We start from the raw sequence: 144,179 nt of genomic DNA, 5'->3' as shown, positions 1-144,179 counted from the left end.
CCCGGCACCACCGTAGAATAGTCATTAGTGCTGACTCTGCCTCCAGAGGCCCGGACCTGGAAACACGCAGCTCAACTGCGACACCACTCCCGAGCTGCGCCCTCCCTCTGCAAAGCTCGGAGTGCTAAGGAGGCTCCCCGGAACTCTGGAGCCATCCGCCGGTTGTAGACAATTTTTCAAAAACTGGATCAATAGGAAAAAGAAATGGAGGGTAATTGCACGTGGGCAGAGAGGGGTGCAGGAGGCAGAGATTAACAAGTAAACATTGCTGAAGACCCCCTAGAGAGACCAAGGATCACAATGCCAGGCCGGACTGTCGACCCACAGCTGCTTAGCTGACGGCCGCCATGTTCCCCCTTGAATAGGATTCTCTTGTGGGTCGGCCTCTAAGGTTTTTCAAGTTCTATTTCCCAACTATAATGTTCCTGTAACCCTTGATTTTTTAGTAAATTTCTATGGTTTTTAACTAGTAGTCTCATTTGCATAGTGGTGGAGAAAGCAGGCGGGACCTCCGACCAGTTCTCAGGAATCCTGCTATGTTGGACTTATTGGAGGTAACAAGAGGGCTTCTTGGCTCCCAAGGACCCTCTGCCTTTGCAGAGTAGTGGAGAAAGGGGGCTTAGCCTCCGAAGACCTCTCAGCAATCCCACTGTGGCGGACTTACTGGAGGTAATAGAAGGAGTTCTTGGCCCCCAAGGACCCTCACAAGCCAAGAGGACTTCATCCCCCAACCAGTAGTGAGCCAGGAGGTGCGTTTGCAGAGTGGTTTTGAAAGGGCACAGGCCTCTGGTGACTTGCCGGGCTGTTTTAAAAAACAATAATTTTGTTTTTCCTAGGAAGGGGGCCACGTGGTCCCCCTACCCTGGGCCAATTTTGGCCCCGGGGAGTCCCATCCCCCGGGGCCAGGCCTTTTTGGAATGGGTGGGGGGCCGCACAGCCATAATTTCAGAATCAGGGCCTGTCCTTTTCATTTATTTATTTTATTTAATTAAGGGAGGGGCTGGACGGCCCCCCTCACGGGACCAGCCTCTATTCTGGGAGTTGCGGTCCCCAAGGCCATGCAGCCCCCTCCTTTCTTGGATTTTGCACTGGGGAGGATATGCGTCCCCTGCATTCAACTTACCAAAATATCTGAGGAGGTGGCAGCTCCTGGTGCTGCAGGGGGGACAGTGCAGCCTCCCCTGCATTTTTTCAGGACTAGCCCCGGCAGGTGGCGGTCTCCAGAGCTGGTGGGGTCTGAGAGGGCCCCCATTTAAAAAGTAAATGAACCCCGGGGAGGCAGTGGTCCCCAGGACAGCGAGGGAGGCTCTACGGGGAGGCGGTGGTCCCCAGGCCATTAATAAACCCCAGGAGGGAGCCCGGGGGCTGATTAGTAACAAAGCGCTGGAGCCCACTGTATTTTTATTTTTTTTGTAAATCGACTCACGCTGATATTTTTTAAAAAACAACGCTTTTTTGGCCAAATGGGGTTTTTCTGGTACTTGGCTCAAGCTGAGTCCCAAGATGCCTGGCAAATCTTCCTGATTGAAAGTTTTGCAGCTATTCAGATCTCATCACGAGATCGGGAGGGGTGACGGATCCTCCATGTCCTTATAAATACAACTGGAAATGTATTTAAATAACTCTGCAACTGCCGAAAGGATTTACACCAAATTAGAAAAAGGGCGCTTTCTGGACCAACAGCTACCTTTCTGCTAAATTTGGAGTTTAGCAATTTGGGCTGTGGCCGTGTCTAAAGTTTCCTATGTAAATTAGCATGGGGAATATGCGTTTTTGGACCCTTCCTTTTTCTGGGCCCCCGCTTGATGGATCACCCTGAAATAGCAGCTGAATTGAGCATCAAACGGGTTTTGGAAATTTCGTGAGGATTCGGCAAACGACCCCAAAGTTATTGGCAAATGAAAAAACACTCTTCCTATGGAAACAACATCCTCACAATAACTCCCTACTGGTGACTGCCAGTAGGTAATACACACACATATATATATATATATATGACATCGAGAAAGGCTGAGTGGAGTTCTAGTACATGGCCATTCTTTTTAAAGTGAGAGTTACAAGTTCAGCAAAGAACACGTGATCCATAAACACAAAAGAAATACTTCACAACGTTACATTGTTGCATAGAAAAGCTTGTCGGAAACAATAAAGTTTACAATTTTGTAACTTTAAATTCAGCACGACTGCCAATTAAATAAAGTGGAAACTTTTGTTTAAGGACCGGGTTAAGTTCAAGTTTGAAAGAAATCGTCCGTATCGCCCAAGTGGGCAAATGTCCAGTCTCATTTCGTAAATACATCTAGTGATATAACCTGGGTATTACAATGTTCCAATTCAAAGATAGATTGCCCCAGTGGGCTAAAGCAATCCTGCAATTCATACAGTTTGATCCAGTTCCTGTAATCAAAAAAGAACAATGCAACGTTTTACTCAATAAGAATATATATGTAATGATCACATGCCAAAGATTAAAAAACAGTGTTACAGTTAAACGAATGGAGATTCCAAACTAGGCAGCAGCGAAGCAAATTCACATAATATACAGCTTATACTTAGGTTTGTAGGTGAACTGCTAATTCCTCCCCTAAGTTGTGACCTGTGAGTTGTATCGTATTATACTTTATATGTAATGTAATGTAAAAATGTAAATTGATACTTGTATAGCGCACTACTCACCCGCAAGGGTCTCAAGGCGCTTGTACGAATACCGCTGTGGAACCCATCCTGGCTTTCCCTGTGAGGCGTCCACTTCTGGGCACCCCCAAGGTAGAGGCCAGGCATCCTTAGCGTTGTGGGGGCCGTTGTGGAGATTTAACAAGCTATTGCCCAGAGTTGCAGAGTGGGACTCCATGATTGGAATAGGCACCGAGGCGAGAATTATCAGGTCCGTGGAATTTTGAGCCCAAGACCCGCCGAGGCGGGGAATTGAACCCTGGTCCCGGGCCAGACCTCTGCATCAGGGTCTGCCGCTCTAACCATTGAGCCACACTTCTCCACTTGGACTCAAGTTTTCTTAGTTCCAACCATCTGTTGCCGCCCCTTTCTGTATTTTCAACACAGTCAAGTACATAGAACTTCAGCAAATTAGGACTTTGATTGTGTTCAGCCGCAAAGTGTCTGGCCACTGGGTACTGATGGTTCTGATTTTTTATAGCTCTTAAGTGTTCTAGAATTCTCAGTTTGGCCTGTTTAGTTGTACAACCTATGTAAAATGTGTTGCAAGGACACTGTAATGCATAAATTGCATACTCTGTGTTGCAACTTAGGTGTTTTACAATTTTGTGTGCCCCTTGATCTTGCGAGATTTTCAAGGTTTTACAATTTTGGCCGTATCTACACGCCTAGCATTTCCTACAAGGAAAGAATCCTTGTACTGCATTAGATTTCTTATGCTCTTTGATCAGAGCAGTACACAAAGTATCTTTCAATGACTTCGCCTTTCTAAATGTAATAGAGGAAGTCTCATGTATGGTGTCTTTAAGGTCTTTATCTAGTTTAAGCACATCCCAATATTTTTTAAGGCTACGCCTAACCTCCCATGTTTGGCTATCATAGTTTGTAACGAATCTAATTTGTTCCAGATTCTGACTTTTTTTGGAATGAGTAAATCATATCTGATCATGGCGTCTACTTTCTTCTCAGCTTGTTTAATTACGGTTTTACTATACCCTCCTCCCACCAGCCCAGGTAAAGACCTGCGAAACTGGGGGCGAAGCAGGTGCCAATCGCCGTCCCACGGGTCTGCTTGTACAATTGTCTATTGAAAATGAAAAAGTTGTTTGTCAGACATATCCACATCATATCTAGAATCATATCAGTGTGTACCAGATGTGAAACAGACCTCCCTCTTAAAAAAAATTTGCAGGCATCTATGCCCAGATCCTGTGGTATACTTGTGTACAGGCTTGTGACATCAAAACCTACAAGCCAATATTCAGGTTCCCATGTTTATTCATGTATAATTCTCAGAAAATCAGATGTGTCTCTGACATACGAGGGTAATGCGTGTAAAAAGGGTTGTAAAAAATAATCTATATATCTCGAGGTATTCTCTAAGAGACTACCTACTGATGATACAATAGGCCTGACTGGAGGTGTTTGGAGGTCTTTGTGAAGTTTTGGCAATAGGTACATTGCAGGGATTGTTGGGTATTTGCATAGAAGATAATTATATTCTTCCTCTTCTATTGTACCCTTGGCCTTCCAATCACTCAATTTGTCAAAATATCCCTGTTTTGCATCAGTGTATTCCTGTTTAGTTGCAATTATGTAACTGTCACCATCACCAAGTTGTCTACGTCCCTCATGTAAATACATACTAAGAGGCCAAATTACTACATTTCCTCCCTTATCACTGTTCTTGATAACAACATCTGACCAACTTTCCATTTCGTTCAAAGCTGAAAACTGTTTCTTATTCAAATTCAAATTCTGCTTGGGTTTCCTTCTGTCTATTTTTTTCAATTCATCAACCATTCCAGTTTCAAAACTTTCAAAATAGCAATTGGTGATTTGTGGTACAAAAAAAGATTTAGGTTTGAACCCTATGGCACTACTCATATGAATGTTGATGTCCTTATCAGCTAGATTTAATAAAGGGTCATCATTGATATTATCATCCTTAAAGTTCATGGACATCATGCAGTAGTTCAATGTCATTTACCGTCAAAGTGGTCGGTTTATTACAAGTTTTATCTCTTTTTAAACGAGGTTTTGTTGCGAACCATTTTTTAACTTAAGTTTGCGTGTAAACCGAAACAAGTCAATACGCGCATTAGTAAAATTGAACTTAGCAGTTGGACAAAATGATAAACCTCTTGTTAAAACCTCAAGCTGCTCTACTGTTAAAGTACGATTGGATAGATTTACCACAGTCATGTTGCTCCTTTCTGCGCTGATTTTCCCCTTGTGCGGACTCCCACCGGGCTTGTCAAATCGTTTGTTGTTCCTCTTCCCTTTGTTTTTGCGCCGCCTCTGCCGCCTCTTCCACCCATCCTTGGTGGGGTGCCAATCTGGCGCCCTCGCGCCATCAGGGCAAATTCGTTTTTAAAATTCGATCTTTTACCGGTATTGACTCAATAGGTTCCGATATATCACTTTCAGCAGTATCGCTATCTGATTGAATTGCTGGTGTTTCTCCCTCTGCTCCAGTGCTTTGTTGAACCACTGATTTCTGTGCAGCAGGTTTATTTTTTGATTTATTTGTAGAGTCTCGTGTAGCATCAAATCTTTTGGCAAAGGTTAGAATTTGTCCTTTACTATAATCGATCTCATCTCGGTGGAATTACCTTTGTTTTTTTGCTTTTATTTCTTCTTCTATCTTATCCAATCATTTGTCAATTTTGTTCATTTCAGTGACAAATTCACTTTCCGAATATTTCGCCTTCAGTTCCAAAATTAATGATTCACTCTCCTCATTCAGTTTGACACATTCCTTCTCAGCGTATTTAATAAGGATATTGAGCATGTTTGCTGAGTATGTGTGGTTATTTGCCATCCATTCATTTATAAGTTCGGGGCAGGTTTTTGGAAGGTCGGAATTATAAAAATCCTCAAGCCCCCGGTATCCGGTTACATTCAATATACTTGGTTAGGGCAGCCGCCTCCCACCATTTCGATTGTTCACGTTTGAGGACCTTCCATAATGCGTCCCACAGTTGTTTTGTTTCATCAACCATTTTTTACTTGTGGTTGCGTTTCATCACCATTACTGATCCCAGCCTTTGTGAATAGCTTCGCAGCTGCCTCTCTCCTCCTACTGTTTCTCGAATCAGCCATTGTACCCTTATACAACGAGCCAACCGGCGTTCAGTTGTATGCACTTTCACAAATCCGTTTCGCTCAGAAATCACAATGCCGCTGTTCTTGAAATCAAGAAAAGAGTCATTACCAGACGTAGTTCTATTTACTCGTTCAGGTCTGGATTCCCGTGGTTGTACAACATACACGGCTCCCTCCATATGTGAAGCCGGTCCTTTCCACACTTTGACTCCTCCCTTCGTGTTGCAGCGGTTTCTGGCGGGCAGAAGCGTTAAATTAAAGACAAACACCTCTGAAAACGGCGTTCCTCTGCCGCTTGATACCGTGGGCTCACGACGGGGTCGCCAACCCCAAAATCTTCAAAAGCTCCTGGTCAAATCTTCATTCAAAAAAGAAAACCAGAGTCGAGGCCCCAATGTTTGTAAAGTGCTAGGGTTTATTGGCACAAGAGAAAAAACACCCTACGCGTTTCGAGGTCAGCCGACCTCTTGCTCACGGGTGGAGTTCTAGTACATGGCCATTCTTTTTAAAGTGAGAGTTACAAGTTCAGCAAAGAACACGTGATCCATAAACACAAAAGAAATACTTCACAACGTTACATTGTTGCATGGAAAAGCTTGTCGGAAACAATAAAGTTTACAATTTTGTAACTTTAAATTCAGCACGACTGCCAAATAAATAAAGTGGAAACTTTTATCATAAGGACCGAGTTAAGTTCAAGTTTGAAAAAAAAGAGACGGGCGATACGGTCGATTTCTTTCAAACTTGAACTTAACCCGGTCCTTATGATAAAAGTTTCCACTTTATTTATTTGGCAGTCGTGCTGAATTTAAAGTTACAAAATTGTAAACTTTATTGTTTCCGACAAACTTTTCTATGCAATAATGTAACGTTGTGAAGATGTTAAAGTCACATGGCTTTCCGTACGCTTACGCTGAGCTTACTGTGCTCTTACGATGCGATTACGAATAACGTTCCACCGCGATTTGTATAATTAATTTTAAAAGTAATATACGATTGTTCAAAGTTTAAAAAAACAATTTTCATAACTACTCTACATAATGTATTCTATTAGTATTCTCATGAAATACATAAATATATGTTTTTAAACAATTAAAAACATTTGCGCATTTCGCGTAAGGGGCGCCGTACATGACATCACACGGAAGCTTTGATGCGACGCATAACGTCAAAGCTTATTCGTAGCGTATGCGCGCGTATGCGCTGAGAATGATTAGCAGTACAAACTATGGTGCGATCACTCTCTCACTGTCAAATCAGAGCACAGGGCGCCGTACGAGAATGGTTACAAGTGGTAACTCAGTGGAGATCCGATTCTAGGCCTGCCTCTGCGCACATGAAAACCCCACCCGTCACTCTCTGCTGTTATTTATTGGTGCACACACTCACACTTGCGCAGTCACGCCCGCCCACACTTTCCCACATATCACCACGTAGCTTTCTTTCTATTACTAAGCCTGGAAGCCAATATATTAGCCAATGGGAGGACCCCCAGGGCCGTCATTCTTCTAGACTGCGAAAACGCTACCCTGGACTTAGTTTGGTCAGCCCCGGCAGTTCCCATATAAAGCGGATGGTGACGTAAGCACGCTCTCTTTTGCCTGCGCTGCGGTGACAGACAGACTCTCATCATTGTCGATTGTACTACGAACTGTTTGCTTGAGCGGAGGAGGACTCGTGACACTCAACTTGGTGTCACTACTGCTGCCGTCCAGTCAGGCCACCATAGCCGCAGTGATGGTGTCGCCCGCGCCCACCCACCCAGGCCCAGCCAACACCCCAGCCTTTGAAAACAAGACAAGAGATGACAGAAGCAAAGGTAGGAGAAGCCGTCACAAAATCAGCCTCCGCTGTAAATTGTACATGCATCATAGTATTTTATTTTATTTTTTTACTGTGTCACGTGGCCCTCCAGGCTCTGGTTTGCCTTATTTTTGTGCGACACATACTTTGTATTTCATTGTATTTGCTCCTTCCTAATCCTCCCGTCACTTTTAATATTTATTACTACCATACGTGGCCTTCCCAGGCCTCTAATATTATTCATCATATATAATTGATCATAATATTTCCTTTTGCGTCACAGAGCCCTCCTAGGCCTTTTCTAAATAAATTGTACGTGCATGAATTTCTGTGTCGTATTTTTGAACTGTGCCCCGTGCTTTAGCCTGTATTGGTCCAATTTGTGTATTCATATTAGTATTATTTTTTTACTGCGTCATGTGGCCCTCCCAGCTTAGTTTTGCTTTATTTTTGTGCTCCACGTGCTTAATATTTATTGCTACCTCACGTGGCCTTCCAAGGCCTCTATTCTTATTGATCGTATATGGTTGATCGTAATATTACCTTCTGCGTCTCAGGACCGTTCTAGGCCTTTTTAAATAAATTGTGTTTGCACGAATTTCTGTGTCATGTTTGAACTGTGCCCCGTGCTTTAGCCTGTATTGGTCCAATTTGTGTATTCATATTAGTATTATTTTTTTACTGCGCCACGTGGCCCTCCCAGCTCTGTTTTGCTTTATTTTTGTGCTCCACGTGCTTTGTACTTCATCGTATTTGCTCCCTCCTAATCCTCCCGTGACTTTTAATATTTATTACTTCCTCACATGGCCTTCCCAGGCCTCTATCATTATTCATCATATATAATTGATCATAATATTTCCTTCTGCGTCACAGAGCCCTCCTAGGCCTTTTCTAAATAAAGTGTACGTGCATGAATTTCTGTGTCGTATTTTTGAAGTGTCACGTGCTTTACCCTGCATTCTTATAAATTGTGCTTTCATAATAGTATTATTTTTTGACTGCATCATGTGCCCCTCCCAGCTCTGTTTTGCTTTATTTATTTGCTCCATGTGCTTTGTACTTCATCGTCTTTGTTCCCTCCGAATCGTCCTGTAACTTTTAATATTTATTGCTACCTCACGTGGCCGTCCCAGGTCTCTATTCTTATTTATCATATATGGTTGATCATAATATTTCCTTCTGCGTCACAGGGCAGTCCTAGGCCTTTTTAAAATAAATTGTGTTTGCACGAATTTCTGTGTCGTGCTTAAACTGTGCCCCGTGCTTTAGCCTGTATCGGTCCAATTTGTGTATTCATATTAGTATTATTTTTTTACTGCGTCACGTGCCCCTCTCAGCCGTTTTGCTTTATTTTTCTGCGGCACATGCTCTGTGCTTCATCGTATTTGCTCCCTCCTAATCCTCCCATGACTTTTAATATTTATTGCTAACTCACGTGGTCTTCCCAGACCTCTATTCCTATTGATCGTATATTGTTGATCGTAATATTACCTTCTGCGTCACAGGACGGTTCTACGTTTTTTTTAAAATAAATTGTGCGTGCATGAAATTCTGTGTCATATTTTTGAAATGTGCTCTGTGCTTTAGCCTTTATTGTAAAATTTGTGCATTCATATTAGTATTATTTTTTTACTGCGTCACGTGGCCCTCCCAGCTCTGCTTTGCTTTTTTTTTCCATGAATTTTAATATTTATTACTGCCTCACATTGCCTTCCCAGGCCTGTTTTCTTATATATTGTGCTTTTATAAATATATATGTTGCATTTTTGTGCTACACCACATGCTTTGTGTTTCAATATTCGTACTCTCTCCTAATCATCATATTTGCTCCCTTTTAATCCTCCGCTGACTTAACATTTCTTGTTTCCTCACGTGACCTATAGTTGTTTTTTTCTGTGCTCTAGTTGGCCTACAAAAGTTTTGCCTTCTCAGACTAACATAGTTTTAATTCATAATAATTGTTGGATTTATAACCTTGACAGTACAGTGTTGTATTGGCCCTTTATTTGGCTTAGGTTCCCTAACCATTTTTCCCTCTATCGTACATCTTTTTATGACATGCTTTCGCCAAAATACATGTTTTGGACACTTCACCACTTCATGATCCGTCTTTACGTGCAATTGCTTCCTTTTGAAAGTATAATGGTAATTGTTTGTCCATGATTAAAATGTTAGTCTTGATAGGTATGTATACTATGTATACCAAGGCTGTTCATGTAAATGCTACTACTGGGCCTACAGTAGTAATTGTGCCACCCACACAAGAAACTCTAAATATAAAAATCAAGCCTATCACTTCAGGGCCTGAGCGCCGTTTGTTAAACTGTCATGTTTTCAAACTGCATCCATTTGACAGGCCATACCTCTGCATTTGTATAGACTGTACTCTATATCCCTCTCTTAAACTTTCTGCACACAACATATTTTTCAAACTACATTAATATAAGAAAGTTATTTTGGATAAACTTTTTGTGTTTGAGAAACGTTTGTGTTAGGTTGTTAAACTAATTTCATCTTTAAGAAATGTTACATTTTCAAAATGTATTTGCAGGAAGCATAACCAGTGATAATTCACTAGCACCTGTACCATCTTCAGGACCTGTTCGATCTTCACAACCTGTTCGATCTTCACAACCTGTTCGATCTTCACCACCTGTTCCATCTTCAGCACCTGTACCAGGTACACCACGTTCTGCTACATGTAAATTGTGTATACTATAGCTAATAGCGCATGATGTACATATTGGTTCCTCTTTAGAAGCTCATGTGCTTTCATATATTTATACAAGTAATCGATGCCTTCCTCTCAAAAAGATGTCTCTCAACACGAAATATATGTATATTTTCATTCCTATTACAGTTACCTATCTTTAAGTAATAATTTCCCATCAATGTGTGTACTGAAATTCTCTACTCTGAAACCTATGATTGCTTTAAGATTCAGATTCGACTTTTGCTCAACATATACATTTGTTATTATGTTTTCAGTTTGCAGAATGCTACCCAACTCAGCAGCCAGTAGCCCAGATTTTTACTAATGTAATATTTCTGGGGAATTATGGACTGAAAATTGCAATGAACCTGATGGAGTCATCACGTTGGACTTTAACATCAAAATGATAAATAAGGTCTCACACTGTAGTGTTGTCCTGAACATTCGATTCTTCTTTATTTTGTTTTTTCATACAAGATCTTTCATAGATAAAGACATATCATTACTTTTTAACATAGTATAGTAAGATATTGTCATTATAGTTGTGAATTTTCAATATTGTTTGTAGTGAAGTCATTTGAATATGTTTGCAACAGTTGTAACTGTCTCTAATCCTGGATCTAAAAACACCCAGACTCATCCATAATATATTGCAAACTAAGTTTTTAATTGATAGCATTGCTGTTATGATGTCCTAATGTACATCTTTTTTTACATTTAGAATCTTTTGAAAAGTATTGTGTTGTCTGCAACCAAGATACTTCAACAACATACGTGCAAAAGTTAATGGTAAGTACCCTCAATGAGTGTAAATGCAGAATATCAAAATTAAGTGATATAAGTCCTTGGAGTCTTTAGAACGCATTTGATCTTTATTGTTTAGTTAATTAAAACCATAACAAACTTTCTTTACTATATCCTCACCAAGGATAAAATAACCTAAACAGAAGAATCAAATAGACATTAATTAAAATAAAAGCGAATTCCAATAATAACTTTCCTAAAACCATTAAATAAAAACTTCCTTCAGGCTTAGTCCTCAGTCTTAATAATTCTTAAATGTTACATAGTCAATGACGTGTTTTCTTTCAAACCTGTTTCAAAGGCCAACAAAAACTTTACCATCTTACAGTTCATTTGAGGAGCTGTTAAGTCCAGGCCTCCGATTACTGCTGTCCTGCATGTGCGTATTCTCTTAGCCAGAAAGATGTTCTTCAAAAAAAGCGCACGCTCCCTACTCAGCTTTTTACAATGACATATTATATGAATTAAATCTTCCTTAGTGTAACCGCAGAGGCGACAATCAGTAGATTCAACGTGCTTCCATGTTGGACCATCAGCGAGAGTTGGAAATCTGCCGAAACGCAAAGCCATGAATCTTTTTTTGATAAATATTGAATAAGTTGTATCCAATAAGTTGTATCCAAGTAGGCCGCTGGAGTAAGAGTTTTGTAACTGTTGATCACGGTCCATGAATGGGATCGATGAGGAAAAATTTCTTTGTCTGGTATTTGTCTGTGATCAACGAGTGAAATTTAGCGGCTTTATTTGATGCCTGTTTAAATGAGGTAAACGGTAAAAAGTTAGCTCCAATGCACGAGACAGAAATTTCTTTGCCTCTGAGTTTTTTTTGTATTTCCAGCTCCTGCCATAGAAATTTATTAAGATTATTATTGTTGATGGCATTTTCCTTTATTCGGTACCAGACCTTGATGCAAGCGTACAGTCTACCCAGTGTTTCATTGATTATTCCGAATTCTAGCCGCATTTGCGCTGGTAATGCAGACCTTGGATGTTGGAAGACCTTTTTATAAATTTTAGTAATTAGATTGTTTAAAAATTCAGAATCCTTGCCATGCATTGCAACACTTGCATAAGCTAAAGTGGGTAACGTTTTACTTGCAATCACAGTTAGGAGCGGTTTTAACGATGGGCCTTCCAATTTCTTTGACAATGTGCAAAATGCGAATAGTAAGGCCCCTGCTCTTTTCGTTAAGTAATTTTTCTGCTCGTTTAAGGCAAGATTGTCATCAATGTAATAACCCAGGTATTTATAATGGGATACCCTTTCCAGATGTTTTCCTTTTCAAAGAGCATATTATAATGTACTGATCGTCGGTTAGTGATTAACATTGTTTTGGTTTTGGATGAGTTAAGAGCCAGATTATTAGTAGTCAGGAAATGTGAGGTTACTGTTAGCAGCCTAGACAGTCCAATTTTTGTTAAACTCAGAAGCACAATATCATCTGCGTATGCCAGGTGAGTAAGTTGAAATTTGCCCAATTTCGGGGAGCGTGCATTACAATTATCCAATTTACCGGAAACATCATAAATAAATAAATTGAATAAATGTGGAGCCAGGACGCAACCCTGTTTTAGTCCAATTGTGGTATACACTTTTCTAGATAAGCGGGATCCATCCCCTAGTTTTACTTGCGTCCATGTGTCTCAGTAAAATAACAACAGGCCCCCTAATATGCTCTCCGGAATCGCCAATGCACTTAGCTTTGCCCACAACAGGTTCCGGTCAACACTGTCAAAGGCCGCTTGCAGATCAATAAAGCACAGGTGCAGGTCCTGTTTTGTGCGCTGGCATCTTTCTGCAACCATTGTGATTGATAGAATGTTTGAAGTTGTTCCGATCCCCTCTCTGAACCCTGTTTGATTTAAAGGAATCAGTTATTTTTCAATCGACCAGTTTACCAGATCTTTTAGGACAAACGATGCAAAATATTTCGCTTCCACATCCTGAAGTGCTATTAATCGGTAGTTGAGTGGATTAGGTCTGTCGCCGCCTTTCGATATGGGCATAATTATGGATCCTTGCCAGCTATCCAGAACTTGGTTGTTAATCTGCACATCTGCAAATAGTTTCTCGAAGTGTAGTCTTTAGATCGCATTAACTCTCCAATTCACATTTGTCTGATACAGGGAGAATGTTACTCTCACTCAGATAACTGAGGCATTTGCAAGGGTCTTTTTAGAGTTACGTCCACCATGTTGGAAAGCTGGCTATGCACCCTTCCATGTTATGGAGTCATTACCACGTTTCCACTAAGTAATGAGAGATAATTATGTTTACAATGTAAATACATATAAAGATTTCATTTCAAAAAGCTATTGACCTTTAAACAATGCAATGTTAATAACAAGTTACTTTTCACTATCTTCCCAACAGGCCCAATGTTTTGAATGCAACAGATGACTCCACCGTGACTTTTTTTTTTAAACCTTTATTAGTTGCGTTCAACAGAGAGTCATGACAGTAACAGCATCGACAATCCAATAAAGCAATGTTCATGGTACATTCAGTGGAGAAGCATCATCTTTACAAGGGCTAGTACAATGCAAACACATCCCTCAATGTCCTGCAGTGGGAGGCCAATCAACAGGGAACCCCCCCCCACCCAGTCAGGGGCGGAAGAAGTGGGGAGATCACCTTACCCTCGTATACAGGTGTAATGCCAAGCAAGGAGGAGAGTTATCACAGAACCCACCGACCCATGATTGTCTCAGCCCGTACCGGTCAGCCAGCTGCGTCACCATGTGCAGTAGTGTGTCATATGCGCATCAAGAGATCGCGGCCCCGCTCAGCACCTAAGCGGACGGTCAGTGTAAGGGCAATCGGAATGTAGTACAGCTGAAAGCGGTGCGCAGCGCTCAACAACCCAGATGCCATCTTTAACGACGTGCAACTGCAGGATCCAGCGCATACGTCTGCCCCCACCGGCCCATTGTGTCAAAGTATCAGGAGGGTTAGAAAGACCTGTCGCATAAGCAGTGTCACATGATCCGTAAGTATCCCAGACTTCCCAACACCACCCCAGCAACAATCGCACCATCCCACCCCAATCAAGGCGGGCCAAGGCCCCATCCATCGTGTGAGATGTAGTATGGCGAGTGTAGTGTAAAGCACCTATACGCTCACGGGCCCGGCATCGGCTCGTCATCTCCAGAGGAGTCGCTATGAGTCGTCTGAGACATCCAGTACACCTGTAAAGGGGACCAAAAGTCACTGGGTGTACAGCGGGCAGGTAACAGTTCTGCATAAACGCCATGCTGGTCCTGGCAATACGTGAGGTCGTCCAGCCATTCCTTAAATTTTGGTGCCCTACCCCTCCCCCATCTGCAAGCAATCCTCCTCTTAGCAAGTAGCAACGCGATATCAACAAATCTACGGTCTGACTTGGGTACATTTCTGGTATATCCCAGCATCACCACCACCGGTTCCATAGAAAGAGGGCCAGCAATCATTACTTGGAGCGCAGCATGTACCTCCTCCCAGTATGCTTGTATCGCTCCACACTCCCAGGCCAAATGAAGGAAACCCGCGCCTTCCGCCCGGCATTTCGCACATCTATCGTCCTCTGAGAGGCGAAATCGCAGCTTCCTGACTGGAGTATAGTAGTATCTCTGTACGAACTTGTAGTGAATAATTTTCAATCGACAGCTGGAGGAGACTTTGGCAGTGACCGAGCAGCAATACCTCCACTGCTCATCAGTGAGTGCAGTAGTTAGGTCAGAGTCCCAGTCAGCTCGCGCTTTAGACAGAACCATTGGGCGTTGCTCACGAACGGCAGCATACAATTTTGACACCAAGTGCCTGCCATCCGATACGAGCAAGTTATGCAATGGCAGTACTGTACCCGGTTCTTCCGGGAAGCTAGGCAGTATGTCCCGCATACCCTGACGGAGTCTAATATAATAGAACACCTCCATAGGCGTCGGGGGAGTAGTCCGGAATATCTGATCTTTGGTACGGAACAGTCCATCCTGAAACAAGTCACCCCAGGTATTAAGGTGTACGCGGTTGCACATGGATCGAAATCCATTTTCCAATAAAAGCGATAGATTCGGGTGGTACGCAAGGGGCATTGCCGGTGAAAAGAGCATAGGGGCTCCCAGCAATTTAGTCACTCTCCGCCAAGAGTCAATAGTACAGGTGACAGTGGTAGCAGGCGTCTCGACATCACCAACCAGTCCCATCAGCATTCCCTTGAGCGGGAGTGGATGCACGATCCAATCCTCAGCAGCAACCTGTGGCATAAAGGGAGCGGGGCTAACCCAGTGATAAGCATGCTGAGCCTGAGCACTGAGGTAATACACTTCCATATCGGGTACATCAAATCCGCCCCTATCATATGGCTGCGTCAAGACATTCCAACTAAGGCGCGGCTGCTTACCGCCCCAGAAAAGGCGAAGCAACTCAGATCGAAGTCTTTTGAAAAAGTAGGCACCCGGGTAGTAGGGTATGTTTTGAAAGAGGTATAGGAAACGTGGGAGGATGACCATTTTAATCAGGGAGGCTCTGCCTGCCATCGAAAGCGGGAGGGCCAACCAGCGGGTCACGTTGTCAGTCAATCGTGAGATAGCCACCCCATAATTCAGCCGGATTGTGTCGTCCTTATTGAGCGACACTTCAATGCCCAAGTATCTCAAGTCAGAACTGCACCACTCCAAGGGGTAATCTAGCGGAAAATGGGTAACTGAGGCCGTGAGGGGGAAGAATTGCGACTTCTTCCAATTGATGTGCACTCCGGATATGCCACCAAACACCTCAAATTCTATCAGAAGCGGGTTGAGGTGTTCTTGTGGGTGCCGCACATACAAAGTGACGTCGTCCGCATGGAGGGAAATACCAATCTGCCGTTGATTACAGTTAAAGGCACTGGCCTTATGTAATTGCCGGATCCTGCAAGCCAGCGGTTCAATTGCCAGGGTAAAGAGCAGGGGCGACAGGGGGCATCCCTGCCCAGTCCCCCTCGTGATCGGCATCTGTGCCGAGAGTACACCATTGACGACGACCCTAGCGACCGGAGAAGTGTAGAGCAGCGTCACCAAGCGATGAATATCCGGGAGAACCCCATTCTGCTCAAGATTGCCAACAGATAACCCCACTCCACCGAATCGAACGCCTTGGTGGCATCCAGAAACACAGCAGCGACCGGCAGGTCGGGCGAAATGGTAGGTATAAGGGAGAACAGCGTACGGAGGTTATGGGATGTGGCTCTCCCTGGGACAAATCCAGATTGATCCGGCAGCACCAGGGTATTCATAAGCAGGGACAGCCTAGTCGCAAGCACTTTTGCCAGAATCTTCGCGTCACAGTTTAGCAGCGATAGGGGTCTATAGGCATCGGTATCCACCGGGTTCTTCCCTGGCTTCAGAAGCGAAGTGATCGCCACCTCCCTCATAGAACCCGGCAGTATCCCCACCTCTAGCGACTCTTCAAAGACCTCTTTCAGTACCGGTGCCATGATGTCAATGTAGCACTTATAGAATTCGGCCGGTAGACCGTCCAGCCCCGCAGCTTTGCCATTACTGAGTGACATGATCGCTTCCCGAATCTCATCCAGCTCGAAAGGGCATCCCAAGAATGCCCTGTCGCCATCGCTTAGCCAGCAGAGTGCTATGTCATCTAGGAAATTCCCGAACTCCACCTCGCCTACCTGCTGTGTGGAATATAGCCGTTTGTAGTGCTGCAGGAAGGTGTCCTGAATTCCTTTAGAATCCTGGTAGGTCCTGCCTTCGCCATCAGAGATTTCTAAGATATGCGTGGGGAAGCGCTGGTGCCTCGTGAGTGCCGCGAGAACCTTTCCTGGCGAACCCCCTCACAATAGCGCCTAGCCGTCCAGTATTTGCCTCAGAATTTCACCTCTCTGGCCGCTTCCTCCTCATAAGACGACAGTTTGGCCCTGAATTTCACCGCTAGGTCAGGGCAAGGATTTCCGACCATCTCTGCCTCTAGCGCCTTAAGCTCCGCTTCAAGCTTAGTCAGCGTGCGCACTATTTCCCTTAGTATACCACAGCTCTTAGAGATCGTGACCCCTCTCACAGTCACTTTAAAAGCTTCCCAAATCGTTTCGACCTTATCGACAGACCCCTTGTTCCTAGGGAAGAAGGCTTCAATCTCCTCACCAAGTTCTTGTTTAAAGACAGGGTCAAGCAGCGCCGAGGGGAAGAGCCGCCATGGTGGACGCACTCTAGCATATCCAGGCATCTCCAGAACGGTCAGTACAGGGCAATGGACCGAGTAGGTAAGAGGTAGATGTTTCACCTGAACGACCCCCCAGCTAGGCCCCGTGAGATAAAGCAGTAGTCGATCCTTGCCCATGAGCGCGCGTGTGCAGTGAAGTGGGTACCTTCCCTAGCTGCCGGGTGTAAGTGCCTGCAGCTATCCAATAGTCCTGCCTCCGTCAGTATGCCCTGAAGGGTGTCCCTGGCTTTCGTGTTGTATTGTCCACTACCGTCTGATCTATCCGTCCCAGGATGTATCGATAAGTTGAAGTCCCCCCCCCCAGACTATGGGGGTCATTATGATTGCGGTTTTTCTGCATCCTCGGGGCCGGCGGAAGCCACCGCCGGCCCCGAGGATGCGGAAAAACCGCAGCGGACTGACCAAAGACCCACCGCCACATTAGGATGGCTGGTGGGTCCTGGTTTCCGTCCGCAGCTTTTCCGCCGCGGTCGGCTTATAACCGCGGCGGAAAAGCTCTAATATGGTGACGGTGTCTTCCAGACACCGTCCACCATATTAGGATGGCCTTTAAATTGTGCTTTTCCGCGGCGGGTTTTCCGCCGTGGAAAAGCATACGGAACTTCACTGCGGGGGCCCGTTGCGGGCCCCCTAGGTGAAGGGGGGATGGGGGGTGCACATGGGGGGTACCTATGGTACCCCCCTGCATTTGCATGAAGAAAGCGGCAGGCACCGCGCGGTGCCTGCCTCTTACTGCATGCAAATGCAATGCGTGCATTTTTAACATTGCGGCGGGTGCAGCTTGAAGCTCCACCCGCCGCAATGTTAAAAATCGAGGATGTGACCGCAACCCTTGCGGTCACATCCTAATTGCACAGGAGGGAACTCCGCATGCCATGCGGAGGTTCCCTCCTGCTCTGGGGTCGCGGACGGACGCAAGTCCGTCCGCGATCCTAATCGACCCTTAAGTGCGGCACATGAAGAACTTGCACCTCAACAACTTTGCTTGAGCTGCAACACAAAGATTGAAATGCAACCCACCTCCTGCTGCACCAAGCACATCAACTGCTGCAACAGCATCTTCAGCAAGCAGTCCATACTCACATATAAATCTTGAATTTGGTAAACTTAAATTTCTATGCGATTAACTTTTCTGTTACGTGAAACAATCTATCAACCTCATCAAAAACAAGATACAGGAGCATCGCTGTCCTCAACATTAGTCATCATTAGTCATTAGACATTTATTACGCTTTTTTGTTGTAAGAACTACCCCAGCCGAAGGCAGTAAGACATTTGCACACTTGCTGCCTTTCTTGGCTGGAGTTATCAATTATTCTTGAATTTCATATTCTGATTCAAAGTCTAAGCCTTTTATCGAGCCTTTTTGTTTTACCTACTACCCCGGCCGAAGGCAGTGGGAAATTGACACTTTCTTGGCTGGGGTTATCAATTATCCTTCTTGTAATACAAATTCAAAGTGCAGGCCCTTTATTGAGCCTTCTTGGTAACTATTACTCGTGAATGGCAGTGGGTAATTTGTGCACTTCCTGCCGTTCATGTATAATAAAAAGCTTTAAAAAAGTCTACCATTATTAAAAAACAGCCAGTAAGGTGTATGGTTATCAAATCTTCTGTTTGTTATTCTAATTCAAAGTACAGGCCCTTTATTGAGCCTTCTTGATAACTACTACCCGTGAATGGCAGTGGGTTATCAATTATTGTTCAATTTCATATTTTGATTCAAAGTCAAGGCCCTTTTTCGAGCCTTTTTGTTGTACCTACTACCTCGGCTGAAAGCAGTGGGAAATTTGCACACTTGCTGCCTTTCTTAGCTGGGGTTATCAATTATTCTTGAATTTCATATTCTGATTCAAAATCATGGCCCTTTATCGAACCTTTTTCATGTAGATACTACTCTGCCAGAAGGCAGTGGGAAATTTGCGAACTTGCCTTTCTTGACTGTCTTTGCCAACTATTATTCTAATTCAAAGTAGAGGCCCTGGAAAGGGCCCGTGTTGTTATTTTTCAGCACTACGGCCCGAGTGGTAACTTAGTGCACTTGCTTTGCTACCTTATATGTGGTAGTCATTTCTCAGCCTCCCACTGCGGAATCTGACACCCTGTCTGTATAATTAAAAGAATATCCAAAGATTCACTTCCTTGACAAGGCAGAGTGTAGTTTGCGTATCTGCAGCCTTTCTTATTTTTCACCTTATTCATCTTCTACTCGATCAAGACATCATCCACACTTACACACACTTACTTGCTGCCTTTTTGGCTGGGGTTAACAATTATTCTTCAATTTCATATTCTGATTCAAAGACAAGACCCTTTATCAAGCCTTTTTCATGTAGGTACTACCCGGCCAGAAGGCAGTGGGAAATGTGCGCACTTTCTGCCTTTCTTCGCTTGGGTTATCCAGTATTGTTCAATTTCATATTCTGATTTAAAGTGCAGGCCCTTTATTGAGCCTTTTGTTGTATCAACTACCCCGGCTGAACGCAGAGGGAAATTTGCACACTTGCTGCCTTTCTTGGCTGGGGTTATCAATTATTCTTGAATTTCAAATTGTATTTCAATTTCATGGCCCTTTATCAAGCCTTTTTCTTGTAACTACTTCCCTAACTAAATACACTGGGTAATTTGCACACTTTTGCAGCCTTTCTTATTTTTTACATTATTCATCTTCCACTCAATCAACACATCATCCACACATCCACACATCTACTTGCTGCCTTTCTTGGCTATGGTTATTAAGTATTCTTCTATTTCATTTTCGTATTCAAAGTGCAGGCCTTTTATCGAGCCTTTTTGTTGTAACATCTACCCCGGCCGAAGGCAGTAAGAAATTTGCACACTTGCTGCCTTTCTAGAAGTGTGATAGTGTTTTCTGGAAGTGTACGGAAACAGACTGGGCAATTGAAGGTATAAAAGACAAATCTTCTGGTGCATAGAAGAGTGCATACATAGTCTATAGGGGTTTGAAGCAGTCCACGCCCTAAGGCCCACTTTGCAACATGAGTACTTCAGTACTAGCTGAATGATTACAATTCTGCAAGAAGAATGCCTCAAACCATTTTAATAAATGTTATTCTTATAACATCTCATAACTTAATAGAGCTTCTAAAATAATTTCATCATGTATTTCATAATCCTGATTATCAATTTCAAAATTCATATGATCATACTCCATGTCATCTAATGCTTCCGGAAAATCAACATCTACGGTTTAGTCTAGGAAATCACAGCTAATATCTGCAGCATTTATATCTTCCTCTTCATTCTCGCTACTTGTAAAAAAGTATGTTCAGCTCTTCTATGACACTGTTACTAATTTCGAAACTGTCTTCCAAATTGTTTTGTTGATTTTCCATACTGAATTTCTTATGTTGTAGGTCCTTGTACAAAAACATAAACACTTAGGGGCATATTATCAAGGGGGTTTATCTCCGCTTTTTTGGCTTTAAAAGCCAAGAAAGCGGAGATAAAATTATCTCCCTATTACCTAGCTGGCGCTAACACCAGTTAGCGACAGCTAGTAGGAGATAGCGACCATCTTGGGCCCCACTTTGCATGTCAGTGATATTTATCACTAATGACATGCAAAGTGGGCGTGCCAAGATGTTAGAGACTGAAAACAGTCGCTAACATCGCTATCTCCTATTACCAACTTTTGGAGATATTCGCGCTAAGCGCGAATATCTCCAAAAGCTAACACCTGCCCTGAGCAGTTCTTAGCCATGTTATCCAATGGGAGGTGGATAACATGGCTAAGAGCATTAGCTCGGTAATGCATGAATATTGCTGACTTTTCAGCGATATTCATGCATTGCGGCGATTTTTATCGCATTTGCGATAAACCTTGGTAATACCAAGGTTTATTTGCGGTAAAAATTGCCGCAGCTCAGCGGTACATTTTTGTCTCTAACCAAGCAATAGCGATAATTATCGCTATTGCTTGGTAATATGCCCCTTAAGTTTATCTTTACTGTAATATCTGCATATGTGGTGATTCCTATGAATTATATTAAATATTTATCTTGCAAATAAAGCAACAATATTTTGTACATGAGTGTATTTTATTTTGAAAACATTCGAAAATTAAATACAATAAATACAGTGTCACTCTGCATTGTGTCAAGTGCTTTATTTATTTATTTATCCTACCTACTGTGTTGCAAACTTAAAATAGTGACAACAGCACTGCCTTAGTTTGACTCACCCCATTACGTTGTCAATTAGGGTGGAGGGAGGCAAAGGAAAGGAGTAAACTACATGTCTACAGATGTACTGCTATATTCAAAACACTGGATGAAGCACTGAATAAACAAAGTCAGATACAAAAAAAATACACAAAAGAAGGCTGCACAAAAGATGCATAAAGGAAAGCTACACAAATAGGACACCGAATCTTGAACACAAACTTGTAAGTAGGCAAAAGAACAAAAAAGCTAAGAACACTGCAACGGACCCTACGCTGTGGAACTCATTCTGAAGAGAGGTAGAAACATACTGTAAATAAAGCTGAATTCAAATAAAGTAAAAGTAAAAAAGATACATGGATGACAAAGTCGCTAGAGTAATACTCTGTTCCCCAACACAAAAAAGGATTTTGCAGAAATTATATGTACAAATGTTTAAGGAGCTGCAAAGGGACCCCATCCCCCGGGACTCAAAAAATAACATTGGGGACCGTGGGGGGAACCCCAATGCCCCCATGGTCCCAGCCGGCTCCCCGCGTCCTTCGAGAGCCGGCATTGCTTTCTCAGCGAGAGCAGCTTACATGCTGCTCTCTCTAACAAAAAGCAATCTGCTTTCCTACTTGAAAGAGACAGCAGATTAACTTGTTCTCTCTTTCAAATAGGAAACCGGTTTGCGGTGCTAAAGTGGGAGCCGAGGCGCTCCCACCCTACCATGGCAAACAGCAGTGTCCTGGGGGTAGGCACCCCGGGACACTGCAGGAGTCAGCCCTGAGAGATGGTGGTCCCCAGAGCCATCAAGAGCTCCAGGACGGAGGCCGCGCGACCCCCTCCCAACATTAAAAAACCCCCGAGAAGTGGTATTCCCCAGGGCTGGGAGGTCCGCGCCGTCACAGACCCCCCTATTTTAAATATTACTGCCCCAGGAAGGTGGCAGTCCCCGGGGCATGTAGGAGGGCCATGAGCCCCCCCCCCCATAATTCAAAATAAAAGATGGCTGCCAACACTTCCTGGTTTGGAGCGTTGACAGACAGTTGACAACCAATCAACATGCAGCTCGTGCTCGTAATTGTATGGATTTCCGTACGCATACCCCACGATTTTTCTATTTTTTCTAAAAATCAATGTACGACCCCCTGAGCAAGCCTAGAGGGTCAGGATGTTTCTACCCTACCCCCTTTCCTTATTTCTCAGCTTTGTTTTACTGTTTTCTTGTCACTCGTTTCTAGCGACGAACAAGATGGCTGCCAACACTTCCTGGTTTGGAGTGTTGACAGACAGTTGACAGCCAATGAGTATGCAGCTCGTGCTCATAATTGTACGGATTTCCGTACGCGTACCCCGCGATTTTTCTATTTAAAAAAAAAATATATATAAAGCCTAAAAATCCATGTACAACCCCTAAGCAAGCCTAGAGGGTCAGGATGTTTCTACCTTGCTCCCTTTCCTTATTTCTCAACTTTGTTTTACTGTTTTCTTGTGACTCGGTCCTAGCGACAAACAAGATGGCTGCCAACACTTCCTGGTTTGGAGTGTTGACAGACAGTTGACAGCCAATCAACATGCAGCTCGTGCTCGTAATTGTACGGATTTCTGTACGCGTGCTGCACTTCGTCTCTAGACATCGCTACAATTTTACTTGTAATTTTCTCAGAAACTACTGAACGGATTTACACCATTTAACAACAAGCATTTACAATGCAATAGGTCTTGCAGCATTAAAGTTTGAGTTATTGGCATTGTGTATGACAATGCCGTTGCATAACATTTTTAGCCAACTTTGAATTTGTGAGCAGTGACAGTGTGTGCAAGAGTATGCTGTTCTTGAAAGCAGAGTGGTAGAGAGTGCAGGAATTTGGGTGACGTGAGCAATGTGGATGGGGTGAGATTACAGGAGTAAGTGTAACTCGACAAAATGTGTTTAATTGCATACCAGTGACATATGGAAAGCTCTGATGATGCACCTCAGGCACAGGCTCACAGCTGTTATTATTCACACAGCTCTGATGATGCACCTCACGCATGGCCTCACAGCTGTTTTTATTCACACAGCTCTGATGATGCACCTCACGCACGGGCTCACAGCTGTTATTATTCACACAGCTCTGATGATGCACCTCACGCACAGGGCTGACGCAGTTATTATTCACACAGCTCTGATGATGCATCTCACGCATGGGCTCATAGCTGTTATTATTCACATAGCTCTGATGATGCACCTCACGTACGGGGCTGATGCAGTTATTATTCACACAGCTCTGTTGATGCACCTCACATACGGGGCTGATGCAGTTATTATTCACACAGCTCTGATGATGCACCTCACGTACGGGGCTGGGAGATCTAGGGAAGGAGAACATCCTGGCAGGATGTTTGCCTCAGAGACAGGGGAGAAGGGACTCTTGAACAAGCACAAGGGTTAAAAAGACATGGTAGTTACAGACACACATTAGAGACGTTCATACAAATCTATTTTGCATTACATATTGCATGAGACAGTTAAACCCCAGACACAACTTCAAGATACCAAACTTCAATAGAAAAGGCATGGATAGCGAACTAGAGGTGGCTTATGTAGTGGTAGCCTCATTACAATATAGGAGATTAAGGCAACTAAAATACAGGTGTAGGAGAAAATATCTGGAACTGACAGTCTGAGGGCATAGTTACATAAGAGATATGTAGATATTCTAGTGCTGCATGCCGCAGTGACAGGTGCAGCTCGTGTGCACGGGCTACGCCAACTGTCAGATTCTGGGGACGGGGCCACCTGTGTAAACGAACAAAGGGGTGTCCCCTATACTGAGGGGTGTTCTGTCGCTATAGCTTCCCCCCCACTCCCCCTCCCACACACACACGACACCGACTTATTTAAACAGGGAAGGCGTCCTAGTTCTTGTCGGAATAAATGTATTTTCACCATTCTACCCCAATTCCACCTTTCTCCCTGAGTTCGAACAGCCCATCCACCAACCGTTTCTGATCCTCTGTCTTCCGGTGACAGTGACAAGACGCCTCAGCCCCTCGCCCACTCCTACTGAAGCTGCTGACCCTTGGTGTGTGTGTGTTTTGGGTGCAGGCGTCCCCAGGCTATATCCATAGTCTAACAGATGCCATTCCCTCGCCTACAACAACCCGCATAACTCACCCCTCAGCTGGTTCTGGGCCTCGCAGATCCCTGCTGTAATTGCCCTACGGAACCGGATTACCCCTTCGCCTCCACCCACTAATGTAGCTCATCGTTCTAGTTGCCCTTCACATGCTGGTGGCTGTATTCACCACAACATCTTCTGCCACCCACTTCCCACAGTTACTCACCTGCTGCTGGTTGTAGTTGTTCCGCTGCTGCTGGGCTCAGTCCGGCTGAGGAGGAGGGCGGTGGGTAGTAGGCGTCCTGCGACTCCTGCAGCAGTGATCCTTCACCGTTCCCGGGGTGCTGCATCGGTGGTGGCAAGGAGGTCTCCACAGACCAGGGAGTTCTGAAGCCTGGCAGTGGAGGCGGCGAGGAGCCTCCGGAGGAACCTGCGGCTGGCGCCGGACTGTGCTGCTCCGGCAAGCCACCGAAGGGAGATTCCATGCCGGGGATGCGGGGAAGCGAGGGCATAGCATGGGCTGGGGGGTCGACTCCCTCGTCACTGGACAGCAGAAGATTGACGGGGCCGCCACTCTTAGGGGAGGCGGCGAGCAGGTATTCAAGCTCTGTCCCGGATTTGCCCAGCTCCTGGGGCTCGGTCTGCGGGGGTGAGGTGTGTGCGCGGGGCAGCGGCGGCTGATAGTCCCCTGTCTTGTGAGGTTTCTCGTAGCTCAGCAGCAGCTCGTCCTGTATGGGCGTCCCACCGTTCTGGTGGTGCTGCACTGCAGCCGCCGCAGACAAGAAGAGCAAGGAGACGCCGCCAGGAAAGAGGGCAGATCCCGAGGCGGATAGCGGATACGCCGATCTGAAGCCGCCGCCGCCAGGCAGGTTAGCGTCTGTGTGCGTGCGTGCGTGGGGGGGCATGTGTGCGTGCATGCGTGCGTGCATGGGCGCTTGTGTGTGTCTCTGTGTATGCGCATGCGTGTGTGGTGTTGGAGCTTCCCAGGAGACAGCAGCTGGCCACAGTGAGCGCGTTCCCGAGCGCGTGGCCCGTTCCGATCGCCTTCATGGAGAGGAAAAGCGCGTGGCCAGGTGCTGTCTCCTGGAAAGCTCGGGAAAGCTGTGTCGCTGACTATAGGTCTCTGCAAGACCACGCTTACGTGCGGTTACGCCAGACCTAAAAAGCACAATCTGCGAACCAAACTCTACCTCTCTGCCAAATTTGGCTAAAGGTCCCTATGGTAAATTGCATGGGGAAAACACGTTTTGGGACCCCCCTTTTTTCTCGGCCCCCACTTGACGAATCACCCCCAAACTTTCAGGGAAGGAGTGGAACCAGGCAGGCCATTTTCTTTGAGAAATTCGTGAAGATTCGTCCACCGGCGCCAAAGTTATTCTAAATAGAATGTTGTGGATTTCCTATGGAAAGTAGGTCCTAACTATAACTACCTACTGGCGACCGCCAGTAGGTAATATATGTGCGTGTGTGTATGTATATATATATATATATATTGTCCGCACCTGAACCAACCCTTTGTTTTCATGCGTGGAGCATCAAGGACAGCGAGCAGCCTCCAAGGACTGGACCTTGGACGAGACCCCAGCTACCTGAAAGGCGGTATGCGGGGATTCTGTCACCTAACAGCGCAGCACTAACTACATGGCAGCAACAACATCGTGTGGGAAACACCTACTGAGGCAAACAGTGAACTACTAAGACCAGCATGCCCCAAGAGACTGTAAGCCTTTCCAGGCGACCACCAGAGGGCCAGCACTCTTCAAAAGATCACAGGTGCTGGGGAACTGTTTGACCCTGTCTGCCGAGGCATCCCTTTCCTTTGAAAAAGGTATATGAGAGACCGAAATGCATCAGGACACGCCGATAAATGCCTGCGCTGCTACTGGCAAATAAATGCTGCTGAAATCACAGAAGGGCTGCGACCCATCCTTCTCTCCGGAGAAACTTATGTTTATATATATGTATATATATATATATTGTCCCTTTAAATGGAGGTGGTGATTTTGGTTGGAGTTTTCCCTTTAAAAAAGTTGTCTATACCCTAGGGGGTATAGACAACCATTTTAAACCATTTTGCGAGTCCTTTATAGAGGTTTTTAGCGAATCGCTATTAAGGACTCGCAAAATGAAATGTATGTAGGGGTCGCAATATTAATTGCGATTCCTTAATTGCGAATCGCCTAGAGGCCCATAGGAATGAATGGGAAGACATATGCAATTTGTGAGTACCCATTAGGTATTCGCAAATTTCAAATGCAATTTCAAGGGTGTCAATAGGACACCCTGTTGCAACCCTGAAAGATGCATGGGTGCACATACATGCCCTAAGGACATATATGTGCGCCACATGGCACTTTGGAAAATGCAAAAAAGTGCATTTTTCAAGGAAATCACAAATTACCACAAACTTGAAGCTGGAGGTAATTTGCGATATCTTAAGGCAAATTCGCACAACTTTGATGCTTTCAGAATTGCATTTAAGGAATCCCAATTTGGGATTCCTTAAATGCATTTGCAAAATAGAGAATTGGAGAACATTATCAGGTGCTCACCATGACCGTCTGTTTGTGCTCTTTTCCTCAGCCCGTGAACAAGGACACACAGTGTTTGAAACGCGTTGGGCGATTTTAAAGAATGTGGTATGGAGCGGAAGACCGTAACACTGGAGTCTTCAATTAAGGGTTTTAACTTCCAGTTAGTGGTGTCTTCACTTGAGGGCAACCTTTCTGTTTTGATGTTAGCGGCTTGCTCAGCCGCGAAGATGCTCGGCCGCCACCTGTGCAGATCCAGCTATCAGGCAACTGACTCGCTAAAGGAACGGGTTGTTCCATGTTGAATGACAGTGACAAACAGAGCTGCAGGTCTTTGACTCCTATCCAACCCACTGGGGCAAGACTTGGAGTAATCTGGGGGGCAGAACAGCACCCACTTGTGAAGAATTGTGGTGATACAACAAGTACCAGCATGCACGTTTGCATACACCCACTGGGGACGGGACTTGGAGAACATTATCAGGTGCTCACCATGACTGTCTGTTTGTGCTCTTTTCCTCAGCCCGTGAACGAGGACACACAGTGTTTGGAACGTATTTGGCGATTTTAAAGAATGTGGTATGGAGAAGAAGACCGTAACACTGGAGTCTTCAATTAAAGGATTTAACTTCCCGCTAGTGGCGTCTTCACTTGAGGGCAACCTTTCTGTTTTGATATATATATATATATATTCACTGAAAAAACCATAAGTTTCACCCATGTTATAGTTAGCTAGACATTTCTCTCATACAAAACCATTGAAATTCCTCCTTTATAGTTAGTTCAGCTAACTATAACTCGCGCGCCTGCAATGCACTACTGATGATGTCACATATTACATCACTCATGACATGGTCAGTGACATCACTCATGACATCTCAAATGCTGGAGATGCGTTGCACTTGCAACATAACTCAAACAATGCACCACCTTTACAGCACAGATACATCACATATATGTGCCATTTTTGTCCCATGGGACACCACATTGTAAATACGGCGCATCCATGGTGGTGGTGTCACGTAGCACAATAACTGACATATTCCTGGGGATATGCCAGTTATTGTATATGTGCCCATTAGTGTTTTAATGTAGTGATAGGATTACTACATACGGATGAATGAGTCACTACAAAACTAAAACAACAGTGACAGAGTGTTTGCTGGAAGTGTAACGATACAAACTAGTAAATTGAACGTATAAAACACAAATTTGCAAGTACATAGAAGACTGCATACATCGTCTATAAGGGTTTTGAAGCAGTCTATGCCCTAAGGCCTATTTTAATGCATGAGTACTTAGATAGTGAGTGGATGATTACAAGACTGCTAGGAAAGAACCTGATTGAATTTATAACAGCCTCAGTTGTACCACAGTATACAGATAAACACATACTGCTGAATGGCTCACTACAATATTGAAACAGTAGTGTGAGAATGTTTTCTAGAAATATTAGGATACACATTGAGGAATTGAACGTATGAAACATAGGTTTGCTGGTGCATAGAACAGTGCATGCACAGTCTATAAAGGTTTGAAACAGCCTATGCACTAAGACCTCTTTTAATCCATGAGTATCTAAATACTGACTGGATCATTACACTTCTGCAAAAAAAGTTCCTCACTAAATTTATTACAGCTTCAGTTTTACCACAGTACAATGAAAAAGAACATACTGCTGACTGGCTCACTACAATACTAAAACAGCAGTGTCACAGTGTTTGCAGGAAGTCTAAGGCTACAGACTGGGCACAGCTGCATACAAGACTGCATGTAAACTCCATACGGATTTTAAGCAATCGATACCCTCAAACCCACTTTGCATATTTTAAATCAATACAAGCATTTAAAGAATATATAACTGAATCTATAACTGTTTCACTTTTAGTACAATAAATACATTAGTAGATAGTGCTCAAACCTTTATTATTTTTCAACAATAAATGTATTCTTGTAACATCTCCTAATTTAACAGACATTCCAATGCAACTTCATCAGATATGTCATTCAGATCAATTTCCTAGTCAGCAGTTTCTGATTTAATTTGTACTAAAATGTCAACATAATTTAAAACTTCCAGAAAATCTCCATCAAAGCTATCGTCTTCAAAATCACAATTCATGTCTGCAGCACTAATTTCTCCTTCTTCACTCTCATTGCCTGTGACAGATACGATTAGTTATTCAATTATACTCAAAGTAATATCCAAAATCTCCTGAGTATGAGGCTGTTCACTTTCCATAATTTTTCCTTTATGTTATTGCTCCTTGTATAAAAATATAAACAGTTAATTTTATCACTTTTCGTAATATATAATACAAAACTACAGTTTTCACGTATTTTGGCCTATAAAAATACTGTATAAATACTATTATCTAATAACATTCTATTAGTAGAGTTTTAGCCCTTTGCAAAATTATAATTACGTAACATTCATCATCCTAGGCCTCTCAGTTTATTGTCTAATTTTTATGTTATTAATTTCCTTGTGTTCTTCTACTAACTTTTCTTTATGCAGTTGCTCGTTATCTATTCTCTCAATCCTTCAATATCTTATGTTTTTCATTAATGGTCCTTCTTAATTCAAAAGTCTTCCTACTATTCCTAACTCAATGTGTTCTTTTCCCTTAAGACCTTCCTTAACACAAATTTTATCGTTTCTTGTTTTAAGTTAGAGAAAATACATTGACTGAGTACATTCAATATTGTCTATAATGTCAGGTAATTTTACTTACTCACTAATTTGTCAAACAACGTTCCTTAACTCTCACATAAATATTTCCACTTTCTCTTCAGGAATGTCTAAAGAGCAATTGAAAACGAGTCTGAACTCCGGAACGTCTTCGGAGAAGTGTGCACTCGTTAGTCAGCGCGCGCCTCACCAAGGATTCCCCACAACTCTGTGGTAAATGACTAGATCGCAACCACGTCTTTCAGCAGCGGCCCGTGGAGGGACTTGCGATGGGGCAGACAGGGGGGGCGAGGGAGGGGCAGGGTGAGGGGTGACAAACAACGGAATCTGGATGATTGCAGGTAAGTAAACAATTACATTAATATAACGAATTTCGGGCCATAATATCAACAAAACGCGATATTAACAAAAGGCGATACATTATCCCCGCTTTTATCAGCAGGAAAGTGGCGATAAAGCGGCGATAACCTATCTTGTTTTGTTCATAATATGGCCCGAAATGCATGCCAATGGCTTTGTGGTGACGATCACGCGTGGTTATGACCGCGTTGTAATGGCTGTTTCCCCCCAGGACACTGCAGCAACCTGGTCTGGGCGTCGTGGACTCCAGGGCAGTAGGCGGAGGGCCACGCAGCTCCTCATACAATATAGAAATCTTTGTGGGGTGATTGTTTCTGTGGTTTGAGGGGTATGATTGAGGCCCAAACATTTAATTTTGTAGGGGGGTAAGTTTGCATAGGAAAATGTTGCAAGAGGTTTGTAAATGTGTTACACATTATTTTGTAATATTTTGATTTCTTTTCTAAGTTGTAGTCTATTCAGAGGAAATAGAAGTCATTAGTTTTCAATCCTTGTCTTGAATATCTTACTATACTATTTCAACATTATTTCTATTGTGGATCGTCTTACATCCCTCCCCCCACAAAATAAAAGAAGTATGTACTTTTTTTAATTAACTTTTATTAAAACAATACCTAAACAAAACTTAATTATAACTATATTGCAAACAAGTAGAAAAATAAGTTTAATAACAAACAATATTATAAGCAAATTGTTAAATGGACTTCATAAGATGTCCGATTGGTAATCTGGAAAACAAAAAAGAAAATTAGAGTTTAGAATTATGTAGGTGTGAGTAAATGAGCTGAACCATTACAAGTCAAGGTAACTCTATGGTTTTACATGTGCACTGTGCCTTGTACATTTCACTTGTTATAATGCCGCGTTCAAGTAGTGTCTATATGAAAGTGCATACTGTGTTACTGACACAAAAGTGGCATAACGTGATTGTAAATATGTCGACTTTTTTTTAATGCAATGCTATGAAGGCTTTGTAGATCTAGGCCTCTGTGCTTACCGTTGTATAAATACTGAAGCCAAAGACTTCAGCCAGTGGAATTCACAACTTCAGTTGGGCTGTTCTTCTACATGTGTAAGTGGACAGCAGTGTCTATAAGTTTAAGAGAGAAAGAGAAATTATGTCACAGAGGGTGAGAGAGACAAAGGGAGAGAAAAGAACATTAAAACTGTCTCACAGAGTCTGGAGTTGAGATTTTTTCTTGAAAAGTGAAACGTAGATTTACAAGCTCCTTGCGTCACTTTACCCATGTTAAAAGTGATTCAAAAGTGACGTAATAAGGTTGTGTATCTGTTTGTCAGACTGTTGTAAGGTATCTGTTGTCACTGCTCGAAGGTAATTATAGATTTTACAGAGAAGCTGCTGTACACTATGCACTCTGGGACATATTATCAAGCCTAGATAACAAAATTATCGCCACTTTATCGGCATGAAAGTGCCGCTAAAGTGGCGATAATGGGTTGATAATATCAACACTCGAAACCAGGAAGTGTTGGAGGCCATCTTGTGCCTCTGTAGCACTGAGTCACAAGAAAACAGTCAAACAAAGTCCAGAAATAAGGGAAGGGGGCAGGGTAGAAACATTCTGATCCTTTACGGTTGCTCAGGGGGTCGTATATGGATGTTTACTCTCTTCACGCATACAGAAATCCATACAATTACGAGCAGGAGCTGAATGCTGATTGGCTGTCAATACACCAAACCAGGAAGTGTTGGCAGCCATCTTATTTGTCACGACAGCCGAGTCACAAGGAAACAGTAAAACAAAGTTTAGAAATAAGGAAAGGGGGTAGGGTAGAAACATTCTGAACATATATTGTTGCTCAGGGGGTGGTAGATTTATTTTACGCGTACCAAGCACGTATGGACGACGTACAGCTGGAATGTTGAAAGTCGTCACATAAGCGTACGTAAACAAGAAAAATAAAAATTATTTTAGATATTTATGAAGTGTATTTGTTTGTGTTGTGTGGCTCTAAAATGAGCCGTTGTGTTTATTAGGAGATTTTAGTACCTACAAGTAAGTACCGATGCAGAGTCTTAAGTTTATGAGGAAGACTCTGTTCCCCTCATCTGTAAAATGTACACCATCTCTCCTATAGATGCCATGCATATTGAAACGCAGATTGTTGTTGTAAATGGACCCAATTCGGTAGTCTTGGATTAAGGCAGAAACAGATTTATTCACATGTTTCCTAGCTTTTTCAAACTGAGTTGGACCGCTTCCATTTCTGCCTTTAGCATATATTAGAATATACAAAGGCAGTTTTGGGGAACAGTGTCATCAATTGTGCGAATGTGTCCTTCATAAGCATTTCCAGAGCTACCCCAGTCAAAGTGCCTAGGTCATTCCCACCAATGTGCACAATTATGAGGTCGGGGTGTTGGATATGCAGAAAGGATTTAACCAATGGCATCAATTGGTCACACTTTAATCCTCTCTGTCCAATCCATTTCATGTCCACATTTGGTAAACCTAGGTCCTTGTGAATTCTTTTCTGTTGTGCGTACCTTTGGCTCTAGAAAATATAGCTGTGTCCCACAATCCACACTGTAAGCATTTTGAAGAGAGGTCTAAATGCACTCTGATGGCGTCTGTAAATGAAACGGTAGTTGGAAAAGTACGATTTTTCTAAAATGGTGGACAATGCGAACGTCTACAACCTTACTGGACCGCAATCCTCAACTTAATAGATATGCACCTAGACACTCAACTTCCCAGATTCCCCGCCTATGTGCTGCTTGGCTTCCCTAACGCCTTGATGTACCCCCTGAAGTCCTTGACGGGGAGACTCATAGCGATCGCACTGGGAGCAGCGATACAGAACATTGTGGCACACTGGAGAGATGTTCAACCTCCTCAGCAACTTGGGTGGTTAAATAGGCTCTAGATGGTACTAGGGATGGAGAAGCTGTCGTTGGCAAAGGCCAGGACGGGAGCGGACTTTGCAGAACTCTGGCGGCCGTTACTGACCCTACTCACCGGGGAGTTCAGGGAGTTGAGCTTCCCCCGCTACCTGCGGCTGCTGCGCTTGGCGGATACCCTACTCACAGATCCTAAAACACAATCATGTAGGCCGAAAGCTCGAAGGCGCGCAACCTCCCAAGAAATGCTTTAAAGCGATGTCAGTCTCCTGTAGCTCTTACTCGTTGGACAAGGAGGGGGGTGGGATGGGCGGGGTTGGAGGGGGGAAGTTGGGGTTGTCATTGTTCTGCTTAATAGCATACTGCAATGAAAGGTGGCTCCTGAGCCCTTACAACGCGGCCGGCCCAGTTGGGTTGTAGGCGACTTGCTGTGTGTTACGCAAAATGAACGGAGCTCATCGCAGACCTTCTTACATGCTTGTATTATCATGGGTGGGTCTGTGCCACTTCAAGCACGAGCCACTGCAACTTTTGTGATGCCTTTTCTTTCAAGAAAAAGATTTAATACTAAAATGGTGGACAACATGCAGTTTTGAAAAAGAAAAGAAATGATTGGTTGTTTGACAACATTTTACAGAAAACTAGGTTGCATATTTCTGTTTTTTAAAAGCCTTATTTTTATTGTTTAAGAAAAAGTGATAGAAAAGAACGTTACATGAAATAAGCTGGTATATTCTCTAGTCAAGCATACTTGCTGTTTCAATTTGCAACAATGTATGATGAACTTTTCACCTGTGTGCTGAGTTAGGTGTTCCCTGAAGTGTTTTTATGGTAACTGGCAGATTGTGGAATGGGGGAAGGGATGAAAGTTTTGTTACTTGGAAAGGTTTGGAATGTTAAACCAATAGAAATGTGTGTTTTATTTTGAATTAATGTGTATGGGATTTTAATTGGTTATTTATATGTATGTGTACAATGAGAGGGAAAATGTTCTGCTGCAATCACGGAACTAGAGAGACTCTGTACAAGAATATCCACTGTGTGAGTGGCATTCTTCTTAATCTACAAATCAATTTGAAAGGTGAGTTGATAAGTTGTATGGGAGTGTGTGCGGTGTGATAACGTTATCGCCTATCTTGATAATATGCCCCTATATTCGTCTGTTGTTAAACGTTTTATGATAGTAAATGTGCTTTGCTATAATGCATGCTGTTATGTTTTTTTGTTTAATATAATTTTGTACGTCCAGCCACGGCCCGTGGAGGGAGTTGCGGTGGGGCAGGGAGGCGGGGCGGGGAAGGAGTAGGGTGGGGGTTGATGAAAACCGGCATAATATGGATATTTGGAGGTAAGTAAACAATTTAGTTAACAAAACGCGAAGCAGGGCACGCTACTAAATTCGTTTTGTTAATTAAATTGTTTACTTACCTCCAAATCCAAATATCCATATGCCGATTTTTATCACCTTCCACCCTGCCCCTCCCCCACCCCGCCTCCCTGCCCCACCGCAACTCCCTCCACGGGCCGTGGCTGTGTGCGTCTCTGTACATTAAAGGATTATGGACGTTATTATCAAGAAAGGGCGATACATTATCGCCGCTTTTATCGGCAGGAAACTGCCAGTAAAGCGACGATAATGGTCTCGATAATATATCCTTGTGAATTCTCATAGAAGCCCAGGTTATGACCTTAACCTGGGCTTTTCTTTGGGAATTCACAAGGATATATTATCGAGACCATTATCGCCGCTTTAGTAGCAGTTTCCTGCCGGTAAAAGCGGCGATAATGTATCACCGTTTACTGATAATATGGCACTGACGGGCATATTATTAAGAACCCGTGTTAAAATTAACGATGTTTCATCGGCAGGAAACTGCTGATAAAATGGCGAAAATGGGCTTGGTAATAAGAGGCATATTACCAACAAGTAGCAATATTTATCGCTAAATAGGCTTAGCGACGATTTTTTATCGCTGCCTATCGCTGGATATGTTAGCGGAGAAAACATGCTATTAGCAACGTTTTTCTATATTGTGCTAAAATATCCAACAATAGCGGTGAAATGCGTGAATATCTCTGAGAATACAGCGATATTCACTCATTAGCGACTAAATGCTCTTAGCCATGTTATCCACCTCCCATTGGATAACATGGCTAAGAACTGATCTGGACGATCTCCCCCATTTGTGAAGCCTTAACCCCAGTTCCTTAACCCCTCCAAAAAACGACGATAAACCTACTGTATGACTTAATACGTCGGTCAGGCTCCTGCTAAGGGAATTGAACCTTAGCCCTTATTTTAAATTATTGGATCTTCTTTTTCATTCATTTTTCTTCTCTTTCACTTGAGCACACACTTTTTGCACTCTACTGCACCTGGCAGCATCCCTTTGATTCCCTTGTTTTTAGAAATATGTATATAGAAATGTGAAATAAATTGATAACTTATATGGCTCTATACAACATTGTGCTCTAAATTATTTTTGGGTACCTTTGACTAGACGTTAAACGCTTTTGGCTTTCCTGTATGTTTTCTCTTTCTTTTTTGATTTTTTAGGAGCAAGTCCCATGAAGTAAATTGGACTTAATATTATTGTGACATGTAAATGTTTTTTGACTAAAAGTATGTCTAGGACCACTTTTTGCTGTACTAATTGATACCCAGGTCCTTTGGCTTTTGCTGGGTGATACCCCAATTTCTTAATGGAAAGAACTGGTCTGGGCAAGTGTTGGTATTTCAGTCGCTAACTAGTTGGGTACCCCCACTCTGCATGTCATTAGCGATAAACATCGCTGACATGCAAAGCAGGCCCCAAACCGCTCGCTATCGCCTAAAAGCTGTGGCTAACATCAGTTAGCGACAGCTTGCTAATATGGCGATAGCATTATCGCCGCTTAGCGGCCGAAAATGGCAGCGAAATCGGCAATAATTGTCTATCGCCCCCCTTGGTAATATGCCCCTAGGTTCTTGTAAATTGTTATAGGAGCCCAGGTTCTGGTGTTAACCTGGGCTGGTATGGGAAGAAATTATAAAATTGGAAGCAATTGATAAAATAGAACATGAAGGAATCAGTATTATTTTGAGTGAAAAGTTGAAGAGGAAATTGGATTGTTTAGAGAAATCGATAAGTAAAACTGCTGGTTTAGAAAATAATTTATATGCATGTGTAGATTGTAGGGTAATTTTGCAACGTAATTTGAATGTGGAAAAAGGTTTAGTAAATGGAGCAATGGGCAAACTTGTTGATTTTGTTAATTATGTAAATAGAGGTGAGATTGAAATTCTGAAAATCAAATTAGATGAAATTGCTGAAGTACAACAAGTTAGCCATTGTGCAGCTCGTTTTTTGCTTATAAAAGATTTGTATGTCTGCAGAAAACAGTTTCCTGTTTGTTTGGCATATGCGGTGACCATTCATAAATCTCAAGGTTTAAGTGTAGATTGTGCTTTAGTGAACATTGAAAGTAGCGTGTTTAAAGAAGGTATGGCATATGTTGCTTTGTCTCGAGTCAGAACTTTAACTGGATTGTACTTGATTGACTTTGATAAGACAAAGGTTTGTACACATGCAAATTGTGGGAAAGAGTATAATAGGTTAAGAAGACAATATGCACCCAATTTAGGTCAATATCCAGTAGTTGAAAAGCCTGTGGTAGGTAGAAAAAGAAGATTTGAGAATATCTGTTGTGAAACTCTAGAGAAAGAGAAAAAACAAGATGAAGTTGCGCCTGCAAAAAAGAAAAAGGACAGTCTTAAAGAGAATGTTGGTTATCGGTTTGAAAATAGTTGTGGTGTCAACTGCTATGCTAATGTAGTTGTTAATGTTGTTTTTTTTCATGAATGTTTGCAATAGCAAATTGTAGAAAATCGGGACAAAAGATTCTGTTCATTGTTGAATTCTGTTTATCAGAAGTGTACTAGTAATAAAAGTAAAATACAAAGTGTTTCTGATATTCGAAATGTTTGGGATATATGTTCTGGTTGTACTCAATTTACGCAGAATATTCAGCAAGATTGTCAGGAATTTCTAATGTTTATGCTTGGTGTACTGGAAGATGAAGGTATAGATATTGAAAACCTTTTTGGCCTTTCTTATAAATGGCAACATGACTGTCAAAATTGTTTTTTTACATGTAGCACTGACATAGACACTGAGAGATTCATATATTTGACTTTACCTGACTGTGAGTCAGTGTCTTTTAACAATCTAATTTGAGGAGCAAGTCAAAACATGGAGTGTAGCTAATGTAAATCAGAAATGTCATCAACATTACTTATACAAAGGTATGGACAGTATGTTATTTTAATGCTGCAACGTTGTAGAGCTGATGGAAGAAAATTGAAAACGTTAATTAAATATTTTGTAGCTGGTCAATGTTCAATATCAGGAAGAACTTTTGTAGCGGTTGCTATTATTTTTCATGATGGACCTTCTACCACATCTGGACATTACATTGTTTATTTAAAATGTCTGAAAGGTTGGATACATTGTAATGATTCTCAATTAGTTTTTAAGCAACGTTTGCCCAAAGAGTTACCAAATTCTTACCTAATATTCTTAAAGGCAACATTTTAAGATGAATATTTACCCTTTAGGATTAATGTTGTTAAGGTAGATTAGTCTGGTGTTAGAGTATTTTGTAAGTGGGGGTAAGAAGCTTTAGGGTGATCCTTTTGTTGATATTGAGGCAGTGTAGATGTATCAGGTGGTGGATGATATGGGTGCAGCCAGGGACATTCATGATCACTCACGTGGAGGTCTTTTGTTTTTTTTGTAGTTGTAGGTGTTTGCCTGCAATTCATGTACTATGACTATGATAATCTTTATTTAGATATAAAACATATCTTTAAAAGAATTTACAAATTCACAACCTAACCAAATATTAAGATAAAAACTTCTAAGAAATAACAACACAATATAAATATAAAAACACAATCCATTGGCAATCTTTAAAAAAAAAACAGGAATTTTGTCTCTCAGTGTATTTTAAAATCACAAAAATAGAAATAGGGCACCAGCTTGCATTGAGTATCACCAGATTATGGCTAACATTACTGAAAATAATGCCAGTTGTTACACATTTCGGTGTGAGAGAAAGGAAGATTAAGCACTTGAGCATGGTCTCCTTAAGTTAAAGATGTAATATGCTCGCTGAACAAATTTTGTAAATTTTATGTTTAGCACTATGTTTTCCGGGTTTGAGGCTGCCATGATGGCTTGCCTGCAGGTCTGAACCCCCAGCCTATTCCATTCTAATTTTAGTCCGGACCTGCGTTCTGTATTAAGGGCTGGGCAGAGGCAACTTACATGCAATTCATGTGTAGAGTGTTTTGCCACAGTGTAGTCTGCTGCTGATGAGGGCCTGTGTCACTGTTCTTCTTCTTTTGGTTAGGATCCACTTGTAAATGTTGCAGAGCATGTGCAGGGTGTTATAGCGGTACGAGGAGACGGTGTAGACTTCGTTACACATGGAGAGGTAGGAGTTGAGGTTGAATCCTATGTTGTGGACATGGTTGGTAGGTGTTAGTACTGTTCACAGTGCAGTCAGGTAGCAGGAGTTGTCTGAGGCTGAGGGGGTGAGTCTGAGGATGAGTACCTTCATCTTGTGCCAGTTTGTGTTTACAGTGCTGCTCTTTATTTAGTTGGTGACGTCCTTCATTGTGTCGTGGAGGTTGCTTTTGGTGGTATGTGGCTTCTTGGTGAGGAAGAGGATGAGGTGGAGGTACTTTGTGTAGGAGATGTTGTTGAAGTTGTAATGCTGATCTACTTGTGTTAGGGTGGCCATGTAGATGTCGAACAGCGTCGGACTGATGGATGAGTCCTGGGGGACCCCCCATAGATGATGTCGGTGGTTTTGGATCAGAAGGCTGGGAGGCGGACGTTCAGGATTACTATTGAACAACTTCCAAACAAAAGACTTGATGCATACTATTTGGCCGTAAGGAAAAGTGTGTGAAACCATTAAGGAGTTTTTGCTGTGTAGTTTGTCAGCATATATTTGTAAGTTACATTATTTTCAGTGTAAGAAAATGTATCATAATGTTTTGTTATTTTATGATTGTTTCAGATGTGTCATATTTACTTAAGAGATTGCTCTTAGAAAAAAACATTTAAGATATGTTTTATTTCAATTTTTTATATTGTTATTGAGAATGTTGACTGGTTTTTTTTTAAGATATCCTTATGGATTGTCTTTTTTTCCCGCTGTTATGTGATGAGTACTATTGAACTCACTGTTTATAGTGAAGTTCAATATATTCTGAGAACAGCAAAAAAGGCAAATGAAATGTTTTACAAATTATTTTGTGTTGTAAAATATATATTGTAACTATGTTTTTTTGTATCTTCCACAGGTGATAATTTTATAATATATAATTTTTTTATTATTTATTATGCTTAAGGAAAGTACAAGTAACTGACTCAGCTGCGGCCCGTGGAGGGAGTTGTGGTGGGGTAGGCAGGTGGGGCGGGGGAGCGGCAGGGTGGGGGCTTATAAACTGCGGAATCTGGATGATTGCAGGTAAGTAAACAATTACATTAATAAAATGGATTTCGTATGCTGCACCCTGCAGGGCACGGAACGAAGGGGCATATTATGAACAAAAGGCGATACATTATCGCCGCTATTATCGGCAGGAAACTGCTGATAAAGCGGCGATAATGGGTTTGATAATAGGGCCTTGGAAATTCCCATAGCAGCCCAGGTTCTGGTGTTAACTTGGGCTGTTATGGGAATTCACAAGGGCCTATTATCAAGCCCTTTTTTCGCCGCTTTATCGGCAGTTTTCCTGCCGATAAAAGCGGCGATAATCTAATATGCCCCATAGTTTTACTAGTACTATCCATTTACCACGCATAATCTTAATAATGTCTTTCTGTTGACGAACACACGTTGTAATGCCTGTGACTTACGTCCTTCAAATTAGTTTTTAGGTATACGTGTGACCAAGTCTGATAACATCAGAGTTTAAGGACAAACACCGTGGTGTCCGTGCCTCGAAATCTCATCGATAACAAAGAAAATACGAGGACGATAAAATGAAAGTAACAGATATAATAAAAACAGTGGTGAAAAACTACTAAAATGGCGCTGGACGGAGTACGTGATCAACGTTTGGCGCCTCGGCACTACGTTCCAAATAGATCTAGATAAAATACAATTAATAATATATTACAAAAGTACAGCAGCGGATCACACACGACCCGGAAAACAAAGCGGCAAATTTAATACCTGAAATAAAGAAAGGTTTGTTTGTCGACTTGAAGAAAAAGAAAAAAATGTGGCTTCAAACGAGGCTGCGCATGCGTAGAGAGTACAACTACTACACAAAAAAAGGAAAGTTTTACATACTATCATAGAAATGAAGGGGCATATTATCAACAAAAGGCGATACATAACCGCCGCTTTTATCGCCAGTAACTGCCGATAAAGCGGCGATAATGGGCTTGATAATAGGCCCTTGTAAATTCCCATAGCAGCCCAGGTTCTGGTATTAACATGGGCTGCTTTGGCAATTCACAAGGGTATAATATAAAGACCATTATCACCACTTTATCGGCAGTCTCCTGCCGATAAAAGCGGCGATAATGTATAGCATTTTGTTGATAATATGGCCCATTGCTCTCTTTTTGACCAGTAAACCTAGGTGCATATTATCAAAGACCGTTGTAAAAATTATCGCCGTTTTATTGGCAGGAAACTGCGGATAAAACGGCGATAATGACCTTGATAATACAGGCTTGTTATTTCCCATAGAAACCCATGTTAACACCAGAACATGGGCTTCTAAAAATCGGCATATGGATACTTGGATTTGGAGGTAAGTAAACAATTTATTTAACTAAATGAATTTCGTAGCGTGCCTGCATCGCATGCGATGCAGGGCACGCTACGAAATTCGTTTTGTTAATTAAATTGTTTACTTACTTTCAAATATCCATATTATGCCGGTTTGTATCACCCCCCACTTTGCCCCTCCCTTCGCCCCGCCTCCCTGCTCCTCCGCAACTCCCTCCAAGGGGCCGTGGCTGCCCCCGGGACCTAATGAATAAAACAGACTTCTAGTTTTTTTTCCCACCGCGTACGAGTACTACTGGACGAGTACCCCGCGATTTTTTTATGTAAAAAAAATAAATTTGAGCCGAAAGATCCATCTACCACCCCCTGACCAACACTATAGGTTCAGAATGTTTCTACCCTGCCCCCTTTCCTTATTTCTCAACTTTGTTTTACTGTTTTCTTGTGACTCTGCTCTCGTGACAAATACGATGGCTGCCAACACTTCCTGGTTTGGAGTATTCACAGCCAATCAACATCCAGCTCCTGCTCATAATTGTACGGATTTCCGTACGCGTACGCCGCGGTATTCATTATATAATTTTTTTTAAAAAAGAGCCTAAACATACATGTACGACCCCCTGAGCAAGCCTAGAGGTTCAGAATGTTTCTAGCCTGCCCCCTTACCTTATTTCTCAACTTTGTTTTACTGTTTTCTTGTGACTCGGTTATACCGAGGCACAAGATGGCTGCCAACACTTCCTGGTTTGGATTGTTGACAAACAGTTCACAACCAATCAGCATGCAGCTCGCGCTCGTAATTGAATGGATTTCCGTACGCGTGCTGAACTCCGTCCCTAGATATCGCTATGATTTTACCTGCAATTCTCTCAGAAACTACTGAACGGATTTACACCATTTAACAAAAAGCACAATCTTCGAACAGAACTCTATCTCTCTGCCAAATTTTCTGTAATTCCGTTCAGCCGTTCAGGCTGTAGCCCTGGCTAAAGGTCCCTATGGAAAATTGCATGGGGAAAACACGTTTTGGGACCCCCTTTTTTCTCGGCCCCCACTTGACAAATCACCCCCAAACTTTCAGGGAAGGAGCGGAACCGAGCTGGCCATTTTCTTGGAGAAATGCGCGAATATTCGTCCACCGGCGCTAAAGTTATTCCAAATAGAATGTTGTGGATTTCCTATGGAAACTAGGTCCTAACTATAACTACCTACTGCCGAGCGCCAGTAGGTTATATATATATATATATATATATATATATATATCCATCCAAATTGCCCCGCAAAGCAAGCCTGGACTTTAAAGGGCGGCTGGTGCAAACAGTGCGAGGCTTCTGTTTAAACATCCATCAAAAACCTCCTTTCACACATCAAAGGAGGCGCACCAACTCTGGTTAGGTTCCAATTCAAATGCTTTTAATGTAAAATAGCACGAAGTTCAGAGGTTTGAAAGTCCCAACGTTTCTGCTCTCAACGAGCCTTGATCACGGGAAACAGTCTCTGATTTCAAAAAGAGCCCGCGTGGTTTCTCTTCTTATCTGGGTGGGCCGTATTTTCATGCAGAGTGCGCACAAGGAAAGTTGTCAGCATTTAAATAGTGAATAGCGCTGTCGTTTCCAATACTGTGAATGACATGCTGCGCAACCACTATGTTGATTAATAATGTTTTTCCTTGAGCACAAAGTATCAGGTAAGCCTCAGACACAGTTCGTTTCTTTAATTTCACAATTGTTTTAGAAATGTCACTCTAACCTGCAATAGCGGAGAAACTCCTTCTGCTCCCAACTCGCCACACACTGTGAAAAACATTCTCAGGGGACGTGCAGGTCAGGCTCCAACACGTAAATCCATCCAAATTGCCCCGCAAAGCAAGCCTGGACCTTAAAGGGCGGCTGGTGCAAACAGTGCGAGGCTTCTGTTTAAACATCCATCAAAAACCTCCTTTCACACATCAAAGGAGGCGCACCAACTCTGGTTAGGTTCCAATTCAAATGCTTTTAATGTAAAATAGCACGAAGGTCAGAGGTTTGAAAGTCCCAACGTTTCTGCTCTCAACGAGCCTTGATCACGGGAAACAGTCTCTGACTTCAAAAAGAGCCCACGTGGTTTCTCTTCTTATCTGGGTGGGCCGTATTTTCATGCAGAGTGCGCACAAGGAAAGTTGTCAGCATTTAAATAGTGAATAGCGCTGTCGTTTCCAATACTGTGAATGACATGCTGCGCAACCACTATGTTGATTAATAATGTTTTTCCTTGAGCACAAAGTATCAGGTAAGCCTCAGACACAGTTCGTTTCTTTAATTTCACAATTGCTTTAGAAATGTCACTCTAACCTGCAATAGCGGAGAAACTCCTTCTGCTCCCAACTCGCCACACACTGTGAAAAACATTCTCAGGGGACATGCAGGTCAGGCTCCAACACGTAAATCCATCCAAATTGCCCCGCAAAGCAAGCCTGGACCTTAAAGGGCGGCTGGTGCAAACAGTGCGAGGCTTCTGTTTAAACATCCATCAAAAACCTCCTTTCACACATCAAAGGAGGCGCACCAACTCTGGTTAGGTTCCAATTCAAATGCTTTTAATGTAAAATAGCACGAAGTTCAGAGGTTTGAAAGTCCCAACGTTTCTGCTCTCAACGAGCCTTGATCACGGGAAACAGTCTCTGATTTCAAAAAGAGCCCACGTGGTTTCTCTTCTTATCTGGGTGGGCCGTATTTTCATGCAGAGTGCGCACAAGGAAAGTTGTCAGCATTTAAATAGTGAATAGCGCTGTCGTTTCCAATACTGTGAATGACATGCTGCGCAACCACTATGTTGATTAATAATGTTTTTCCTTGAGCACAAAGTATCAGGTAAGCCTCAGACACAGTTCGTTTCTTTAATTTCACAATTGCTTTAGAAATGTCACTCTAACCTGCAATAGCGGAGAAACTCCTTCTGCTCCCAACTCGCCACACACTGTGAAAAACATTCTCAGGGGACGTGCAGGTCAGGCTCCAACACGTAAATCCATCCAAATTGCCCAGCAAAGCAAGCCTGGACCTTAAAGGGCGGCTGGTGCAAACAGTGCGAGGCTTCTGTTTAAACATCCATCAAAAACCTCCTTTGACACATCAAAGGAGGCGCACCAACTCTGGTTAGGTTCCAATTCAAATGCTTTTAATGTAAAATAGCACGAAGTTCAGAGGTTTGAAAGTCCCAACGTTTCTGATTTCAAAAAGAGCCCACGTGGTTTCTCTTCTTATCTGGGTGGGCCGTATTTTCATGATTAATAATGTTTTTCCTTGAGCACAAAGTATCAGGTAAGCCTCAGACACAGTTCGTTTCTTTAATTTCACAGTGTGTGGCGAGTTGGGAGCAGAAGGAGTTTCTCCGCTATTGCAGGTTAGAGTGACATTTCTAAAGCAATTGAGAAATTAAAGAAACGAACTGTGTCTGAGGCTTACCTGATACTTTGTGCTCAAGGAAAAACATTATTAATCAACATAGTGGTTGCGCAGCATGTCATTCACAGTATTGGAAACGACAGCGCTATTCACTATTTAAATGCTGACAACTTTCCTTGTGCGCACTCTGCATGAAAATACGGCCCACCCAGATAAGAAGAGAAACCACGTGGGCTCTTTTTGAAATCAGAGACTGTTTCCCGTGATCAAGGCTCGTTGAGAGCAGAAACGTTGGGACTTTCAAACCTCTGAACTTCGTGCTATTTTACATTAAAAGCATTTGAATTGGAACCTAACCAGAGTTGGTGCGCCTCCTTTGATGTGTGAAAGGAGGTTTTTGATGGATATATATATATATATATATATATATATATATATATAATGTGCAACAACTCGCAATTCTTCACCGCTTAAAACACGGAATCACGGGCGCAGACCTAACTTTTTATGCAGCATTATTTTATTGTCCACAAGTATGTCAGGACGCGTTTATATATGCAGCAGCCACTCTGTAGCTGTAATTAGAGTTACCAGAAATAGGAATTTCTTGGATTTTTCATAATTAATAACTGTGCCCGTTTGACAAATCTCCACAAATTGTTGCAGACCTATTCTTCCTTTTACATTGGCAGATGATGCAAAGTTTTGTAGTGATTGGTCAAGTGGGTGCAAAGATAAAAGGGGGTCACAAAACGCCATTGCATTTTCCATAAACGTTCGTGTCTCGTGTAGTGTGAGTACCATGGTAATACTGGAAAGGGGCGACCATTCGGTCCCCCCGAACGTATGGCGGAGTACCACGATCCCCCCGGGAAGCCATCTTGGGCGGGAGGCGAGTCTCGGCTGGTATGCCCGAAGCGGCGTAGCCGGGGCGCGCCTTTTTCCCGCCCTGGAGTGGGCTGGCCTAGACACTGACGCGGCCGACCACGCCCTTCAGGGCAGGCGGGGGCGGGTTTACTCCCGCCCTGAAGACGGATAAAAGGAGCAACAAGCCAAGAAAGCATCCTCTTGTTCCTGTGCTCTGAAGCTGCACCTCCTCGCTGCACGTGAGCTCGAGACGGAACGAAGAGCCATTTTTTGAGCGTGGTAATCTTTCTCTTTGTCTTACAGAAACTCTGTTGGAGAATGCCTAAGAAAGCCGGAAAGCGAATGACTACCGATCAGATGCTGCGGGTACTCATGAAGGAAGTGACCGATCTGAAGAAGCGGATGGCGGATAGAGATGGTGAAGAGGGACCGAAACGGCCTTTGGCAGGAGCAGCTCCGGGAGGAAAAGGCAAGAGGCCCAGAAGGGGAGCAGCTGGGGGGGACATCCCGGTTCCCTGTGCTCCGCTCGAGGAGCCAACTCCGGTGCCGGCAGAAGGAAATCCGATTCCCGTAGTGGTCACCCCCGTGTCCGCGGAGGATATGCCTCCTGAGCTGGCAGCCCAATTAGCAGCGTGGTTGGGAAAAGATGGCGAGGGCACCACGGCTGACGACGCACGGGCTTTGATTAAGCAGTTGCGTGAAACGAAGGAGGCGGCAAAGGCATCATCGCCAGGTATCACGCCGGTTGCGGCAGTAGAAAAACCACCAGGAACAGGTGCAACCACAGATACAGCCTCTGGTTCAGGTAAGCGGCCATTGCCGATTGCGAGGGATGAGTCTGCACCTTCACGAAGGGAAAGGTTGGGTCAACATGTCCCTCGGGCTATTAAGGAAAAGATATGGGCAGATGAGTATGTGAACATTTTTCATTGCTTACTGATCATTATGAGATGGAGCATGTTAGGAGCCAAAAGGAGCTCATGCATCCGGGTGTGTGGCGCGCAAAGATGGCCGCCTTTAAGGTTGATGAACACATTGGCAATTGGGGCAAGGCGTGGGGAATTTTTACATCCATTGTGGGCGAACGTAGACCCGAGTTGTTGTCCGAATTGCCGATTTATCAGACACGGATCATGGAATATTCCGTAGCGTATGGGGGCACTCAGTGGTTCTGTTACGATAACATTTTTAGGAAAGCAAAAGAGCACAATAAAAACTTAACTTGGGATTGTTACGATTCTGTGTCATGGTCAAAAATGGAAAGTACTGGTATGTTAAAGGTGCCACTAGTAGGGAGCGGTGGGGGGGAATCCTCCCGCCAAAATGCCGGGACGCCCTTTCGATCAGGTTCGGGTAACGAGTACCACTCGAGGCCGAACGGCAACACAGGTAAAAGGGGGGTTTGTTGGAACTTCAACAGGGGTAAATGTTCGAGGCCCCAGGGGACATGCAAATTCCGCCACGAATGTGGAGGGTGCGGGCAATCATCACATCCGGAGTCCATGTGCAGAGCCAAAACGGGTGATAACGGGGGTAAAGGAGGCGCCAAACAGGTCTGAAATAGTCCGAGGGGCGCCTTTACCTACTCCGGTTGATACCATGGCAATGATTCCTTGGCTCAGCGAATACCCGGATCATGCTTCCGCTGGGGTGCTGCGGAACGGGTTTTCATATGGTTTCCGCATCCCAGTGGGGGATTTCCAGGGTATAAGACAATGTAAAAATCAAATATCGGTCTTGAAACATACAACCGTGGTACAAGAAAAGATTGCGAAGGAGGTTGCTCGAGGTCGGGTGGCCGGTCCATTTGTCGAGCCACCATGTGATAACTTTGTTTGTTCTCCTTTGGGGGTGGTCCCTAAAAAGGACCCGGGTGAGTTCCGACTGATACATAATTTATCAGCCCCACATGGTCGGTCTGTGAATGATGCAATAGACCAGGATATATGTTCGGTGCGGTACGCATCTTTCGATGAGGCCGTCGCCATGTTGAATCGCCTAGGGCGCTGATGGCGAAGTCAGATATCGAGTCAGCGTTCCGGTTGCTCCCGGTACACCCAGACGATCAGCGTCTCCTTGGTTTCAGGTTTCAGGGTCTCTATTACATGGATAGATGTATGCCAATGGGTTGCTCTATTTCTTGTGCCTATTTTGAAAAGTTCAGCTGCTTTCTGCAATGGGTCTTCACAAAGAAGACGGGTTTCCAACATGTCATGCACTACCTCGATGACTTTTTGTTTTTGGGGGCGGCCGGGGTTCCAGAATGTGGACAGGCTTTGAATGAATTTTGTACCTTAATGACGCATCTCGGTGTGCCATTGGCACCAGGTAAGACTGTGGGACCCTCGACTTGCCTCGAGTTTCTAGGGATCGAGCTCGACTCCGTGGAAGGTTGTTTTAGGTTACCTAGAGAGAAGGTGGAAAAATTCAGAGTCACCTTAGAAGCGTGTATTAGGGAGTCCAAGGTCAGATTGCATCAGTTGCAACAATTGGTGGGGCAGCTGAATTTTGCCCTGAGAGTCATGCCGATGGCCCGCCCCTTTTCCCGCTCGATCTCTCAAGCCATGGTCGGCCTGAAGGAGGGTCATCATCGCACAAGGTTATCGGCAGAGGTTCGTCAGGACATGCGCATTTGGTTGGCATTTCTGGCGGATTTCAATGGTCGAGTGGTCTGGAATAAACCGGCGGTGTCCTCCGAGGAGCTGGGGCTGTGGACAGATTCGGCAGGGAGTACTGGTTTTGGTGCCATATTTGGCACACAATGGTCGGCTCAGAAATGGCCATTATGGTGGCATGAGTGTGGATTGACGAGTAACATTGCCTTTTTGGAATTGTTTCCCATTCTGGTGGCCCTGAAAACTTGGCCCGAGGGGTTTAGAGATCACTCTGTGGTGTTTTGGTCTGACAACATGACCGTGGTTGAGTGTATCAACAGCCAGGCAGCACGATGCAAATGGATTCTGAGATTGCTTAAGGAAATTGTATTATTGTGTATGCAGTTGAATGTCCTATTCAAAGCGAGACATGTGCCAGGGGTAATGAACAAGGCGGCTGATGCACTTTCTCGTTTTCGTATGCAGGCCTTCTGGGGTTTTCTGCCCACAGCGGACCCGGTGGCGGCACCCTTTCCCGAAGCTCTCTGGTCTCTCGGTGCCCCGAATTACAGCACCTCGTGGGAGAGAGTTTAGCCCCCAGGACGAGGAAGGCATACCAAGGGGCGTTCCGATCCTACTGGGCCTTTGTGGGGGAGGCTAGGTGGGAGCTTTGGGGTCAGGAGGAATTAGTAGTGGATTTTCTGCTGTCCTTACATCAGGCAGGCAAATCAGTGGCTACGGCCCAGAGGCATCGGGCCGCCATTTCCTTTATGGCAAGGGCTCATGGGATCCAGGACCCGACTACATCCTTCGTTGTGCAAAAAGCGCTACGCGGGTGGCAACGCCTTGAGGGTCGCAGAGTAGATGAAAGGCGCCCGATAGGTCTGGATAGGTTGGCTTTGTTGTTATCTGTACTGCCTGCAACATGTTCATCCCGGTATGAAACAGTCTTATTCCGGGCCGCTTTTATGTTAGCATTCTATGGGGCTATGTGGGTAAGCGAGCTAGTTGCAAGGAACAAACAGGATACCCTGGGGGGATTGTGTCGAGAGCACGTTCAGGTGAGGGGGGAGACAATAACTGTCTCGTTTGTCAAGTCCAAGACCGATCAGGGATCGATGGGGGACTGCATACTGATACAAAGGATTCCCGGGTCATCCATGTGCCCGGTGAGGTGCGTTGAGGAATATTTAGCACAGAGGGTGGCATCATGGGGGGGGACTTTGTTGAGACACGCTGACGCCACCCCACTGACGAGGTTTCAGTTCCAGCGGGTGCTTGCGATGTCGATTTCAGCCGCGGGCTTAAACCCCGGCGAGTTTGGGACCCATTCCTTTCGGATAGGGGCTGCGACAGAAGCTACAGCCAGGGGTTTGAATGTCGAACAAATTAAACGTGTGGGGCGTTGGTCCTCCAATTGTTATAAAAGGTATGTGCGGTTGCACATGTTGTGAAGCTGCATTGATGTACTCACGCTTCTTGTTTTTCTTTGGTTTTCAGTTGCGCAAGCCTACGAGGCGGGGCGGACTGTGCAGTCGACCCAACACTGGGCCAGCGGTCAGACATCACCGGCTGTGAAAAAGGAGGTGTGGGTCGTGGGCCACTCATACGTGAGGCGTGCCGCGGACGTATTCAAAGCAGGTGACATGATTCACGTGGCTGGGGAATACGGGTACAGTGTGTCCTTCTACGGAAAGGGCGGGCTCTGTATTGACCAGTTTCGATCATTTTTCGAGGGTTTGTTAGGGCGGACGAGGTCACCGCCATCTATAGTCATAGTACATCTTGGGGGCAACGATTTAGTGACCACTGGTAGACGACTTCTTCTTGAGGCGATGCTTTCCACTGTAAGTTGGTTAGCGAGAAGAGTTCCAGGGTGCACGATTGCATGGTCCCATATGATCCCACGGAAAGTGTGGCGAGGGGCTCTTTCGGTTTCTGCTCTGAATCATTCAGTAAGAAAAATTAATAATAAAGTGAGTAGATTGTTCCGTTCAAATACACTGCATTCTATTTCGCATGGTTGTATTAAAGGGGACGATATGTATTTGGGGGATGGTGTCCATTTGTCCCGGGTGGGGAATGAGTTACTCATAGGAGACCTGATAGCTTGGCTAAGGACTTTATGACATGACCTTTAGGCAGGAGTATTGTGGGGGGTCCGGATAGCCGGTCAACTATCCGGCCTGTGGCGGTAAGGTCATGATCGGTGAGCAGTAATTGGAAGATCCCTAGGGGTGGGCGTCACCCATTACGGATGGGAGCGCTCGAAGGAGGTGGCCATTGGCCCCTCAACGGGGGGCGGTCCCGTCTAAGGATGGGCCGCCGAAAGGTAAGGAAAGGCGGTCAAGGCCCCTTCCTTGGGTAGGAGGGGTTACAGCCCCCTCCTGGGGAATTTCCTGGGGCCAGGTCATCTGCGACGGCAGATGTGGTAAGTTGTGTGGGGTTTGGGAGGGGGTCCACGCTACCTTCTAGATACCTCACACGAGTCCTCGGACGACCTTTAAATGGCGTCGAGTTTATTGGGGCCCCCGTCAAGTCAAGGGAAATTGGTAAATGCACTTGAGGTATGCCTCGGTGCGGTCGCCCCTCATAAGTGAGGGGGACATGTCTGGTTTAGGGATCTTGACACCGGTTATGACCTTGCCGTTGGCCCTTAAACGTTAGGATGTACAATTTCAATTTAAAGTTTGTAGGATGTTAGATCGGCTAGGAGAACCTTTGTATTAGAGAATATGTTAAGGTTAGCCAAATATCAAATGTGGAAATGAAATTGTACATTAATATGAAACTGTTATTTTAACGTTTTTAATTTTGTTTCATATTTTAATAAATACGGCCGGGAGGGTCACTCCCTCCCGTCTTCCAAAAAGTCCAGTTTGTTTCCAGTTTCCCATCATTGGGGATTGTGTTGAGAGGGGGTGGCGGGTATCTCGGCCATATGGAAAGGGGCGACCATTCGGTCCCCCCGAACGTATGGCGGAGTACCACGATCCCCCCGGGAAGCCATCTTGGGCGGGAGGCGAGTCTCGGCTGGTATGCCCGAAGCGGCGTAGCCGGGGCGCGCCTTTTTCCCGCCCTGGAGTGGGCTGGCCTAGACACTGACGCGGCCGACCACGCCCTTCAGGGCAGGCGGGGGCGGGTTTACTCCCGCCCTGAAGACGGATAAAAGGAGCAACAAGCCAAGAAAGCATCCTCTTGTTCCTGTGCTCTGAAGCTGCACCTCCTCGCTGCACGTGAGCTCGAGACGGAACGAAGAGCCATTTTTTGACCCACCCACCAGCCCCTGAGGACAGCAGGTTGTTTTGAATGAAGTTGAGGTTATAACACTATTTTTTGCAGGTTGTAAGGATCATTGTGATACCTTTGAATATGCAATAAAGATTGAAATTCTAGTATGTTCTTTTCGAATAAAGTGATAATGAACTGTTGTTGACCAGTAATCATGCCTTTTTATAAGTCGTAATTTGTTACTGTCATTAGGAATTAGCCATTTAGTTATTTAGTTAGAATTGTCGTATTTATTTTGGTCGGGCGGTAAGGTCATGATCGGTGAGCAGTAATTGGAAGATCCCTAGGGGTGGTCGTCACCCATTACGGATGGGAGCGCTCGAAGGAGGTGGCCATTGGCCCCTCAACGGGGGGCGGTCCCGTCTAAGGATGGGCCGCCGAAAGGTAAGGAAAGGCGGTCAAGGCCCCTTCCTTGGGTAGGAGGGGTTACAGCCCCCTCCTGGGGAATTTCCTGGGGCCAGGTCATCTGCGACGGCAGATGTGGTAAGTTGTGTGGGGTTTGGGAGGGGGTCCACGCTACCTTCTAGATACCTCACACGAGTCCTCGGACGACCTTTAAATGGCGTCGAGTTTATTGGGGCCCCCGTCAAGTCAAGGGAAATTGGTAAATGCACTTGAGGTATGCCTCGGTGCGGTCGCCCCTCACAAGTGAGGGGGACATGTCTGGTTTAGGGATCTTGACACCGGTTATGACCTTGCCGTTGGCCCTTAAACGTTAGGATGTACAATTTCAATTTAAAGTTTGTAGGATGTTAGATCGGCTAGGAGAACCTTTGTATTAGAGAATATGTTAAGGTTAGCCAAATATCAAATGTGGAAATGAAATTGTACATTAATATGAAACTGTTATTTTAACGTTTTTAATTTTGTTTCATATTTTAATAAATACGGCCGGGAGGGTCACTCCCTCCCGTCTTCCAAAAAGTCCAGTTCGTTTCCAGTTTCCCATCATTGGGGATTGTGTTGAGAGGGGGTGGCGGGTATCTCGGCCATACTACAAAGTACTGAGCTACGTAATTCTTTTTTTAATGTGTAATTCTTCCTAAACTGCTGTAAAAAATATATAGAACATTATAAATATATTCCTCCACCTATTAACACTGTAATAAAATGGTAGAAGGTAGGAAACAACAATAAAACCTACTACTTACCTAGATCTAAGACTATCCTAGAACGCAACAAAACACAGAATGCTGACAAAATGTTCTACTAATGACATGGCTGACTTTTACCTTTGGTAAACACAGCCATTAGGCGATCCCATACTGCCTTATCATGAACCACGGTATAACTGCAAACTTATCGCAGAATATTGAGGCCCAATATACAATTAAGTATTTAGAAAATTAGAACTTTAAAACTTTTTTTACACTATTCACATACACTACAAAAAATTTCCATTTACACAAAATATTATATATTCCTTCCCCATTACTTCTACAGCCATTAAAGCACTTCAGGCAAGGTCTGTTTCAATTACCATACTCCACTGTATGCCACAACACAGTAAGCGAATACATTCTACACACCATTAGACTCTACAGGGATGTATGACTTTTACAACGCCTACCTTTACAACGCATCTTTTACACCGCAACATCCATTACAACGCATACCATTACAACGCATGCCATTACAACGAATTCCTTGAAACTAACTTTACACCGCATTCCACTACAACGCATACTACATTTACAACTCATACCATTACAACGCATAACATTACATTGCATGTAAGGTAAGTATTGGATAGTGTAGGGGTAAAAATTACTATTCTAACTCCAGGGGGTGCAACAGTAGGGTAAGTGTTGGATAGTGTAGGGGTTAAAATTAGTATTCTAACTCCAGGGGGTGCAACAGTAGGGTAAGTGTTGGATAGTGTAGGGGTAAAAATTAATTTTCTAACTCCAGGGGGTGCAACAGTAGGGTAAGTGTTGGATAGTGTAAGGGTACTATGTGTTGTAATGCTATGCGTTGTAATGGTATGCGTTGTAATGACTGCTTTGTAATGGCATGCGTTGTAGTGGTGTGCGTTGTAGTGTCATGCGTTGTAATAGTTGCGTTGTAAATGCATGTGTTGTAATGGATGTTGCGTTGTAAAAGTTTAGTTGTAATGGTAGTGCGTTGTAAAAGTTGCGTTGTAAAGGTTGTTTCCCCTCTACAGCAGCCTGCTTCTAAAAAGGGCATTCAGGCAACGCCCTCCCACTTCTGTTTGACACGAAGATAAATCCATTGTGTCATTCAAAAAACTGCCTTGTGTATGTTCCTTAGTTTCAATGTTTTTTTAAAAGAGGCAGGAATACCACGCATGCTAGGAGAGTTTACCTCTGTCGACCACCCATTTCTCTAACGTATAGCAGCAGTGGCGCCTCTTACTGATATCCATTGAACTGCAGGCGTGCCTTCAATTGTAATCCTCACTTGGGCATAAGAGGGCACAGCCTGGCTTTGAATGAGAGATCATTCATTTGATCTGTGCTCCTTCCAATTCTATAACCCATCCCTTTCCATTACGTTACGGGTAGGGTGCTGTTAACAACGCTCAGTAACCCCCACCTACCCAGTGACAAGCTAGGGAAATGAACTTGGTTACAGGAGGAGTTTCTCTGTAGTTTAGTACTGCCCCCTCGTGGAGACTATATTTTCGCCTTCATTAAATGCGACACGCTTGGGGTGCATGTAAGGGGATGCAAGTACACTAGCTTTTGCAGTCTTCTCCTGCCAGCAGAGCAGCATGCAAATTTAACTCAGAGGTGAGTGGTGACCATCATTGCGACCGACATCATACATATGGTATTTACAAAAGGTCAAAAGGATAAAAAGTTATTTTCTGCTTTCAGGACTTTTACCATAAGTTTACCATTTACAGTAAAGAAACAAAAGACAGGTGGGAAAAACTGAGAGGTGCCTTGCAGGTAAGGGACGCTAAATTATTTTGGGCAATAGTAAGCTCTGGTGCGAAAGGGGGAGGGGAAATTTCTCTACCAAATATCGCCCTCTCTGTCTGGGAGGCGCACTTTGCAGCACTCTACTCAAGCCCCGAGCCTGACATCCCAGAATGTACAAATAGGCCCCGGACACCTGAGTCCGACAGTGCCTCCCAGCCTCCTCTGGCCCCAGACCCCTCGCATGAGTGTCGACTGCGGGGGACCGGCGGCAGGGACTGTCTGAGGGGCGAGAAGGAGACTGGGACAGAGGTAGGCCCGGGAAATATCGAGATCATCTCCCTCAAAGAGGTAGAATCGCCCATTGCCAGGCTGCTTCCCAATAAGGCCCCTGGTCTCGACAGGCTGCCAGGCGATTTATTTCGCTCGCAGCCAAAAATCTGGGCACCGTACCTCGCTGTATTGTTTAATGCGGTTCTTGGCGGAGCCAACCCCCCGGATACTTGGTTGGGTGCTGAGATTGTCCCCATTTTTAAAAAGGGTTGCCCTCTAGCCCCAGCAAACTATAGGCCAATCAGTCTTCTGGATACTTCCCAGAAACTAATGGGCCGAGTCCTCCTAGATCGTTTACTAGGGTGGATGGAGGACTTTGAAATATTGACTACCCTCCAGGCAGGTTTTAGAGCGGGAATCTCGACCCTGGATCAAATATTTAGGCTCCAGGTCCTTTTCTGCAAGACAGTTTTGGTAGAGGGTGGCAGCCTCTACCTCGTCTTCGTGGACCTGCGGGCTGCTTTCGATCTTGTGCTCAGGGCAAGTCTTTGGCAGGTTCTGAAAAGTCTTGGCCTCCTGTCTTACCTATTAGACGTCTTGTCACGCTTGCATGTAGGGAACTATGCCCAAGTGAGGTGTGGCAGGTATTGAGACTTATCCCCCCGCTTCCCAGTAATGAGAGGTGTCCGGCAGGGCTGCGCCCTAGCCCCGACGCTCTTCAGCCTGTATATTAACGGTCTGGAGGGGGGTCTACTTAAAGTCAGGGATAGTGATGCCCCCTGGTTGTCCACAGGCCGGGTGCCCGCTCTGATGTTCGCCGACGACACCTTGTTGCTTTCGCGAACATCAACGGGCATCCAGCGGGTTCTAGATGGGTTTGTAACATTCTGTGCCTCGCGGGGCCTGGAGATCAACCTGGGTAAGACCAAGTTCATGATCTTCGGCCCCCCGAGGCGCACCCGCCTGATCCCCATGCTAAATGACACACCGCTTGAGCGGGTAAAAACTTTCGTCTATTTGGGCATCACCCTAAATGAAGATTTTAGCTGGGGTCCACAGGTTGCCAAATCCACCTTGAGACTCTCGCAAATCACTGGGGGCATTGGCAAGTTTCAAAAAACAACTTTCTTTAAGCCAGTTACCCCTTCCCCTTGATATCTATGGTGTTCAAGCAAGACCAGCCGTAACATACGGAGCGGAACTCTGGGGTCCCGCGAACACGCGAACCTTGCTCAAGGTAGAGCAGGCCTTCATGAGGAACTTGGTGGGTCTCCCCCAGAGCACTCCGTTGACACCCTTGCGATTAGATCTGGAAATTGGGCCCATTACTGAATTACTTTCTGCACGACCGCTGCTGTACTGGAGAAGGCTGTGGACTGTGCCAGAGCTTGAGGACTACAGAGCGGAATTCTCAGCTGTTTGGGCTCACTTGAAGAGCAAGCGCATACCATGGCTATTGCATATCAAAACCCTTGCTCAACAAATTGGCCTCCCCCAACTGTGGGAATCCCCGGAGGTGAGCTGCCCAGCGGTGCAGAGAAGCGAGTTGCTGACCACTGTGAGACATTTCAACCTAAGCTTATTATGTAGCTCGGCAAGTATGGGCAGGCTGTCCAAAGAGTTCTTACAGGTAAAACTGGTGCCTCAGAGGGAGGAATTCCTAGACTTAATACAGCCTCCACTCGCGAGAAAACTGTATATCCAATTAAGGCATGGCTGTTTACCCATTGGGGCATTGACATCTTCATGGGCAGGGAGAGAAGATGGATCCTGCCCAGCCTGTGATTGTAGCAAAGAGGACATTGCCCACATTCTGTTTTTCTGCCCTGCATACAGCAGAATACGAAGGTGCTGGCTGGTGCCGCTGTGTAAAAACTTGGGACTAAGGCAATGTGTGCAGGCTTGCAGAATGCTAAGGCACGACACTTCCCCTCCCATCGTCTTCTCGGTCTCCCGCTTTTTATATGGAATGTGGCGAAGAAGGTCTTCCCTGATTAATTAATTAACTAATCATTTTAAAATTGTGATGTGCACTTCTGATAACTTTCAATTTATTAACGTTTTAACTTAAAGTTCTCAATTATTTATGCATTTTATTGCTATTTATGTACATATTTCATCTGCACTTTTATGGTCTATGACCGAAATAAAGTTATCTTAAAGTAAAGTAAAGAAACATTCTTTAAATGAGGGCCAGTGTCAGGGAAATTCTTGTTCCGAGATACAAAGACATTTAAATCCGTCTCATTTTCATGAGGCACTGACATTGTACACAAGTTGCAGAAGGAAATGTGCTGATGAAAATTCATAAAGGTATGAGCTGATCAGGGTCACTCTCATATGATATACGAGTATGGATTTTATGCCATGCTTGGGGAACTATGGATTCAAGACCCCGAAGGCCCTTTAACAGCCATAAGCAAGCACTGTGCCATATTCTTATCATGAGCTCTTTCAGTGGGGCTCAGAAAGCAGCATCCATCGCCCAATAACTCCACTCCACGCTATTACTTGAAGCGTAAAAGGCCATTTTATTAGGACATGGTTGCAATCATTTAAACTTTATTAACAGTACATAACTGCAATATTTTTCCCATCCCATCCCGACACATTCTCCGTTCAGCCTTCTCAAAACCATCTCACCTGTTTGACTCTTCCTCATTCACTCAGTGACTTCCTTCCTCTCCCCATTCTCACCTTAACTTGCCTTCCAAGCATCCTCTGTTGACTTTCCTACATTACCTCCCGCGCCATGCTATCAGTCACCCGTGTACCGTTCTCCCCTCGAGGGGTGGATCCGCCCATAGATGACTCACCACCTCTCCAAAGTACCGCCAACCAGGGAACCCCCGTAGGGGTGTTCCCTGCCCCGACCCCCCGACCTGGGCACCTTTCGCCTCCCGTCAGCCCACCCTGCGGCACCCCGTGGACGACCAATCCACCACCGAAATGTGTGTCCCGTATAAATTCCTATTGTGGGGACCGTCGTTGTCTGCGAAAGGTGCCAAACCTACCCAGGACCTTGCTCCTGTCCTGTGTACCCTGTAATATTTCTAGCCAAACTTCATCCGTTAACGCGCCCCCCATCGTGGCGAACAACCATCCACCACCTGGGTCTCCGTCCTGTGTAACAATGAACATTGTCGGGCCAATCCTTGTCCGTGAAAGGTGCCCCCCCCATCGCAGTGAATGACCATCCACCACCTGGGCCTCAGTCCTGTGAAAACAAGTAACACTTTCAGGCTAGTCCTTGTCCATAAAAGGTGCCCCCATAGCAATGAACGACCATCCACCACCTGTACCTGTAACCCGTGTAACCATGAACATTGTCGGGCCAACCATTGTCCACAAAAAGTGCCCCCCTATCGTGATGGACGACCATCCACCACCTAAACTTGCATCCTGTGTAAATAAATAACATCCGGGCCAGCCCTTGTCCGTAAGGCTGTCCCCTTTTCAGACAACCATCTGCGTCTTTGTGAAAGAGTCTCATCCCCAGCAGGCCATTACCTGGCCAGTCAGTTCGATAGTACCCTGCTCCTCACGTCTGCAAGGCACAACTAATTCACGCGACCAACATTGCATCACGTTCCATTTCAGTGAACAATACCCCAGTCCATGTCTCAGAGTGTAAAGCCAAACCTGACATATCCCAGAATACTCCATTGTCTCACATGTATCCTCATATTGTGGCACATTCTCATTTTTTGTGACATCATGTCATCCGTAATGGCCACAACTCCCCCCCCTTTCTATTCCACTGTTTCCCCCATCATTTCACAGCCTAATGACTGCGTCCCTGCCCGGTGATGTCTGTACACCTGATAGTTCGCCTCCTTTGCTGTCCAAATGCCCGGGTGAATGGCCACCCAACCAGGCGACCGCCCCGGAGCCCGACCTACACCCATTTCCTGTAGTAGAAAAAAAATGATTAGTCCTGCAAAAATTACGTCCCCTTTCCCGTAGGCTTTCCCTGTGAACCCCGATGTCTGTGACCCCATGCTCCACTGCACCTGTCCGCTGCGACCAACCACCCCCAAACCGCCCTCGTCCCCAGGCACAAACCCCGTCCTCACAAACTCTTCAACTATGCCGACCCTGGTCTGCCCTGCCTAATAAACCCTTGCCCATGGACCACCTCCAATACACCAGGTGCACCAAATAACCCTTTCATCCCAGCCCGTGACCCTTGCCTACACTTCGTCCCAACCATATTGTCCCGTCACCCATTCCCTCCCCAAAAACACCCAAGTCCAACCTGACCTCCGGAAAAAATACCACTATCCCTGTTATTTCGAATCTCCTGTGTGCAGCCCCTCCCCCGACATCCTCAAACCCTCCTCGCTCTTGTCCTGCCTCACCAATTCCTGTTGCTTACCCACGCTGCCTCTGACAAACCAACATCCTCCCTTGGAACATTCCAGGCCACCCTTGCTCCCCGTCTCACTGTCCCACCTCAAACCAGGCCACCACCAGTCCAATCCACCCACTATCTGACCACAAACTGGCACAAACCGGAAACAGAAATCGGAGAGCCCCAACTCCCTGCTTCTCATCCCCCACACCCCTTACACTGAAATTGATAACCTACAAAAAAGAATATCCCATCTGTAAACTACTAATGAATCTGAGAAGTTACTCCTGAATAATACCGCCAAATGAATTCTTGACTGAAAAAATACACATTTTTTTTTCGGATTCCCATCACTCACCCAGATGCGTGACATGCTTCATCATCTGGGTCTCCTCTGAAAGCCAACCTAGTGGCTTTAAGGGCTACAACTTCATCATAATGGTGAAGGAGCCCGAGGATGTTTTGTGATAAAGATAGTTTATCTAATTATCAGAAGTGAGCAGTTGAGTACATGGGAAATATATGCAGTGCAATAGTGAAAAAGTGGACCTAAACATTTTATTCTTGTACACCATGCACCAAGATTAAAAGCAGAGCAATTTGACAGTTTCAAAAAATAACTGTCTGTATGGTATTCAAAAGGTCAACATGTTTCAGCATAAAGTAAGCCTTGTGCATTCATCAGGACCTATCAAAAATGATACGCTACTGCAATAAAGTGAAAAAATTATATGTGAAATAATTGCTGGTCACCATACAACCTGATTGTTGGTAGAGCAATATACACAAATTTCTCCTCAGTGATACTCAAGTCTCCTCAAGAAATCTCGAATATCTGAGGGCACTACCTGGCAACAGCTCAGGTAAACAGGAGGCACCGCTCTATCCGTCGGTACCTCACCGCGGTCATCCGGGCTGCCAGGTGGGGTGAGGTAGTTCCCTCAGATATTCGAGATTTCTCGCGGAGACTTGAGTATCACTGAGGAGAAGAGGATGTCCTCTTCCAGTTAACGCGTCCGGACTGGCCGACATCCAGATGTGACTCATTGGTCGACCCCTCTTCGCATGCGTGTATCCCACTGCCCAACTGTCCATCTGGACCCATCCCCTCCAAATCGCCAGGCTCCCAATTCCCCCTGCAGGATGCCGCTGCTGCACCTGCCTCCGTTCCCAATTCCACACAACCCAGCTGAACAGCTGAAAACCCCTCTTGCCCATGTTCCTTGAACCCCTGCTCCTCGGCCTTATTCCTTTATCTGAGAGTCCGTCCTGGACTTCCACGTCCTGATCGGCGCTACTGCGCCCTTCTGCTCCACATCTACTGGTCCATATGAAACTGTACCCACATCCTGTAAGACTATCACAGTCTGGTTACCGTAAATCCCCCCCTTTAAATCCCCACTCAGCCACATCCATCCTCGCACTTCATCCGTCATCCTACACTCCCATCCCTTCATACAACACCACACTCCCCAGTCCAGAACCGCTCTCCATCCAGGTCTTCTTGCAAAAATTGCATTTATCATGCTATATTCTGCACTGTGCTAGCCCTCGTTGGAGGGAACGCCGCCACTGACCTCCCTACTGCTTCTGCCCAGCACCCCGGTGTGGTGGTGGGGCCCTAGGCCCACATGGTAGAGTAAAGAGACGACACCGGACACCAGATAGCTAGTACAACTATGGCCACAAGCACGTGCGCTCGGCCCCTTTTATTGGCAGCGTCACCTGACCCAGTGACGTCTGTGGTGGGTGGGTGATTAGTGTAATACAGGGCTGCAACAACTAGACTGTGTCTTTGCAGAACACTACATCCCTCCCAAAGTTCAGGGAAAAGAAAACAAAATGTCCAACCTGCAAGAAAATAGAATAATACCAAATTACATCCCCAACAGGTTTTCTTCAGACTATCGGCTGGGAGGATGTTGAATACGGTTCCTGGATTACAAAGTCAGTCAGATGAGCTTCACCTCAGCGGTGTACTTCAGGTCATCCTTGTCTTGCTGCGCTTATGTACATTGTTCAACACTTGGGGTTGTCTGGAGCAGAATAGGGTTTGTCCCTTGAGGGGTCTCGCAGGTGTTCCTAGTCCAGTGGATGACAACGCTTGTTGGTTGATGGAGATGACTGCGGCACGAGAGGTCTTTCTTTGGATTTGCTGATCTTGATGCTTTCACACCTCCTGCCGGCCAAGTAATTTCTGACTTGCCTGTCTAGCCGGACTCCTCTCTCACTGGAGCCTTGAAGATTGGCCTCTCCTGCTTGGACTCTTCTCTCACTAGAGACGCCGGGAGGACCCTCTTGCCGGACACGATGGGACCGGGTGAACCGTGCGGGGCTTCGCATGAGCCGCGCAAAGGCGTCGCTGAGGAACTGCCAACGGACTCACCGCCAAGTCTTTCATGATGTCCTCGGGGGTGTTGATGTCATCCGCCAGGATGTTCTTACCGTTGGGACATGGGTTTAGTGTCTTCGCCAGACCGTTTCTCGGTGCCAGGTGTTTACCTGGGGCCTTTATGCTTCCTGTTGCCTGTCGTGGAGCTGCCGCTGCTGCACCTCTCCCATCCGGATTCCTCTCTCACAGGACATGCTGCCGAGGCCCTTGTCCCCTGGACTGCCACTAGATCGCGTGGGCTGTGCGGGTCGCTGCGGAACTTCGGACATGGCCACAGTCGAGTCTTGTGTAGTCCACAAGGGTTTATTGTCTAGTGCTCGGGTATGCTCTGCTTCGGCAAGCTTCAGGTTCACGGGGCACCCATGCCGTTATTCGGTGGTTGGTCTCCTCAGGTGCGGGTTGTCAGGATTACTGGGATCCACACGGATGTTGCGATGTTCTTCGGACAGCACCGATGTTCGTGTGTGCTGACTGTTGCAATGCTCCTTGGACAGCACCGATGCTCCTGTGTGCTGACTGTTGTTCTCTCTCTTCTTCTGTGGAGTGATGTTGTGTTACTCCATTCTTCCTCTTCATTCTCTTCCTTGACGCGGTCAAGTCTTCTTTCTTGCTTGCTCGTGCTAACCAGGCTTCTCCATGTAGCGGGCCCTCTACATGTCGTCCCCTTAGTCTTGTCCATGTGGTAGGACACTGTCTTCCTCTTACTTGGTGACTAGACCTGTCGTCGTATCTTCCTGGTACTTGATCACTTCTTGTTGTCTTCAATCAGGATACCCTTCTTTGGTCAATTTCATCATGACCCTCCTGTCTCGTCGGGTTCCTTGGGCTCTACTGTTCCTCCTTCCTGTTCTTTTTGGCGTCGCGCCCTTCCTTTCCATGTTCCTTCTTGCGACGTGGTCTGGTCCTCTTGCTGTCGTTGGCCTTCCCGACCGGTCTTCCCCAGGCGGTGTGCACTCCACCTGTGTCTTTCTGGTCTGGGCATAGCTCTCCGGCATGGTGTTCTTCTCTTCACTGACTGGACCGTTTGTCGCGATCTTCTCTGTTGTTGCTTTTCTTTCCTTGGCGACCAGACTGGGTGGTCGGCTTTCAGCTTGGGCATGAGTTGTCATGCTGTGCTATTTGCTTGGTGGTTGCTGTTCACCGTCACGGTGATTTGGCGTTGGCGTGCTTTGTCTGCGCGGAGGAGGGTTGCGTCACCGCTCCTGGTGCATCTCTGGTGCATGCCGCCATGCGTGCTGACGATGGCGTTCTGGTTGCTGCAAGATGTCGCTGTCTTTCTTGGGGACCTTTGTGCGCTGTCCCGTGGCGTTGGCGTGTCGCTGTGCAGCGTCACTCTGGCGCTCCTGATTCCTGGCGCTCCTGGCACGTTCCGGCGCAGTGCTACGCGGTCCTGTCGTGCGGGTGTGGAGTTCTTGCGCCATGTGGCGCGTTATGCGCGCTTACTGTTCAGGGTTCTTGGACGCATGTTGCGAGTCGTTGGGTACTTGCTGCTTTGGCTGTCGTCAGGCACTTGCTGCTTTGGCTATCGTCAGGCACTTGCTGCTTTGGCTGTCGTCCGGTACTTGCTGCTTTGGACCGTTGGCGGGAGTAGTTGATGCTGCGGTGAACACCTGTGGCCACAAGGCGTCGCTGCTCTCTCCGTCGTCTGATCTCGGCAGTCATTTCCCTGGACGTTCTTCCACTGCTTGGATGCTTAGTGATGCGTGCGTGCCTCTTCCCATGTCGCGCTGGACGTGGCAGCCGCTGACTCCTTGCTGGTGTGTGTGGGTGTCACCTGCGCTGTTGCGCACTTACTTGCTGCTTGTAAGTAGATTCTCCCTGGGGCGCTATTTAATCTGTTGCCCCTTGCTGCTGTTGACCCATCGTGCAGTGCTTGTTTTATTTCTCCTGGTGGCAGGTGCGCTTTTCCTTTTGGCCATTGGGTGGCAGTAATGCTGCTTTCCTCCCAGGCTGTGCACTCTCTGGTATCTGCTACTCCCGGGGTTTACTGTGGGCTGGAGCTGCTGCTGGGAGCTGGGCTTCGAGCTATCCTGCCGTGAGTCACTTCCATTTATTTATCTACTGTTGGGGGCAGGAGGGTGCAGGCATGAAGGCGAGGTAGTTCAGTGGGTATGTGCGGGGGGCGGGGAAACCAGGCTCAGTGTCTTGCTGGTTGTCCGTGCTCTCGCCCACACTTTAAAGTTACTTTTGTACCCATTTCACGTTTATTCCGGCGGCTTACAGGCACTACACTCCTCGGCCGGGGAGCCCAGGCGGTGGGGGCGTGCTCCTATTGCCGGCGGCCGTCCTGCCTGTCTCCTCGCTTCTGCAGGCAGTCCTGTCGCTCTCCCCCCCTCCCCGCAGCAGCTTCTTGGTCCACACGCTGCCGGAGGGGGGTGTGTGTGCACACTGTCACTGCGTGTGCGGGCGGCTTTGCGGTGCTTTGCTGTCCTCTCTCCGGGACGGGGGGGGGGCGCTTGAGGCAGGCCGTGGGTGGGCTCCGCCGGCTCTGCCTTTTCAGACGCTGGTGAATGTCCGGTGCAGCAGGCTTCACTTTCTCCGGTCTCCCGCCGCAGCAGCTTCAACTAGCACATGCTGCGCGGCGGAGACCTGCCATGCTTCTCGCAGGCCGCGGGTGGGCTCCGCTGGCTCTGCTGTGTCTTTTCTCGCTGGGGTGCTGCCGGCAGGCCGCGGGTGGGCTCCGCTGGCACTGCTCGGTCTTCCTTTGTGGGGGGGTGCTGCCGGCGGGCCGCGGGTGGGCTCCGCTGGTCCTGCTTACACTTTGGGCATTGTTCATGAACGTCACTTCACCCCTGGGGCTCACCTTCGGCCGGCGGGCCTGATGCTCTGTCGCGGTCGTGGCGGGTGGGCTCCGTCCGGCCAGTGCACCTCTCCGGTGGGGGGTCTCCGCCTTGCTGCGGTCGCAGGTGGGCACTGGGCGGTCCGCTCGGCACCGGTGGGTCACTGTGTTGCGGCCGATGCGGGTAGGCTCCGCACGGCTCTTTCGCCCCAGGCAGGGGCTCAGTTGCGGCCGACGCGGGTGGGCTCCGGTCGGTCCGCTCTTCTTTCGCCTCGCTCAGGGAGGCTCACGCTGGGCACAGAGGTGCGGGGTGGACTCCCGGACACCTCACCATGGATCTTCAGGCCCGGGGCACAGCACACGCCCTGCGGGCCTCTCGGCGGCCGGCACCGCTTCCCCAGAGGGGTGCCCTGTGCATGGGCACTTCCCTTCTTCTTTCCGGGGATTGTTCAGCTTCGGCACGCGTGGCATTGCGTTACCGCCTCGTCGCCAATGTGGTGGTGGGGCCCTAGGCCCACATGGTAGAGTAAAGAGACGACACCGGACACCAGATAGCTAGTACAACTATGGCCACAAGCACGTGCGCTCGACCCCTTTTATTGGCAGCGTCACCAGACCCAGTGACGTCTGTGGTGGGTGGGTGATTAGTGTAATACAGGGCTGCAACAACTAGACTGTGTCTTTGCAGAACACTACACCATCAATCGCCCCACTGGCTATGCCCCCTGTTCTGCCGGATCTATAGGCAGTCCTGGTTCCCCCCACTTCCCAGGTCACTCCAACCTGGAGGGTCCCCAGCACCAAGGGCCTCATGCTATGCTGGCAGTCCTTCACCCCTACCCCGGGGATCGCGTAGCCGCAACAAACCCCCCCCTGTCCCTCCCACTACGAGCGCCTGCTGCAAGCCCTAACCAGATGCCCTGGTCGCAACATTGTCCGCACTGGCCCAGCCGCACCCTCCCCCACACAGCTGCCCAAAGGAGCCGACCCCTCCCGTGGAAAACCCCAGGGTCCAGGCAGCCTGGTCTAAGCCAGCCGCACCTCATGGACGCGGCCCTTCTACCCGCAGAGGCTAAGATTGAGTTGGATCCCGCAGGCACCATCCTAGCTCCAATTCACGTGGTCTGCCCGGTTCCGTCGCATTCAATAACCCACCTCCGCCCGCTGGACTCCTGGTCCTGGACCCGGTCCCGCCCCCTAATGCAGGCTATGACTAAAAAAAAACACCTGCAACGCCCTCCGCGCGTGGCTTTCTGCATCATGTCAGGGCCCTGGCCAGCATCACTCCGGATCTGTAGCTCCGAGAAAAAAAAACGACATTTCTCGCGATTAAGGCGGGAGACACCGGCTGCCGCAGCAACCAATTTGTGGCCCGTCGCAGAACAACGAGACATCGCCCCCCACACTGGGCCCTGTAATGTGCCGCAGCATTCACTTTCCCTCACCGCATTATCAGGCAGGCCCTGGCATTACACAGTTTGGGGCAAGTAACGCATGGGGCTCCCCGCGGTTGTCCAAGAAACCCCAGCCCGGAGCGAAGCTGCGCCTCTTCCCAAAAACAGGCCCTCTACTGTCACCAGCCACATGCCAGGCAGATTCCTTGTCACTGTCTGATTGGAGACTCCTGCCCCCCACCTTCCCCCCCGTGACTCCGAAGACCTGCCGGGCCACCCGCGACTTTGAACCCTCCAGCCCCTCACCCCTCCTCAGAAACAGTGCAGCAATGCGGGCAAAGCACCTGCATGCACTCCAGACCAGGAGCCCCCGGGACATGCTGCCCCTGCCATGAACACCATAAGTGGCGTGGAAGCCCATATCGCATACCCGCAACCCCCGGCCCAAGTCGCCCTCGTGAACCCGCCCACAGGCCCCACTAACCTGACAAACTTTTTTCCCTCTAATTCCCCTGGTGGAGCTAAGGTGTAAAGAAGAGGCCAGATCCTCCTCTCCTGGCACTTTATATGCGTTCCTAACTCCCGCCCCTTCCCCAATCATCTAAACCCTCCAACACCTTGTCCTTCCGGCCATCACGCGAATAGCCCCGGGGGGAGACTTGTCTGCAACCTTCCCTTCCCCAGGGGGCCATCAGAGGAGGCAGAAAGCAGCCTCACAGGATAGTTCCATTTACTGGTATCACTTGAATAAACACAGGCAAATGCAATTAACATTGTGTAGACTATAAAGGTACAACTCGGAGGCTCAAGCATTATATGCTGGCCTCTTTGTGTGTTTTGGAGAGACGGCACCGGTTCAATGTGCAAAATGAAGCTGGATCCAATGCTGGCTAGTGCCAGCCTTTTCTTGTGCCTGTTCCCTCCTGTAGACTGTACTTTCAAATCAAAAAAATCAAAATATCTTTATTCGGGTTCCATATGTGAAAACCATAAAAGTACATAAAAACACAATAAATATTAAAAACCATTATTCGTTCGTTACAAAAGAATTATAAAAATATTTTCATGATCCTTGTTTGATAGAAAACTGTTACATATCATTACAGGTTCGTACGGTGCCTAATGCATGTACTTTCATTTTCATTTGAAAGCAATCCAAGTGGTGTGTATGTTCTGGGCGTGGAGTTCAGTGGCTGTCTGCAGTCTTCTCTGAAACCAGCCAGCAGAGCAGCACACAGATTTCTGATTTGACTTGGGTGAGATGTGATTGTGAGGCAGCTTTGGTTTCTAGGACTGAAGAGAGGACGCATTTTCATTTTTCGATTGTAGGAAAGATCCTCTTTGTGGGTTGCTACATGTGAGTTTAGGGTCTCCGACAGAGCATTGGGAGGAGCAAAAGTCAAAATCCATGATTTACTTGTAAAGAGTGTCATCGTTTATTGTGAAGGATTGCAGTAATCTGTTTGGGAATTTAATAAGTCAAAAATGCAATGTGAACCTGTTTATTACTGGAAGAACATTTTGCCTCAGTAAACATAAGCACATTAATTTGTGACTCATGCGTGCAGAAAATTCCGTTTTTTTGGCCAGTTCTGCACTTTAAAGTACTACACTGAAGTTTTTTGTGATCTTGCTGTCATTATTATAACTGCTATTTAAGGCTTTTTTATGTCCATCCTCTGTAAACTGAGAGGACGCTATTAAATTGAAATTGAATTTACCTTTATATAGCGCTTATTGACCCTGATGAAGCATTTAAGAGCTTTAGCCGCTGAACTGCGGTGTGAGGGTTTTAATGAGTAGGCAGGACCGCGTCGGCCAACGGACATGCGCAGCACTACGGAGGTAGTGCTTGCGACGGCTGTTGGCCAACGGGAGCACTTAAGGGATTAACTACTCTCTCACAGTGTGTGACATATTTCTAACATAGAGGTAGTTCTGGTGTACAACGCCTGAGATTATGGTGTCTTTTTAGTGTTCCATCTTGCACTTTTTCAGGAAAATTCTCACATTATATGACTGATAATTAATGTGGAAAGATCAGGAATGGAAAAATCAAAGGGAGATGCTTTAAAAATATTGCAACATGATTGACCATCCTATTAATTGCATTCTCTAGATTATTTGAACTCTCTGTGGCTTTTTTCAGCCATTGTGTTGGAGAAACTATGCTCAATTTTGTTAATGTCTCCTAGGAAAAGGGTCTGCAGCCATCACAAACACTGCAGGGATGAGATACGCTTCATTGCCACACTGATTTGAGTATTGTATGACTGCCTTTTTAGAATTGCATGTCAAAGCCATGGTGTTGTTGCAAATCTGAATATTGTGGTGTGAAACGTACCGTTTTGACACAAATATGTTTTTTACATTTTGTCAGGTGAAGAACTCCTTCCACCCTTCTCAAAGAATATGAACTTGTTTTGTAAGATCGCTTGCAAGGTGCAGTTTGAGGCAGTGACTGACGCCTCACCACTTTCAAAGTTCACCAGCCGCCACTGACACTGTACACCACTCTACCTCACTTCACTATACCCCACTCCTCACTACGCTAATACACTGTACACCACTCCACTCTAAGTCACTCTACTCTACACCACTACACTGTCCACTATTACACTTTACATCACGGCATTTTATGACACTCCAGTGTACACCAACAGTGGCGTCACTAGGGTTGGTGTCACCCGGTGCGGGTAACTCATGGTGTCACCCCCTCATGACTTACCGCATGGACCATCTCACCCTCTGCTGCACCATCTCTCCCTCTGTCCGCACCATCTCTCCCTCTGTACGCACCATCTCTCCCTCTGCCTGCACCATCTCTCCCTCTGCCTGCACCATCTCTCCCTCTGCCTGCACCATCTCTCCCTCTGCCTGCACCATCTCCCCTCTGCCTGCACCATCTCCCCTCTGCATCCACCAGCTCTCCCTCCGCCTGCACCAGCTCTCGCTCTGCCTGCACCAGCTCTGCCTCTGCCTGCACCATCTCCCACTCCCCCTCCGCCTGCACCAGCTCTCCCTCTGCCTGTACCAGCTCTCCCTCTGCCTGCTCCATCTCCCCTCCGCCTGCACCCTCTCCCCTCTGCCTGCAACATCTCCCCTCTGCCTGCACTGTCTCCCCTCCGCCTGCACCGTCTCACCCTACGCCTGCACCGTCTCACCCCCTGCCTGCACCATCTCATCCCCTGCCTGCACCATTTCTCCCTCTGCCTGCACCATCTCCCTCTCAGCCTGCACCATCTCCCCCCTGCCTGCACCATCCCCCCCCTGCCTGCACCATCTCTCCCTCCGCCTGCACCATCTCCCCTCCGCCTGCACCATCTCCCCTCTGCCTGCAACATCACCCCTCCGCCTACACCGTCTCCCCTCCGCCTGCACCGTCTCACCCCCTGCCTGCACCATCTCATCCCCTGCCTCCACCATCTCTCCCTCTGCCTGCAAAATCTCCCTCTTATCCTGCACCATCTCCCTCTCCGCCTGCACCACCCCCCTCCTCCGCCTGCTGCTCTTTTAACCCTTTCCTCGTCGCCTCCCCCCCCCCCCCCCCCATGGTTTCTCCCACAGTTTTTGGCTCTTCTCAAAGTGACTGAAATAAACTCATGAAATGCGCTTTGAATTCGTGCACGCAACACTGAGTGGTAAAGTGTGGTGTCATCCGGTGCGGCCCGCAACCCCCTAGTGATGCCACTGGATTCCATTCCTCAAGATCCCAGCAGCACAACCTTGCACTTACTTCTCCACTCCCGTTTAAAATAGCAGCAGCACCTCACTCTGTGGCCCGAGGACTGACTGACTGACAGCCAGGACCATCCGCCGACATGCCAGGCACCGGGGAGAGGCGGTGCTTCACCCAGGCTCTCATGGGAGGGTGCCTCCCCTCATACAGACTTGTGCCTCAGGGTGGCCCATCAGCAAACGACCAGGATCGGACCAAATTTGTCCTGTAAATCCTGAAAGGACTGGATGTTCTCCTCCTTCAACATGTCGGCCAGGCACTTCTCATTCACATCTCAAAAGATATCACTATCTTTTGTCTCGGGAATTACTTCTCAACGAGCAGTAAGTATGTTAACTACTAAGTGTAGAAAGTAGATACCTGAAAACACAATTTACATTGATTTAAAGTCCTGTAAATAATGACACGCCTGTTTGTAAAAAAAAAAAAAACAGCCCAGATTAGCAGTTTTCTTTTTCAGCGAAAAAGGGCTTTGTCCATTAATTTGTGACAGATCATTTTTCACGGAGGGTCACCTCTCTTTTACTTTCAGGAAAGTATTTTCGCAACGTTTAGGAAAAAGATAGAAAAGAAGGTTTTTCATTTCTAGTTTTGCATCACCCGTTTCATGCAGGAGATAATCCGATGGCCCCATTTATAATCGCCACATTACGCCATTACCATGGACCTATTCCATTTCCAGGGGACACCATCAGAGGGATGACAACAAAATCTGAACTCGCTATTTATTTACTGTTCCTATAATGTTCGGCATTGCACAACGTCTTTGCTTGTTTAATAAGTACGGACGGTGTTACATGAACAATAAATAAATAGCGAGTTCATTTTGGTGTCACCCCTCTGATGGTGACACCCGGTGCGGCCCGCACCTACAGCACCCCCCTCGTGATGCCACTGTACACCAATATACTGTATGCCCTTCCACTCTATGCTACTCCACTGTGCTCTATTCTACTGTAGCGACTCCACTCCTTGACACTACACTCTATGCTATTCCACTGTATGCCACTTCAGTGTACACCCACTGCACTGTGAGCTATTCCTCTGGACGCCACTGTACTTTATGCCACTCCACTGTATGTCACTCCATTATACCCCACTCCACTGGACAACAATCCACTGTACGCCATTACACTGTACATCACTTAATTCTATGGGACTACACTCTACTATACACCGATCCACTCTACCATACTAAACTCTACACTGTTCCACTGTATGACACTTCACTTTATGCCACTCTACTCTACGCTGTAACACTATATGCCACCCCACTCTTCGTCACTAAACTCTACGCAGTAATAATCAACATTATTTCCCTCTACGCCACTCCACTGTATCCCACTCCACTCTACGCCACTACACAGTACGTTATTAAACTGTATGCCACTACATTCTACCCCACCAAACTGTACCCCATTCCACTCTACAATACTCCACTCTATGGTATTCCACTCTGCAGCACTCCACTCTAAGCCACTATACTGTACAGCAATCCACTCAACATTACTTCAGTCTACGCTATTCCACTGTATTCCACTACACTATACCACACTCCTCTCTACTCCACTTTACGCCATTCCACTCTATACTATTCCACTCTACACTTATCCACTCTTTGTTACTCCACTCTAACCCCACTCCAGTGTACACAATTCCACTATTTGCCACTTCAATATAAGCCACTCCATTATACGCTATTCCAATGTACACCGCTACACTTTTCTTCACTCCACTTCACGCTAGTCCACATTACAACTCTCCACTGTACCCCACTCCCCTATACACCATTCCACTCTAACACACCCCAATGTACACCACTGCGCTGTATACCACTCCAGTGTACGCTATTCCACTGTATGCTACTCAACTGTATGGCACTCCAGTCTATGCCATGTCACTGTACGGTACTGCACTATACGTCAATTCATTCTACAATTTTCCACTGAACTCAACTCCACTTTGTGACACTCCACTCTATGCTATTGCACTTTATGCACTCCATTCTATGCCACTCTAATATATGCTACTCCACTGTTTGCTACTACAGTATACGCCAATACATTCTACATTATTCCACTATACTCAACACCACTGTTTGACACTCCACTCTATGCTATTCCACTCAATGCCAATCCACTTGACTCCACTCAAATATACGCTTATTCCACTATATGCCTTGTCACTGTACGCAACTCCACTCTACCCCACTGTTGTCAGTCCACTCTACCCTATTCCACTGAATGACACTCCATTCTACGCCACTCTATTATATGCTATTCCACTATATGCCCCACCATTCCACTCTAAGCTACTTCACAGTATGTCAGTCCAATGTTAACACACTCTACTGTAGGTCACTGCACTGCATACCACTGCACTGTATGCCAGTACACTCTACTCTCTTCTACTGTATGCAACTCCACTTTATAGCACTCTACTCTATGCTATCCCACTCTATGCCACTCCCCTGTACGCTCTTCCACTCGATGCCACTCTAATATACGGGATTCCACTGTATGTTACGCCACTGCACTCTATGCGACTCTACTCTATGCCCCTCCAGTCTATGCCACGGCATTCTATGCTAGTCCTCTCTTCGCAACTCCACTCTATGATATTTCCTTGTACGAAACTCCGCTCTCACCACTACACTCTACGCTATTCCACTCTATGCCACTCCACTATACTCTTTTCCACTATTTGCAACTACACTGTATAGCACACTCCACTATATGCTATTCCACTCTACGATGCTCCACTCTATGATGCTCCACTCTGCGCTATTGTACTGTATGCCACCACACTGTGTTCCGCTCCACTCTGTGCCACTGCACTCCTTGCTACTTCACTGTACGCTATTCCACTTAATGCCACTCCACTCTACATCACTCCACTCTACACTATTCCAGTGTACTCCACTTCACTCTTGAATACTTAACTTTACGCCACACCACTGTACGCCACTACACTGTACTTCACACCAGTCTATGATAGTCAACTCTAGAGAACTCCACTCTATGCCACTGCACTCAACGCTACTTCACAGTATGTCAATCCACTCTAAAACACTCCACTGTAGGTCACTGCACTGTACACCACTATACTGTGTGCAGTACACTCTACTGTATGCAACTCCACTTTATACACTCTACTTCTAGGCTATCTCACTCTATGCTACTCCAGTGTACGCTCTTCCACTCTAATATATGGTATTCCACTGTATCCCACTCTACTGTACCACATTCCACTCTACTCCACTCTACTGCGCTCTACAACAGTATCCTCGTCGACAGTAAACTTTATGCCACCTTCCTCCACTGTACTGTACCACACTCACTTAATAGCACTCCACTCAACGACAGTAAACTCTACGATTTCAAAAACTTTATTAAAAATAGAAAACATAGAAATTCAATGAAATTCAATAAAAAAACAAGGGTAAATGTTTGGTATAGTTAGGAATCCTTTATTTATTATTTCTATACAAACTGAACTTAAAATACACAAACATTAGAAATTCTTCAATAACAGTTATACCATATACTTTATTAACTATAACTCTTCACTCTAGCATGCACTGTGTTCTCACTAAAGATATGATTTACAATGTTATAACTATTATTGAAAATAATATTATTTTAGATGGTATGACTGATATAAAACAATCAATCAATCATAATGGCTTTATTTTGGCAATTGCCATAAAAGCAAACACATTGATTTAAAACTGTAAAATCATTCCATAAAAAAACAAGACATGTAATATATATATATATATATATATATATATATATATATATATATATATACATATATATATATATATCAATCAGTTTCGAAGGATGGGTTCTTCCTGGATCCTGCTCCCGTCGTCAGGTGGCTTACAAGCAACCTATGGATTTATAATATATATATATATATATATATATATATATATATATATAGGTAAACACCTTCAAAACCAGCGTGCTTCTGCCTCTTATCACGGCGGTCACTCGACGGGTCGCCAACCCCTAAATATACCAAAATTCCTGGTCCCGCTTTTGATGAGAAAAAAGAAACCAGCGTCGAGGCCCCAATGTTGGTGCAGTGCTAGGGTTTATTGGCACATCAGAAAAAACACCCTACGCGTTTCGAGGTCAGCCGACCTCTTGCTCACGGGTGGAGTTTCAATACACGGCTATCCTTTTTAAAGTGAAAGTTACATTTTTTCAATAGGCATGTGATCAATGAACATAAATGAAATACTTCTCATCGTTACATTGTTATAAGTATACATTTGTTAGGAACAATAAAGTGTACAATTTCGTTTCATTGTAATTTTTTTAATTTTTTAAACCGGACTGCCACTTGCGCCAAAGAAATGAATACTTAAATCATCAAGTCCTGGTAAAGTTCATGTTTTTTGAAAAAACAACGACATCAATGGTATTGCCCCAGTGGGCAAAAAATCCAATCTCTTTTCGTAGAGATATATAGTAACATAACCAGGATTTAGTAATGCTCCAATTCATAAAGACATATTGCCCCCGTGGGCTACAGCACTTCTGTGTTTCCTACAGTCCAATCCAGTTCCTTTTTTTTTTTTTGGTGCAAGACGTTTATTGAGTACTGTCAAGGATACACAGCGCAATGCCAACAACCCGGAGGCCGGCCGCTATCGGTGCAAATCAGCAGGTGAAGTAAAGACAATCAAAAATCAGCATAAGCATTTCTGTATAGAGAGCACATCAACTCATTGACAAGCACGAACGTAATATAAGCATATCAATTCGTCTCACATTTTTTACATTTTTTAGTAACTTAAACATGTGCGATGACCCAATCACATAGAGGGAGAGGCATGTGCGCCAGCCGGATGGCAAGACTACATCCACAGTCAGCATGAAATAAGACAGAAAAAAGAGAAGCAAAATAATACCGTGCAATACATGGAATGAGGTTCACAAGTAGGTTGTACTAAGTCATCATGTCTCATGAACTGACCAGCGGAACCCCTACGGCTAAGGCAAAGGGCAGTTAGCACTATATCGCCACCCACTGAGGTAGTGCAACAAGTGGGGAATTGGAGGGGTCCACCGGTTGGGGCATGGGGCGAGGGGGGGGGCCTACGACAGCAGTAACGGAACTCACGGCAGCTTGATACATCCCCACATCCCCCCACGTTTAGTGAACATCAAAGCAACGTCCCAGCAATCAAACCTTAATCATCGTCAGCCATCGGGGATTCCGTTATCAAATAGCAGTTCAGTGGGGCCCATATGTCAGTGGGCCTGGAAGTGGGAGGCAACAGTTCAGAGTAAGTATGTAATTGTTCTTGGCAGTACACCATGTCTCGCATCCATTCCTTGAATTTGGGTGCCCTTTCCCTTCCCCACCTGCAGGCTACTCTACGCTTGGCCAATAGCATGGCCATCGCCACATAATTGCGGTGGGCTGCCTGGAGTGGTTCGACATAGCCCAGCAGAGCCAATACCGGAGACGGCTCCACTGCCTCATTTATCATCTTGGAGAGTGCGTGAAAGACCTGATCCCAACAGTGGTATACCTGATCACACCCCCATGCAAGGTGCAGGAAATCAGCCCCCGGAACCCCGCACCTGTCACAACTGTCAGTAGACCGTAGCTGGAATCTGTGCAGACGCGCAGGTGTATAATATAATCTGTGAATGAATTTATAGTGAATGATCCTGTATCTACTGCTGGATGAAATGCGCTCAGTTTGCTGCAGACAAAATGTCCATTGTTTGTCAGTAAGGGGTACGGCCAGTTCCTGGTCCCACCTCTCCCTAGCAGGCAACTCAGCGTATTCCACATTGACACGGATCGACCTATATAGCGTGGACACAAGCCTGTTGGAGTTATTGAGTTGAAGTATGTGTTTTAAAGGGAGAAGTACAGGAGGTTCGTGTGGGAAATCAGGTGTAATTGCCTGCAAACCATGTCGGAGCCTTATATAGTAAAAGACATCTAGTGGCGTCGGTTGTATCCCTTCATAGAGTTGGTCTTTGGTACGGAAAGTGCCGTCTCTGTACAAATCTCCCCATGTTCGAACATGGATTTTTGTCAATAACTTTTGAAAGCCAGCCTCCTGTAGTAGCGGCAATTGCGGGTGGTACGTCAAGGGAAGTAGAGGGGCGTGTATCAGACGTAAATCAAGTTTCGAACTAATATGATTCCATGCCGTCACTGTACTGAGGACCGTGTTCGGGGTTTTGTCTCTACCCTCTACTGGGGAGTAGAGCGCTCCTTCGATCGGTGTCGGGTGCGCTAGCCAATGTTCAGCCGCCAGCTGAGGCATGTATCTAGGTTGTCGTACCCAGAAATAGGCGAAGTGGGCCTGGGCAGCTCGGTAATAGAGCTCGAAATCCGGAACCCCAAAACCACCCTGCGAATAAGGCCTGGTAAGGACCTCCCATTTAAGCCTGGGCCTTTTCCCACCCCAGACCAGCTTGAGCAATTCCGAGCGCAGCAGCTTAAAAAAATATGCTCCGGGATGAAATGGTATGTTCAGAAATAAATACAGAAGCTGAGGGAGTATCACCATCTTAACTAGTGAGGCCCTCCCTGCCATGGACAAGGGAAGGGTTATCCACCGGGAAATGTTATCACTGATTTTATCCATCACTGTGCCATAATTGGCACAAATAAGCGCCTCCCTATCTTTTTCTATATGTATACCCAGGTATTTGAAATCCCCCTCGCACCAGGTAAGTGGATATTCCAATGGAATTTTACGTGTCGAGGCAGTAAGTGGAAAAATGCATGACCAGTCCAATCCAGTTCCTGCATTAAAAAAAACACAATGCAACATTTTACTCAAAAGAGTTCGCTATGTGTAGATCACTTGTCATAAGTTAAAATCAATGTTAAAATCAAAAAGAATAGAGATTCCAAACAGACAGCGGCGCAGAATATTCACATTTATATGGCCTATACTTAGGAATGTAAATGAACTGCTAATTCTTCCCCTAAGTTATGGCCTGTGGGTTGTGTCGTGCTGTATTTTATGATATATTTGGACTCAAGTTTTCTTACTTTCAACCATCTATTGCCACCCCTTTCCTTATTCTCAACACAGTCAATTACATAGAACTTCATTAGATTGGGGTTTTGGTTATGTTCAGCCGCAAAATGCCTGGCCACCCGGTACTGGTGGTTCAGGTTTTTTTTGGCTCTCAAATGTTCAAGAATTCTCTATTTGGCCTGTTTGGTTGTACAACTTATATAAAACTTGTTGCATGGACATTGTAGTGCGTATATTGCGTACTCAGTGTTGCAACTTAGATGTTTCACGATTTTATGGGCTGCCCGGTCTTTTGAAAATTTTAAGACTTTGCAGTTTTGGCTGTATCTGCATGCCTTGCATTTCCTGCAAGGAAAAAATCCTTGTATCTGATTTGGTTTCTGGCGTTCTTTGATCTGAGTAGTGCTCAAAGTATCTTTCAGCGGCTTTGCTTTTCTAAAGGTTATAGAAGTGGTCTCATGGATAACAACCTTTAGATCTTTATCCAATTTCAGCACATCCCAATATTTTTTGAGGCTACGTCTCACTTCCATGCTTGGCTGTCATAATTCGTGATAAATCTAATTTGCTCCTGATTTTGACGTTCTTTAGGGATAAGCAAATCATCTCTAATCATACGGTCTACTTTATCTTCAGCTTGCTTGATTATGGTTTGACTGTACCCCCTTTCTGAGAATCTACTCCTCATAATCTTTTTCTCCTGTTCAAAGCTCACTAACGTACTACAATTCCGCTTCGCTCTGATCAATTCTCCCAAAGGGATACTCAGTATTAGATTAGGGGGGTGGCAGCTTTCCGCATGCAGGAGGATATTCCCTGCTGTGGATTTGCGAAATAAAGTGCTATGTAGTTTCCCCTCTGTTATTTCCAATCTAACATCAAGAAAATCTAATGTCTTTTGGTTCATGTGACTTGTGAACTGTAGGTTTAGAGAGTTATCATTGAGGATGACCTCAAACTCTTTTGCTTGTTCATGTGTGCCTCTCTAGATGCAGAAAATGTCATCCATGTAGGGAACCCAGAGAACGACGTGGGTACTAAAGTGGGAGATGTTATTCACCACTAGCTCCTCCCACCAGCCCAGGTAAAGACCTGCGAAACTGGGGGCGAAGCAAGTACCCATCTCCGTCCCCCGGGTCTGCTTATACAGTTGTTTATTAAAACTAAAATAGTTGTTTCTCAGACATATCCACATCATATCAAGGAGCATATCAGTATGTACCAAATGAGAGACAGATCTGCCTCTCAAAAAGTGTTATTTACAACAAGGGGTGGTGAGGGACAGAGTCTCTGAATTAAGCAGAAAACTCTCACCCAGTCAAGAGATCAGGGCTAGATCCAACACCGTTTTTTAGCTCACTGCACCATCCCAGTTTCAGAACCTGGCTGTATGCAAATTAGTCTGTTCCTGTCCCAGTGCATGATGGGAACAGGGCAAACCAAACTACAAAAGCCAATTCTTACACTGGGAAGGAAACAAGCTCCCGGGGACCGGTTTCTGGCATTACAGCCGTCTTCGGCCCGGTTTGCTTGAATCCTGATGGTGCAATGAGCAAGGGTCTCACATCTGAGAATACCCTTCCACGCTTAGGGTGGACAAAATATTTACAACAAGGGGTGGTGAGGGACAGAGTCTCTGAATTAAGCAGAAAACTCTCACCCAGTCAAGAGATCAGGGCTAGATCCAACACCGTTTTTTAGCTCACTGCACCATCCCAGTTTCAGAACCTGGCTGTATGCAAATTAGTCTGTTCCTGTCCCAGTGCATGATGGGAACAGGGCAAACCAAACTACAAAAGCCAATTCTTACACTGGGAAGGAAACAAGCTCCCGGGGACCGGTTTCTGGCATTACAGCCGTCTTCGGCCCGGTTTGCTTGAATCCTGATAGTGCAATGAGCAAGGGTCTCACATCTGAGAATACCCTTCCACGCTTAGGGTGGACAAAAATATTTACAACAAGGGGTGGTGAGGGACAGAGTCTCTGAATTAAGCAGAAAACTCTCACCCAGTCAAGAGATCAGGGCTAGATCCAACACAGTTTTTTAGCTCACTGCACCATCCCAGTTTCAGAACCTGGCTGTATGCAAATTAGTCTGTTCCTGTCCCAGTGCATGATGGGAACAGGGCAAACCAAACTACAAAAGCCAATTCTTACACTGAGAAGGAAACAAGCTCCCGGGGACCGGTTTCTGGCATTACAGCCGTCTTCGGCCCGGTTTGCTTGAATCCTGATGGTGCAATGAGCAAGGGTCTCACATCTGAGAATACCCTTCCACGCTTAGGGTGGACAAAAATATTTACAACAAGGGGTGGTGAGGGACAGAGTCTCTGAATTAAGCAGAAAACTCTCACCCAGTCAAGAGATCAGGGCTAGGTCCAACACCGTTTTTTAGCTCACTGCACCATCCCAGTTTCAGAACCTGGCTGTATGCAAATTAGTCTGTTCCTGTCCCAGTGCATGATGGGAACAGGGCAAACCAAACTACAAAAGCCAATTCTTACACTGGGAAGGAAACAAGCTCCCGGGGACCGGTTTCTGGCATTACAGCCGTCTTCGGCCCGGTTTGCTTGAATCCTGATGGTGCAATGAGCAAGGGTCTCACATCTGAGAATACCCTTCCACGCTTAGGGTGGACAAAAATATTTACAAGGGGTGGTGAGGGACAGAGTCTCTGAATTAAGCAGAAAACTCTCACCCAGTCAAGAGATCAGGGCTAGATCCAACACCGTTTTTTAGCTCACTGCACCATCCCAGTTTCAGAACCTGGCTGTATGCAAATTAGTCTGTTCCTGTCCCAGTGCATGATGGGAACAGGGCAAACCAAACTACAAAAGCCAATTCTTACACTGGGAAGGAAATAAGCTCCCGGGGACCGGTTTCTGGCATTACAGCCGTCTTCGGCCCGGTTTGCTTTCTGTATCGTTTTTGGCCACTATAGGTGTGGCAGGGTATACTCAGACATGAGTCCCTTTCTCACTGCTCCATCAGGATTCAAGCAAGCCGGGCCGAAGAGGCTGAAATGCCAGAAACCGGTCCCCGGTAGCTTGTCTCCTTTCTGGTGAAGAATTGGCTTGGTAGTTTGGTCTGCCCTGTTCCCATGATGCACTGGGCCAGGGACAGACTAATTTGCATATAGCCAGGTTCTGAGCTGGGATGGGGCAGTGAGATAAATAACGGTGATGGATCAAGCCCTGATCTTTGGACTGGGTAAGAGTGGTCTGCTTAATTCAGACACTCTGTTCATCACCACCCCCTTTCTGTATCGTTTTTGGCCACTATAGGTGTGGCAGGGTATACTCAGACATGAGTCCCTTTCTCACTGCTCCATCAGGATTCAAGCAAGCCGGGCCGAAGAGGCTGAAATGCCAGAAACCGGTCCCCGGTAGCTTGTCTCCTTTCTGGTGAAGAATTGGCTTGGTAGTTTGGTCTGCCCTGTTCCCATGATGCACTGGGCCAGGGACAGACTAATTTGCATATAGCCAGGTTCTGAGCTGGGATGGGGCAGTGAGATAAATAACGGTGATGGATCAAGCCCTGATCTTTGGACTGGGTAAGAGTGGTCTGCTTAATTCAGACACTCTGTTCATCACCACCCCTTTCTGTATCGTTTTTGGCCACTATAGGTGTGGCAGGGTATACTCAGACATGAGTCCCTTTCTCACTGCTCCATCAGGATTCAAGCAAGCCGGGCCGAAAAGGCTGAAATGCCAGAAACCAGTCCCCGGTAGCTTGTCTCCTTTCTGGTGAAGAATTGGCTTGGTAGTTTGGTCTGCCCTGTTCCCATGATGCACTGGGCCAGGGACAGACTAATTTGCATTTAGCCAGGTTCTGAGCTGGGATGGGGCAGTGAGATAAATAACGGTGATGGATCAAGCCCTGATCTTTGGACTGGGTAAGAGTGGTCTGCTTAATTCAGACACTCTGTTCATCACCACCCCCTTTCTGTATCGTTTTTGGCCACTATAGGTGTGGCAGGGTATACTCAGACATGAGTCCCTTTCTCACTGCTCCATCAGGATTCAAGCAAGCCGGGCCGAAGAGGCTGAAATGCCAGAAACCGGTCCCCGGTAGCTTGTCTCCTTTCTGGTGAAGAATTGGCTTGGTAGTTTGGTCTACCCTGTTCCCATGATGCACTGGGCCAGGGACAGACTAATTTGCATATAGCCAGGTTCTGAGCTGGGATGGGGCAGTGAGATAAATAACGGTGATGGATCAAGCCCTGATCTTTGGACTGGGTAAGAGTGGTCTGCTTAATTCAGACACTCTGTTCATCACCACCCCCTTTCTGTAACGTTTTTGGCCACTATAGGTGTGGCAGGGTATACTCAGACATGAGTCCCTTTCTCACTGCTCCATCAGGATTCAAGCAAGCCGGGCCGAAGAGGCTGAAATGCCAGAAACCGGTCCCCGGTAGCTTGTCTCCTTTCTGGTGAAGAATTGGCTTGGTAGTTTGGTCTGCCCTGTTCCCATGATGCACTGGGCCAGGGACAGACTAATTTGCATATAGCCAGGTTCTGAGCTGGGATGGGGCAGTGAGATAAATAACGGTGATGGATCAAGCCCTGATCTTTGGACTGGGTAAGAGTGGTCTGCTTAATTCAGACACTCTGTTCATCACCACCCCCTTTCTGTATCGTTTTTGGCCACTATAGGTGTGGCAGGGTATACTCAGACATGAGTCCCTTTCTCACTGCTCCATCAGGATTCAAGCAAGCCGGGCCGAAGAGGCTGAAATGCCAGAAACCGGTCCCCGGTAGCTTGTCTCCTTTCTGGTGAAGAATTGGCTTGGTAGTTTGGTCTGCCCTGTTCCCATGATGCACTGGGCCAGGGACAGACTAATTTGCATATAGCCAGGTTCTGAGCTGGGATGGGGCAGTGAGATAAATAACGGTGATGGATCAAGCCCTGATCTTTGGACTGGGTAAGAGTGGTCTGCTTAATTCAGACACTCTGTTCATCACCACCCCCTTTCTGTATCGTTTTTGGCCACTATAGGTGTGGCAGGGTATACTCAGACATGAGTCCCTTTCTCACTGCTCCATCAGGATTCAAGCAAGCCGGGCCGAAGAGGCTGAAATGCCAGAAACCGGTCCCTGGTAGCTTGTCTCCTTTCTGGTGAAGAATTGGCTTGGTAGTTTGGTCTGCCCTGTTCCCATGATGCACTGGGCCAGGGACAGACTAATTTGCATATAGCCAGGTTCTGAGCTGGGATGGGGCAGTGAGATAAATAACGGTGATGGATCAAGCCCTGATCTTTGGACTGGGTAAGAGTGGTCTGCTTAATTCAGACACTCTGTTCATCACCACCCCCTTTCTGTATCGTCTCAAAAAGTGTTTACAGGCATCTATGCCTAGATCCTGTGGTATGCTTGTGTAAAAAGTGGAGAAATGTGGCTCACTGGTTAGAGGAGGCAGACCTAGAAGCAGAGGTCAGCCCGGGACCAGGGTTCAATTCCCGGCTCGGCGGGGTCTTGAGTCCTAAAATGTCCATGGACTCGACAATTCTCGCTCCGGTGCCTACTCGATTCATGGGTTCACACTCTGCGACTCTGGGCAATAGCTTGCTTAATCTCCACAACGGCCCCTCGCGGCGGGATGCCTGGCTTTCACCTTGTGGATACCCTGCCGGGGTATCTCACAGGGGAATACCAGGACGGGTTCCCTAAGCAAGCGCCTTGATGCCTTCGGGTGATACGTGCGCTATATAAATCGCAATACATTTACATACATTTACATTTAAAGGCTTGTGACATCAAAGCTTATAAGCCAATATTCAGGTTCCCATATCAGTTCATTTATGATTCTGAGAAAGTCTGACGTGTCCCTAACATATGAGGGTAGTGCATGTACAAAGGGCTGTAAAAAACAATCTATATATCTGGAGGTATTCTCTAAGGGACTACCCACTGATGAAACAATAGGCCTACCTGGTGGTGTTTGGAGGTCTTTATGTAGTTTTGGCAATAGATACATCGCAGGGATTTGAGGGTATTTACATAAGAGATAATTATATTCTTCCTCTTCTATTGTGCCCTTTGCCTTCCAATCACTTAGTTTGTCAAAATATCCCTGTTTAGCATCATTGTATTCCTGTTTGGTTGCAATTATGTAACTATCACCATCACTGAGCTGTCTAAGTCCTTCACTTAAATACATATTTTGAGGCCAAATCACTACATTACCGCCCTTGTCACTGTTCTTAATAGCAACATCTGACCAACTTTCTATTTCTTTCAAAGCTGAAAACTGTTTCTTATTCAAATTCAATGTCTGCTTGGGTTTACGTCTATCAATTTTCTTCATTTCATCAATCATGCCCAATTCAAAGCTCTCAATATGGCTATTAGTAATCTGCGGTACAAAGATGGATTTTGGTTTAAACCCACTTGCGCTGCTCATGTCAGTATTAATGTCAGTGTCAGCTAAATTGAGTAAAGGATTATCACTGACATTTTCACATCATGGACTGCATGCAACAATTCAATGTCATTTAAAGTCAATGTGTTGGGTTTATCACTTATTTGATCTCTTATTAAACTGGGTTTAGTTGCAAACCATTTTTTTGGTTTAAGTTTGTGTGTAAACCGAAACAAGTCAATACGCGCATTAGTAAAATTGAATTTGGCTGTTGGGCAAAATGATAGCCCTTGTGTTAACACCTCAAGCTGTTCTATTGACAAAGTACGTTTAGATACGTTTACCACAGTCATGTTGTTAATTTCTGGGCCGATTTTCCCCTTGTACGAACTCCCACCGGGCTTGTCACATTGTTTGATGCTCCTTTTTGCCTTGTTTTTGCGCCTCCTCTGCCGCCTCTTCCACGCATCCTTGGTGGGGTGCCGGTCTGGCGTCCCCGAGCCATCAGGGCAAATTCGTTTAAAATTCGATCTTTTGTTGGTATTGATTCGATGGGTTCGGATATGTCGCTTTCAGCAGTATCACTGTCTGAGTGGGCTGCTGACGCTCCTCCCTCTGCCTGAGTATCCTTTTCTGCTGTTAATTTTCTAACAGCCGGTTTGATTTTCTTTGATTTATTTGTAGAGTTTCATAATGCATCGAATCTTTTGGCAATAGTTTGAATTTGCCCTTTACTGTAATCAATCTCATCCCGGTGAAATGTTCTTTGTTTTTTTGCTTTTATTTCCTCTTCAATTTTTTCCAATCGTTTGTCAATTTGACTCCTTTCCGCAGTAAATTCACTTTCAGAGTACTTTGCCTTTAGTTTCAGAATTAATGCTTCACTATCCTCATTAAGTTTGACACATTCCTTTTCAGCATGATTGATAAGGATATTAAGCATATTAGTTGAACAAGTGTGATTATTCGCCATCCATTCGTTAATAAGTTATAAAAATTCTCTCTAGGTATTGCATGGAGACTGCACATGTACTAGTTAATGTAGTGTGGATACCAAGTTGAATACACTGTGTGTGGAGGGGTGCGAGTTATAATAATTTTAAGTGTAGCATAGATTATAAATTAAAGGTATAAGTTTAGACATTTTTATTTTAACTTTTGCTTGTAGCTTAAGAATAAATGAAGTTAGATCATTTTAAAGGTGGTGCGTAAAATATAAATGTAAAGTATTATTATAACTGGAGAATTTCTAATGTTTGTGTGTTTTAAGTTTAGCTTAAATAGAAAGAATAAACAAAGTTTTCCTAACTATAATATATACAAGAGGCGCGTTTGCAGAGTGGTGTAAAAAAGGGGCGTGGCCTCAGGCCACCTCTCAGCAATCCCACTGTGTGGAGCTTACTGAAGGTACCTGGTGGGCCGGTGGCCCCCAGTGATCCTCAGGATTCAAGGGGACTTAATCCTTCAACTTAGAATGTTCCAGGAGGTGTGTTTGCAGAGTAGTGCATGGAGGGGGCGGGGCCTCTGGCAAGATGCCAGCTTTTTTTTTCTTTGTTAGAAGGGGGGCTGTGTGGCCCCCGTTCTCCTAATATTTTGTGGGCCCTGGGCCCCATGCCCCAAGGCCAGACCCATTTAAAAAAAACGGGGGGACCCATTTGAAAAAAATGTTTTATTATTAATACAGGAGGAGGCTGTGCAGCCCCATTCCCTAGACTGCTTTTGGCCCCGTGGACCCCACCCCCCAGGCCTGGTCTCCTTTTTAAAAAAAATGTATCACAGGAGTGGGGCCGCGGGCCCCCCTTCCCTGGACCACTTTTGGCCCACGGGGACCTGGCCAGCCTTTTTTATTTTTTATTTTAGAGGGGGCAGCGTGGTCCACACCTCCTGAGGCCAATAATGGCCCCGGGGACCCCATCCCCGGGTCCGGCCTTCTATTTTTAAAATAAAAATAAATTAATTAATTAAAAGGGAGAGGGCCGAGTGGTCCCCCTCCTGGGCCACTTCCAGCACCAGGGACTCCATCCTCCAGGGGACGGGACGGCAGGGGGAGCCCCAATGCGTCTTTCCACCTCCTGCCCCAGAGAGGTGGCGGTCCCCGGGGCTGCGGGGGACTCCGCAGGGCCCCCGCATCAACATACAGAATTACCCCTGGGACGTGGCCCACCCGGGGGAGCTCATTAAAAGGAAAAGCGGGACACCACGCTTCATTTTTTACAATTTTCTCTGCGGGATTTGCGCAGTCAACGCGACTCCGGCCGAATGTTTTAAAAAATGCTTTTTACGGCTCTGGGGAGGGGGGGGGGGGGTGGCAGGGTGTTTCTACCCTGCCCCCTTTTATTTCTTTTTTTTGTTTTTTTTTTACCATTTTCTTCCCGAGTCACAAGATGGCTGCCAAAACTTCTTGGTTTGGAGTGTTGCCAGACAATCAAAATGAAGCTCGGGATTGAGAGGGTTACCAGATATCGATATTTTTTTATTTTTGAATTTCACAAGACCTACTGATACACCATTAAAAAATAAAGAACGCTTTCTGAACCAAGACCTACATTTTTGCCAAATGTGGTGTAATTTTTTTCAGCAGTTTGGGCTGTAGCTTTGTCTAAAGTTTCCTATAGGGTCCCAAAATGTGTTTTGGGACCCCCCCCTTATTTCTCTGCCCCTGCTCGTCAAATCACCCCGAAACTTTCAAGACAGGAGCTGACCGGAGCGAACCATTAGTTTTGAAAATTTTGCAAAGATTCATCAAACGTCGCCAAAGAGATTGGCAAAAGCAAAAATGCTTTTTGAATAGAAATTAGTTCAAATGCCAGTAGGTTAAACACATATACATATATTATTTGCAACCCCTGCTCTGCACTGTCAGGGGCTTGGCCCTGTGCCCAACCCATCATGAAACCCCAACCTCTGCTGCACACGTCCCTTTGTCCCTTGGCTAAAAGCCTGCTAGCAAGCCCGCAAGTTGGCTCAGACTCGGATGCTATTTTCAGAACCTTTTCTCAGGAGTGGGCTTTTTTTATACCTCATGGGCACCCCTAAGCACTGCCCTAGGGTCAGGAACCTTCAGGCTTGACTCTAATAGATCTGAGTTATTTTTATTTTACAATGGGCAGATTTGCAAGTCTCATGATGGCAGAAAAGAGAATTCAACCCTAATCAAACCAATCACAGTTTGTAAAAAATAAAAAATGTGTTTGACAAGACTCGCAAGTTAACATGACAGAGCTATACGAAAGTGTTAATACTTTAAATCCTGCTTGGAAACTTTGTAAAACTCTAATATCCTAAACATTATAGAAATTAAAAAAATCATGCTTTCTTAGAATAGTTCTACTTTTATGCCAAGTTTAGTAAATCTATTTAGCTGTATTTGCTACATCTTTTGTCAAAATGTCCTATGGGAGCCAAAATGGAAAATCACAGTTTTTTGCACCCCTCCCCCCTTTAATTTCTTTCCCCATTGATGAATGTTCACGAAACTTGTATATGACTAAGAGGAAGTGCAAATCCGCCTACTGTGTCAATAACTGTAAGCAAAGGAAATCAGGCCTTTTCATTGAAAACACCATTACTGCACAGTGGCTATCACCACAACAGCCAAAACTGCAGCCCAGCTCCAGGAACCAGAACAGATGACCAAACGAATCCTCAATAAGGCAAGATGTAGTTTTATTTAAGGCAAACTGAGCAGCAAAAACTGACGCGTTTCGGGCAGAGGCCCTTGCTCATAGTCAAAAGTTTACCCACAATGCCTGTGTTTTTCAAATGCTAGTGCACATCATGTGACACACCATGTGGCATAAAAAAAATGGAAGAAATACTGCTTTCGCATATATAAAGCAAATGTACAACGAGGGAAGGTCTAGTATTCCAATTATCATATCAAAATTCAAATGTAATTACAATCATGACTGAGTAAATTCAATATTTTAGACAAGAACATTTCAGCTTAAATGCATGAACTTGGTCAAAACAGTACATTGATCTTGAAGGTGTATTATGTGCAAATTGTCGCAATATGTAAACATCATATAAATAACACAGTTTAAGTTTAAAAAGCATATTTTAAATACTTAAAAACATTTTGAATACAAAAATAAATAATTATTCTTAAAAACTGTTTCAATCATGATGTGCAATTTGCGCAATGTAAACACAACTCTGTTTATCAAGATATTAATTAATAATGAACTGTGAAGACCTTGCATCTAATATATAGTCTATTGGGGACATCTCAAAAGTGATGGCAACCCCTTGGTTTACTGATCATGATAAATTGGGGACATCATTAACTGATGGCAACCCCTCTGAATAGCAATGCCCATATTTAACAAGTACCAACTTCCATCTTATAGTGCACCTGACACCTCAATAGTGAATGTACAACCAATATGTGAAAGAAAAAAACTTTTTTTCAAAATAAGCAGCATTTTAACAGGTCAAAGAAAAATAATGGTGAAATGACAAAACAACACGATAGTTTCTTTAAGTTTTCTAAAATATGATTATACTATATACATGTTGGAGGAAACAGTAAAACATAAGGGGGGAATAGAGAATTTTATAAATTTAGTTTGATTTTAAAGCTAAAATTTGTCTCAGAGAAGCAGTGAACTCAATATACAGAAATAGGGGTATTTAAAGCCAATGTCATGATGGATTAATTCTTGACCTATAAAAAATGGTACAAATCCTCTGTGGTGTTCAACCCATTAGGCACCTTGGTATCCAGCTCTAGAATCATTCTTGATTCTAGTTGGCGTAACATCTTGTCTCTGTCTCCTCCCCTGCGGGGTTGGGGCACAGATACCAAGACCAAATAGCTGAGACACTCCAGGTTGTTGTTTTGAACACCTTTGAAGTGCCTCGCCACTGGGTACGCATTATCGTTGTTTACGATCGCCCGAAGATGCTGCAAAATCATGGCATGTACTGCCAGCCGAGTACTTCCAACGTACCTCAGGTCGCATGTACAGGTCAAGACATATACAGCATATTCTGTCCTACAATTGTAGTTTCCTTTGATCTTTAAAGGTGTAGGGCTGAAGGGGGTCATGTAAGTGCTGGTGTTGACACCAAATTTACACGCCCGACAACTTGAGCACTTAAAGAACCCAAGTCGCGGGGGAAGCCAAGATTTAATTTTTGGTAGTTCAGGGAATAAGTTGAAAACATGACTACGTAGGGAGGGTCCCCTCCTAAACATAATCTTAGGATTCTGAGGTAGATTCAAAGCCAGGACTCCATCTGTTTGGAGGATAGGCCAACTTTTTGTCAAAATAGACCTCATCTTTCTGTCCTGGCAACTGAAAGATGTAATGAATCTAAGAGCAGAGTTTTCGGTGTCTTCACCAATGGTTGGTGTATCACTATTTTGATTTAAAAGTGATTCCCTGCTTTGTAATTTCATTTTGTTAACAGCCCTACTGAGGATTTGGTCATTATAACCTCTAGCTTGGAATCTTGTAAGGGCCTCTGCTGTACATTTTTCCAACTCATCTGGAGAGCTGCAAATTCTTTTTAGACGGAGCAGTTCCCCAAAGGGGATGTTGTCAATCGTGTGCCTGGGATGGGCACTACTTGCGTGCAGGGTGGAATTGCCTGCTGTTTCCTTTCTGTGGAGAGTGGTTGCCAATGTGTTAGATTTTATATATACTTTAACATCAAGAAAGTCTACTGAATTTTTACTCATATGGTGGGTAAACTTGAGATTATAATCATTGATGTTAAGTTTTTCGATGAAATTTAAAGCACTAGACTCATTACCTCTCCAAATTAAAAAAACATCATCTATAAAACGGACCCACATATCAGCATGTTCAGAAAAAGTTTCTTGATGTTCCCCCATGAGGACCTGCTTCTCCCAATAGCCTACGTGCAAGCACGCATAGCTAGGGGAGAAACAGGCCCCCATGGCAACACCTCTCTTCTGTAAGTAGACATCTCTGCCAAACATGAAGTAATTGTTGTTAAGGCTCCATGATACAAGTTCCACCAACATCTTATTGTGATTATAACAGTCTATCGATCTAGTGCTCAAAAAATGTTCAAGAGCCCTAAGACCCGTGTGGTGTTCAATACTTGTGTAGGGGGCCTCGATGTCTAATGCTATTAACAGAGAGTTTTCAGTCCATGTAGCATTGCGAATTTTGTCCAAGAAATGCACCGTGTCCTTGATGTATGTGGGCAGACTTTTAACCAGGGGTTGAAGGAAATAGTCTGTGTATTGAGCAAGATGTTCCCCCACACTATTAATCGCCGAAATTATCGGCCGTCCTGGAACAGGTGATGTTAGTTTATGGACTTTAGGTATGAGGTAAAATTTGGGCATTTTTTAGCAATTCCACGTGGAGAAACTTAAATTCCTGATTCGAGATTAAACCTTCGCGTTTATACCGGAATAAAAGTTTTCTTAACTTATCTTTGGATAGATCATATTGTTTCAAACACGTTTTGACGTACCACGCAGCATCAGAAAGTTGCCTTTTTCCTTCTGCAACATATTGCGTTTGGGGCCAGATCACAATGTTGCCTCCTTTGTCTGAGCTGCATACTACGTTGTGATGATCATTTTTTAGTTTGTTAACCAGATCCCAATATTGAATTTCTTGCTGTTGTTTTATCCTTTTGCGATGTTTGACCTGGTGGTATAACTTTTTGAGGTCTGCAGTCACCACATCATGGAATGAATCTATAGCATCCCTAGGCATAATTGGAATAAAACTAGATGACAGTTTGAAAGGACTGCTTCCTGATCCTGTTTGTAGAATTGCAGCCTCCCTCAATTCTTCCTGTGTAGAAATTTCAGAATTCGTATCATCATTGCCCTCACCCAATTGAACGAGAGTTAATAAGCCTCTAGTGTCACCAGCCTGGAGAGCTAACATACTATTGTCCACTGTTGTTATTTCTTCATTGTTAGGACCTTTATTAATTTTGAAAAACTTGCATAGCTTGAGTTTACGGATGTAACGAAACACGTCAATCCTGGTCGCAGCATAATTAAAATCTGTTAGGGGGACAATATGTGAGGCCCAGACTAAGTAGTTGTTGTTCTGCCGTGGTGAGCGTTGCCGATTACAAATTAATAATGGTTTTAGCATTTATCTCTTGTTGTTGCGCCAATATTTTTTCTTTTTGTTGCCGTTGTTTGTGCTTGTGTTTGTTACGGCGCTCTTTCCTGCCTCGGTTGATTCTGGCCCTTTTTTCTGCAGTTTTTGTTGATTTCGCGTTGATGAGTGTAAAGTTTGCAGTCGAGCGTTGACTAAAAAATCAACCTCTTCCCCTAAATCAAGTACCAATGGGGGTCCTGATTCCTCACCCCTTGATGCTGCGTCCTCATCCGAATAAATGCTGGTGTTGCTGCTGGATATTGAAGTTGTGTCACTCATGTTCTGAGTATGTTCAGAGTTCTGGCCTCTAGGATCTCTGCCTGATGGTCCTGGCCCTGTTGCCCCTGATACTGGAGCTGATTTTTCATTCTTTTTGAGAATTTTGGCATTGTCGAATTTGCGCGCGAATGTATATATTTTACCATGTTCATAATCATCCTTGTCGCGCGCAAATTTCCACGTTTTGCAGATTTTAATTTTATCCTCATGTTTGTTGACCCTTTCTTGAACCTCCTTTCTCATTGTTATTAGTTCATTAGGTTCAAGTTTGAGTAACTCTCCATTTATTTCTTCCATGTCTTTGAGCAGCTGTGTACGATCAATCTCCGCATATTTTATCAAAATCAGAACTAGATTACGAGATGCATCCAAGTTGCTGTGTCCCCATTCTCTTAACAATTCTGGATGGGGTTTCTCATAGCTTGGGGCTAGTAATATTCGCAACCCCCGTGGGATACGTCCTTCCGCTATGTACATAGTGAGGGATTTGTGCTCCCACCACTTGGTGACCTCGTTTTTCATAACTTTCTCCAAGCGTTTCATTAAAGCCTTTATTTGCATCTCTATTGACGGGGGACTAGTTTCTGTAACCCCCGAAGCTCCCGCTGCAGCGGCAGTACCTTTTTGAGTGACTTTGGGCAGATTAGAAAAGAGTTCCAATGAGGCTGCCTCTCGCCCCTTCACTGTTTCCTCTGTCATAACTGTCGCTGCTCAGTTTGCCCGATTGTAAAAACAGATGGTTTTTCTGTGCGGGTGACTCAAATATCGTGGCTCACCCTCGCACACTGCCTGTTTCCTCCCCACCGCCTTTCATGCACTCAGGAACACTCACCAGCAAGCTGAAAGCCGTGCCGTAATTCTTTGCCGTTATTCCCGCTCAGGCGTTGCATACACAGCTGGGTTCTCCTCACACAGCGGGTCTTTCTTGACGGCGGTCGGCGTTCGGCGTTTAGCGTTTCTCGACGAGTTTGCCTCAGGGTGGGTGTGTTCTCTGTCTGCAGGCAGGGTCCGTCGTCAAATTCTGATCCTCAGACTATGCACACGTTGGTTGACGACGACGGACAACTTACAGGGAGTGGATTCGTGGCGGAAGCAACCACCTTCCGCGGGGTAAATGCACACAAACAACCAAAACTGAAGCCCAGCTCCAGGAACCAGAACAGATAACCAAACGAATCCTCAATATTGCAAGATGTCGTTTTATTTAAGGCAAACTGAGCAGCAAAAACTGACGTGTTTCGGGCGGATGCCCTTGCTCACAGTCAAAAGTTTACCCACAATGCCTGTGTTTTTCAAATGCTAGTGCACATCATGTGACACACCATGTGACATAAAAGAATATGGAAGAAATACAGCTTTTGCATATATAAAGCAAATGTACAACAAGGGAAGGTCTAGTATTCCAATTATCATATCAAAATTCAAATGTAATTACAATCATAACTGAGTAAATTCAATATTTTAGACAACACAATTTCACATTATAGTGCAAACCGACCAAACACTGAAGTATCCAAGAAGGATGCAAAGGCAGAGGTATGTCCTCCTCTAGTTATCTGACCAGTCATCCCCTTTTTTCTGTTGGTGGATAAGGCAGTTGTCCTAAATTCATGGAATGCTGCGTACCAGCCTCTAAAGTGTGTATTAGCTCAGAGGAGCAGATACACCATCTTTAGAAAGGCCTGGCGGTACTCTTGGCAAGTGCAATCAATGGCTGACCAGGCTCATCCAGTGGCATTAGCCAGTAAGTGAAGCACGTATACCTGGACCTGGGACAATGGCAAGACATACCAGTCTAAACACATCTACTACCACTGTACTTACATGATTGTGACTGAACCCTGATACCAGGGTTTCTCAAACCGTTCATCTGCGAATCCCATTTCACTTTACCGATACCAATTCAAATTCATCATTGGTGTCATGCTGCAAACTCCACATTCAACATTACTAAATTCTTTACGACTTACATTTAGTAGATATGCCCCTCAAGAGAGATATAACCCAAACCTTCAAAGAAAGTCAAAGTCAGAAACTCTGGTCGCCACTGCCCTCTCGCGCAATAAGTCTCCAAATGAGGTAAGAGGAATCACTGTGGGGACCAGAAGTGGACTTACCAATTCTGATAGAAATTCTCACTTTTGCAGGAAACTTAAGGGTCCCACTCATACTTATCTGATAACTCCACCCCTATGGGTGGGGAGTAGCAGAGCTCAAAGGGGATTTAAGAAGGCACTCAATATGAGGCCCTCCGAGCACCTTGTAGTTCCCAGTTTGCCCTCCAACAGAGGTTTGCTCCCTTATCAGGATTCCAAATAGTGCATTTATTCTCGCATCCCAATGGTTTATCCCTTCATGACTTTAACCGAATAAATATTGTCAGAGTTTATGTTGGAAAAAACAGCACCATGTTTAGTTTAACACCTCATCAAGGGTGGGAAAAGATTGTGGTTTTACGGTGTTACTAAGACTGATGTGATAATACCACACCGAGTCAATACTGTATTCTGCATATGAGTATTTACCAAGTGTGGTATTCCCTAAGCCAACAGGACACTTATAAGTAGACCTTAAATATCTAGTACCTGCATTCTTTTGTCTTCCTCACAGTCACAAAGTAATATATTGAACTATATTGCACATGTAACTGAAATTGCACTAAACACGTTTCAGAATCAATACTTCATTTGAAAAAAACAAAAAAAAAAACCTCCAGTGCTCATTTGCATTTTAATTGGAAAGCGCAGTACTGCAATGTCAAGTTAATTGCTGCACACAGCCCACTCTGCAATTTTCAAGTTAATTGGTGGCCGCAGCTGGTGCTGAATGTTTTGTTATTTGCTGGAATCGCCTGAACTGCATTTTTATATTTCTCTATACAGTATTCGCCATAATCCATACTAATATAATAAAGAGAGAGCCCAAACCTTTGAGGCGGGTAATCTCAGGAACCACAGCACCAATCACAACACCCAATACAGCGTTGGAAAGGACAGTTGCAGCAGAAGGACATAGGCTATGCAGACGCCCACCATATACATTTAAAAAGTAAAAGAACTGTGCCAGCAAAGTAGTCCCTTGTGAGCGTGTTTGCGTTGTGCTGTGGGCATGTGGTGGGGGCGTGACAAACGCTGGGGGCGTGTGGTACGTTCCGCCCTTCATGCCATGTATCATATCGTGTGCTAATCCCACCCTGCTCCCTTTAAATACTCCTGCACCCCATAATCATAACCCACACTTACTCCTTAAAATACCCCAACACCCTTAAACACTAACCCATCTTAACCCTATAAAAATACCCTGTACCCCAAAACCCAAACCTATCCCTAAACCCTAAAAATACCCCTGTACCCCAAAACCCAAACCTAGCCCTGAACCCTAAAAATACCACTGTACCCCAAAACCCAAACCTACCCCTGAACCCTAAAATACCCCTGTACCCCAAAACCCAAAGCTAGCCTGAACCCTTAAAATACCCCTGTACCTCAAAACCCAAACCTACCCCTGAACCCTAAAAATACCCCTGTACCCCAAAACCCAAACCTAGCCCTGAACCCTAAAAATAACCCTGTACCCCAAAACCCAAACCTACCCCTGAACCCTAAAATACCCCTGTACCCCAAAACCCAAACCTAGCCCTGAACCCTAAAAATACCCCGGTACCCCAAAACCCAAACCTAGCCCTGAACCCTTAAAATACCCCAGTACCCCAAAACCCAAACCTACCCCTGAACCCTAAAAATACCCCTATCCCCCAAAACCCAAACCTAGCCCTGAACCCTAAAAATACCCCTGTACCCCAAAACCCATACATATCCCTAAACCCTAAAACTACCCCTGTACCCCATAACCCAAAACTATATCTGAACTCTTAAAATACACAAACACCCCAAAACATATACCTCAGTACCCCAAACCATATACCCCTATACCCATATTTACCTTATCCAAACATCAAATGCTTTTACCATTCATGCATTTACAACGAATTTCGTTGTAAATGTATGCGTGGTAAAAGCATATAAAATGTAATGCCATGCGTTATAATGGCATTGCGGAGTCATGGTACTTTCCTAATGAAAGTATGCGGTGTGATGGTATGCAGAAAGAAAGTTTGGGAATAATGGGTGTTTACCCTCCCCCGGTAAGTACATTGGTGGCACGGCGGCCCACATCTCCCGCAACATACTCATATTTTTTCACCACCCATTTGAAAAATGCACAGGTCTCTCTCATTGATGGCCAGCACCGACATACACTTTTAGACACACCTCCCGCCACAAGTTCTAGAATTGCGAACTTTAGAGCTGGGGAGCTACGTTCGAATCTCGGCATCAGCTCAACATCCTGTGATTCCAGGCAAATCGCTGTGTCTCCCCGTGCCTACCACAAATGAATGTGTTCTTCTGTAATGTAAATTGTGCTCATGCCATGTTGTTGAGTTCGCGCTATATAATATTGCAAGGAAAAATAAAGTAGGGAAACTCGAGTTCACACACTACTGAACGCGCACTCTTAAGTGCACCAGCAGAGTGCACTGTGAATTGGAGCGTTTCACAGGCCTGTCACAGATAAGAAATGCTATCAAAACGAAATCCTACAAAACAATATACTACTGTCCGGCAGCAATTCATACCCGGACAACGTCGGGACGGGCTGCTAGTTTAACCATAAACACAACCAAGGCCCTACGCAGCATTACCTCCTCAACCCTTCCAACAGCTTAGACTTTATATTGCATGGGTGTGCCTCCCCTTTATATATCTCTGGGTGGGGAGTGACCTGAGGGGGAGACAGAAATAGGAGCAAAAGATTTTTGTTTGGTACAACTTAAGCACGAGGTGCTTGTAGGGAGGTGGTTCACCTTAAATAGTGCAAGGAGTGGGATGAGGAAGGGTTATTGTTGTAATGACAATTACAAGTAAGTAATCAGCACATTTCCAAATTAATAAATGAGCAAACACCTGCCTGCAGGGTTTGTTTACAATTGGTATGCACAGCTCGATTTGTAGTTCCATAGTTATTTGACAAACATTTAGTAACGGGCGAGTGGTACTTAATATGGGTTAATGGTGCCCCTGCGGGAAATTCAGAAGCTGGTAGGCTCTGACCTTTTCTGAATGCGGTGCTGAAGGGTAGAGAGAACCACCCTTCTCCCTATAATGTGGCCTCGGCCAGCTGAACAACAGAAACACAATCCCCAGCACACGCAAAATTACAATCCAAGCATAATTAAATGCCAGTGTCGACAATCAAGGTATCTTCTTTTATTGTTTTTTTTTCTCTTTATTTATTTTTGTTGTACTGATTCCTTAGCCAACAAGTGTTTCGTTGCCACTGGCAGTTAATTATGTTTGGATTGTATATTTGGATTGTAATTTTGCGTGTGCTGGGGATCGTGTCGACAAACACAGCTCCCACTGCGTTTTTAGTAGCTTTGTGTGAACAGCTAATATTGTGGAAGTGACTTCATGTAAACTTTGATGTCCCCCACCAGAATAGCACAGTACTAATCTCTTCTCCAATACTTGGCTCCTCAGCAGCCTCCTATGTGCAAATGAGCGGTTAGACGAAGGGTACAGAGTGGAAACATGCAGCGACAGCTCATTAATAGGGGCGTTTGGCTGGTGCCCTGCACCACTGCGTCACCACATAAGCCTGTAGCCTTTGCCTACACTGCTATTTAAACAAGCATTTGCAATACAATAGGTCTCGCATTTGCAAGAGTTTAAGCTATTGGCATTGTAAATGGCTTTTATTTATAGGTTTTGATAATGAAAACAAATAAAAAGCATTGTCATATACAATTTAGCGCCAAGAAACCGTTGGGTGTTAGCTGCGCTTTAAAAATTCTTTTTACATTACATTACATTACATTACAATGCCAATAGCTCAAACTCTTGTAAATGCGAGACCTATTCAAAGAAGTGGCCGCCATTGTCCCGGGCTGCTTAGAAAGTGAGAGTGCGCATGCTACACTGGAAAGCATGTCGTTCCTGCAGAAGGAGAAATTATTTAAAGAAAATCGTGCTTACAGACTAAACAAGACTCACTGGGTAACAACCGAAGTAAAAAGGCCAGTCCTCCTGGGAGATAACAAATGAAGACTAGGCGGTACTAAGGAGGGACTAACAAGCCTGTTAAAGAATCAGAAGCCAGCCTTTACGAAGGACAATGACACAAGCCAATGACAAATATGGGCAGAGGTGTGCTGGGCTACTATTCCATACTATAACAAAGAAAGCTCCTCTGGTCTGTATCTAGACGCAAAACAGATAGATGTCTCACAAAATCTGCATTAAGCAGAAATCCCTTAAAGGACAAATACTCACACACCATAGGTGTCATGCTTCATCATATGGATTCCTCCTCCCAATGAGAAAACCTAGTCCCATTGAGGGCTACAACCTCCTCAATGTGAGGTGGAGCTCAGGGATGTTTAAGGATGTTTCTATTCTTGAAAGGATGCTAGAATCCCATAGATGTATGGTGGTGCAGTGAGGACGCAGCGCTAGTGGGAGGTGCTCCAAAAGAGTGGTGAAATTAAAACTACCTTGTGGGGGCCAAAATGATTCTTTATTAACTTGCTCACATTGGTAGAGTTAAAAACAGTGCAGCGAGTAGTATGGATTTAAACTGCCCGATATTATGATAAGGTCGACATGTTTCAGCCTAATTGATCCCAAACGGTATCTAGGCTTTCATCAGGACCAAAAACTTAAGAAACTGCTGCAGTATGTAAGTGAAAACAGAAAAAGTAAGATAGTAATACTAAACCAGTAATTCCATTAATTTTGGTCGGATTTGACTAGATGCACCTGCAGACGTGAGACAAAACATACAAGTCAAACTCATGTGTTGAACAGTTATCTACATGACATCATGCGAACTAAGAAAGAATCTGTAATTTATCCTTTCTTGCCTCTTAGTGTCTTCTAGTGCAATATGGTTACAAAACGTACCCAAAATGTTGGGGATTGCGGCCACACCTCGACCTGGCAACAGCTCATGGAAGAGGGCACCTCTCTGCAAAATATAAAGGAAAAAGGGAGAGAAAACTGTGTACATTTAGAACATCCAAGAGCCAAGTACTTCTAACATAGAGCCTGACCCACAAACAAGTTTGATTGAATGACCAAGAGTGGATTACTAAAACCATAAAAAATGAGTGTGTCCAACAGGCATTCTCAAAAAGAGAACTGTGCAGGGGAGCTCTAACCCTATTGGCATGTAGTGCAAGCAGCAGTATTGTTAATGCTCCAATCTGTTTCCCAGAAAATATGATCTTAAACAGGGAAAATAAGGCGGATTGGTGCCGACTACAGCTGGTATAGATGGATAATCACTTGTTTTGTTATATAACTGGTATATAAGGATAAACACTCTTTTTAACATAAAACTAGGGAGATTGCTGAGTGTTGACTACTGTGATCTCTAATGATAGCCTGTCTCTATCAGTCTCCAGTCCAAGAACCAAAACAGAACCTCTCTCTTTTAACGAAAAACAGGGGGGAAGAAGAGAAAACAAGGGGAAACAAAGTTCTACTCTGTGTCCTTACCTCTCCGTCGGTACCCCCGTCGCGTGAGCTGCGACCGGAGGTATCAGCGGTATGGTCGGACTACTCCTATAAATACTGGCACGAAAACGCACTGTAGTGTGACAATTGACTTCACCTGTGAGAGGACCCCATGGTAGTCACAGTCATTGCCTGTATCTGTTCAAAATTGTGTGTATTGCGCATGTGTGAAAAAAAAAACGTGCATGCGCCAAGTTCAGACGCAGTGTCTCCAACCATCGACATGCATATTAACGCCACATTATCATTTCACCTCAAGAGTCCAATACTCACATAAATTAGAACGTGCATGTGTGGACCCTACCTGCTCTTCTGAGCAGACTCGTTTACAAAAACCTTTATCAACCCATAACGATACAAAACACCGCAAAAAGTCGCAATGTCAGTAGCCTGCTGGATGTATCCCCTCCATGAAGATGCACGTAGAGTTAATATCTTGATTAAACAGAATTGCGTCACTTTATTTGACGCAACGGCGGCGCAAACAATGCACCCTATTTACAACGCGACGCATCTAGGAGATGCGTCACGTTGTAAAGCCCTGCACCATAAGGAGGTGTTCCTGCGCACGGGGGGCGTTCCTGCGCAGGAACGCCTCCTAAAAGTGGCTGAGTGAAATCTATAAGATTTCACTCAGTCACTTTCAGCCCAATGCTGCGTCAAAACCCTGCGCCTGCTTGAAGCAGGCGTAGGTCTTGACGCAGCATTGTGAAGATGGGGCACCCCCGAGCCTTGCTGGAGCTGCGTCGCGCTTGCGACGCAACTCCAGCAATCCGCCACCTTTACTGCACAGATGCGTCACGCATCTGTGCCGTTTTTGCCCCATGGTGCGCCGCATTGTAAATGCGGCGCACCATGGGTGGCGGAGCTGTGGCGCACTGTGGCGCACATTAACTGGCGCATCCCTGGGGATGCGCCAGTTAACATAAATCTTCCCCTTGATCTCTTGCCCATGTGGTCTATACCCACGCGCAAAATAAAAACAAGGATTCTAGAACACAAAAGTACAATTCGATGTAAGAAACGGTCTACGAAAATGACCAATCATTTTTTGGAGAACCACACTGAGGGTAGCTTGAACTGGACAGTTTTAGAAAAAACCCTCATCCCTGTTCATATCACAGATATATCCACTTTCTTCTTTAGACGTGAACAGAGGTGGGTGCAAAGATTAAAGAGCGATACCATAGGTCTAAATGATGAAATTCCATGGCTAGCAGTATGACTTTGGTCCTAACATCTTTTGCAAGACCTATCTGTACATTTACCATCTTCTTATTAGGGGCCCCATGCTGACTACCATCAAGTACTATTAAGTTTCTGGTAACTGACAACTTTCCACAAGTGTACAACATATTGGGGATCACAGATACCCGCTGGGATGCCTGTTCCCGAATTAGCATTATGGTAACTGCATTTGTTAATGTTCAAAACTTGAATTTAGTTTTGGCGAGTGTAGACACTTTTTTTGTAATAACGCAAGGGATGCTGGGCGATCGAAAAATGAGATTTTATCACCATGATCGTTGCCGTGTAATCGAGATATTAACTCTAAGGTGCATCTGTAGGAGCGTGGATACCTGACTATGGTTACCCCCAACTTTTTGCCTGGTGTTTTGCTGGTTTTCCGACTTAGTTGACCTGGGACCCTGCTATTCAGGGCCCCAGGCCTACTTCTCTCTCTGTAAAATGGATTCCATGTACCTTAGGTACATATCTAATTGGATACTGAGTCACCTTATCAGTCTCTGTACAGGGTACCTTAGGTACCCAGGGCATAGGTGTACCCAGGGCCTACCAGGGGCTGCAGCATGTATTATGCCACCCCTGGCTGGCCATCTAAATCTGACACAACTGGCTGCACGACAGCTGGGGCAAGGTGGTGTAATCACCCTTTGCTTTAGATATAGTATACCTATATCTAACCCTAAAATGGACACATGTACTCCTATGGCAGGCCTTAACAATCCTGAACGATTCAGAAAAGGGGGTGGTGATGAACAGAGTGTCTGAATTAAGCAGACCACTCTTACCCAGTCCAAGGACCAGGGCTTGATCCATCACCGTTATTTATCTCACTGCACCATCCCAGCTCATAACCTGGCTATGTGCAAATCAGTCTGTCCCTGGCCCAGTGCATCATGGGAACAGGGCAGACTAAACTACCAAGCCAATTCTTCACCAGAAAGGAGACAAGCTACCGGGGACCGGTTTCTGGCATTTTAGCCGTCTTCGGCCCGGCTTGCTTGAATCCTGATGGTGCAGTGAGAAAGGGACTCATGTCTGAGTATACCCTGCCACACCTATAGTGGCCAAAAACGATTCAGAAAAGGGGGTGGTGATGAACAGAGTGTCTGAATTAAGCAGACCACTCTTACCCAGTCCAAAGATCAGGGCTTGATCCATCACCGTTATTTATCTCACTGCACCATCCCAGCTCAGAACCTGGCTATATGCAAATCAGTCTGTCCCTGGCCCAGTGCATCATGGGAACAGGGCAGACTAAACTACCAAGCCAATTCTTCACCAGAAAGGAGACAAGCTACCGGGGACCGGTTTCTGGCATTTCAGCCGTCTTCGGCCCGGCTTGCTTGAATCCTGATGGTGCAGTGAGAAAGGGACTCATGTCTGAGTATACCCTGCCACACCTATAGTGGCCAAAAACGATTCAGAAAAGGGGGTGGTGATGAACAGAGTGTCTGAATTAAGCAGACCACTCTTACCCAGTCCAAAGATCAGGGCTTGATCCATCACCGTTATTTATCTCACTGCACCATCCCAGCTCATAACCTGGCTATATGCAAATCAGTCTGTCCCTGGCCCAGTGCATCATGGGAACAGGGCAGACTAAACTACCAAGCCAATTCTTCACCAGAAAGGAGACAAGCTACCGGGGACCGGTTTCTGGCATTTTAGCCGTCTTCGGCCCGGCTTGCTTGAATCCTGATGGTGCAGTGAGAAAGGGACTCATGTCTGAGTATACCCTGCCACACCTATAGTGGCCAAAAACGATTCAGAAAAGGGGGTGGTGATGAACAGAGTGTCTGAATTAAGCAGACCACTCTTACCCAGTCCAAAGATCAGGGCTTGATCCATCACCGTTATTTATCTCACTGCACCATCCCAGCTCAGAACCTGGCTATATGCAAATCAGTCTGTCCCTGGCCCAGTGCATCATGGGAACAGGGCAGACTAAACTACCAAGCCAATTCTTCACCAGAAAGGAGACAAGCTACCGGAGACCGGTTTCTGGCATTTCAGCCGTCTTCGGCCCGGCTTGCTTGAATCCTGATGGTGCAGTGAGAAAGGGACTCATGTCTGAGTATACCCTGCCACACCTATAGTGGCCAAAAACGATTCAGAAAAGGGGGTGGTGATGAACAGAGTGTCTGAATTAAGCAGACCACTCTTACCCAGTCCAAGGATCAGGGCTTGATCCATCACCGTTATTTATCTCACTGCACCATCCCAGCTCATAACCTGGCTATATGCAAATCAGTCTGTCCCTGGCCCAGTGCATCATGGGAACAGGGCAGACTAAACTACCAAGCCAATTCTTCACCAGAAAGGAGACAAGCTACCGGGGACCGGTTTCTGGCATTTTAGCCGTCTTCGGCCCGGCTTGCTTGAATCCTGATGGTGCAGTGAGAAAGGGACTCATGTCTGAGTATACCCTGCCACACCTATAGTGGCCAAAAACGATTCAGAAAAGGGGGTGGTGATGAACAGAGTGTCTGAATTAAGCAGACCACTCTTACCCAGTCCAAAGATCAGGGCTTGATCCATCACCGTTATTTATCTCACTGCACCATCCCAGCTCAGAACCTGGCTATATGCAAATCAGTCTGTCCCTGGCCCAGTGCATCATGGGAACAGGGCAGACTAAACTACCAAGCCAATTCTTCACCAGAAAGGAGACAAGCTACCGGGGACCGGTTTCTGGCATTTCAGCCACGGTGATGGATAAAGCCCTGATCTTTGGACTGGGTAAGAGTGGTCTGCTTAATTCAGACACTCTGTTCATCACCACCCCCTTTTCTTAACAATCCTGAAGGCAGAGTGCTTGGAATCATGTGAGATGGTGCTCTGGCATGAGCTGAGCCCGTTTGCAGCTTGCGTAACCAAGTCCTAATAGCTGTTCCATGATAACGCGTACCATATACTCTTAAGTGCATTATAATCCTCGCGGTTATTTGCCAACTCTGGTATCGCTTTATCAAAACATGTCGAGTAAGGTGTCATACGAATTGGAATACTAACCCCTCGCCAATTCTGGCGACGGGGTTAGCATTCCACCCTTCTAGAAGGACACAACATGTATGTAACTGTGAACCCCGGTTAAAGTTAACTCGAGCTTCAGCATCACAAAATGAATGCTGCCACCACAGACACAAGTCTGACCTCCTGCTGCTGGGAGTCCTTCCAGCGAGGAGAGCTTGGACAAAGGGTTTCCTGTCAGGGGCGGTGCTAGCACCATCCCAGACAGGGTTTTGTGTATCCTAGGTAGGCAGGGCTGAATAGGAAGGTGACTGCAAGTGGCACCCCGGTGCTCACTGTGCATATGCCGGCTTGAACCAGTTCCAGGGGCACACCAGCCCCTGAGCTGGGGAAAGTCCGGACAGGGGAGAGGGGTGTAACCACCTCCCTTCCTGGTCCCACCCATGGGCAGGACCTAGTCGCGTACCAGCCCCTTTCTTTAGAATAAAGGTAGGAGCGGGGACCCTTCCAAATTAGATCATCTTTGAATCCTGAAACTACTTTCTACGAAAGGAACTCAAGACTTCTTCTCAAGATTTCTTCCTTGTGACTAAGGAGTAGTCACCCTGCAACAGCAGGCACCAACTAAGTATCTTGCGGTTTGCTGAAACGTCCTTCCTCCGGAACCTGACTGACCAGCACGGCGAGACCCGGACTCCCTGCCCTCTCTGACCTCAACCTGCCTCTACAGCACAGCTGAGAATCGTGGGTGCGACGAGACCAGAGGACCCGGCTATCAACGGAACCAGCACGACACTGAACCAGCACGACCACCGAGGGACCCTCGAGTTGGTGCACTGGGGTAAGAGAAGCCCCAACCCCAAGCAGCACGAGCACCAGTCCAGCCCCCCAGCATCCACCAGATCTGCGTGGGTCCCTTTTGCTCCTGTGTCGCTTGCCACGTTGTCCGGTCACTTGCCCGTTGGCTAGGGACCCTCCAGACGATGTCCTACATTTGTTTCACCGCTGGTCTAGCTCCTCTAGACTAGCCCTAGTCTCCTCCTGAAGGGGACCTTCCTCGGACCCTCCTGGTCCACTCCAGATGCCATTTTGTGTCGCCACGTGGGCTTGCCTTAGCCAAGGCTTGTTGCCTCCTCCACCGGATCCAGCATCGCCAGCAGCAGACATCCGACGTGGGACAGCTCGCAGACCTCCAGCCTGGTCGACATCAGCGCCCTGGTCCATGCAGCAGCAGAATCCAGTGTCACCTCTTCGCCTGGCTGAGTGACCTCGTCCGGTGCCATCCTGGTGCCAACCTAATCACTGGCTAGTGATTCAGAACTCGGTCCCCTCTGCTTACAGCTACTCTTCTTCACTGATCCAGTCCTTGGATCAGCCCGGAACATCTTCACTGTCGCCTGCCAGCAACTTCCACTTCAGGCTCCTGGTTCGTCAACGAGGATTCCCGACGACACTTGAACCCTATGCAGCCGCAGCCCCTGGGCTAGGTAAACCGAGTACCACGGTGCTCCAGCGTAGAACCACTCTCTAAGTGTCTAGATCCACTTTCGTTTTTGACCTACCTAGTCGGGTTCGCCCGAGAACACTAACTTTGCATTTGCTAGTATCCATAGACTTTGTCCCGCATTACGCGTGAGAGTTTCCACTCTGCACACAGCGCTCCTAGGCCCCCTGCTTCTAATCTAAGGGTTCAGTATTGTAGGCCTAACGATTCTAAAGTCTCTGAGAATAGTTACTTACCTGCTAGCAATTCGCATTCCACTTCCATAGTATATGGTTTTTCGTGCCCCTCGGGCATTTGTGTAAATTGTGCGACTTTCAGTATTTCTTTAAGAGTTTTGTATTGTGCTTAGCGCCTGTCCTCATAAAGAGTCCAGGGTTGTTGTGTTATAAATAAGTATCCTTTTATTTTCATAACAACTTGTGTGGTGTCCTTTCACTTGGTGTTCAAGGGGTATATGTGATGGTATAACAGCTGGCTTAACACGCCCTCTAGAGTTTAGCCTAAAGACTGCTCTTGTCCATGCTACTAGGATAGCTGGTCTATAAGGTTGACTTACAACCAATCATCAATAAAGGTTATTTGGACTGATACATAGTGATCACTAGAATAGTGAGCACTGCATATCAGGCCAACTTCCCACATTGGTGAGCAGCGGTTGGGATTTGAGCTTGCTGTTGTTTTACCACACGTATCCTAAGAATATCATTTGAAAGATCACATAAGTACAAAGGTACATATAACTTAGCTTAGAATACTCTGAGTTCTACTGAACCAGCTGTTGTAGTTCAACAGGGCTTAGCACACCCTGACTACAACTCTTAGCAAGGGATCAGTAGGCAAACAAATAGTGTAGATAAGTGCACCACTTACTCCTCACTAGAAAAGCATGTCAGACAAAGGAGGGAACTCAGAGGCCCCCCTTGTGTCAGTCGACCCTCCACAGGTCATATCAAGATATGCAGCTCTTAGCTTCCAGGAGATGAGACAAGTGTGTACCTCCAGGAAGCTAAAACAGGGTTCTAACCCTACAATCCCATTTCTGATTGGTCTCTTAGAGACTTATGATGCCAGGAGGGCTTCTAATCCAGGCCCTTCTAATCCAGATGGGAGCATGCCCCCCTTAGAGGGAACCCTTGGGGACCCTGACCTCAACCTCAATGAAGCAGTTAGTGGTGGTGAGGAAGAGGATCAGGAGCATGTCAGGGGATGAGGCAGATAAGGGTCAGGTAGAAGTCAGTAGACTCACCAGGACCAACTTAAGCAGGCATGAGAATGGATTTGGGGGACCCCCAGGCCCACTCTCAGGCAGGCTTAACATTGGGAGTGGACGAGTTAGGTCTCTATCCAGAGGCTCTAACAGATCCATTCGAACCAATGGCTCTCAGACCTCTTCTCACAGAGGGATGACATCCCCTCAGAGGAGAGAGCATGAGGCCAAGATGAGGGAAGTCAATCTGAGGATTGAAAGGGAAGAACTTGCCCTGGCCAAAGAGAGACTTGCCTTTGCTAGAGAGCAGAAATTGAATGGGGCAGACCCCACTGGTGGCAGCATTTTACCTAGAGAAAAGGACAGGAGTTTAGACACCAGACACCTGAGTAAGATAGTGCCCCCCTTTAAACAAGGGGATGACATCCACAAATGGATGACTGCTTTGGAGAGGGCCTGCACTGTCCAGTGCGTCCCACAGACAGAATCCAGTGTCACCTCTTCGCCTGGCTGAGTGACCTCGCCCGGTGCCATCCTGGTGCCAACCTAATCACTGGCTAGTGATTCAGAACTCGGTCCCCTCTGCTTACAGCTACTCTTCTTCACTGATCCAGTCCTTGGATCAGCCCGGAACATCTTCACTGGTCGCCTGCCAGCAACTTCCACTTCAGGCTCCTGGTTCGTCAACGAGGATTCCCGACGACACTTGAACCCTATGCAGCCGCAGCCCCTGGGCTAGGTAAACCGAGTACCACGGTGCTCCAGCGTAGAACCACTCTCTAAGTGTCTAGATCCACTTTCGTTTTTGACCTACCTAGTCGGGTTCGCCCGAGAACACTAACTTTGCATTTGCTAGTATCCATAGATTTTGTCCCGCATTACGCGTGAGAGTTTCCACTCTGCACACAGCGCATCTAGGCCTCTGCTTCTAATCTAAGGGTTCAGTATTGTAGGCCTAGCGATTCTAAAGTCTCTGAGAATAGTTACTTACCTGCTAGCAATTCGCATTCCACTTCCATAGTATATGGTTTTTCGTGCCCCTCGGGCATTTGTGTAAATTGTGCGACTTTCAGTATTTCTTTAAGAGTTTTGTATTGTGCTTAGCGCCTGTCCTCATAAAGAGTCCAGGGTTGTTGTGTTATAAATAAGTATCCTTTTATTTTCATAACAACTTGTGTGGTGTCCTTTCACTTGGTGTTCAAGGGGTATATGTGATGGTATAACAGCTGGCTTAACACGCCCTCTAGAGTTTAGCCTAAAGACTGCTCTTGTCCATGCTACTAGGATAGCTGGTCTATAAGGTTGACTTACAACCAATCATCAATATGGGTTGTTTGGACTGATACATAGTGATCACTAGAATAGTGAGCACTGCATATCAGGCCAACTTCTCACAGCATCTTCACGGAGGGGATACACAAAGCAGGCTACTGATATTGCGACTTTTTGCGGTGTTTTGTATCATTATGGGTTGATAAAGGTTTTTGTAATTGAGTCTGCCCAATAGAGCAAGTAGGGCTCACAAATGCACGTTCTAATTTATGTGAGTATTGGACTCTTGAGGCGAAATTATAATGGGGCGTTGTTGATGGTTGGAGACACTGCGTCTGAACTTGGTGCATGCGCTTGTTTGTTTTCACACATGCACAATAAACAGAATTTTGAATAGATACAGGCAATTACTGTGACGATCAAGGGGTCCTCTCAAAGGTGAAGGTAATTGTCACACTTCAGCGCGTTTTCATGCCCGTATTTATAGGAGTATTCCGACCATACCGCCGATACCTCTGGTCGCGGGTCACGTACCGCGACGGGGTACCGAAAGATAGGTAAGGATACAGGTTAGAACTTTGTTTTCTCTTGTTTTCTCTTCTTCCCCCCTGTTTTTCGCAAAACAGGGGAGGTTCTGTTTAGATTCTTGGACTGGAGACTGACAGAGACAGGCTATCGTTAGAGATCACAGTAGTCAACACTACAGCAATCTCCCTAGTTTTATGTTAAAATGAGTGTTTATCCTTATATACCAGTTATATAACAAAACGAGTGATTATCCATCTATACCAGCTGTAGTTGGCACCAATCCACCTTATTTTCCCTGTTTAAGATCATATTTTCTGGGAAACAGATTGGAGCATTTACAATACTGCTGCTTGCACTACATGCCAATAGGGTTAGAGCTCCCCCGCACAGTTCTCTTTTTGAGAATGCCTGTTGGACACACTCATTTTTAATGGTTTTAGTTATCCACTCTTGGTCATAACAATCAAAGTTGTTTGTGGGTCTGGCTACTTGTTAGAAGTGCTTGACTCTTGGATGTTCTAAATGTTCACTGTTTCCCCTCCCTTTTTCCTATATATTTTGCTGAGCGTGCCCTCTTCCCTGAGCTGTTGCCAAGTCGAGATGTGGCCGCATACCCCAACATTTTGGGTAATTGTTTTAACCATATTGCACCAGAAGACTGTAAGAGGCAAGAAAGGTAAAATTACAGATTCTGTCTTAGTTCCATGAGGTCATGTAGATAACTGTTCAACACGAGTTTGGCTTGTGGTTTTCTCTGTATGTTTTTTCTCACGTCTGCAGGTACATCCAGTTAAATCCTACCACAATTAATGGGATTACTGGTTTGGTATCACTATCTTACTTTTTTGTTTTCACTTACATACAGCAGCAGCTTCTTAACTTTTTGGTCCTGATGAAAGCCTAGATACCGTTTGGGATCAATTAGGCTGAAACATGTCGACCTTATCATAATATCGAGCAGTTTAAATCCATACTGCTCACTGCACTGTTTTTAGCTTTACCGGTGTGAGCAAGTTAATAAAGAATCCTTTTTGCCCCTCACTAGGTAGTTTTAATTTCAGCACTCTTTTGGAGCACCTCACACTAGCGCTACGTCCTCACTACACCACCATACATCTATGGGATTTTAGCAACCTTGCTAGATTAGAAACATCTCAAAACATCCCTGAGCTCCCCCCTCACATTGAGGAGGTTGTAGCCCTCAATGGGACTAGGTTTTCCCATTGGGAGGAGAAACCCATATGATGAAGCATGACACCTATGGTGTGTGAGGGTATTCGTCCTTTAAGGGATTTCTTTACAATGGAGATTTTGTGAAACATCTATCTGTTATCCTCTGACATTTTGCGTCTAGATACAGACCCAAGGAGCTTTCTGCGTTATAGTTGTATTAGATAGGGGACTTCTTCCTCGCAGGTCTTTAAACTCCTTCCCTGGGACCCTCTTCCCCCTCATTTGTGTCGCTACTTTTCCATACTCCCATACATCATGGCTCGCAGAGCAGCGCACGCGCTGCCCAGGCTTTTAAAAAAAAATATATTTTTATTGCAGGTGCTCAGATGGAAGTAAATCCACATTAACATACATGTTTCAAAGTAAGCATTGGTACATTTCGGAATAAACTCAAAGAGCCCTCCCACCCTCTCTAGGACTTACAATAAAATGAATCCGACAACATCAGTGGTGTTCTTTCCAAATATCAACAACATAATATAGGAGGCACTCATATAAACCATCTAAGCAGCTGCATTTTCGGTTATCTCCCCCCCCCCCCCTTCCCCAGAACAAACATCATAGTGTGCATGAAAAAAATAGTCTTACCAACGCTTGTTCAAAACTTAACTGCGCAGTCGTAGCAGTGGCACCATAGAATTCCTCCAGTCCCCATTCCCCACCCCGCCCGGTAGACATGTAGTATAAGAATGTTCATACATCAGTGCAGTTCTGTTGCAGAAGGTTAAACTCATGAGGTTCACCTCGGCCCCCTCTCGACCCCTCCACAGCATCAGTCATGCTCACGGGCCCCCCACTCCTAGCCCTCCATCCAATCCGTGATAGTGTCTCCATTTCGACCAGACCTTTTTTAACTTATTCGGACAACCTCTCTCTTTATACGTCACCCGCTCCGCTGCCATGTATATGTCCAGTCCTCTCCTCCACTCCTCCACAGTAGGGACATTCCCCGCCCCCCAATACTTTGCGATATCACGTTTTGCCACTACCAGCGCCAAGGTCAAGAACACCAGCAAAGGACGTGGGAGATCAACATCATTAGTCATTCCCAGGACGGCCAGCTTGGGCTCCTGTTCAAGCGGCACAGACAAGACATCTTTAAGTTCAGTAAATATGAGGGTCCAGTAAGATTGTATTCTATCACACGTCCACAGTATATGAAAGAAATCCCCTCCCTCACATTGACATCTTAGGCATTTAGTATCCAAGATTTTCCGCATTTTAAACAGTCTCACCCTATCTATGTATGTTCTGTGTAGCACATTGTATTGAATTAGACGGAGCCAAGATTTGATAGCCACCTCCCTGGGGTGCATTAAAACTGTATCCCAATCGATATCCTCAAGTGTACCCACATCTGTCTCCCAGTGTCTCTTAAGATTCGCCAGGTCCCCCAGCATGTTGTTGGTAAGTGTTTTGTATGTGAGCGATACGGCCTTATTCGGTATCCGTTTCTGTAGTAGTCTACCTTCCAGCGGGGCATACTCAGGAAGGCCCTCTAAAGTCAGGGCCTGTGCCCTCCACGCATGTTGTAATTGGGTGTATTTATAAAACTGTGGTTGATGTAGACCATATTCCGCCTGTAAGGTCGCGAAGGGTTTCAGCGCACCTCTAGCGATTACGTCTCCTATCGTGGATATCCCGATATCATCCGATCTCTTAAATCCGGTAAGTCTATACAGCTCCAGGAGCCACCTACAATGCCAGAGCGGAGTCTGCCTAGAAGGCCGTTTATCCCAACCTGTACATCTTGTGGCCATTCTCCAGGCTCGGAGTGTGACGTTCGTGGCCGGGAGTAGCGACTTCGTCGCTGATCTGCCATACAGGTATGTCAGTAGAGCATGTGGGGATAGTTTGGCTCGTTCCAGTGCATACGTGGGGTGGTCTGCCGGGGCATGGAGCCAGTCGTTAATGGGGGATATATGTTCCGCCCAGTAGTAGGCTTCAAGATTGGGAAGTGAGATTCCACCACTATACTGATGGCGCTGGAGGGTAGTCAACGCCACTCTCGGCTCTCTGTCCAACCATATAAAAGCTCGAAGGTCTGCATGGGCTTTGCGTAGTATGCTGTCTGGGAGCTGATAGTATTCATTCTGTAGGGCGTAGAGATATTTGGGTAGTATTATCATTTTATACATCGCTGCTCTGCCTAGAAGTGTCAAGGGGAGTTGTCGCCAGCGGTCCATATCCGATGCGGAGTTCACGAGTATTCTTTCTACATTTTTGCGGCGCAAAAGTTGCCTGTCAAGCGTGATGTATACCCCTAAATATTGAAAGCCTTCCTCAGAGACTACCAGTCGATCCGGCAGCGCCTCCCCACGGGCAGCTCCTCTGGGGTCAAAGGGGACAGATTTGTGCCAGTTGGGTGAATGTATGACATTGTTCTACATTCTGTCCATCAACTGTGTTTTTTGCAATTTTCACCGGTGAGGGAAGAAGAGCAGAGAACGGAGAGTGAAGAAGAGTGGAGACTTGCTTGTGAAAGAAAGCCCAAGAGCGAGGACGAGTGGAGAGTGAAGTAGAGCGGAGAGCGAGGAAGCGACAGACAGCGTGCAGCGCTATATTTGCAAGCTTGCTTTAACAGTTTTCCTTAACTGAAGTAGTCCCCAAATGAACAAATAAACCGCTACAGCGTAAGGGAAATGTAGTTGGCCGTTGCTCCCGAGTACAAAATGGAAATGAAGTAGCGGAGTGCCAACCAGTAAGGAGGCACCAAAGAAGACCTACAGAGACATGAACCAATGGTAAGCAGCAGGCAGAATTTCCCTCTGTAGATAGATTACAGCAGGGCTTGCATTCAGCGCCCAGGAGATATGAATTTTTTTAAAGACCTAAGTAAAAATAGCATCAAAAAGCACCAATGCATGATTTCAGGCCCACCTCGATGGAGCATGGGGTATTTATATATTTTTTGAGTTTTATATAGTGCTGGCTAGACCCAAAGGTAACCGAGTGCATTTACATGTTTAGAGAATAGGTTTAGTACAAGTGCATGACTGGAGTCAGGCAGGAATCACAGGCAGCCATATAGAAAAATATAGGACAACAGAGCATTAAAGTAGAAACAGTGAGAGCACAGTAATATATATATATCAATCAAGCAATATATATCAAGTCATCACATGCTCTAGTTGAAGTAGTTGTTGAGTAATAGAGATTTGAGGTCCAGTTTGAAGCAAGAAAAGTAGGGATTGCAACACAGGTCCTTACGCAATGATAGTTGCGCCTCTGCTAGGGGGTATGAGAAGAAGCGAGTTGGAGCTTCTCAGAGACCGGCCTTGTCCTGCTTGCAATAGTTTAGATTCTAGATATTATTATTTATTTTAGTATGTAGGGGTTTGTAGGTGATACATGGTGTCTTGTAGATGCACCTTCCTTCGATTGGAAGCCAAGTGCGTCTTTTGAGAGCTAGAGAGATGTAGTCAAACCGTTTGATTCCAGTGACGAGCATGGCAGCGTCATTGAGGATTGTACTTAGGGGCTGAATAGGGCTTTAGGGAGTTCTTGTCAGGGTGACATTGCCGTAGTCAAGTTTAGACAGGACTAGGGATTGTACTACCGATCTTCAGGTGGGATAAACACTTTTTTTGTTGTTGTTCTAGTGTGTGGAGTGCACCTTTGGCTGTATTTTTGAAGTGTTCTTTCATTGACAGGAGTGTGTCTAACATAATACCCAGGGATTTATTAGAGTTTGACAGTGTTACAGGGCTATTTAGAGTGTCCAGGTTTTTGAGCCATTCTTGGATAAGTAGGTGAACGCTCTTTGGGGAGAAGAGTAGAAGTTCAGTCTTGTTGGGGGTTCAGCTTAAGGTGGTTGGTATCAATCCAAGTTTGAATCTTAGTTAGTGTGGCATTAGGATGTTGGATGCCTCTGGGCGATTTTATTCTGTAGTAGAGTTGTGTGTCATCAGTATATAAGTGATATTTGATACCAGCTTGGTTCAGGATAATTGTGAGTGGCTCCATGAATAGGACTGGCGTGAGGATGGAACCTTGAGGTATTCCTTGAGGTACTGGTGCAGGCTTCGAGAGACATCTGTGGATTTTTATTTGCTGGGAACGATGTTGAAGATAGGACGTGATTCATCTAATGACTGTGCTATGGATACCAGTGCAGTTCTGAAGTGTCTCAAGTAAAGCTGGGTTATGTACTGTATCAAATGCTGCTGAGAGGTTAAGTAGGATTAGAAGGCAGGAGTCACCTTCATCTAAGACATTGTGCATGTCGTCAGTTAAATTGAGCATAGCAGTTTCAGTACTACAATCTTTCCTGAATCTGAATTGGAAGGTGTCCTTGGAGTTTCAATTCTTCAATGTGTTGGTTGAGTTGACGTAGGACACATTTCTCCATTGTTTTGGCTAGGAAAAGAAGATTGGTTGTGGGTCTGAAGTTGTTACGATCGAGGGGTCAGCTCCAAGTTTTTTTTAGTATAGGGGGACTTGGCCGAGTTGCGGGGGAACAGGTACGCAGCCTAAAGAAAGAGAGGCATTCATGATTTTGGTCCAGAATGGGGAGAGTATGTGGTTGAGTCATTGAACTAGGGTGGAGGGGAGAGGATCAGTTAAGTGGGATGTTGGTCTCAGTTTAGCAATAATTTTGAACATTTCACCTCCTGTCATTAGTTTGAAATCTGACTATTTTAGCATATCTTAGATTAACTCAGACACAAAATGTCAGAGATACTACTGCCCACATCAATACAGCAATTGCAGCATTTGATGCTGCTGTTACGTCCAATACCAACATAGGCATGATCCTATTGGATGCCGAAAAGGCATTCAATCAGGTATCATGGGAGTGCATGTGGGTCACTATGGACTCATTCAGCTTTGGTGAGGGTTTCATTAAACTGACTCAGGCACTATATTAGACCCCATGGGCCAGTGTGGCCTGTGCTGAGAACTTTAAAAATATATTTCCAATTAACCCTCGGTACACGACAGGGGTGCCCGCTTTCTCCCCTCATGTTTGGTCTGTATATGGAGCCACATCTACAATTGATTTTTATGAATGTAGGTATTCAGCCCCTACGGTTCGGTGGCCAGTAACTCAGATTGACTGCCTATGCAGACAATGTGGCCGTTTTTGGGACTAATCCGCTTGTAGCTATCCACCAGGTTTCGGATGAAGCTGCTAGATTCGGCAAATTCTCAGGGTACAAGCTTAATTTATCAAAAACTCAAACCCTGTTAAACATTACACCAGATTCTCTTATACCTGGGGTAGCAACAACATCGGTCTATCTCTCAGTCCAGTGGTGACGAATATTATTAAACTGATTTACAAACCTTTGTTAATATCAGTCATTTCCAAGATAAAATCCTGGAATAAGCTCTTAATTACTATTATAGGTCAAATTAACATTATAAAAATCGATATCCTTTCAAAATGTGTTTATTTATTCCTTGCAATTCCTTTAAGAGACCCTGATTATAGGTCAAATTAACATTATAAAAATTGATATCCTTTCAAAATGTCTTTACTTATTTCTTGCAATTCCTGTAAGAGACCCTGGATCATTTTTAAGCACTGGGAGGGGGGCATTGGAAGTTTTATATAAGATTATAGGTGCGCAAGATATGCCATTTGTTTTATAAAGCTTTTGTAGAATAGAGGCGGGATTCAATTCCCAGATTTTAAGTTATATCACCGGTCATCGGCGCAGTTTATTAATCCATGCTGATTTGGATCCATCGTCTTTTGGTTACCAGCTAACTCTTGGATCTGAGTTAAGGCTTTTTTTAGAGACTGGGCGACCACAATTATTTCAAGAGGGTACGTTTTAAGATAATACCTGTTATCATTTATATTTGGCAGGGATCTGCGCTAAAAAGTCAACAGCATTTTAGAAAAAAGATACATCACTTTGGGATAATCCCGCTTTTCCCCCAATCTTCCATGGCTCAGTCTGTAGGTTGTGGGCACGGCAGGGGGTTTCCCAGCTGGGGCAGCTATATGATCTGAATTTATTTTATCCTGTTCAGGATGGCAAGATAGGTATTGTTGGACTTGGCCCTTAAGGCAGATTCACCCCTAATCTTTTTGCTTTTAGATCTGTGATCTGTATGGATGATTTCTGGTCTGTGCGCACTTTTTCCCTGTGTCCCAGAGTAAAGTGCGTGCATGTAGTTAGGCTGGCCTGCTCTCCCATAGGAATGCATGGGGAATGTCTGTGTCCCTAGTAGTTCCTGATGCGTGGGGAATGCATGCTCGAATTTGGTATGTGCGAGCTCGGGAGAATGAGTGCTTCGCAATGGTGTATGTGGCATGTGTGTGTCATGTGTAGAAATGCCATTTCTAGGACTTGGCATATTAATGTCAAATATGCCTGCCGTGTGATTGGCTGGAGCTGGCTGGTGAGCCTGGCTCCAGGAAGGCTGGATGGGTCTGCCCGGTGGTGAGTGTGAGATTAGCATGTTGATGGCTTGGGAGGAGTGCACCTGGTCCCTGATGGGCCTGGACTTTCCCCACACAATGCTGGCTCCACCCCCTGTAGTGCGACTGATGTCCCTAGCTCTGCCAGTGAATAGAGAGGGTAGTTGAGGTAAACAGAGTACTTCAAAACCAGCTGCAACTGGTTTTTCCCCCACCCTGCACCTACAGACAAAGGGATTTTACTGTATAAGAAGGGGCTGTGTCCCCATACAATTTGTCCTTGGTTCTTCTTGTGGATCCTTGCCAGAGGGGGCTGCTGCTGCTGCTGGGGCCAGGAGGACCGCCACTTGGATTGTCTCCCTGCCTGGAGACCCAGTGAGCTGGCTCTGGCCCTGCCTTGCCCCCCCCTGCCTGCCTAAGAGACTTTGTGCTTGACTTTGTGCTGAGAGAGCGCTGCTCTCTGCCCTTCAGCGCTGGGGAGCGCTGGAATCCCTTGCCTAGCGCCTGAGAGCGCTTTATTTGGCTCCTAGCGCTGTGAGCGCTTTATTTTTGTCCTGTGGCGCTTGGGAGCGCCTGTCCTTCATTGCTAGCGCTTAGAAGCTCTTTGTGTGCCGCCGGTGCCCACCCGGCATCTGCCCGTTCTGTTTTGCCAATTTTCGGCAGAGCGAGTGCCCACCTCGCATTGCCTTTTATTCGAAGGCCGGTGCCTACCCGGCATTGCCCCGTTGTGTTTATTTATTTCAAAGTCGGTGCCCACCCGGCATTGCCCCGAGATCACCGCCGCAGCCCAGGAGTGTGTGTTGCCCCTGCCGGGCCGCCGCGCTGCCTGCGACGACCCGGAAGTGCTCGTGTGCCCAGCCAATCGCTGCGCGGCCCGGGAGAGGCGAACGGGAAGTCCCGACACCGGAGCCGAGCAGCAAGGAAGAGAGGCAGCCGGCCGGGCCCGAGGCAGGAGAGAGGAGCCCCGAGCCGCCGGAAAGGAGAGCCGCCCCAGCGAGACAGCCGGTGAGTGGGGCTCAGTGTTGAATCGGGGAGGAGGGCGTCGGGGCACATTGCCGGTGCCCGCCCCTCCCCGTCAGTGTGAGGAGCCCCGAGGCTCCTGGGGGCATTGCTTGATTCCCGAGTCCCCCGTGAGGGACTCCAACGATCCGGGCATTTCTGTGTCCTGGGTCCCCGTGAGGCTCAGATCGCCCATATTTGTTTTGAGAGCCTGCGAGGCTCAGACCCGGCCTCATTGTTCTTCGAGCCAAGAAGGCTCACGGCGCCATTTGTTCTTGAGCCCACAAGGCTCCAGCCCACATCGATTTAGAGCCCTTAGAGAGGCTCTGGGGGCATTCTTATTATTTTGAGAGCGCTGAAGCTCTAAGGCGCCACATTTGCTTTGCGAGCCCCTGAGAGGCTCCGTGTCCACCTTAGTTCTTGATCCCACGTGGCTCCAACGTTTGCCCAGCTGTGATTCACAACTGTCCAGCACTTAGTGGACAGTTGCTACGTTTAGGTTTGTGGTTTGTGCTGCCTGCGCAGACCCCCCTGACATTGAGACTCGGGGCATTCAGCCCCTTGCGAGGCCAGTTGGCCTGAGGGACAGTTCGAGTGTTGCGCATTGTAATTTACTGATGTATGTGATTCTTGCGCAAATGTTCTAACCTGCACCTCTGAATGTGTTTTAATGCCTCATGTGCAATTGTTGATGTCCCATTTTATGTTTATCCCCTTTGCTAAGAGTGACCTGCTTAGAGGATTGTTGATGACCCATTTTATGTGTAGGTTTCCTTCCCTTTGCTAAAAGTGACCTGCTTAGGTGATGGTATTCCTTCCTTAGGTCCTGATGATAAGGTCCTAGTTCCCTGCGTGATTTTCCTACAGTGTTTTAGGGTTGCGTAGGAGGTATTTACTCTTTTCCAGTGATTACTGGTAGTGTGCTACATGTACTATTTTGGTGCTAATCATTATATGTTTATGTGCTAAGTGTATACCTACAAGTATTATTTCTAACAAGTGTCTACCCCTGAGAGTGGTCCAGGTGGCCCTGTCATCGAACATAATCCCTTGTAAATTCTGCCCGTGCCTCTGGCACATTGTAAAGTTTGTGTGTTATCTAATGTGTTTTTTACTATAATACAAAGGCTATTTTTAATATATCCTTGTGTGGAGTTTCCTTTGTGGTGGGCCTTGGGTGTTGTTGCTGGGGTGCATGCGCAAATACTGAACTCATACCACCTCCAAGTTTAGCCTTGCTGCTCGCGCCACGTTACCTAGAGGGTGAGCAGGGGTTATCTTGGCGTGTAACTCCCTTGCCCTGACTTAGGGGTGGTGGTCTCTGACTGACTTTGGCGTGAGCCCTGGCCAGCCAGGGATCCCGTTTCTAACAGGTATGAACTGCCTTGTCACTTTTTTTAAAGTATTTGTAAATTAGGGACTCTGCTGTCAGGATGGGAATACCCATTTGATACGGAAGGCTCAGAACTGACGCTATATTAATATAAATCCACTGGGAAACCTTTGATTAGTATGTTGGATCAAGACTTCTGTCAATATGTTTTGAATGATACTACCTTGTTAGATACATATCCAACTCACAGAGATATTAGCGCATTAGACAAAGAGATCTGTACATTCTACTGATTAAAAATTGCAACCGCATCGGACAATTTGTCTTCTATATTATACCCTAGATAAAACATTTCAATGGGGGAATTAATTCTACCTCAGATAAGACTAAATGTCCCAAATGTAATCTTCCAGTGGCAGATATTGTACATATGTGTGTATTATGCACTATCTTACAGGAATTCTGAGATAGAGTAACTAAGTTTATGTCAGACAGTCTGGGTGTCGAGTCTTACTATCTACTAAGGAAATATTGTTGGGCATTAAATTGGACTACAAGAGTGCCCTACAGTGCTTAGCTATGGTAATGTTAGTCTGTGTCCAGCTTTGCATAGCAAGATCTTGGGTTTCTCTAGCCCAGCGGAAAGTGGCTGAATGGTGTGCCCTCATCCAACAGATTCATGATTCTGAGTTAGCTCTCGCAAAAGCTAGAGGTCGTATTTCCTTGGGAAAATTTGAAAAAAAATGGATTCAATTCAGCTAGGAGGTTTCTTTTTTAAATTCAAATCATGAATAACACTGTAAAATCTCTTTTCTTCCCATTTATTGTATGTATTTTGTTGGTATTTGCTCCTCCAGTCACGGACAATGGTTTCCCGGTGTCTTATGTTTTATACTGTGTATGCATTTGTTAATGTTATGCTTTTTTAAATTTATGATTTTTTGTATGTTGTCTAGCTTGAAAAAAAAAGCTATAAAAAAAGGGATTTTCCCTAAATAATCAGAAGGTGATGAGATTGCCAAATGGTTCAATGCATTTGAGAGAGCCTGTGTAGCAAAAAAGTAGCTAGAAATAATTGGGCTTCTCTCTTGCGGGAACTGTTCTCAGGAAAATGCAGGGCTAGACTACTGACATTGCCTGAAAAAGATGCTTAGTCTTATGATCCCAACAAGGGTACCCTGATTGAGAGCTTTGGACTCACCACTGAGGAGTATAGAATAATATTCAGGGAGTCTCGAAAAACCCTGTCAGTCCTGGGTGGAATTCGTTGACTTTTCAGTGAAAACACTAGGTGGTTGGTTAACAGGTAACAATGTGAATGACTATGAAGGGTTTTACAATTTTATTATGAAGGACCATCTTTTAAGTAATTGTTGTAATACATATTTACATCAGCATCTGATAGACCTAGGTTCACCTTCTTCTTTAGCGTCGGGGATGAAGGCAAACCACTGGGTCAAATCAAGGGTGACTAAAACTACCACTGCTGGGGGAGACCAAAATAAAGAGGCCAAAAAGCTCTCCCAAGAGAAACATGGTGACCGAAAAGATAAAAACAAAAAGGAGCTGTACCGGGGTAGGGATCACAGGGGAAGGAACAGAGTCAGTAGGCTGGAAAAGAGCTTTTAGAGAGGGTTTTATTTTTAAGTAAGCCTTTTGCCTGCGATTGGACAGTCTTATGCGTGCAATCTCGTCAGGCTCCGTTCTGACGCCTCTAGGGAAACTCGGTAGTTCCAGGGTGTTGCGGCGTTGACCAGGGGGTGCTGCAGCCAGAGTGATGACGTCACAAACGACCTCCAGGCGAAGTCCGGGAGAGCGCCACCCAAAAGGAAAGGAACAAAACAGCGGTATCAGGGAGACGTTCAGCATGCTCAGCTTAGGGACCGGAAGTGAGGGAAACATTGTGTCCAGTGTTTATACAAAGAACGGCAGTGACAGTAGTGCTCGTGAGGGAGGGGATCAGGGGGTCGACTAGGCGGTATTTACACAGTGGTCTAACCACTCCAACCCGCCCACCCCGCAACTTTGCCCCGTACCTTTGTAAGCCATGCTCCTCCCGCGGGGGCGGGGCGCTTCGCGGAAACGTTGGCCTCCTGGCTTGCTGGCTTCAGCTGGGCTGGCCGTGATCTGCTCCGCACTCGGTCTCCACTCCACACCGCGCTCGTCCTCCGGGGGAAAGTCTTCCGGCGTCTTCCGGGATCTTCCTTCTTTTGACGCGACGATGTTCGAGATGGGCGGAGTCTCGTTCTCAAGGTAGTCAGGCTTAAAGGCGTACTGTCCAGTTTCTACCTCGCATCCCCAAGGGTACACAGAGTCAGGGTTTGTCCACTCCTCCGCAGGAAGAGACAAAGGCTGCTGGAGGGGGAGAGAAAAGGGCGAAAGAGGAACAGCTGACCACCAGTCACGGAAAACGGGCTCCTCATCCTCAACCTTACAGGGGTGACCCGCCGCCCCGTCACAGGAGCCTTCTTTGGTGTCCCCAAACACCTGTTCAGGAGGGTTGGCCCAGAAACTCTTTACAGCCCAAGGGTGCGTACCAGGGTAAGAACTGGGGTACCAAAAAGGTTTGGTGTCAGGACTGTAAGACACTTGCCACCATGCCCTAGCTGTAAAAACCAAATGAATGCATCTAGTCCACCTGCAGTAAATGCAGTTGTGAATCTCCTGATAGGATAACATGTGAGCCCTGACCATGTCAAGGTGTTCACTGAAGCAACTTTAGTTTCAGAGGGAGGGGTGAATGTAGCTACCCTGGCTGTATGGCCCAATGCTCTGGAGAGATACAGACAAGAGCCAAACATTAATGGGATTAGGGTGGAAGCCCTGAGGGACACTGGTGCCAGTATCATCGTGCTGGCTGATCCACTGGTATCCCCGAATCAATATCTCCTTGAACAGACATATAGGGTCATCAACACTGATAATCAGTCTAAGGAACATCCAATGGCCTTGGTGACCTTAGATGGGGGGAAGGGTTAGTGGCCTCAAAAGGGTAGTGGTGTCTTCTGCTATCCTTGTACACTGTCTTCTTGGAAATGATTTGGAGTACTCAGCATGGGCGGAGGTAGAGAGAAAACCCTATGCAGCCATGCTGGGAATACATGAATGAGTATATGAGTGTAAAAACCAGAGCACAAAGCAAAACCCAGAATGAAAACGAAGTGCTGGAGACTGAAATTATGGACCAACCTTCCAAGAGAAAGGGCAGTAAGTCCGGGAAACTAACTTAAAAACAGACACAAGACCAAGTCCCTTCTCCTCAGGGAGAAGTCTTGTCAGCACCAGAGAGAACTGAGCCTCAGGAGCATGTGCCTTACACGGCAGAGCTCTTAGGCCCAAGGGGACCCTCTAGGGAAGATCTGTGCCAGGGGCAGAGAACCTGTCCCACTCTTCAAAGCCTGAGGCGACAAGCTGCTGATCAGGAAAAGGGAAGTGTCAGTGATTCCCACAGGACCTATTGGTAGGAGGGACACCTATACGCTGAGGCCAGAGACCCCAAACCTGGTGCCACTAGGAGAATGGTAGTGCCTTAACAGTTTAGAGAGTTTCTCCTCACATTAGCCCATGACATTCCCCTAGCTGGGCATCTACACCTGACAAAAACCTCAAGTAGCTCAAGTAGGTTAGTCAACCACTCCTACTGACCAGGAATGTCCCAGAAGTTGAAGAAGTTTTGCAACACCTGTGCCACCTGTCAGGCCAGTGGCAAGACATGTAGCCACCTGAAGTTCCCCTCAATTCCTTTGAAAGGGTAGGGATTGACATTGTTGGTCCGTGACCCCTGGGCAGACTAACTGGTGTACACATGATGTGGCACCGGTGACAGCCTACCTGTGTCAATAACAAAATTTACAGGTGTCTGATTATGTCAAAGAAAGCATCAAAGCTGAGGTAAGCAAGATGCTGAGGTTTGGTGTCATTGAACCCTCAGAGAGCTCCTGGGCCAGCCCAGTTGTGTTAGTCCCCAAACCTCATTCTCAGAGTGGAAAGAAAGAAACAAGGCTTTGTGTAGACTACAGAATGCAGTCACAAAAACAGACACATCATATTTCAAGAGCTGATGAGCTGATTGACAAGTTGGGGGCAGTCACATATCCAAACATGTTGTCTTAATAAATCCTCACTGATGCCATTGTTGGTCCTATTAATAAATTCAAACAGGTGACCCTTTTTTAGGGTCCCCTGAAAACCTACCAAGCACTGGGGTGGGCCCAGACTTGTTTTTCACCAGCTTGCCACTACCAGACATGTTTCTGACCATATGGGGCGAGAGCTAGAGCTCTCAGAGGACAGAGACAAAGCCTGCTCTGGGCAGAGGTACTTCACGCCTCCCCCAGGACAGGATGGCCTTCCTGGGCGGGAAGCTTCAAAGGTGATGCTGTCTTTGAAATCCAACCCAGGTACCTCCAGATAGTGGGGGAAGCCAATACCCCTTTCCTGCTCCCCCATATTGGTGGAAGGAAAGGCGGGAAAATGTGTTATATGAGGAGTAGGGTCCCCACTTAGCCTACACTACCCCTAGGGCGGGGCAGGCGAGGTGAACCCCTGTCCTGAGATTCCACCATCTTGTGATGGTGGACAAACAACCTATCAGAGCAAGGATAGTGCCTTAGTTTGTGTTTTATGGGTACAACACCTTGCTTGACCTTTGATCAAACCATTTTTTTGCTAAAAACATCCTTGAATTTTTCTTTCCATAACGTGTGATCAGAAATGGAGTTAGTTATGGAGTCCGGGGGCTTGTGACCTGGTTTAATAATCATGCCAAAGTCTGCTTGGTGCCACCATCCGTAGACCTTTGAGGTCTACGTAAATTTTCCCAAAGATGGTTTTTGTTTTAAAGGTAATGTTGCCGGTGAAGTACCATGCCAAATCAATGTTACTGCCTTCAAATGTTGTGGTGATGACATCAGGAGGTAAGAAAGCGTTGTGTGCCCACAATTGTTTGTATTTGTCAGTAGAAATTATGGTAATTCTTGCTCCGGAATCCATTAAAAGAGGAATATTGACATCATCAATTGACCCTTATTCATTTTTACAACACACTAATAGTAAAAAGGGGGAAGGTAACTTCATACAGATGAGCCACTATCTAAGGAAGCTAAGTGATCTTAGCTCACACTCCTTGATGGTGCTGGGAGATTTTAATACCCCCCCTGTAGCGACCCAAAGATCACTAATATGTCCGACATGGGATGTCACAGAATGAGGGCTTTTCACTTTGAGCACTCAACATAGGGGGAGGACTTAAATAATTTAGGCACCGAATTTGACCTACTATCACTAATGTCCCTTTCTTCTCCAAATTGTAAAACCCTGGCTCCCACTTTTAAAGGAAGAGATACCGAGTCTTTTATAGATCACATCTTAATCTCTACCTCCTCTCAATCCCTTTTTCAGAGGTTTACCATTCAGTATAGTGGTTTTAGCGATCACAGTCCCCTTGTGTACACCTCTGTGGCGGTTTTCTTCCCAGTAAATTTAGGGAAAGGATACTGGGAAGCACAAGATCTACAGACGGTGGGCGCCACCTTAAATGGTCCCAGATTGACCCCGATGCCTTCTATAGGGAGGTGAAAGGCTCATGTGTAGCTGAACTTGCCCTTTGTGTCCAACCGGAGAGTTCACAAAGGGATGTTCTTAGTGCTTTTAGCTCCATCTCACGCACAGCAGGGGAACTTTTGAGGGCTCAGGCGCACAAGGCATCTAACTCAAACCCAACATGGCTTGATTCCTTCTCCCGGGCAACACGCAAGTTAAAGGAGGCCTTGAAAGTTGTTGTGAGAAACCCCCCATATATACGGGTATGTCGCAAGGGCTATAAGCAGGCCCTAGCTACCTGCATGAAAGCTCTGAAGGAGGAGGCATGGTAGGAGCTGCTCGAGCCTAGTACATTAAGGTCTGGTACAGGTCTTCGGGTATTGTCAACAGACCCCTGTTCTCTGATGATCCAGGCAACACCCTAGGCTCCCACATCACGGAAGATGAATGGGTGGCCACGATCAGTCACCGCGGGCAATTAACATCGACCATCTGGTCTTTGAGGTAACAGAGGTAGAGGCGGGCATTGCGGGCCTAACTAGCACTAAGGCTCCCGGACTGGACTGAATTCCGCCGGATCTTTTTAAATCGGATCCATCCTTCTGGGCGCCGATCCTGGCGGCTGTATTAAATGCAGCAGCCAGGCAAGGTAGCCCTGAAACCTGGGCTATTTCTACAATCGTGCCAATTTTCAAAAAGGGGGACCGAATGAGCACGTACTGCTACCAACCGATTTCTCTCATTGACTCTGTAGTTAAGGTGGTGGGAGGGGTACTATAGCAAAGATTATCATCATGGGCAGAGGAGCACAATATCATCGCTTACACTCAATACGGGTTTCGTGCGGGGAGGTCTACGGTGGCCCAAAGTTTAAATCTTTATTTGATCCTTGGCAAGTACACGATGGCCCGCCCAGGTACGATCTACATGGCCTTCATGGACTTATCCTCGGCGTTTGACCGTGTAAATCGGGTCAAATTGTGGCAGTCCATGAGGGCCATGGGGGTGGAGGCCCCGATTGTGGACTTTCTAATGGATCTGCATAGGGACACCAAGGCAAAGATTAGATATGCACAGGATCTTCAGGTTTCCAAGGAATATAATATTGAAAAAGGGGTGAGGCAGGGTTGCATTTTGGCACCCTTCCTGCTTAACTTATATATTAATGATCTTGAAGGAGCCCTGGTAGCCACAGGGGCCGATTTTCCGCATGTGGTTCACTGGGGTCTCCCCGTCCTCCTGTATGTGGATGGCGCTGTCATGATAGCAAGAATTGCTAGAGGGCTCCACTCTCTATTAGATGCATTCCTGAACTTCATGGTGTCCCGTGATCTAACAATCAACAATGCAAAATCTTATGTCCTGCAGGTAGGGGCTCGTCCCATGAAAAAGTACCCCTTCTCCGAAGGTCCTGCAAGGTCCCCATAACATCAGTTTTTTCATATCTGGGAGTCCTGTTGGATGATCGCTTGAAGTAGGGGCTGCTCATTCAAAAGAAAAAGGGGGAGCTCAATCGAATAACTGCAGCTATTTTCAGCTTTGCTGCAAAGATGGGCAAGCGCCCAATTTCAGCCGTGCTGAAAATCGTTCAGGCAAAGGGTGTGTCAACCCCAAGCTAAGGTAGCAAGTCTGGGGGTATATCACAGCAGATGCGCTTCAGGTGGCTGAGAATAACTTTTTAAAGCGCCTGCTGGGAATGCCAACTGGTTTATCGAACCTGATAGCCGACGAAGCACTTGGGGTTCCTTTTCTATGTGATACTCTGGCCCTGGTATTTTGGCTCAAATGTTGGCCAAACAAGGAGCTAAAGCTTACCCAGCAGATCATAGTGGATTGCATGACCCTGGAACATATGTCCAGAATTCCATGGCTGAAGTATGTCAGAGGTCGCTTTACAGAGCTGGGTCTCCCTGAACTCTTTCTAAAACCCTCAACTATAACAAACAAGCATTTGCAATGCAATAGGTCTCGCATTAGGAAAGTTTGAGCTATTGGTATTGCAAATGACATTTTTTATTTATGCGTTGGTTTTAAAAATACCGAAATTAATAGCTTTGTCATTTACAATGCCAATAGTTTTAACTTTCACAAATGTGACACCTATAGCTTTTGTAATGCAATATGTGTTGTATTTTCACAAAAATCCAAGAACAGAATTGAAATATTAACATCTTTTTGTGACATTTATAAGACAGACGTCATCGTTGTTCGAGTACTTTACGCTGGTGTTTGGATTGCTGTAAATCCCCAGCGTTGCAGGGTGCTTAAGAATTTTGTGATCACAGTTGTACTGTATTCCGTGCTGGGGGTGAGGGGAGGAGAGAGAGGGGGGGGAGGAGAGAGAGAGAGAGAGAGAGAGAGAGAGAGAGGGAGGGAGGGGGAGAGAGAGAGAGAGAGAGAGAGAGAGAGAGAGAGAGAGAGAGAGAGAGGGGAGGGGAAGAGAGAGAGAGAGAGAGAATTGGAGTTATGCTAATGCAACCAACACTTTCCCTTGTCAATGGTCCATCTCTGTGCAGACTTCCAGATCCATCTACAAGGTTCATAAGACCTCCAGCACGTCCTGGTAACTGGCGTGTCACACTGGATTCGTTCCGGGTGCACTAACTTGTGTTAAATTCTATTGTAGCTAATACCGGTCCAGCGTTCGTCACAGAATATGTTTTTGACATTTTTCAAAAGTTTATGGTAGCAATAAATAAGAACAAAGCCTCACTCATGAGTCGATTTCTTTCATTCACAGTGCTTCGCCCAACCTGACTCCTCCTTATCAAGGGGAATATCACGTAATTTCGCAAACCTGTCACTCAAATGTAGGAGGCGCAGCTACTGCTAGGCAGTGCAGTTTGTGAGGCATAATACTTTTAACTCTGCTTCAAAGTCCGTTCAAGCAGGACAAAACTGCAACAACATTATTGCATTTGATTAACCCGCTGCCATAACAGTTTTCCAGTCGAATAAAATCCGGCGCTTGTACTTTATGTAAATGAGGAGCTCATAGGCTAGATTCTGTCGAATTAAAGAAAATGCAAGTACATCTTAATAAATCTAGTTTATTGGCCTTTAGCGCATCGGTTTGTTTGTGCGGATGGGAGAAAGGAGATGGCAGAGATTTAGAAAGAGGGAATGGAGAAGAGCTAGCAAGAAAGAGAGGTTGTGAGTAATAGAAAGATCAAGAGAGAGTTAGATAAAATGGTGAGAAGGGGCAAGAGAGAGAAAGAAAGCGAGGGGACAGTGGAGGGGCTAAAGAGATAGAGAAACTATAGAGGGACAAAAACAGAAACAAAAGTGGAGATAGAAAAGAAAAAGAGAGTGACAGTCAGAAAGAGAGAGAAACACAGAGAGAGAAAAGTAGAGCGATCGCAGACTTGAACTTAGTCTGCCACTGGGGCACACCCTTTCTTCACCAAGGCTTCGGCAATAACTGTTGGCATCTGCGCGGGGGTTCTGATACAAGGCACCAGGGATTCGCCTGACAAGTGTCTGACTCCGCCCCTGTCCTAATGGCCTTCCAGACACGGGCTGTCGGAGCATTTCTTCCTTTGCACAAGAGCACACCGTTCGAACTGCTTTCCACTTGCACAGCTCCTCTGTAGAGTTCTAAGCAGTTGGTGGGGAGTGCCCGTGAGCGAACAGCCTGTCTTTCGTGTTCACCTCGCTTGCCCAATGGAAATGTAACAAGCAGCACAACACAAGAGCCTGCCTATGGCCAAGAGGAGGCGCTGTGATACTTCAAGCAGGCAGGGGCCGTGCACTGTGCGTAGCACCAACACGCACATTTTGCACGCCATCACTATTCATGCACGGCTAAATCACAACAAACTAAAGTGGGGTCAAGTGCTTGCTAATAATGCATTACCATTTCAGGTACCTGTGAAGACTGGAAGTTTGAGCTGCTGAGCAGAGCCAGCTGGAAATCCAACAATCTCTGACTTGGATTACCCTGGCAGGCGCACAGCCCGCTGAGCTATCTTACGATCACTGTCAGAGCACAGTGGAGGGACTGGGAAGTGGGGGATTCTTTTCAAAGGCATGCGCTTTTGGCGACGTGTTCACCAAGGAAAAGTAGTAGCAAGTAGTAATACAAGTATCAGTTCTGTTCTTATTGTGAAGCATTCTGACGCCTTCGGGTAAAGTCCGCGCTATATAAAAATGCAATAAATAAATAACTAAATAAAAAATGATACCCTTTGCAGTGAGGAGATTGTGAGTGTGGACTTGGCGCCGTCTCTGCACATGTCACGGTGTATGCGGCGGCTACTGCCGTAGCACAGGGATGCAGGGCTGCTGAAAAAAATCAAAGTGCGCACTGAAAATAAAAAGTGTAAGCAGTGCCCTGAGCTGCGGCGAAAAGACACCCGAGCTTGGAAGACGAGTGTCTGGGCACCCCCAAAGCAACGCCGAATATTGGGAATACTCACTATTACCTGGCAGCGTAGACTGCCTCTGTGCTCACACAAAGCGATACACGAGCGAAGGCGGCCCCGCGGCCCTTGTCCTTCTTCTACTTCCATGGCCCTGGTCTGCTCGCTGTTCTCAGGCTGGGGTCGTGCGCAGCTGATATTAGATCCGGGTCCTTGTCCGTACTCTCTTTCTGCGGGGGGCGGGCATGCGCGCGCTCGCTCAGTTCGTAGGAGGGACGCACTGGTCCTTGTTATGTTACGCATCTGTATAGGAGGCCGAATGGGGGCACGCGCCTGCAGTTAGACAGATGCCATGGAGCCGCCGCTTTTGATCACCGCCTGCCTCCTGCTGCTCGGCGGGGCCCGCGCCGACCCCTCCGGTGAGTGCCAGCACGTTTCCTTCAAGCCTTTTCCGCGTTCGCTTGTATAGGAGGCTGAATGGGGGCATGCGCCGGCAGTTAGACAGATGCCATGGAGCCGCCGCTTCTGATCACCGCCTGCCTCCTGCTGCTCGGCGGGGCCCGCGCCGACCTCTCTGGTGAGTGCCAGCACGTTTCCTTCAAGCCTTTTCCGCGTTGTGGAATCCTCACATGCGGTGTGCCTTCGGGGGCTGTAGAGTGCAAGCACGTTTTCACATAAATGAAAGCGAAACTGACACGCGCACGTTAGACATGAATGAAAGCGCAACAAGCAGCCAAGGCGCCAAAGCGCGCCCACGAGCACAAATCTCCGGCAGAAGACGCTCGTAACAGTCTGCTGTCCACATTCCCCTGAAAGTGGCGACATAAGTTGTCGACCTAGACAGCAAGCAAAGCTTTGCTTTGCTTCCGTCTAGGCAGCGGCTCGACCTAAAAAGGATGTGGAACTGGTCAAAAAAGCATTTATTTGTACCAGGAAGCTAGAAAGAGATGAACAGTAATCATGCAAACCAAGTGTCCGTAAATTTCTGACCTTAAAAACCCATCCACTGACTGAGCCTTACCTTTTGGGAACACTGAGCACCTACGAGCGGTTTTTATTGTCCAGGTTTCGCCTCGACTTTTTCCATCTTTTAATTGCCGTTCTGAAAGGGTGTAGCAGAGGACAGGTGTTAGCACCCTCTGGCTGCAACAACTTGTCTCCACAGGACCTGCTACACTTTATGTTCCTCTGCAAATTTTATGAAGTACCGCAGAGACATTTTTTACTCCCCCTTTTAAAGAGGCTCAATTTTAATCAGGTCCGCCCAGCACTTTTGTATCTGCAGCTGTTGAAACCAGACTGCATAATTTTTATTATAGGCTATCTGAAATCTTTGGTGAGAGCTGAGCCTGTCTGGAAAAGCAGCTATTTGAGGGGGAGGAGGCACCTATAGTCTTAAGGTTTGTCCCTTGTGTGTGTTTTCTATTTTTAGCTTAGAAATACATTTCTATACCCACCATATTTTATCTGTAACTTTTCTTGTTTTAAGGCTATGAATTGTAAACTTTTAATGTACTTCTTTTATGAGATGTGTATATTTACTGTGACTTGTATGGTTTTCACTCTGTAAAACCGAATAAAGTTTTATGAATGGACATCATCAATTTTTATCTGAACTAAAGGGTCGGTAATATTGTTGTCAATTTGGATATTGTTGATGTTGATAGAGTCAAGAGCTAAAAGTAATTCTTAAGTTTCTTTTCGAACACCTTGTGTTCATTGTCTACAGAATGGTCTTGAACATAACGGACAGGGGTGCGTTTACCTCCTCTACAGACATTGCCAAAATGGCCAACTTTCTTGCACTTCCAGCATTCCTGCATTGCCGCAGGGCAGTTCTTAAAGCTGGAAACAAGAGAATGTGAACCACATCTGTAGCATATAAACTTGGGGCAACCAGAAAAGGCACCTCTCCCACCTCTGGTGTTGGTATCAAAAGGAGTTTGATAATACTAGTGGTTGAGGATTCAACCTCTAGTTGTTTGGCATCCAACTGGGAGCATTCAATGCTTTTAGCTATGTTGATAGCCTCATCAGGAGATGGATTCTTACAGGACAGCAATTTTTGTTGAATCTTTTTGGAGTAACACCTACAAACGTTTTGGTCTCTGATTACCTGTGATGTGAAGTTTTCGAAGTCACAATACCGAGCAAAGATTTTTAAAGCCATTGCATAAGCGTCAATAGATTAATTTGGACCTTGAACGCACATAAACAACTTATGTCTGTGGACAACAAGATTGACTTTTCCTTCAAAATAAATGATTTTTTTTAACAGTCACCTCTGTGGCCACCTAAAGAAGCAGGCAAATGATCAAAGGCATTTTGACCTTCTACACCCAGCTACTAATACAAAAGACTACATTTTCTGTTGCGTCTGAACTTCAAACCATCAATGGGTCCTAAATATGCATCAAAAGACCTGTACGGGAGGCATCACTTAACAGGTGGTTCTCCAGGTTCCTGTAAGAAGTAAGTCTGAGGGGTGACTAATTGCATATTGAACGAGAAACCACAAGAAAAAGCACAGAGAGGCAACATAAATATTTCAAAATGCACAGTAGAGGAATCAATCTGGACTCTTCAAATGATGGTTAGGCATGATCCTTTAATGAATTCTTCGACCACATACGAATAGTACACCCAGACATTACTTCATATCGCCATCATCCAAAATCCGTGCAATTGCAGTTTGAAGATGACGACGGGTTGAGAGACACAGCATTATGAAGTAACGTCTGTTAATATTGCTAACCCCGGGTGTACCACCTATCATAGTGGTCACCAGAATTTAGAATTTGGATCACACTACAGAATTTGGAACACTAAAGACCTAATACATCACTGTTTTTAAGTGACTACCAACTCTTTTAACTAAAGTGAGATAGAAACTGAAAGAAGACTTGCTTTTGTGGACTGAATACGTACTGAGAAGAATGTATTTTTTGGAAGTAATGATCCGAGTACCTCTTTGATCTTCAAACTGCAATTGCACGGTTTTTGGATGATGGCGATATGAAGTAATGTCTGTTAATATTGCTAACTCCAGGTGTACCACCTATCATAGTGGTCACCAGAATTTAGAATTTGGATTGTAGTGTAGTTCCTATATTCCCAATAGGCTCTGCACATTGCAATAACATAAACAATAGCTTAGACGTAGGACTGAGGTCGACTAGGTCTCTATTGAATATGTTAGACTTAATTGTGTGTGCCAGCTAGCTCAGAGGTCACTAGAAACTTTCTCGAATAAACAAGAAGGCGTTAACTTTCCTGGCTAGACAAGAAGGGATTAGCTTCTAACAACCATATCACATGATAACTTTGTTCCCCCTGCAATAAGGAATATATCTCTAGAGTCGCGGAAACAATAGATAGCTATTTTACTCAGCCAATCGTGCATGCTTCGTTTCACCAGAAATGCCGAGAAATAGAGAGACGGGCGTTTTTAATAAAAGGGTTATTTATTGAGCAGTCTTCTTTCTCATGCCAGAGAAATGAATTGCCACAATTGCAATACTTGTCAAAAAGTAAAGTGCGTACAGTAAAAGGAGTATTATGAAATAATACTGTAAAAGCATTTATATGGTTTCTAAGCCATATGATACTTAAAAATGGATAAAATACATACAATGATAAAATAATGACTAAAGGTACTCAACTGGTGTTTCTAAGATACGCCTACCCCAGTATACCTAACCTAAGCCTAGTACGTGGGAAGGAGCAGATGAGTTACAGTTTTTGCCAAGAATCTGAATCAAGAATTCTCTATGGGTCCAATCAGTTCCGTACCTTAGGTATAGAATGAAGGAGGTCTTGTATCTCTCTCTCAGGACTCGATCTCCCAGAAACCCACGAGGGTGTTAGGGAAACACTGGAGCTGGATTTTTCGGCAAGAGAAAAGACAGCGTCTCTCTCAGTGCGTCAGCAGGGATGGTCGGCTTCCTTCGGCACTCGCATCAGCTGGGCATCGGGCAAGTAGATAGCCGATCTGCTCCAAACCACTGTGTGTTGCTTAAGGCAGATGCTGGTATATTTATTTATACCTGGAAGGTGCAGAGTTTGACGTAAGGTTGGACATAAGACGTCACTAAGAACTGGCAGTCTTTCAGGACTCTCAGGAGTTCTAGGGCAAATCAAAACAGAAGCAGGGGGAATTCCTGACCTGTTGGAGGCTTGGACTGTTTAATAACGCGTTGTACTTTCTAGGAGTCTATGGGAGTAGCCTTGCCGTATTTGGACTGCATTGGCTATGACTTAATATGGATAAGATTCTTATGCCTTTATAAGGATATGATTTATTATAACCACATCAGGGCATGAATCGGGAATATCTAATTAGGGTCCTAGATACATTCACAATACCCACTCCGCGTATAATGTCCATCATTACTAAATACTAAGCAATACTAAACATAGAATGATGCATGTGTTTATCAGCCCACCCCAAAATACATAGTTAGCATTTGAAATGGTATATACACGAAAAATTAATATAATACTGTACGTTTTCAAGCAGTGGTATCATTCAGATAATGCATATAGTGTACATTTAGAATGTTGACTGAATGAATCACGAAAATTACTTTTATGAAATGGCTCTTAATACAGAAGAGAAGGTCGAGACCATTTCATTACATATTTATACAAGACTGTACATGTGCTAGAGGCTAAGTCAAAATATTGTCTCTAGGTATTTTAAAAAATAGAAATCTTGTTATCTAAGAATAGTTCTACTTTAAGCAGAGTATCACGTGCCCAAAAAAAAAAGGTAAATATTTCGGGAACTGAGGAAAAAATAATTTCGCTTTCGGGAAGAAAAATAGTCCCAATGTTTTCTAGAAGTTCTAGAAACTGAAGGCCGAATTCAAAGTTCAGGGAACGCTGTGTGCTCGCTATTTCAAATATTATTCCCATTGTTAGGAGAGAACATTACCTGAGATAGGCCGGCAAAAAATGTGTCTGCAACAGTAGGTGAAAGTTGGGCCAACTCCGAAAAGGTGGAAATAGTGCATACATGCGATGCATTGCCATCATCGGTGTTTAGATCAGCAATGGTCACGGAAGGTTGTACCTGTGTGCCGCTTTCATTTCGTACCTCACCCCCACCTAATCATAATGGCGAGGTCTCAACGAATGCCGTCATCAGAATGGGTAGCCGCTGGGGACAACACGTTGCATGAGCCGTTACCGAACCAAGCAAAGTATCGACAGCCATAGGTACTGCTGATGGAAGTGTGAGACAGACGTCTAACACGCATTCTTCTCTGCAAAGCAAGCATCGTAGAACAGGTAAGATGCAATCCTGCCAGATTGGTCTGAATGAAAGAAACCAGGTAGTATTCAGATCTCTTAGCCGAGCCAAGCCGAGGACTTTAGTGATCCGCTCTCGGTATTGTACTGCTAGGATCGTGCCTTCCATTGTAGCCTGAGTTTTGTCTGTGACTTGACTTGCCATATCGGAGCAGAAGGAACAAAAATAAGATTCCTGCTACGAGTCCCAAGATGAGAGGCAGGCCGTTGAACACAGAATGCACAAAATTCGGGAAGATGCCAAGAACTGATTCGAAGGGTGTTAGCAGTCCCGAAAAAATTGTCTTAAATACATGTGCGATGCCACTGGTATCTAACATGTTTAAGATTGCACTTAACATTTCTACGAAATGTACGGGGCAATTTGTTGATAATAATGCATGTATCTCTGCTGCTGTATTTGCAACTTGCAGATCATACGTTTCTCTAGACGAGGTTAAAGGCACAGTTTTTTGTAAAAGAATAGACTTCATTCTGCTTAAAGTATCAATTCGAATAGAAGAGATATTCAAAGAAGGCCATATTGCCGCCTCCATGTCTGGTTTGCTGTTTGGATACAATACTTGCATACAACAAGTGACCATGGAAGTAACGCTCACGAGATAGACTTTTCCTGGAACCATGCCACAACAGCTGTGGTCACTTATTATAACGTAGAGAGAGATTTGTCTATCAGTAAGGTTATAGATAGAAAATATTGACGTTGTGTTGATTAGACGCCATGGCAAGTTTCCTGAACTCAAATTTTGTAACGTCCAGCCTAATTGTACAATAGAACGTAATTGGGACTGGCCATGTTGTAACATTAGCATATCCTGTTCTATTATATCAATAGCAGAAGATACAATGCTGTCCAGTGAATAAATTCTGGAGGACAGAGTCGTTAACCCATTGTCCACTACAGAAAGTGATTTTTCCAAATTAATACGATCAATTTCTCGTATTTTTTCTGCAGTTTCAATTTATGTTATTTTCCAAGCTTCATTGTAAGCTGCGTATATACCGGCGTATATGAAACGTTTTTGACACTGCTTGCGAGGTCCCAGTAAGAAATCTCGCAAGTCAGCACCTTCTTTAAGTAAAGTAAGTGTTGCTTAATTTCGGGAAGTGTGGATTTCTGTAGCCATTCGAGGCATAGTTTTCCTACACTATATGTTGTAACTATCACTGGATGTTGTCTCTGGGAATATCTTGGGTCTGGCCTGCTCTGTTTGAACCCCTTTATTTTGTTCAGGAATCTATCTTGACAGTTATTATCGTCTGTGGGCCAGATCAACCATTTGTTCCAATTAGGATTTGTTCTGTTTTGTTTTAAAATATGGGACACGTCTAACCCCTCATCTGTAGTGTTGTTTCTATCAGGCATAGGCTTTGGTATAGACGGGTTGTTTAAATCTGTTATCTTGGCTAGACCAAGACAGGTTGTTTGTTGAATGGTGTCATTGAGGAACATTCATTGTTCTGGGATCATGCAGGCCCTGAATAATGATTCTAAACCTTGTACTTTCCATTCTTTTGTACCCCAGACTGTTTTTGTCTCAATGTTGTTATTCCAAAATTCAAAACCAAATGTAGACATTTTTTCATACATTTTTTCAGAATAAATCAGCTTAGTATTTGTCAACTTGTTTTTCATTCCTGTCTTATTCATAATTTTAAAATAAAACGTTTCTGGATCTGTGACATTAAACCCTGAGAAGTATTGGGATTTTTTATAAAATGTTTTCGAACTACCTTTTGGTGGAGTTGGACAATGTTCCCATTGATTATAACTGAACACATTTCTAGGATTAGCGGATTTATGTAAATAATGATGCCCAAAATGATTGAAGCAATACATTTCTTCATAATTCGAGGAACCCTGTAAACAATCATGTTCTGTAAATTTGGCTGACATTTCTAAATCTGACATCATATTGTTAATATTTTCAAAGTCTCAATCATCGGAGAAATTACTAGGTGATACAAAGTCACTTAAAGAAATCTTGAACGGGGGGGGGCGTGGCTTGGATGGCGGCCTGAGCGGACGTGCACTCCGGAGGCTCCCCGTTCTGAACCCCAGTAAGCCCGAAAATAGCCGACAGACCCCCCCCCGATTGATCCATACCCAGACCGACGCTGCCGGGGGAACTGCAGCAGGAGTCGGCGGGACGACAAACATCAAGCGGCCGCTGCCGGAGAGCCCTCCGCGCATCCATCCGAGGTCCGGCCTTGAGAAAATGGTGGCGATCCCCGGCGACCGTTGGCGCTAAACCGCTACGTCTGGCAGTGCCAGGACACAGACATCGGCCGGCCGCTGCCGGGTGCGGCCCGCCAGGCGGGCGAAAGAAGAGGTACGAGGGCACCCGCTGTGAGCGGCAGTGAGCGGAGCGCGCTGCGGGAGGTGACGGCGCCCGCGACCGGGGAGTTGTGTAATCAAGGCCCGGGATCGGGCCTGCTCTGGTCCACCCCCAGGCAGCGCCAGTGCTCTGGCACAAAAGGCGGAGCGCACACAGCGGCGGGGGCCCTGACCACCACAGCGAACACCCGCGAGAAGCAAATGAGGCGCCGGAGAGCCGGAAGGTGAGGCAGCGAGGTGGGTGCATGGAAGAGGCAGCAAGGAGTGGGCAGCAAGGCACTCAAGCCCCCGGCGTGGGGCCTACCACCGTCAGCCGGCAGAGGGCCTGCTATATTGGATCCGTGCGGCGGCGCGGTGGGTGACCACACAGCACCTGATGTGATGGCCGGGCCCGGGGCAAATCCTAGCCTCCGTGGCAGCGCTCCAACCTGCATGGGCGCACTGAAAGGATGAGTGGCATTAAGAAGGAGCCGGATGTGGAGGTGGGGCGTGGGGTGTCGGGCCGGCAGAGGTGCAATCGCCCTGCGGGCAAAGAGACTGCGAGCTCACAGGACACCACAGATCAGCTGAGAGCCACTTTGCTTCAGGTATCTCTACGTCGGGTGGTGCATCGTAGCGAGGGACAACCAGAGGTTCTCAGTCGCCAACTCAAGCAAGGAAGAGCACTTGCCCAGCTGAGCCACTCCCTTTGGATAACCGGCCACTCCGGATACCTTGGGGGGCAGAGGTTGGAGGCAGCATGGCGACCGGAGGACGCAAGAGAGGGCGCACAATACCGGACATGCTAATAAAAGGTGCCCCTAAAACAGAGAAAAGCCCATCCCATCCGGCAGTGGGGAAGGACGTGGCGGGCTGAGACGACGGGGGGCCCCCATCACCAAAATGTTCCTGGAAACCCTTTTCAACTCCCTCTGGGAAGACTTTCAAACTCTAGAGCAAGAAATGGCGGGAGACTTCAGAGAGTTGCGTGGCTGCGGTGGAGGAGGCGGACCAGAATAGGAGCGAAGAAATTGAGCAACTTCAGCAAGAAGTGGTCCGTCTCCATGAACAACAGGTTGACCTGCAGGCCCACGTGGAGGACCTGTAAAACCGCTCCCGATGAAAATAACATACGGGTCCGGGGTGTGCCTTCCCAAGCATAAGGGAGCGACATATCTCACTTCTTACAAGGCCTTTTTCGGGAGATCCTGGGGGACACAGACGATTGCGAAATCCGCATTGACAGGGCGCACAGAGTGGGCCTTGCACGCCGGGGACCCGCCCCCTGCCCGGATATCCTTGCATTTCTGCCGGACTTCCCCTTAAAAGAGAGGATCCTAAAAGAGGCATGCCGGAAACAGCCTTTCCAATACCGCGGCACACCTGTGGCGCTGTTCCAGGACCTGTCAGTAATCACCCTGCAAAAGAGGAAGACCTTTAGACCGGCCACCATGTTCCTGCGAGACAAAGGCATCCCTTACTCCTGGGGACATCCTTTCAGGTTAATCTTTAAAAGGAACGGGGCCCTAGAGCAGCTCAGATCATTCCGGGACACCTGCACATTGCTGGGCATCGAGCCAGACGAAGACATGCCAAAAGACGATGCAACTCGACTCTCCCTGTGCAACGACACACCGCATGCACCACGAGACGGTTGGCAACGAGTGGGCCGCAGACGCTCCCCCAAAGCGTCTGTTAAACCGGACCCAGCTACGGTTGCACATGAACAAGCGTCTGCTATTCAGGAGGTGTCCAAGGATACGGCGGCGGCGGACAAACTCACCTCCCGACGCAGCAAGTGTGGGGGTTTCTTTTGCATTTCCAGTGCATAGGGCTGGGGGGGCGCTGGTGCCGCCAATGCCACGTATTCCTTTATCTCGTGACTTTGCCACAGGCCTGGACAGTGTGTGAGGAGGTCTGGGACTATGACTGTTTGCTGGGTGTTCGAGGTTGGGGTTAGGAAAGGGAATGTTGAGGGAGGAGGGTGGGATGGGGGGTTAGCAGAGGGGGGTAACCGGTGGGACTGCGGGTGGGAACCAGTGTGCCAAAAAGGGATTGACGGAGTTGAAATAGCTAAGATTCACATCTGTTTTCTGTTGCCTTGCTTGCCTCTTCGGCTAGCGCCTTCTCTTCGTCCACCTTTAGATGTATTGTTATCCACGGGCGGCGCGCCACGTAAACTTACTTCAGGGACCAGGGTGCTGAGAGGTCCAACAGCGCTGAATCGCCTACTGCATCTCCATTTGCCGCAGAAGCGTGATTCCGATCATGTAACTTTCCACTTACCCTCCTCACTATGGCAGACTCTAGTCTGAAGGTACTGACCCTTAATGTGAAAGAGTTGAACAATCCTGTCAAGAGAAGGGCTGTAATTTCATACCTGGAGAACTCCGGGGCCGAGATGTGTTTATTACAAGAAACCCACCTTTTGCCCAAGGATTGGCACAGGATGCGCTCCCGTGTCATCCCCCAACAGTTCTTTTCCTCTCTCCCAACGAAGAGGGCTGGGGTGGCCATTTTAGTCTCTAGGCGCTTCCAGGGAAAGGTGAGGGACAAGGCGGGGGAGATCAAGGGTCGTCTCTTGGCTTACACCTTTCTAAAAGGAGACCGACGCTTGACGATAGGCTCCATCTATGCCCCGAACGCGGGACAAAAGGCTTTTGTAAAAGGCGCAGTTTCAGAGTCAATTCAACCCTCTAATTCTCTTTTGCTCATAGGGGGGGGACCTCAATCTGTTTATGGACACAAACAAAGACAGGTCAGGGCATCGCTATGGGGATTCAGGCGCTATCACAGCTATCGGTATGGAGTGGTTGCGGGAAAGAGGCCTGACGGACCTCTGGAGGGCCAAGCACCCTGTCACAACACAATTTACCTTTTACTCCCATGTGCACCGCACATATGCCAGGATAGACCATTACTTGGGCTCCTCCGTGCTTCTCTCAACCCTCAGTGATGTTTGCATAGTGCCTGTGGCCCTCTCGGAACACGATGCTGTGGAGCTGTCGCTCAAGATCCTTATGCCCCCCTGCCCCGGCGGGCCCTGGCGACTGCGTGAAACCCTCCTGCAGTGACTGGACGTGACCAAGCAGCTTCATAAATGTATCGTTGAATATTTAGCCATTAATGATACATCGGAGACGTCTGTGTCGGCTCTGTGGGGAGCCCTGAAATCAGTGGCCCGCGGTGAACTTATTGCGATAGCCGCGGCAGAGGCTAAAGTCCGTAAAGCGAAAAGAGACGACCTCACCGCTCAGGTTTCTGAGCTGGAGAGGGTTCATAGCCGCACCTGTGCACCGCAGGTCTGGAGACAACTGAAGGCAGCCAGGACCCAATTAGCCAGTTTAGACACTGACAGGGCGGAATTCGCTGCTCTCCGTCTACGCCATACGTATTATGTTGGGGGCAAAAAAACTGGCCGCTTGCTTGCTAGCGCCCTGAAAGCTAAAACCCAACGTTTAAAAATCTCCGGCCTTACTGATGACTCAGGCACAGTCCTCACTGAAGAGGCTCAGGTTGCGGAGGCGTTTCGGACCTTCTACGCCTCTTTATACGGGGCCGAGGCGGTGTCCCTCGAGGATGCCGATGCCTTTTTGGATTCGGCAGCGATCACCGAGCTGTCTCAGGCAAACGCAGACGCTCTAGACGCCCCCATCCGTCTGGATGAGGTGCTGGCCGCTATATCCCACCTGCGCCCGCTCAAATCCCCAGGACCGGACGGCTTCTCAGCCGGTTTTTACAAAACCTTTAGTCAGCTGCTAGCTCCAGTTCTCACCCGGCTTTTCAATTCCTTTGAAGGCCCAAGCTCCATCCCCCCAGACATACTGGCGGCCGAAATAGTTGTGCTACCTAAACCGGGTGAGAAACCTACGCACTGCTCCGCGTTCCGCCCTATTTCGTTACTCAACCTGGACCTGAAACTCTTTACAGGAATTTTGGCTGCGCGTCTTGGTCCATGCCTGCCTGGGATTTTGGAGCCTGACCAGTCGGGCTTTGTCCCTAATCACCAATGTAGCGATAACACCAAACGTGTACTCTATCTGGTTGACAAGGCCCATTTTCAGGACTCGGCCATCAACTCCGAAAAGGCGTTCAACCGAGTCGACTGGACCTACTTACAGAGAGTCTTGGCGCGCTTTAAGCTAGGAGACCGCTTTAAGTCCTGGATCGCAAGTTGCTACCACCGCCCCCAAGCTCGGGTCCGCTTAGGCGGCCTCCGCTCGAGCCCGTTTGAGATCCAGCGCGGCACTAAGCAGGGGTGTCCCCTCTCACCCCTCCTGTTTGCCTTGTACATAGAGCCCCTAGCGCAGAAAATCCGGGATAACCCTGCTATCCAGGGCATTACCTTCGTTCGAGAACCTCACACGGTAGGCCTCTACACCGACGACATACTAGCCGCTCTCGACCACCCAGACCGATCTGTCCCCGCCTTTTTGGAGGAGCTGGAATCCTTTGGTGTTGTCTCAGGCTTCAAAATCAATAGAGGGAAATCCCTGATACTGCCCCTGGGCAAAAATGCCCACCCGTGCGGGAACACATTCAGAGACGGGGGCGACTTACAACTGACCACACAACTCCCATACCTGGGCATAACTCTCACGTCCTCGACGGAGTCGACGATAGCTCTCAACTACAAAACCCTCACCTCCCAGATTCGGGCCGACCTTAAGCTCTGGTCCAAGCAACCCCTCTCCCTACTGGGGCGTGTCACAGCTGAGAAAATGTCAGTTCTACCAAAGATCTTATACCTTTTTCAAACCCTCCCGGTCCTGCCCCCCGTGGGCATCCTTGCGGACTTACAAGCCGCTCTCCACCACTTCATCTGGGAGGGGAAACGGTCGCGCATACAGAAACGGCTGGCATACCGGAGCATAGGGGGGTCTCGGACTCCCAACCTTCTGCAATACTTCCAGGCCTCCCAACTCCGCTATTTGGTGGAATGGTATAGGCCGGAATCCGAGAAACGGTGGCTATTTCAGGACAGGGAGATGGCCCAGACGCCCCTTTGAAGGGTTCCTTTCCTCCTCCGGCAGCACCGGCCGCGATACCTCTTGAAATCGCCTATCACCCGCACCATTATGCGGGTTTGGGACACGGTCGCTGTTAAAAGAGGTTTAACAACCTTCCCCTCCCCATTTACCCCCATTCTGGACAACCCGGAGTTCCCACCGGGCAATGACCCCCATGCCTTCCCGCAATGGCGCGGTACCAACTGCTGTTCTGCCGGTGACCTTTTAGATTTGCGGGGATTTCTTCCCCTCTCGGACATCAAGCAGGGCTATGACATAACGAATCCTCACCTTTTCTAATACTTTCAACTCCGGCACTGGCTCACAAATCCAGTCAACGGCCCTCTAGCTGGTCGACCGATGACGGTTTTTGAGAAATGGCTGATGACAAAAGACTCGGATAGACATCTCATCTCGGACATCTATAAAATGCTCACACCACCAGCCACCCCGGCAAAACAGCGGGTCAGAAGCGTTGGGAAGTGGAACTTGGCAGGGCTCTGACACCCAAAGAATGGAGCCACATATACTATAGGGCCTCACACACCACACGCAACACTGCAGGCAGAGAGGCAGCGGTGAAGTTAGCTATGTATTGGCATCTCACTCCGGCCCGGCTCTATAAAGAGAACCCGACCCGTAGCGCATTGTTATGGAGGGGATGTGGGGAACAAGGCACCTTGACCCATCTCCTCTGGGACTGCTGTGAAGTCCGGGGCTATTGGGAGGCGGTCCTAGACGACATTGACTCCACCTCCGACACCAAAATCCTGAGATTTCCGGCCTACACCGTCTTGGGCCTACCAAATGCACTCACTTTTCCCCTGAAATCTACTCGGGCCGCCAAATGGGGATCGCCATGCAAGCAGCTATGCAACATGTCCTATCGCTCTGGGGCTCGACCACCAGGCCTTCGTACATGGGGTGGCTACACAAACTCTGGTTCACTTTGGGGATGGAATGCATCCAAGCTATACTTACACACACAACAGCGACTTTTCAGAAGGTCTGGCTCCCGCTGCTATCCCTCCTGTCCAAAGAGTTTAATGAGATCACATGCCCAAGATATCTCCGCATTCTGCGACTTACCGAAGCCACACATGACCCTCCGTGATCTCATGTATCATTGCAGTACCCATTACCTGATTGTTTCTGAGAATGTTTCCCAGGCACAGCACACTGGTTGGGGTGGGGGGGGGGGGTGATCGGGGGCGGGGGTGGGTTCCTGGTTTCTGTTCTTACAACGCCTACCATTCGTTGCCTTGGCATTATACCTCTGCTCGGGCATAAGTACTTCGCCTATTGTTCGATGTACAGAGAAGACGTGTCTGTCTGTCTCACTAGCAATATATGCCTATTGCCTCTCCATTGTACTGTGATGCCTGTTTTTGGTCTTAAAATCAATAAAACACATTTGAAATTAAAGAAATCTTGAACTGATGTGGATATTTCAAGAGTTCAACCGGGCCATAGATTTCGTAATCAGTATTGTCCCATGCTACACCACCAGGTATAGGAATGGCTGTGATGTTCACTGATGATAGTTCTCTTTTTTCAACGTGAGAGGATCTGTGAGGTTTTAGAACCAAGTTGATGTTCTGACTTGCTGTGTCCATTGTACTGTATTTTCCATCAATCATTCTTCCCAAGCCTAAAACTAATATGAGCCAGAGCAGGAGGAAAAGTACACCTAGCACAATCCAGAGTTTAATTCAGGGTGAAATCAGATATGTTTCTCCAAGTTGATGAAAGAGTTCTGTAATTTTGTCTTTGAAAGTTTTGTTTGCTGGCTTGTCTCCATGCTCACTTGGATCATCGGAAAAGTCATAGAAATTGATAAAGTAGCCAGATGCAGTTCTGTCAATTGTTTGGATGGCATCAGGATTGTTATTAATCTTTGCAGTTGCTTCTTCCTTTTTCATATTAGAATAGTCCGAGGCTACATCATTGTAGACAGGTGTTTCTTGACGAACTGTTGCAATTTGGGTTTCAAGAGGCACAAGGTCCATGGCTTTGTTGCATAGTCCTTTTGTATTCACTGTAGGTTTATCAAATGTGATTAGTCTCTCAGTTTGCACCTCTTGGATTTTAGCAAGGTTTGGTCTTCTGCTACTTCTTGGGAGTTCACTGGGCCTACTACTTATTATTGGCCACATGGTTGTGGTTTTACCAGGTCGATTGATACAACTCGGTTCTCCTTTTTACCAGCAAGGGGCGGTAGTACTACTGATCTTGTTCCGCTGATAGCTAAGACAGGTACTGCTTTTCTGTAAAAAGGCCCAAATTCCTTCTTCACCGCAATTTTTTCTCCAACCAGATCCCCAATCTTTGGAATCCAGACAGGTCTTGCTGGGACAGGTGGTTTCTCTTCAGTGGCTGTTGGCTTTAGTTTTGTGTTACTTACACTTCTTCTGTTTCATTCAAGTCCTGTAAAATAGCCAAACGATCTTTGATATCAAAAGCTTTTTGTTCTACCACTGAAGTCTGACAATCGAGATCTTCGATTATCATTCTTGTACCAAACAAAAGTCCATACGGAGTGATTCCACCCAGAGAATTTCTTGGCAGATTGTTAAGACTACGTTGGACACTTATTAGATGTTTGACCCACCCATCACCCGAACCTAATACCCTCGCTGTTATAGATCGCTATATGTCTTGGTTTTTTCCCTCCACTACCGTTCTACCCTCAGGCTGGAAGTGGATTAGAGTACCGCAACGCAATGCCCATGCTGACCATGGCCTCCTTGTAAGCTCGAGAGCTAAACGCAGGACCCTGGTCAGAATGTAGCAAGCCAATTGCGTAAATGCCATAATAGACTCGCAGATCATTCGATAACAGTTCTTGCGTCAGCCGAGTGCTGCGGTCACATCTAATTAAATCTTGTCCTAGTAGTTGTGGGACCGCATACATCCGTTGAGACGCCTGCGTGTAGACAGTCTAATGCTATCTAACAGAGGTGTCTGGGCTGGACTGACTGTGCTATTGTCAGTCTCCTGGTCCCGTTCATGACTGCGATCTCTATTGCAGTCCTGACAGTCCATTGCAAAGTTATAAATTTGCACGCTCATTTCCGGCCACCAGTATCGTGATTGCAATTCTATTCGAGATTTCAGGATCTCTTGGTGCCTCAGACCCAATCCCATGTGTGCTTCTTGAATCAAGAACACTCTCTGGTTCGTGTTTGGAATGACTCTATCCCCCACTCCAGGGATATGAGCAAACGGAACGGAGTTCGCATCAATTATGTATGTATTTCCGAGTGGATAGGTTAGAGGTAACGCCGCATAATTGCCTTCCATGGAGGCTTTTACTGCAAGCAGCATTTCACCATCTATTTATTTTTTAGAACACTTTTTTGTAGCTACGGAAGCCGAGTGACCAGCTGCCACTGTGGCTTGATTAGCCAATGAATTCCCTGCAACGTGAACGCCATCACGTTGAAGACTCTGCGTATGTATCACGTGAGTCTTTTGTAGTTCTGTAAAACAACTACTTGTTCCCAAAGTTTTTCATTTTTTTTTGTGCCACCTGTCTCATCTTTGTAACCGTTTTTAATCCAGGTCCGCATGGAATTATTGTAAGATTTGACGCAGTAATGCAAATCGCACACTATTAGAGTGCGGAATTCGCGATCTGCATTTTCAAGCGCCATCTTCGAAGTTTGCAGTTCAGCTCGTTGAGCTATACAGTTTCCAATTGATTCAGTTTTAGTGACCATTGGTCTGAATTTTCCTAAGCGCCAACGACCTGTAACAATCGCACACGCTGAATTGTAAACCTTTTTATCCACAACGTAATGTTGTGCAAATCTATCTGCTTATATTACACAGGTGTACTGTTCCAGAGGTAGAATTTTGGTCGGCAGAGGACATTCGTATTCGTATTGCAGAAATTCTTGCGTTTTTAGGTTAGGATCAAATTTGTATACTATGTCTGGTGCAGCAAGAGAATTAACCCATTGTATCCATCTCGGATGTAATGCTTTAGCATTTGGAATGCTTGCTCTTGTTACTGCTTCTAAAGCAGGTAAAGGTGTAACGATTATTATACATTTTCCTTGTGCGAGGGCTCTTTCTTTTGCTACAGCAGTTTGTACCGCAGTTAGAATTTTTTCAGTAGAACTGAATTTCATTTCAGCTTGTGTGTACAAGTGTGATTTGTAAGCTATAGGTACTGTTTCTCCCTCATTGGAGGTCAGGTATGTAAATCCGCATCTCCCTGGGATGACTCGGATTACAAGGTTGCGTTCGTTTGCGCGTGTTTGCAGTTTTGTTTTAGTTAACAGGTCTGTTTTTAATGATCTTAAAATTTCTGTGTGTTTCTGAGTCCAAATAGTTGGTTTAAAATCAGGTTTTATTAATTCGTAGAGTGGTTTAACCCTCTCTGCATAATTTAGAATGTAAGCTCTTCCGAAGTTCAGGAAACCTAGAATTGATTGTAAGTTTTTCAGCATTTTTGGAGCTTGGAGTACTGCACACTTCTCTAAGAAGTTGTCTGCTAGGCTTTTGCCTTCACTTGATAATTCATATCCTAAAAATAGGACAGTCTGATGGGCAATTCATGACTTTTTAAAGTTAAATTTGTACCCTTCAGATGCGAACACAAGTATGATGGTGTTCACTCTTTTCAAGTGTGTCTCCAGGTCATTGTCTGTAAGATAGATGTCATCGACATAAGATAATGCCTCATCATTATACATTTGTAGTAACTCTGTTACCCTGGCTAAAAATAATGCTGGGCTGTTCTTGAATCCCTGTGGGAGACGACAAAATTGCTTTCGGGCCCCTATGCTGGAGAAAGCGGTCAAATACCTGCTTTCTGGTGCAATGTTTTGACAGAAAAAAACATTTGAAATATCTAATGTTGTTTTTTAATATTTTTTGTGCGCGATATTATTCATTAGTGCTGCACTGTGTGAGTTTTGTACTGCAAATGTTTTGCAACAAGAGTTTAGGTGTCTGTAGTCCAAAACTAGACAATATGAATCGGCTGGCTTGGAGACAGGAACAAAAGTATTGTTCATTTGTGAGGTGCATGTTTCAATCACCCCCTGGTGTTCTAGTTGATCTAAGTTCTCTCTGACTTGTTTTTTAGCTTCTTGCTTAACAGGATACTGCCTCTGTGCAGTAGGTTGATTTTTTAACTGGATTTTATGGTGAGGAGAATCCTCATCCCATCATACATGATTTTTATATAATGCAGGAGCTTGGGCCACTGCCCATTTTCTAGCATATGTGTATTTTTTATGTATTGAAATGTGATTTGAGAAGGCAGGCATAATCATTTCTTCGCCATGTGGGCACTCCCTGACAAACTCTGGTGGCCAGTCTTTTTCTAATAGACGGATATCATAGCCTTTAGATAGGTTTTCCCAGAAGAGACCTTTTATTTTCCTAGTTTTATCTCCCTCTCTACGTAATGTTATTTCTTATAGTTTATGGGGCACGCTAACTCTGGTGTCTGCAGTTTCACTTGCATGTATTCATTCGTGTCCACTGTCTCCAGAAGATTCATCAGGATCTTGCGAGCTATTGTCACTTCTGCTGCGCTGTCTAGCATTGTTTGGGCCCACTCTCCGTTCTTGAGTTGTGTCCTCAGGATCCTCGGCATGCTTTACTTTAATACTGAATACCTTCTTTTTGGGAAATTGGATTTTTTTTACTTTGATGAGCAGCTTTTTTGTCTTTGGATTTCTGTGAGGAAGTCTGAAAAGATCGAGAGGGACGTGTATCAATATCTTGATATCTGTCAGGTTTTCTCAAATGTTCCCTATTTCTAAGATTATATCTTTTTTCAGAGGGCTCCCGTTGTGGAGACTTGCCCCCACCCCCCTTCTGGAGATCTC

Source organism: Lissotriton vulgaris, chromosome 2_1 (assembly GCF_964263255.1).
Source record: "Lissotriton vulgaris chromosome 2_1, aLisVul1.2, whole genome shotgun sequence".
NCBI classification, from domain to species: domain Eukaryota; kingdom Metazoa; phylum Chordata; class Amphibia; order Caudata; family Salamandridae; genus Lissotriton; species Lissotriton vulgaris.
This window is presented reverse-complemented; position numbering follows the sequence as displayed.